Source organism: Salvelinus fontinalis, chromosome 2 (genome assembly GCF_029448725.1).
Source record: "Salvelinus fontinalis isolate EN_2023a chromosome 2, ASM2944872v1, whole genome shotgun sequence".
NCBI classification, from domain to species: Eukaryota; Metazoa; Chordata; class Actinopteri; order Salmoniformes; family Salmonidae; genus Salvelinus; species Salvelinus fontinalis.
In genome coordinates this window covers 39,809,993-39,954,171 of record NC_074666.1, presented here as the reverse complement: position 1 = coordinate 39,954,171, position 144,179 = coordinate 39,809,993, and the positions used below count along the sequence as shown (strand labels likewise).

At 42.9% G+C, this 144,179-nt stretch overlaps 5 protein-coding genes across 8 annotated transcripts in view; 1 reads left to right on the top strand and 4 right to left on the bottom strand.

The window, feature by feature from the left end:
• The window catches only part of LOC129818628 (uroplakin-3b-like protein 1), a 4,963-nt gene extending 2,735 nt beyond the window's left edge, over positions 1 to 2,228 (bottom strand). The window contains exon 1 of one of the 2 annotated variants that reach the window (XM_055874723.1): positions 1,789 to 2,228. In XM_055874723.1, the coding sequence (XP_055730698.1) occupies positions 1,789 to 1,804 (16 nt within the window). In that variant the 5' untranslated portion in view covers positions 1,805 to 2,228. The other variant, XM_055874715.1, reaches the window with a different exon arrangement.
• Positions 2,229 to 4,665: 2,437 nt separating this feature from the next.
• Positions 4,666 to 15,978, bottom strand: LOC129818638 (PRKR-interacting protein 1 homolog). Its single transcript, XM_055874738.1, has 6 exons — positions 15,820 to 15,978; positions 12,799 to 12,877; positions 12,398 to 12,498; positions 12,227 to 12,312; positions 12,045 to 12,109; positions 4,666 to 5,482 (listed from the first exon to the last, which is right to left on the bottom strand). Exons 1-6 carry the CDS (start codon positions 15,946 to 15,948, stop codon positions 5,385 to 5,387), a joined length of 558 nt encoding a protein of 185 aa, XP_055730713.1. The 5' UTR covers positions 15,949 to 15,978; the 3' UTR covers positions 4,666 to 5,384.
• Positions 15,979 to 27,981: 12,003 nt separating this feature from the next.
• LOC129818618 (vacuolar protein sorting-associated protein 37D-like) lies at positions 27,982 to 76,892 on the bottom strand. Its single transcript, XM_055874704.1, has 4 exons — positions 76,610 to 76,892; positions 55,932 to 56,103; positions 31,280 to 31,362; positions 27,982 to 28,975 (listed from the first exon to the last, which is right to left on the bottom strand). The coding sequence occupies exons 1-4, from the start codon at positions 76,730 to 76,732 to the stop codon at positions 28,442 to 28,444; spliced, it is 912 nt and encodes a 303-aa protein (XP_055730679.1). The 5' UTR covers positions 76,733 to 76,892; the 3' UTR covers positions 27,982 to 28,441.
• Positions 76,893 to 77,568: 676 nt separating this feature from the next.
• nup88 (nucleoporin 88) lies at positions 77,569 to 100,359 on the top strand. The gene is made up of 17 exons (XM_055874691.1): positions 77,569 to 77,838; positions 80,633 to 80,802; positions 81,185 to 81,310; positions 81,697 to 81,783; positions 81,884 to 82,060; positions 83,988 to 84,174; positions 85,982 to 86,132; positions 86,316 to 86,414; positions 86,530 to 86,617; positions 86,793 to 86,897; positions 87,493 to 87,645; positions 87,915 to 88,040; positions 95,831 to 95,896; positions 98,761 to 98,841; positions 99,028 to 99,154; positions 99,246 to 99,364; positions 100,050 to 100,359. Exons 1-17 carry the CDS (start codon positions 77,602 to 77,604, stop codon positions 100,111 to 100,113), a joined length of 2,163 nt encoding a protein of 720 aa, XP_055730666.1. The 5' UTR covers positions 77,569 to 77,601; the 3' UTR covers positions 100,114 to 100,359.
• A 9,406-nt stretch (positions 100,360 to 109,765) lies between these two features.
• LOC129818597 (rab GTPase-binding effector protein 1-like) lies at positions 109,766 to 138,320 on the bottom strand. 3 transcript variants are annotated; one of them, XM_055874659.1, is made up of 20 exons: positions 138,143 to 138,320; positions 136,211 to 136,339; positions 133,297 to 133,500; positions 132,754 to 132,917; positions 132,347 to 132,466; positions 131,924 to 132,059; positions 131,590 to 131,768; positions 129,053 to 129,160; positions 118,018 to 118,320; positions 117,758 to 117,910; positions 116,247 to 116,351; positions 115,839 to 115,955; positions 115,430 to 115,528; positions 114,963 to 115,103; positions 113,760 to 113,949; positions 113,143 to 113,154; positions 112,400 to 112,455; positions 111,582 to 111,680; positions 111,330 to 111,446; positions 109,766 to 110,675 (listed from the first exon to the last, which is right to left on the bottom strand). In XM_055874659.1, exons 1-20 carry the CDS (start codon positions 138,186 to 138,188, stop codon positions 110,574 to 110,576), a joined length of 2,580 nt encoding a protein of 859 aa, XP_055730634.1. In that variant the 5' UTR covers positions 138,189 to 138,320; the 3' UTR covers positions 109,766 to 110,573. The 3 variants fall into 3 exon arrangements, with proteins under 3 accessions (XP_055730634.1, XP_055730643.1, XP_055730652.1); XM_055874668.1 differs by lacking the exon at positions 113,143 to 113,154 and having other exon boundaries at positions 138,143 to 138,319; XM_055874677.1 differs by lacking the exon at positions 136,211 to 136,339 and having other exon boundaries at positions 138,143 to 138,319.
• Positions 138,321 to 144,179: the final 5,859 nt, after the last annotated feature.

Genomic DNA, 144,179 nt, shown 5'->3' with positions numbered 1-144,179 from the left:
ATCTGAAAACTACACCTAGTAATTAAGTCTCCTCCCAATATTATAAGTGTTCCATACAGCATACAGCATTGTGAGTGGGTTTTCCACGCTGTATTTAAGTGACTCATTTCTGAAATGTTGTTCAGCAGAAACTCAGCACATCTGACTAATTCTGGTGGAGTCAGCTTGATAGTTTCACACATTAAATCTGAAGAAAGGTTGGTCTCTTATAGTACACATTTTGTTTTATGGAACCCACCTGTTTTTCAGCAAAAACTCTGACACATATGCTTTCTCTGGAGCCAACTGAACACAACAGGAACTTCAAATGACATAGAGAACTCTGGAAATCCATTTGATCTCAACTGAGTTAGCTAAAAAATAAAAAAATAAAAAATTCTCACCTTACTTCTGGAATTATCTCCAAAACTCTCTAAAATTGGAAAGGGTTGCTTCCTTTAGGGCTGATTGAGGACCTTTTTATTGATTTGTTTGTTTTATATGTTTGTGTTTTGCTTTTCTTGTATTGATGTGTATAGTGTATATTAATGTATATGTTTAATACAGGGCTCATCTGTAAAAGAGACCTTGGTCTCAGCATGACTCCGTCAAAATAAAGGCTAAATAAATAACTTGCATAACTGAAACTGAGGTAAATACCTTTAAGATCATATGTGAAAGATCATCCTGGATATTAATAACTTTAACAATCCACAAAAAAACGATTCAGACACTCGACATATTGTGAATATTACAGCTAAAAAAAATCCACTTACTTTGACACAACCCAGTCCAGACAGACAGGCAAAACACTACATAAAATAGTAATGCCATTTCTTCGAACACTTTGGTGTGCTGTATGTTGCTCACTGCTCCTGGGAAAGTGACTGAACTTAGCTGATGTGAATGTTCCTAAATAGATTCCCTACCCATCCCCTTTTAAAAGAGAATGAATCAAGCACAGGTTGGTCTGTATGGGTGTGTGTGGTTATTCCTGATTGAAATCATTTGTGGTGTTTGCTACAGGTGTTTTGCACGCCTAGACATGCCTACGCTTTGTTCAATTTTGTTTTCTTTTCTTAATACACCAAAACCTCATGGCACAGCCCATGTTGACTATTATTTCATTCAGGTGAATATTCCTTTGACATATTCTTGGCAGGATTTAACCAGTTACTCAATTGTTAATTCATTTCTCCAGAGATGTGGTTTATTACATTGTAAACGGACAGGTGTAAGAAACAATCATTATGTCAAAGCTTGAGAATCTGTAAATATACCTGCAGAACTATTCATAGTTATTAGTCTTCAGTTTGTATTACAAACATATGTTCACACCTTCAAAGGTTATCCTATGTAAGTCAAATTATAACACTTGTAGGAATTGAAACATATTAAACGGTTTAGGGTGTTTTTCAAAATGAGACAAACCTGATTTGATCAGCTATGTAAAACTGTAGTGATCACTTTTTTTAATAAAAGAAAAGTTATGTCTTGATTATAAAGCAAAGTGTATTTTCCTTAATGGACATTGCTGTAGTAGTTACTAGGGTGGTGTGTGTTGTAATTTGTGATCCCAGGGCTATGTGCAGGAGAAGTCGACATCTCTATCTGGTCTTTGGAGGAGCCATAACTGAAGTCAAAAACACACACACCTCAAGATGAGACATTAGTTGGTAAAGGATATGTAATGGGCTGTATGACCTGGTATAACTTAGAAATTCCCAATAATAAGTCATTTTTGTTGGCATTCATTGAAATTAACCCCACTAACTATCCATTGTTAGGTTCTGTCCCTGTGTGCCTCACCAGTCCAGCAGATCATCCAAAAAGTTATACAGCTGCACCATTGAGAGCATCTTGACTGGCTGCATCCCCGCTTGGTACGGCAACTGCAAGGCACCCGAACACAAGACGCAACAGAGGGTGGCGAGTACAGCCCAGTACATCACTGTGGCCGAGCTCCCTGCCATCCAGGACCTCTATACCCAGCAATGACAGAGGAAGGCCCCCAAAAAACTGTCAAAGACTCCAGTCACCCAAGCACAGCAAGCAGAGTCTGGAACCAAGTGGACCATGGACAGCTTCTACCCCCAAGCAATAAGACTGCTAAACCATGCTGCTAAATAGCTACCAGGATTACCTGCATTTACTTAACTAGCTCTCTTGCACCGACTCACACTGGTCTCTACCCACACACACTACATACGCCCACACATGCATACTGACTCAGTATATTATCTATCCTGTTGCCTCTCTACCCACACACACTACATACGCCCACACATGCATACTGACTCAGTATATTATCTATCCTGTTGCCTACTCATTTTACCCCTACCTATATGTACATAGCTACCTCAATTACCTCGTAATCTTGAACATCAACTTGGTGCTGGTACTCCCTGTATATAGCCATGTTATTTTTACTAGTTGTTATTCACTGTGTATTTATTCCTCGTGTCACTATTTTTATTTTCTTTAACTCTGCATTGTTGGAAAAGGACCCATTAGTAAGCATTCCACCTGTTAGTCTAAAAATAATGTGACATAACATTTGACTTTCATTTGACTACAAACAAAATGCGTTGAGACTGTAAACAAGACATTGACAGCTTCATAAATATAGGCAGGTGTTTACATTGTCAACTGCACTGCTGCATCTCAGGTTCTGCAACTTTAGAGCAACAACCCACTTCGGGAGTTTGTGAAAAGTCTAGACTTGATAGAAGTGGAAATAAGATTAAGCTTACTTTAAAAAAATCTTAGAATAGGAACAATCTAAATAGAATGTTATGTTGTAAACTTAGAGTTCAGTAGAGAAGTTGAGGCCTATTCCTTATACAGTACCATTCAAAAGTTTGGACACCTACTCATTCCAGGGTTTTTCTTATTTTTTAAACAAGTTTCTACATTGTAGAATAATAGTGAAGACGTAAAAACTATGAAATAACATATATGGAATCATGTAGTAACCAAAAAAGTGTTACAAATCAAAATATTTGATATTTTTCAAAGTAGCCACCCTTTGCCTTGACATTTTTGCACACTTGGCATTTTGTCAACTAGCTTCATGAGGTAGTCACTCGGAATGCATTTCAATTAACAGGTGTGCATTGTTAATTTGTGGAATTTCTTTCCTTCTTAATGCATTTGAGCCAATCAGTTGTGTTGTGACAAGGTAGGGGTGGTATACAGAAGATAGCCCTACTTGGTAAAAGACCAAGTCCATATTATGGCAAGAACAGCTCAAATAAGCAAAGAGAAATGACAGTCCATCATTACTTTAAGACATGAAGGTCAGTCAATCTGGAACATTTTAAGGACTTTCAAGTGCAGTCGCAAAAACCATCAAGCACTATGATGAAACTGGCTCTCATGAGAACCACCACAGGAAAGGAAGACCCAGAGTTACCTCTGCTGCAGAGGACAAGTTCATTAGAGTTAACTGCACCTCCGATTGTAGCCCAAATAAATGCTTCACAGAGTTCAAGTAACAGACATCTCAATATCAACTTTTTTTTTTAACTTTACTTAGCTAGGCAAGAATTACAAATTCTTACTTACAATGACTGCATGAATCAGGCCTTCATGGTTGAATTGCTGCAAAGAAACCACTACTAAAGGACACCAATAAGAAGAAGACTTGCTTGGGCCAAGTAACATTAACAATGGACATTCGACCGGTGGAAATATGTCCTTTGCTCTGATGAGTCCAAATTTTAGATTTTTGGTTCCAGATGCCGTGTCTTTGTGAGATGCAGAGTAGGTGAACGGATGATCTCCGCATGTGTGGTTCCCACCATGAAGCATGGAGGTGTGATGTGCTTTGCTGGTGACACTGTTGGTGATTTTATTTAGAATTCAAGGCACACTTAACCAGCATTGCCACACCATCCCATCTGGTTTGCGCTTACTGGGACTATCATTTGTTTTTCAACAGAACAATGACCCAACACACCTCCAGGCTGCGTTAGGGCTATTTGACCAAGAAGGAGAGGGAAGGAGTGCTGCATCAGATGACCTGGCCTCCACAATCACCTGACCTCAACCCAATTGAGATGGTTTGGGATGAGTTGGACCGCAGAGTGAAGGAAAAGCAACCAACAAGTGCCCAGCATATGTGGGAACTCCTTCAAGACTGTTGGAAAAGCATTCCAGATAATACTTTGAAGAATCTCATTTTGATTTGTTGAACACTTTTTGGATACTAAATGATTCCATGCGTAATTTCATAGTTTGACAATGTATAAAATAGTTAAACCCTTGGAAAGCAAAACCTTTGAATTAGTAGGTGACCAAATTTTTTACTGGTACTGTATGTCATTGGATGAACAAGACACATGCAATAAAGATGACAACATACCCTGCAATGATTGCTTCCTGGTAAAGTAATTGCAGATCCATGTTTTACCCAGGTTATTACTGCAAGCACTTCTCTATAAAAATCCTAATACAAGCATCTGCTTTCCTCTTAGAACAAATACTCAAAGAAATCCATTATCCTTCCCCAAATTCATTTCAAGAGTGGTGACCCTTATAGGAGTTATGTCCTGATCAGCACTGTGAAAATAGCTTGACAATGCTTGTCCTTAAGTAAATGTATGGCTTATGAAATTGGGCTATCATTTAGTAATAAACTATTCCAGAAGATTCTACAGGAGGAAAATACAGCAAATATAGGCCTTATTCTTCCCAGATGTTTATTAAAAATATATACACAAGTACAGTATAAAAAAATTAACAAGTGAGCAATTATACTACCACACAAAAGGAAAATGTTTCAAATGAGAGACACCTGTATTATTGCATTCATTAGGGCACACTGTAGCAAAAGGTTTTGCAACAGAAAACCAAAATATGTATTTCTTATAGGAGCATTTCAAGTTCAGGTATTCCCTCCCTGTTTCAGTCAGTTTTCTTCCGTTTGGTGCCTAATAAATGCGAAACCCAGCTTTGTCAACCTCGATTCACTGAATTGGAACGAGGTCCTCTAAAACCAGTGTTCCCCAACCCTGTTCCTTGAGTACCCCCAACAGTACATTTTTCTTGTAACCCTTGACAAGCACACCTGTTTCAACTTGTCAACTAATCATCAAGCCCTCAATGAGTTGAATGAGGTGTGTTTGTCCAGGGCTACAACAAAAAATGTGTACTGTTGGCGGTACCCGAGGACCAGGGCCAGGTAACATGGCTCTAAACTATAAACATGAGTTTGGAAGAATGTCAGTTCCCTAACATAGGCTCATCTCCCTTTGTTCTCTCTCAGATGTCTATGGAGTTCATGACATTGATAAAAGCTGGGCTGTGTTGCTCAGCTGTGTTAATTTCTAAACAGGTATTCGATATTGACCCCCCTGTTCAATTTCTTCCTGAAGTGTGTCTCATGACCCGGTGGCAGGCATTCACCTCTTCCCCATGACGAAGCTGGGCGCCTCTGCATCATCCTCAGCCTCCCTCTCCTGGTCGTCCTCTTCACCGCTGGAGGAGGACTTCTCAGAATCTGAACAGAGGGGACAATGTAAAAATCAGTCTCTTCTGCCATAACTTATTACCTTTACCATTTTCCACTAAGAAACTGTACTGGGCCGGGTTTAGTGTTCAATCTAAGCTGTTTTCCAAAACCATCGCTACCAATGTTGCACTTAAATGCTCGTAATCTAACAAATGCATCAGACCACTCATAGAAGTGTCTTTGGATTATATGTTTCCCCTCCCGCGTCACTTTACACCATAAAAGGTAAAAAGAGGGCTCTAGAGGAGTTATATCCATTTTGGCATGGACATTACCATTGAGGGCTTCTGCCATTTGAATGTAAACTGGGTGGAGATTCCTATGGGTTGGGAGTAATGTTCCACAAAAAAATGCTGTTCATTGTAAGCCTACATTCCATAAGACTTGAAAAAAAACATGCAGGGCTTGACATTAACCTGTTTATCCACTTGTCCTTTAGACAAGGAGGCGACTGAAAATGTTTTGTTGATGCAAGAAACCACTTTACAAAATAATACAACACTGCCACTATAAGGTTTTTTTTTTTTTTTTTTTTTTAAAGCTCTTTACCTGACTCTTTTCAAAGATGCCTAGAAATGTACACGTTCTGTGCTCTTGTAGGAAGCAATCATTCCCCTATTGCTGACTACAAATGATAAAACTGGGCTACTAACTAACTAGCAAAGGACATGAAAATTGCTTCTACACCTGCTTTGCTTGCTGTTTGGGGTTTTAGGCTGGGTTTCTGTACAGCACTTTGAGATATCAGCTGACGTAAGAAGGGCTATATAAATAAATTTGATGAACAAAATGTGCAAACGTGGCTACATACTGCTCTCGCTTTAAACTCAAAACAAGCATATCTACTCACTACCACGTATGCTGTAAACACAGTCCAGTTAAAAGTAAATGGCACAGATCCATATGGAAATGGTCTATTTGCATAAAGGCCTACTGCAGCTCTGATTGGTTATGCCCCACCGGTCTGTGTAGAGTACGGGCTGAGTCGTGTGTACCAATGCAATAGAATCCATCTCCGATGCGTTCTGCCAACAACAAAATCTCTTGCATAGTTCCTTTTGTTGCATATAAAATGGCTAATAATGCATTGATTCAATCACAATTTCCACAGTAAAGGGAAATGTTGATAGTGTTAACAGGGAAAATTGTAGAACAGTGGTCACCAACCTTTTTCAAGATCACCGAGTTAAAATGCAAGCCGAGATCTAACGCTCAGATTTTTTTTTAAACATGACTTAAACTTAAGCCTATGCAACATTAACCAACATTGGTTGGGAGCGATCAGCCAATGATCAGAGCATTGTCACGGAGTTTCTAAACCTAGAGACGCAACATTGCAAGACTTCCAGGAACGCTTGCAAAGCAGACCAGGTCTGGATTTGGGGTTTGAGAAGTCAATGAGAGAAGTGAAAAAAAATCTTCCTTAGTTATTAATTTTCTCAATCTAAAAGGCACAACCTAGATTCAAGCCAATGTCTTAAGTATTTGAACATGTTATTACTCCAACATCATGAAAAAGTGACAAACTGACATGCTTTCCTCCCCGTCAAAAACAACTATTGAAAGCAGTCCCTTTTGATGACGGCCTGCATATGCGCATTTCGGCACAAGACGAAGGTTGCTGTCTTTTATTCGTATTTACAGATGGCATAAAAGTTTGTTGTAAAGGCACATGAATGTTCACATGTTCGAGAAGGCATTTGTTAAATTACGAGCCTAGTTGGTTTAGCCACAGAAAGTCAGCAACCTTCCCGTTAGCCATGATTGGCTGAGATAATGAGTGGGCTGGACATGCCGAGAGATGAGTTTGGATTGGTCTGCCATATAGCATGCTTCTGTCTATTTGAGCTGGTCAGTATGTCTAGGTAATCCTGTCTAATGCGGCTTTTAAAAAAATGGTGTACTAAAACTACATAAGTGTTGCTCTCCACTTTCTGGAGGACTGAGTTTTAAAAAATATGTGCAATTCGAGTATGATAGCTAAGGAAATTGAGAACACCTGTCTCCGGATTACATCTTCAAACTACGGGCAACCATGGCATCCGACAGGAGATGCATCCAACCATGAATGATGTATATGTGTAAGATAGTCTAGCTAGCTACATTTTCAGATATTACAAGTTTAAAATTGACAGAAAGAGCCATTTGCTTGGCAAGCCTAATGTTGCTTGGCTAGCTAACATTGAACCTGGTTGGTTAACTTCTTATGGCTGGGGGGCGCTATTTCCACGTTCGGATGAAAAGCGTGCCCAGAGTAAAATGCCTGCTACTCAGGCCCAGAAGCTAAGATATGCATATTATTAGTAGATTTGGATAGAAAACTCTGTAGTTTCTAAAACTGTTTGAATGATGTGTGTGAGTATAACAGAACTCATATGGCAGGCAATAACCTGAGAAAAAATCCAACCAGGAAGTGGGAAATCTGAGGTTTGTAGGTTTTCAAGTTTTTGCCTATCCAAGATAGTGTACATTTGGTCCGATTGCACTTCCTACGGCTTCCACTAGATGTCAACAGTCTTTAGAACCTTGTTTCAGGCTTCTACTGTGAAGGGGGAGCGAATAAGAGCTGTTTGACTAAGAGGTCTGGCGGAATGCCATGAGCTAAATCAGGCACTTGGCCGTGAGAGTGAGCTCTGTTCCTTTTCATTTCTAAAGACAAAGGAATTGTCCAGTTGAAACATTATTGAAGATTTATGATAAAAACATCCTAAAGATTGATTCTATACATCGTTTGACATGTTTCTACGAACTGTAATCGAACTGTTTTGACTTTGTCTGGACTTGCCCGCACCTTGTGAATTTTGATTGGTGAACAAAACGCGCTAACAAAAAATTAGGTATTAGGACATAAAGATGAACTTTATCGAACAAAACGAACATTTATTGTGGAACTGGGATTCCTGGGAGTGAATTCCGATGAAGATCATCAAAGGTAAGTGAATATTTATAATGCCATTTTTGACTTTTGTTGACTCCACAACATGGCCTGTCTCTGTATGGCTTGTTTTGGTGCCTGAGCGCTGTACTCAGATTATTGCATGGTGTGCTTTTGCCATAAAGCTTTTTGAAATCTGACACAGCGTTTGCATTAAGGAGAAGTATATCTTTAATTCCATGCATAACACTTGTATTTTCATTAACATTTATGATGAGTATTCCTGTAAATTGATGTGGCTCTCTGCAAAATCACCGGATGTTTTGGAGGCAAAGCACTACTGAACATAACGCGCCAATGTAAACTGAGATTTTGGGATATAAATATGAACTTTATCGAACAAAACATACATGTATTGTGTAACATGAAGTCCTATGAGTGCCATCTGATGAAGATCAAAGGTTAATGATTAATTTTCTCTATTTCTGCTTTTTGTGACTCCCCTCTTTGGCTGGAAATGGCTGTGTTTTTCTGTGACTAGGCGCTGACCTAACATAATCAGATAGTGTGCTTTCGTCGTAAAGCCTTTTTGAAATTGGTCACTGTGGTGGGATTAACAACAAGTTTATCTTTAAAATGGTGTATAATGCTTGTATGTTTGAGGAATTTTAATTGTGAGATTTCTGTTGTTTGAATTTGGCGCCCTGCACTTCCACTGGCTGTTGTCAAATCGATCCCGTTAACGGGATTTCAGCCGTAAGAAGTTTATCACCTGCAGATTCAGGCAGAATAATAAAGTCATGAATTGTGATTGTTCATTGTTTAACTAGCTAACTTTAGCCAAATGTGTATGACATTATTATTCGTATCTCAGCTATTTGCTTGGCTACCTATAGCCTAATGTTATCTAGCTTACATTAAACCTGGTTGGTTAGTTACATGCAGATTCATGTTGGCCATCCACTCCGATTTCAAAGCACTCTCGTCTCAGTGTGCCAGAGAGCGTAGATTAACTGATGATTTACGAACGCTCAACACCCGTTAAATGTGGCCAGTGTCAGTAAACGTTGGCAAAAAAGTGTAATTAAATTGTTGCCAGCAGCACAGTTAGTCAGCAACGCTCTGGATAACATCAAAATAGCCTAACCAGCTCTGCTAGCGTGAGTAAAATGGTCAGAATGGGGTGTTCTTATTATGTGTCTGGAAATAGCTAGCAAGCTAGCCAATGTTAGTCAGTTAGCTCATCCAGTGTACACTCAACGTGAAACGCTCTGAATTTGCGATCTGACAACACAGTTGCAGTCACCAACACTCTGGATAACATAACAGCCTTACCAGCTCTGCTAGGTCGAGTAATGTTCAGTGAGCTGTTCTCTCGCACTTAAAATGTCTGGAAACAGCTAGCAAGTTAGCTTGGGTGCTTGACTGCTGTTAGTACATTAGGATCAAACCTTAAAGAGAAGGGTGGGGCTAAAGCTTAAGAGGGTGTGAACGGTACAGAATGGAGGTACACAAAGGGCTCTCCAATAGTAGTACCAAAACATTCAAATTCCATTTTCTCAAAAGCAAAATTACTTTCCCATTGTTCCTCAACTGTAGTGTATGATATAACATTTTGTAGCTCTGAGTCTCTGCTTTTATCCAATGTAAAAAAAAAACTATTTCAAGTTTTGAGCCAGTCAGTCACTGAGCCAGTCAGTCACAAATGTCCTCAAGCAATCTATACACAATATCTCATAATGACAAAGCAAAAACAGGTTTTTAGAAATGTTTGCAAACAGAAAACAGAAATACCTTTTTTTTTTTTTTTTTTTAAACCTTGATTTAACTAGGCAAGTTAGTTCTTATTCTTACAACCTTTTGGTTACTGGCCCAACGCTCTAACCACTAGGCTACCTGCCGAATACATAAGTATTCAAACCCTTTGCTAGGAGACTCAAAATTGAGCTCAGGTGCATCCTGTTTCCATTGATCATCCTTGAAGATGTTTCTACAACTCGGAGTCCACCTGTGGTAAATTCAATTAATTTGGAAAGAAACACACCTGTCTATACAAGCTCCCACAGTTGACAGTGTGTGTCAGAGCAAAACCAAGCCATGAGGTCAAAGGAATTGTCCGTAGAGCTCCGAGACAGGATTGTGTCGAGGCACAGATCTGGGGAAGGGTACCAAAAAATGTCTGCAGCATTGAAGGGTCCCTAAGAACACAGTGGCCTCCATCATTCTTAAATGGAAGAAGCTTGGAACCACCAAGACTCTTCCTAGAGCTGGCCGCCCAGCCAAATTGAGCAATAGGGTGAGAAGAGCCTTAGTCAGGAAGGTGACCGAGAACCCGATGGTCACTGACAGAGTTCCTCTGTGGAAATGGTTGTCCTTTTGGAAGGTTCTCCCATCTCTGAAGCACACCACCAATCAGGCCTTTATGGTAGAGTGGCCAGACGGAAGCCACTCTTCAGTAAAAGGCACACGACAACCCGCTTGGAGCTTGCCAAATTGTCCCTAAAGGACTCTGACCATGAAAAACAAGGTTCTCTGGTCTGATGAAACCAAGATTGAATTCTTTGGCCTGAATGCCACATCTGGAGGAAACCTGGAACCATCCCTGCGGTGAAGCACGGTGGTGGCAGCATCATGCTGTGGGGATGCTTTTCAGCGACAGGGACTGGGAGACTAGTCAGGATTGAGGGAAAGATGAACGGAGCGAAGTACAAAGAGCTCCGATGAAAACCTGCTCCAGAGCGCTCAGTATCTCAGACTGAGGTGAAGGTTCACCTTCCAACAAGACAACGACCCAAAGCATACAGCCAAGACAATGCAGGAGTGACCTTGAGTGGCCCAGCCAGAGACCGGACTTGAACCCGATCGAACATCTCTGGAGAGACCTGAAAATAGCTGTGGAACGACACTCCCTATCCAACCTGACAGAGCTTGAGAAGATCTGCAGAGAAGAATGGGAGAAACTCCACAAATACAGGTGTGCTAAGAAGTCACAAGGCTATAGTCGCTGCCAAAGGTGCTTCAACAAAGTACTAAATAAAGGGTCTGAATACTTATGTAAATGTGATAAATCAGTTTTTGCTTTGTCCTTATGGGATAGATTGATGAGGGGAAAACAATTTAATCAATTTTAGAATTAAGCTGTAACATAGCAAAATAGAAAGAAAAAGTCAAGGGTTCTGAATACTTTCTGAATGCACTGTATAGTTACTTAAGACAATTTACCTATTTTTTTATAATCTTTGACAACAATCACCTAAATAAAATCTAGATAGGAGAATTTAAAATTCCAAAAACAATGAATTTAGCAATATTGATTTTATCATGTTTGAGCAAAATAAAGCATTAGCCATGGCAAAAGGAAATTAGCTTAAAAAACTGCAAAATCTTCTCTCAGCTTCATGGCAGAATATGTAGAATTGCAGGAAATTGGCTTAAATTACAAAAATGTCTCTACAACGCCACGCCCATTGCTGACCACGCCCATTGCCACACCCTCCACCTTAGCCCCTTTCTGATCCAGAAAAACCCTGCTGTAGCGTAATATGCGAGTACAATTTAGCTGCTGCACTGGCCATAGCAACACAAGTAGTGGACTTGCTCTTTCATCACACTTAAAGTCTGAAGGGGACATGTTTCAATGAAATCTATCACTTAAATATTATTTCTTTAATTTACCTTCAACGTTGTTGGCTTCCTGCTTGGCTTTCTTTGCCATAAGCTTCTTCTGCTTCAGCTTTTCCCTGAAATACACAAACGTGTAATGTAACAAACCAGCAAGTATAAAGTTTACAGCAGAGAATAAAAGCAATAGGCTCTATAGATTTTATTTTTAGTGGGTCCTTGATTAATGTACCAACCTTTTCTTCCTGCGTTTGGCTGTTCTTTCATCAGCTGCCTGTTGGTTATCTGACACCTTGTCAAGATAGTCCAAATCCATCTTTTGCTGCAAGAAAAAGGAAAGAGTTTGCTGAACCCTACCGTTTAAAAGAAATTGGTTCCCAAGAGAAACGATAAGGTCAGCTGCCCACCTTCTCAGTCATCTTGTCCAAGAAGTCCTGTCTCTGATACTCTCGCCTGCGAAGGTGTCTGTACACATGGAACTCTCCACTGCCAGCCCCTGCACTGGAGCCTGGAGGAGGGGGAAATTCATTTCACATCTCATCAGCGGGCTAGAAGTGATTTTATTAAAATCAACTCCGTAGTAGGGGGTAAGATTTCCAGTGCCGGAACTGTGCCAACATGCCATTGCCTACCTAATAATGTGATAGTGTGTATGTGCGTAGATAACGAGTCTTGCAAGATAAATAACCATCATTCTTGCAGAGCTCGCTCGACTCTTTGGCTGCAAAAAAATAACTTGCACATGCCCTTGCCTGACAATTGACAAATTAATCCGCCACAGGTATTTAGCTAAAGTTTGCAAGCTTACCCATCACATCCCGCACAAACTCCGGAGGAGCCCGAGGGTTCCATTCTTTTGGTCGGTCTGGGATAGGAGCAGGTTTATCCTACAAACATACATGAGTATTCATTTTTACGATAATTAGCTAGCTAGTATTGTCACTCACTGTTCTAGCTTGCCTAATACATCAGACTTACCATGGTTACCCCATGGACATTCAGTATGAATTAAGTTACCCTAAAATTCTCTACAAGCCAGAATGTTGAATAAATTATATTTAAACTTACTTTAATGGTTGCCCATTCTGTTGGTCCTTTTGATGGAAGGAAGTGGTGATAAAATGTCCTCAGGAAAGCATAATTAAACCAACTTTTCAAAGCGCTTCTTCTTTTATGGTATATTGGCGATCACACAATTTAATGTGCATCCTGCCACCTATGCGGGATGGAAACAGGATTCCCCCCAAAAAACTGAACTACCAGAAACAAAATCCATTTTTTTTAAAAAATCAAACAAATCAAACAACTTTTGTTAAAAAATAAATACATCCCTATACAGGCTCAAGGGTAACCTGGGAGGGTGGGTCTTCCAGCGCCAGTACCCCTTGCAAGTCTTCAGATGTAAAACCCTTGAGTTCCAAAAACATTTCTGCCACAGCCACAATAATGTCCAGTTTCCTCGACTTCTTTAAGACTTGTGCTGTACAGTTTAACTGTGGCAATGAACACAAAATCAATTTAACACACAGGGTCTCTTGTCTGGCAGCAAACATTTACTACAGGCTGTGGTGTATCCACTACTATATCTTCACTAGCATCACTTCTTTTCTCAATTCTTTTAAATCGCCTCTGCATAGGAGATTCAATTGACCGCTCTGACTTTTGCCACCTCAATTTCCTTCACTCTTACAGGGCACTACAGGAACTCAGGATCATGATCCCCACCACAATTGCAACAACGTCATCCTTTTACACACCGTTCATCAGTATACTCTGTTCATCTGCACACACATGAAACATGGCCAAATCCTTTACAATTCTTACACTGCTGTGGTTTAGAGATGAAAGCTATTACGTCATATCTTACATAACCAAGGTTCACATGCGTGGGTATTTGCTCTTTATCAAAAAAAAAACAGGACAGACAGACTTTCTTTTTCTCCATTCACCCAGCAGGTCAGACTCCGGGCACCAACCACATCAGGAATTCTCTTCAGGTATTCAACCTGAACATCCTTCGTCACCCCTGAGATGACTCCTTTGTTGTCCTGATTCTTTTGAGGCCCACTGCAATCTTCCTCTGATCTTCAGAAATTAAATTAATCAAAATATTACCACCCCTGAGCTGCGTTGGAAAACTCATACTAACCATACTATTTGTGACTTAATTTTAGTATGCTTATTGGTCATAGTATGGAAAGAGTTAGTATGCCAAAATGTCTCGGATGTGGTCCTACATTCGCCAAAATACGAAGTATAAAAGCAACGGACAACATGTCCGTGCTTTTAGGGCACATAATGCAATTCTTCAGAAATGGGCGTGGCTTCACGTTTTCAGATTTGTTGGCTCCTAGTACATCGAACTTGCCAGTATATTTACTTTATGCTAACTACCCAACGTTTATTGACTTGATTATTCACGTCATTCATAGCTTAGCTAAGAGGTATAGTCGTTCGGGTCTGTTCATAAATTCACTCTGAATATCTACTACGATTTCAGAGCACTCTCGTCTGACTGCCAGAGGCAGAATAACTGATGAATTTACAAACAATCGTTGAATGTGCCCGGTGTCAATAAACATTGGCAAAAAAGCATAATTAAATTGTTGTCAGCAGCACAGATAGTCACAAACGCTCTGGATAACATGAAAACTGCCTAACCAGCTCTGCTAGGGCAAGTAAAATGGTCAGAGGGAGATGTTCTCTCATTTGTGTAGCTAGCAAGCTAGTCGCTAGCAAGCTAGCCAACATTAGCCAGTTAGCTTGGGTGCTTGACTGCAGTTGAGGTCAGAACGCTCAGATCAACTCTACTCCTCCAGAGCACACTCCAGGAGCGAAACGCTCAGAATTTATGAACGGACAATCTGACAACGCCCTGATTTACAAACGCCCAAAGCACACTCTGGCAATCCAGATTGAATTTACATACACACTCGAAGTCTAGCTAGTAATTTGTTATGCTGATAAGAGAGCAAGAGGTTGCATAGCAACAGAATAAACTTCCTGTAGACAGGCGAAGCGCTAGTATGCTCAACTGAAAGGATACCGTTCGTTTACAGTATACTAAAATGAACTAATAATATATACTCATTAAGTATGTACTATACAGTAAATTAGTAAGGGTATTCGAACACAGCTCAGGTCACTCTGACACTCCACTTTTCCAAGTGCATACGTCACCATTTTCGAAACCAAACGGGTTTCCCACATATGCATCCGAACAAGAAGCAATTCATTATAATTTACTGCACTCCAATCTTAAATTCCTTTTCGTTCGTTTTCGATACTCCTGTTGTCACTACTGACTTCCTGCTTAATTCGAACTCAGCATCCACTTCCGCCATCTTCGTCACCTCGCTAGTTCCCTGTCGCCCCCTACTAACGAAACCTTTTCAAAGCGCTGGTAGTGCATTCAAGTGCCTTATCACCTGAAGCATTTGCGCATGTAAATACATGCACGTGTTTGCAATGTTTTCTGACAGGTGATATAAACCATTACCAGCGTTTGGAAGAGTTGGTTTATTGATACTGTACTTTCCTGTGGATATTTTTCTCAAATTCCTACCAACAAAAGGACAAACCGCACACACAAATGGCACAGTAACGTTACGTTAAAATAAAATGGTATTCAACATTCTGGCTTGTGAGATGAATTTTTCCAAACAAATTAATGCCATCAATCTCAGACTGTGAATCAGGCAATGTTCTAGCTAACTATCTATGTAAACAGATTCACTGCAGTTGGCGCTAACGTTAGCTAGCCTTGCTGGCTGTGGAGATAAACATGAGCTATTTGAATATATCATCAAAGAACCCCGCCGACACTTACAGGGTTTCTCATCAATCTCTCCAATTTAAGGCGCTGCTCCTCTGCCGGAGTTTTGGCTATGATCAAAGGTTGAGATTCCTTTCCTGAAGGTTTCCCTGGTCGACCATCTTTTTCTCTGGTCGCCGACATCTTTCGAATATGTTTGTCTTCTTCTACATTGATTTGTACGTAAAATGTTTAGCTCCGCCTAGCGTACTGGGGCTGCTAACTGAGTTATAAGGGGGTGCAATGCAGGAAATTAAAAATGAGTATGAACAAAATTGGTGAGGTTATTATTTTACCTATTGTATATTAGTCAAGCACTTGTAGAAAAACACAAATAACGATGTTCTTTCAAATGAAGGTAATGGATTTACCTTGCAGAATGTTATTCTAAAGAAGGCTCAGCACCTCATTGGGAAAGTTGTATTACAGAGTTCTTGATAGGCCAGTAGGGGGCAGTCCTCCCTCTAGTTTAAAGGATCGATCTGCATTTGCTACTACCATTTTTTAAACTTATAAATTCATGATATTTATAAACTGGGTGGTTCGAGCCCTGAATGCTGATTGGCTGACAGCCGTGGTATATCAGACCATATACCATGGGTATGACAAAACATGTATTTTTACTGCTCTAATTACTTTGATAACCAGTTTATTATAGCATTAAGGCACCTCTGAGGTTTGTGGTATATGGCCAATATACCACGGATAAGGGCTGTATCCATGCACTCTGTGTTGAGTCGTGCATAAGAACAGTCCTTAGCCGTGGCATATTGGCCATATACCACACCCCCTTGTGCCTTATTGCTTATGTACCCATAATTGATTCTTGAACAATATAACTTATAAATGCCTCATAAACTTAGTTCAACTGTCTTACCCTATCAGAACCTAAAATATAGGTTAAGCTTGTTTTACTACAATGTTTGTAAACAAAGAAATGTAAACAAACACTGTATAGCCTCAAAACATGCTTCAAACTATATGAATAGTCAGTATTTGCATCTATAGATCTATCTACGAATTTGAGTGTTACATTTCTCCAGCCCCATCCCTCAGTTTTTTACCGAAACAGTGGCAGGGAAAAAATTTTGTTATTGTTTCAACCGCAAATTTCCCCTTTAAAGGAAAAATCTTGGGAGGCTTGGCTCGATTCTGCCTTGAGCAACAGAATCCACAGCTCTTGCGCAGTAAAAGTGGTATCACATTGTGACTAAGTAATCAACTCTCTTACTTTAAATAAGACACATTATTTCTTTATTGCTCATTGGGGAAAGAATTCCTAGTCAGTTGTACAACAATGTATTCAACTGAAATGTGTCTTCCGCATTTAACCCTACCCCTCTGAATCAGAGAGCTGCAGGTGGCTGCCATAATCAACATCCACGGCACCCAGGGAACAGTGGGATAACTGCCTTGCTCAGGGGCAGAAGGACAGATTTTTACCTTATCAGCTCGGGGATTCAATCCAGCAACCTTTCAGTTATTGGCCCAACACTCTAACCACTAGGCTACCTGCCGCCATTGCTCATCAGGTAATGCTTGTTGGGCATGTTGGCATAAGAGGATGCATCACCAAGGAGAGGAGTGAGCTAAGGTTAGCCCTGACCCTCCAAAAAAAATAAGAATATGTATATAACTCCATTTCTTTTCATAATAGCACTTTTTTTTACATTTACTGTAGCTTTCCTAGTCAGACTCTAAAGATGCTATAAATTAGCCTCAACATCAACATCATGCACATTGCTCAGTAAAGAGCAAACTAACCTCACCTATCCATACCAAAACTGACACACAATCAATGGTCTGGTCTCGGTTATGAAAAACATACATCAACTAATGCAAAATGCTCTGAATGGTCAAAGCCACAGTGTTACAGATAAAATGCTATTTCAAATAGGCTTACTTTCAGTCCCATAGAGAAAGGCAATTGCGCAAGGAAAATAAGATACACATAAAAAACTGCATCAACTCATAGCATTTTAATGCATTAGACTGGTTACATCCCAAACAGAAAGCAGTAGGGATAATTCCTCCCTCTGCACATCCACCTTAGGGAGAATATGTTTATGGACAGTCATCCAGTCAGATATAAACATTATTGAACTCCACATAGGCACACGTACATCATACACACTTACTGAGTGAGTGAGTGAGTGTGTGTGTGTGTGTTTGTTCATGCCTGTGTTTGAGCATGTACGTGTGCTAAACAGGTTGAGGGAGGTCCAAAAGCAACAGGATGGATTCTCCCAGTAAATCCTGTCTGAACTGGTTTGTGAAAGCGCTCGCAGACTCTCTTCATTAATGCCAGCCCGTGTCTTAATAGGTTGTGGCAGCTCTCACAACAGCTCCCTGACTAAAGCAGACTATGCACTCACAAATCGCCCCCAACTCTGTAACCTACTCTCCCCCCAACCTTCTAATGAGTTTCTCTCTAGGGCACTGGATGTTTTAGTTCATGCCACTCGCCCTGCATGGCATTTTCTTGAGGCGTTGTGTGAGCTCTAGTCTTTAAAATATATATATATATATATATATTTCACCTTTATTTAACCAGGTAGGCCAGTTGAGAACAAGTTCTCATTTACAAATGCGACCTGGCCAAGATAAAGCAAAGCAGTGCGACATAAACAACAACACAGAGTTACACATGGAATAAACAAACGTACAGTCAATAATACAATAAGATCTGTAGACAGTGTGTGCAAATGAAGTAAGGAGGTAAGGCAATAAATAGGCCAATAGTGGCAAATTAATTACAATTTAGCAATTTAGACTGGAGTGAGATATGTGCAGATGAGGATGTGCAAGTAGAAATACTGGTGTGCAAAAGAGCAGAAAAACAAAAACAAATATGGGGATGGGGTAGGTAGTTGGTTGGATGGGCTATTTACAGATGGGCTGTGTACAGTTGCAGCGATCGGTAAGCTGCTCTGACAGCTGACCCTTAAAGCTAGTGAGGGAGATATGTCTCCAACTTCAGTGATTTTTGCAATTTGTTCCAGTCATTGGCAGCAGAGAACTGGAAGGAAAGCGGCCAAAGAAGGTGTTGGCTTTGGGGATGACCAGTGAAATATACCTGCTGGAGCGCGTGCTACGGGTGGGTGTTGCTTTGGTGACCAGTGAGCTGAGATAAGGCACAGCTTTACCTAGCAAAGACTTATAGACGACCTGAAGCCAGTGGGTTTGGCGACGAATATGTAGCAAGGACCAGCCAACGAGAGCATACAAGTCGTAGTGATGGGTAGTATATGGGGCTTTGATGACAAAACGGATGGCACTGTGATAGACTGCATCCAATTTGCTGAGTAGAGTGTTGGAGGCTATTTTGTAAATGACATTGCCGAAATCAAGGATTGTTAGAATAGTCCGTTTTACGAGGGTATGTGGCAGCATGAGTGAAGGAGGCTTTGTGGCAAAATAGAAAGCCGATTCTAGATTTAACTTTGGATTGGAGATGCTTAATGTGAGTCTGGAAGGAGATTTTACAGTCTAGCCAGACACCTAGGTATTTATAGTTGTCCACATATTCTAAGTCAGAACCGTCCAGAGTAGTGATGCTAGTCAGGCAGGCGGGTGCGGGCAGCGATCGGTTGAAGAGCATGCATTTCAGTTGGAGGCCAAGGAAGGAGTGTTGTATGGCGTTGAAGCTCGTTTGGAGGTTTGTTAACACAGTGTCCAAAGAAGGGCCAGACGTATACAGAATGGTGTCGTCTGCATAGCAGGTGGATCAAAGAATCATCCGCAGCAAGAGCGACATCATTGATATATACAGAGAAAAGAGTCGGCCCGAGAATTGAACCCCGTGGCACCCACATAGAGACTTTTTTTAAATTATTTTTTTTATTTCACCTTTATTTAACCAGGTAGGCTAGTTGAGAACAAGTTCTCATTTGCAACTGCGACCTGGCCAAGATAAAGCATATCAGTGTGAACAGACAACAACACAGAGTTACACATGGAGTAAACAATAAACAAGTCAATAACATAGTAGGGGAAAAAAAGAGAGAATCTATATACAATGTGTGCAAAAGGCATGAGGAGGTAGGCAATAAATAGGCCATAGGAGCGAATAATTACAATTTAGCAGATTAACACTGGGGTGATAAATCATCAGATGATCATGTGCAAATAGAGATACTGGTGTGCAAAAGAGCAGAAAAGTAAATAAATGAAAACAGTATGGGGATGAGGTAGGTAAATTGGGTGGGCTATATACCGATGGACTATGTACAGCTGCAGTGATCGGTTAGCTGCTCAGATAGCAGATGTTTAAAGTTGTTGAGGGAGATAAAAGTCTCCAACTTCAGAGATTTTTGCAATTCGTTCCAGTCGCAGGCAGCAGAGAACTGGAAGGAAAGGCGGCCAAATGAGGTTTTGGCTTTAGGGATGATCAGTGAGATACACCTGCTGGAGCGCGTACTACGGGTGGGTGTTGCCATCGTGACCAGTGAACTGAGGTAAGGCGGCGCTTTACCTAGCATAGCCTTGTAGATGACCTGGAGCCAGTGGGTCTGACGACGAACATGTAGCGAGGGCCAGCCGACTAGAGCATACAGGTCGCAGTGGTGGGTGGTATAAGTTGCTTTAGTAACAAAACGGATGGCACTGTGATAAACTGCATCCAGTTTGCTGAGTAGAGTATTGGAAGCTATTTTGTAGATGACACCGCCGAAGTCGAGTATCGGTAGGATAGTCAGTTTTACTAGGGTAAGTTTGGCGGCGTGAGTGAAGGAGGCTTTGTTGCGAAATAGAAAGCCGACTCTCGGTTTGATTTAGGATTGGAGATGTTTGATATGAGTCTGGAAGGAGAGTTTGCAGTCTAGCCAGATACCTAGGTACTTATAGATGTCCACATATTCTAGGTCGGAACCATCCAGGGTGGTGATGCTAGTCAGGCGTGCGGGTGCAGGCAGCGACCGGTTGAAAAGCATGCATTTGGTTTTACTAGCGTTTAAGAGCAGTTGGAGGCCACGGAAGGAGTGTTGTATGGCATTGAAGCTCGTTTGGAGGTTAGATAGCACAGTGTCCAAGGAAGGGCCAGAAGTATACAGAATGGTGTCGTCTGCGTAGAGGTGGATCAGGGAATCGCCCGCAGCAAGAGCAACATCATTGATATATACAGAGAAAAGAGTCGGCCCAAGAATTAGGAGACTTCCAGAGGTCCGGACAACAGGGCCTCCGAACTCTTTCTGAGAAGTAGTTAGGGAACCAGGCGAGGCAATCATTAGAGAAACCAAGGCTGTTGAGTCTGCCGATAAGAATACGGTGATTGACAGAGCCGAAAGCCTTGGCCAGGTTGATGAAGACGGCTGCACAGTACTGTCTGTTATCGATGGCGGTTATGATATCGTTTAGGACCTTGAGCGTGGCTGAGGTGCACCTGTGACCAGCTCGGAAACCAGATTGCATAGTGGAGAAGGTACGGTGGGATTCGAAATGGTCGGTGATCTGTTTGTTAACTTGGCTTTCGAAGACTTTAGAAAGGCAGTGCAGGATGGATATAGGTCTGTAACAGTTTGGGTCTAGAGTGTCTCCCCCTTTGAAGAGGGGGATGACCGCGGCCGCTTTCCAATCTTTAGGAATCTCAGACAATACGAAAGAGAGGTTGAACAGACTAGTAATAGGGGTTGCAACATGGCGGCGGATAATTTTAGGAAGAGAGGGTCCAGGTTGTCTAGTCTCTATGATTGAATTTTCCCCATTACACTCACAGCATTTTAATGTAAGCAAGGATGTGCTAATTACGTAATATGCAGCACACTCACGCTGTGATGTTTAAAACATACAGATGAGCGCAAAATGAATCTGAATGGATGGAAGGGTTCGGCATTAACAAGCCGGAAAACCTCAGCCAGAGAGAGGGAGACTGAGTGAGAAACAAAATAATAATTACAGGATAAGCTATTTCTCATATATCTCAGATAGGACCCTTGGATCTTTCTTACTTTTTAACTCCACATTGTTGGGAAAGGGCTTGTCAGTAAGCACTTCACGGTAAAGTCTACACCTGTTGTATTCGGTGCGTGTGACAAATAGCATTTGATTTTGAGGCATAAAAATGTGCTGTATGTGCTGTACTACAGCCCAACGTCTTGGGGGCGCAGGGACTTACATACATTTGATACGGCCCCCATGAATTGGACATTGATCGGTGCTGCCCCCTTCCTCTCTTCAAATTCAGTTCTAACCCAGACCAAGCACCAGATAGACGCTGCTAAAAGACCAAAGGCGGATAAATATCTAGGTGGAACATTACAGCTTCTCCCCATGTTGCTTTTCTTGTCTTCCTTTGGGCCTTTCCTTGAATAAACACCTCCCCCCACTACATTTTCTTAGGGCTAATGAGCAGCGCGCACACACACACACATTTTCACTTGATCCCAAACTGTGAATAGTTGGAAGGGAAAACAAATATTTAAACATTTCTGTCTCAATTAAACATTCACCTGACTTAAATATCCATGCATAGGAAAAAGGCAAATATGCTTTCATAGATCAAATGTATCTTTCAACTATTAATTATGCCTGATGATTTTCTTGGTGTGAATGAAAAGGATTATAACTGGATTTAAGCTTCAAGGAGATTGAAGGCCCACCCAATCACTGTGCCACTACCCATTGTCCAGCCGAGAGACGGCCAGGCCGGCCGCGTCGCCTACAGGGAATACAAATAAGGCCAACATCTTTAATTTGCAAACATTGTGTGTATTTCTACTTTGTTAAGATTTGATAATGTAGGCCAGGTTGAAATAATGAGATCAATGAATTCATAGTAAGTGGTGTATTGCAGTGAATCAGGCATGTAGCGTGTAAATTGCTCCTGTATGTCGCTGTGGATAAGAACGTCTGCTAAATGACTTAAAATGTCAAATGTAAATGTCAAATGTAAATGTGTTTCCACACAACGGGGACAATGTTTTTTCTCCTCCTCAAGCAATCAGGTCACTGGCAGTTCAGTGTCCAGACATCCATACCAATTGACATTTCCCTAATGAGACACCATGATCTTATTCGGAGAGGCCTGCCCTGGGGGCGCTTTCTCTTAGCACTCATATTTTAGATGCCACACGTGTTCATACTGAGAACAGGCAGAAAGGGGAAATTGACTTGACTTTATTATTAATAGCTCATTTTCAATGGAACACATGCTAATACTTTTTGACATTGTGCTTGCAACCACAATCCACTGACATGAAAAGCTATGGTCTTTTCATGTCAATAGTATCGTTTTCATCTGAGTGAGTCATCACCATATTCCCCTCCATTTACAGGAAAGCTGAAGGAGTATTCGGTTACCATGAGGGAAGGGAAATATACTGTCCTCGACAACATGTAAAAAGCTTTAGATGTGATCCTGAAACAGAAGGAAAATCCTGCATTGATATAACACACCATTCCCCTTCATAAAGATTTTCTGTGATAGATTCTGTTTATCATCATTAGGCCTAATATCTGGGTTAGAATTGAAATCCCTCTCCAGTGGCTATGGTTGTGTAACGCTTGTTCTCCACCTCTTCGTCCGAAGAGGAGGAGTAGGGATCAGACCAAAATGCAGCGGGTTTTGAGAACATAATGAATTTATTCAACCACGAAGACGAACACGAAACAACACTTGGAATAATTACAAAATAACAAAACGAACGAAGACAGACCTGAAAAAAAGAACTTACATATAACACGAAGAACTCACGAACAGGAAATAGACTACAAACAAAACGCTACAGTCCTGTGTGGTACGAACATACAATACAGACACGGAAGACAACCACCCACAAACAAACAGTGTGAACACCCTACCTTTATATGGTTCCCAATCAGAGGAAACGACAAACACCTGTCTCTGATTGAGAACCATATAAGGCTAATTACCAATGGCCTAAACATAGAAACACAAAACATAGAATGCCCACCCCAACTCACGCCCTGACCAACTAAACACATACAAAAATAACAGACAACAGGTCAGGAACGTGACAGAACCCCCCCCCCCTCAAGGTGCGAACTCCGGGCGCACCCCTAAAACTCAAGGGGAGGGTCTGGGTGGGCATCTGTCCGTGGTGGCGGCTCCGGCGCAGGACGAGGACACCACTCCACCATTGTCTTTGTCCCCCTCCTTAGCGTCCTCCGAGTGGCGATCCTCGCCCCCAACCCTGGTCTAGGAACCTTCACACCGGTCCCCCCTAGATAGCTCAGGACAGAGAGGCAGCTCAGGACAGAGGGGCAGCTCAGGACAGAGGGGTAGCTCAGGACAGAGGGGCAGCTCCGGCCTGGGTGGCAGCTCCGGCCTGGGTGGCAGCTCCGGCCTGGGTGGCAGCTCATGACTGGAGGGCAGCTCATGACTGGAGGGCAGCTCATGACTGGAGGGCAGCTCATGACTGTCTGACGGATCTGGCTGATCCTGTCTGGCGGAAGGCTCTGGCTGATCCTGTCTGGCTGGCGGCTCTGGCTGATCCTGTCTGGCTGGCGGCTCTGGCTGATCCTGTCTGGCTGGCGGCTCTGGCTGATCCTGTCTGGCTGGCGGCTCTGGCTGATCCTGTCTGGCTGGCGGCTCTGGCTGATCCTGTCTGGCTGGCGGCTCTGGCTGATCCTGTCTGGCTGGCGGCTCTGGCTGACCCTGTCTGGCTGGCGGCTCTGGCTGATCCTGTCTGGCTGGCGGCTCTGGCTGATCCTGACTGGCTGGCGGCTCTGGCAGCTCCTGACTGGCTGGCGGCTCTGGCAGCTCCTGACTGGCTGGCGGCTCTGGCAGCTCCTGACTGGCTGGCGGCTCTGGCAGCTCCTGACTGGCTGGCGGCTCTGGCAGCTCCTGTCTGGCTGGTGGTTCTGGAAGCTCCTGACTGGCTGGCGGTTCTGGAAGCTCCTGACTGGCGGACGGCTCTAGCGGCTCCTGACTGGCGGACGGCTCTAATGGCTCGGGACAGACGGGCGGCTCTAATGGCGCTGGGCAGACGGATGGCTCAGACGGCGCTGGGCAGACGGATGGCTCAGACGGCGCTGGGCAGACGGATGGCTCAGACGGCGCTGGGCAGACGGATGGCTCAGACGGCGCTGGGCAGACGGATGGCTCAGACGGCGCTGGGCAGACGGATGGCTCAGACGGCGCTGGGCAGACGGATGGCTCAGACGGCGCTGGGCAGGCAGGCAGCTCAGACGGTGCTAGACAGACGAGCAGTGCAGGCGGCGTTGAGCAGACGAGCAGTGCAGGCAGTTCATACGGCGCTGGGCAGACGGATGGCTCAGATGGTGCTGGGTAGGCAGGCAGCTCAGACGGCGCTGGGCAGGCAGGCAGTGCAGGCAGCTCAGACGGCGCTGGGCAGACGAGCAGTGCAGGCAGCGTAGGGCAGACGGCCGACTCTGACTTGCTGAGGCGCACAGTAGGCCTGGTGCGTGGTGCCGGAACTGGTGGTACCGGACTGGAGACACGCACCTCAAAGCTAGTGCGGGGGAGAGGAACAGGGCACACTGGACTCTCGATGCGCACTATAGTCCTGGTGCGTGGTACCGGAACTGGAGGTACCGGGCTAAGGACACGCACCTTCAGGCTAGTGCGGGGAACAACAACAGGGCACACTGGACTCTCAAGGCGTACTATAGGCCTGGTGCCTGATACCGGCACTGATGGTACCGGGCTGAGGGCACGCACATCATGGCGAGTACGGGGAGAAGGAACAGTGCGTACAGGGCTCTGGAGACGCACATGAGGCTTGGTGCGTGGTGCCAGCACTGGTGGTACTAGGCTGGAGACACGCACCCAAGGGAGAGTGCATGGAGGAGATCAAGGGCTCTGAAGACGCACAGGAGGCTTGGTGGTATTGGGCTGGGAACACGTATCTCAGGGCTAGTGCGGGGAGCAGTAACAGGACGCACAGGACTCTGGAGACGCACAGGAGGCTTGGTGCGTGGTGTAGGCACTGTCTTAACCAGACGGCTAGCACGCACCTCAGGACGAGTATGGAGAGCTGTTCCCAGTGACATTAACTCACCAATACGTTCATTCGGACGGATGCCGTGCCTCATGCACCAAACCAGTACATCCCTCATATCTTTCTCCTTCAATTTCTCCATTAGCTCCTTTACTGTCTCTGCGTTACTCACCTCCAAATCCGCCCTCACCGGCTCCTTATGTAAAGCAGGAGGAGTTGGCTCAAGTCCCCTGACTGACCCAACTATATACCCCGAGAGCCCCCCCCCCCCCCAAGAAATTTTTGGGTTTGACTTGCGGGCTTCCAGCCTTGTTTCCGTGCTGCCTCCTCATATCGCCGCCTCTCCGCTTTCGCTGCCTCCAGCTCCGCTTTGGGGCGGCGACACTCCTCTGGTTCTGCCCAGGGTCCTTCTCCGTCTAGGATTTCCTCCCATGTCCATTCCTCCTTGTACACCTGCTGCTGTCCGTTAACCCGCTGCTTGATCCTTCGGTGGTGGGTGGTTCTGTAACGCTTGTTCTCCTCCTCTTCGTCCGAAGAGGAGGAGTAGGGATCAGACCAAAATGCAGCGGGTTTTGAGAACATAATGAATTTATTCAACCACGAAGACGAACACGAAACAACACTTGGAATAATTACAAAATAACAAAACGAACGAAGACAGACCTAAAATAGAGAACTTACATATAACACGAAGAACTCACGGACAGGAAATAGACTACAAACAAAACGCTACAGTCCCGTGTGGTACGAACATACAATACAGACACGGAAGACAACCACCCACAAATAAACAGTGTGAACACCCTACCTTTATATGGTTCCCAATCAGAGGAAACGACAAACACCTGTCTCTGATTGAGAACCATATAAGGCTAATTACCAATGGCCTAAACATAGAAACACAAAACATAGAATGCCCACCCCAACTCACGCCCTGACCAACTAAACACATACAAAAATAACAGACAACAGGTCAGGAACGTGACAGGTTGATACTTATGGTAACCTTAACTGGAGGGTGACAGTAGACCTCGCTGTTGCAAAAGTGTTAACATGAGTTACGTCAATTCGCCTGGACCACAAACAATGTGGGTTAATTAAAGTAATCTTATTCTAATCCCTTAGGTTACACATGAACTCTGTACAATCTTACTGCCATGAAAAAAATGAGGACATAGGGAAAAACTTGCTTGTTTGTGACTACAGTCCCTCCCAGTCATGGTCGTTCTCTTTGGCATGCCTTGGCACGGGTCTCCTATGGAGAAGGCTCTAAATTCACGCTCACCTTTTAGCCAGCTGTGCTACAAGGTCATTCGTCAACCATGTCCTTAGATTGACCTTGAGAGTTAAACAATGTGTTTTGTTTGGTTGGAAGCCTGACTTGTCACATGGAGATTCCTGTGCCCACTGATGTAATGAACCTGCTGTGATAGTAGTTCTCTCACAATGAATATAATGCTAATCACATCATTGAGAGAAATGTATTTTATTGCTGAATATTTTGCACCCCATCGATTTGAAGCGCAAAACCAGGACGTTATAATGACCAATTATCCTATTTACCCCAAAGTGCACTTCTATGCTGGACCGGTAGTAAGAAAATTAAAGAGTTTAGCAATTGTTTCATATTAAATCATAACAGTACGTGCTTCCGGCAGGAAGCCCTGAAAGAAAAACAGCCTCTCATTTATCAGAGTAAACAAAAGCCTTTGAAGCTGGGCATTTAAAATAGGATTTCCATAAATAAGTAAACCATTCACCGATGTGAATGCTTCGACACACTGTTTGTGAAATAACAAACACAGAGTTGTGCGCTCCTCGAGGTTTATTTGTGACGGTAATCAACTTCAGCTGAGAAACCTGGTGACCCTTTAGAAAATGTAGCCCTATTTGGGAGCCGGTCCAAAGACAACAATGTTACTGCTCCCCCATTTCCACTCTCAGCGATATATTCATCATCATCATTATCCATGTGATAATAAAACATTTGAAAAGCCTGAGCAAACAGTCATGTTGCCAGTATATATCTACTGGCCGGATAAATAATAAATATTAGACCATCTGCTCTAAATATGCATTTGAAAGGGGAAGCTGCATAAACACTCTGCCACATATTCAGTGTTCTTTGTTCATCTTTGTGTTGTGATGTCTTGTGTTTGCGCGTCAGGAAAATGGCTTGGAAATGATTCCAAAATGGCATAAATATGACTGCATTGCTTGGAGAGAACTATGAAACAAGTAACAACAGGGATTTAGGTTAATAATAAACACCACGATTTGTACTTTATTGATCATCAGCAAAACGACACCAGGCCATTTCATAGAAGCCTTGCAGTTCTTAGTCGGAGGAATGGACAATGGGGTCCTTTATGACAAACCGGAGACACTACTCCACTACTCCATATCATTGCTGTGCTTCACAACCCTGTGACGCCCTGACAGTGTAACATTCAAAGAAAAAAACAAACAACAATGAAAACCACACCCTGTTGCTCCTTCATTCATTCATTCACTTGCTTGCTTTCAACTACAGTTACTCCATGCTTAATGGCTTCCGGTTATCTCCCTTTTTAGGTATGTTTACATTTTGTGTCATGGCTGGAGAACGTATGTGTCAGATCAATTCCACAAAGTCTTCAAAGGCCATCATTGCGTGCATGAGTCTGGTAGCCGCTGTTTGGTTCCATGTCTAGAGACCTCCAGGGCCCATGCCTCAGCTATCGGTATAGAGGCTCGGGCTGGTGAGTGGCAGGCCTATAGAGCTGCTGTAACCGCACCGGTCTGGTTGGCCAGCCACCGGGTAATTGTCCAATGACCCGTAGGTTCACAGGGTGCCCATGTCCCGAGAGCTGGGCACTTGGGCTCAGGATGTGGGTCTGGCCCGGCTGGGAGTCCAGCGGAGGTAGACTGGCGTGGGATGGGGCAGAGGGCGAGGTGGTTGGCAGGGGGAAGTGGGGCAGCAGGATGGCAGGGGTGAGGCCGTAGCGGAGCTGGAAGACCCGGGGCGGGCCCTGGGCCACGAAGCCGTTGGGCCGCTGAGTTACAGGGTGCTCGTCTCTCTTCACCTCCCGCGCCTTGTCCTCTCGGTCCTCTAGCTTTTTGGGTTTGCTGGAATTCTCTTTGACTCGGCTGAGCTCCTGGATTTTCTCTGCCTGAACACGGCGGATGTGGTAGCTCTTCCTGGAGCTTTGGAAGGAGTCCAGGAACCCCTCCAAGGGCACATTCCCCTCCATGAACTTCTCCAGGAGGTCCTGTGAAGCAGAGGCCCAGGTATCAGAAGACAGGAAGTCTAACAAAAGGATTCCCAACCCCTGGGAACAGTGTAAACACAGACCCACATGTAAAACGGGATTTCACATTGACTTGTAATGCTTGCCATGAACTTTGACACAGATGTGTTGATAATTTAATTGCAAGATATATTATTTTACATGGGCCAAAAAGGTATATCCAGTAACACTTCCACTGGAACAGCCCTAGAATGACTGTAATCAGTCTGACTGGCAACTGTACCACCAGTCATTGGGAGCAGGTGAAAAAACCTGTCTAGCCTAGTATTGGGGGAGTGAATAATTGATTACAGTCTGCACAGCCCACCTCCCCACTCTAACCTCTGCCTGAGCATAGTCAATGGTAAGGACTCAATTAGCAGGAAGCCACCGGCTACGCACACAAAAAAGGTTTGGGTCATTACTGTGTATCTTCCATTTCAGAGCAGCACAAATGGTCCACCGTGGTACCACCATAATTTCCCTGGACATTTCTTTATTTGTAGTTGCCAGCTGTAGATGGCTTGACACTAGGCTTGGGCGATATACTGTATATTGGGTGATATACCGTTTACCTGTATACTGGGGTATTTCGAAATACCAACGGTTTATTATATTTTTTCAATCCCCTCCTGGATCAAGATCCCTGTTGCCTAAATTGTTTTGTGCGTCAATATATTCATATATTTTTTCAATCCCCTTGTGTGCACATTCGGTAATACCCTATACCCCGATATGGTACAGAAATGGTATGCCGGTATGAAATCTGGATCCGACCAACCCTACTCAATCAACTCTCTATGATGTTACCTTCGGCCTCGGGGGCTGAAATTTGTCAGCTTCAACAGGGAGCCGCTAAAGATATTAATGAGTGGCACTGGCGATACATAAAACCAAATTGCTGGAACACACAAAAGAACCCACCCTTACTGCCATTCATTAGATACATTGATTGTGTGAAATCCATTTAATAAACAAATGGGCCATTTATTATGCCCACGAGCTGGATGGCCTTTCATGGATATATGTTGGAAGGATTGTGGGTGGGGGGATAGTCTATGGTAGTAAGCCTTTCTCATTATGGGAATGTGCTGTATAGGACTATAGTCTGTTCACGGTTATACAGTCACTTCCTTTCAGTATATGGTTTGTGAAATTAAGGTTTACAAGGACCACTTGCTAATGGATCAAGCTCAATAAATGTGTAGTGCCATACATTCCTCTCCAAATAAAATGTTTTATCACCTAGGAAAGTATGAGGTCGGATTAAATGTGTATAGTTTGCACCAATTGCCCTGTAAAAAAAAGAACCTTTCCTACAAGGGTAAAAACATACCAATGTGGGCATATTTGCTGGGTAGTGTCTTGGTTAAAGTATGAAGGAGCTGAATGTAGTTGTATGAAAATTGTAGCTGTAGGTTAATGAGGTATTTAAATTGTTCAGTAAACCGTGGCAGTCAACGTGCAGTGCACATTAAAAAAAGTAGCTGATGTGGGTGAAAATAACTACACATATAATATCGGGATATTATTTTGGGATCGTATCATTTTGACCATGTCGCAATATTATTTTTGCGCTAGTTTGCTGTAACTGCAACAAAACTCCAATATTTGTCCATCATAGCTTGTTTTCTATCTTCTTTTTAAATAGGGAGACCTTTTGTTTTTTTCTCATGTCTCTCTCATGTCCCTCTGAAGCAGATATACGGTGAGCAATATTTTTGGAACATTGCATCACAATAATATCACAGAGAATTGGCATACATATCGTGAGAATTGGCATACATATCGTATCGGCACTTAAACATCATGATAATATCATATTGTGAGGTCTGTGTGTATTTCTATTAACCGTCTAGTCATCTATAACATGATGTGTTTAATAAGCAAATGAACATTTGAAAGACCTGATTATTTTTTTCATCAGAAGGTCAAGGCAAATGTTCTCGTTCAAATTGTAGACATTTCTATTGAAATTGTGGCCAGATGTAGTGTAGTGCACAGAAAACTTTGGGCAAAATTCTTTGTTTGATCTCGCTTGAAAAGGGCAACCAGTTCAGTGTGGATCCTAACTCCTGCAGGCTTGAATACTCAAGTATGCATGAGTTTCATAGACTATTCCTAGAATTTGTCCGATTTTAATGGAGCACAGAATGAACAAGTGTGGCCTGGCTGTCGACTTACGTGGAGGCTTTTCAATGATTCTACACTAGTGCTGACAATGCAAAGAACACACTCAGTGGTTTATGCTAAGACCCAACAATAGAGCTCAGGCTTTGGATTTACCTCAGACTGTTCCTCAGCACGCGCCACATCTTCGTGGAGAAGATTTTGTGCTGTTTGGAGGCTGTGCTTCTGTGTGTGGGGCACTGTAAGGACAAGGAAACATAATTGATTCACAAGGAATGACAGTGACAGAGGGATCAGTTAATTACATAAAAGAGCTTACCAAAAAGAGTGACTTATGACTAGCTCAAGACTGAGGGTGGTTCAGTCAATGAGAAACCAGGAGAGATTAAATCATTTTAAGACACAAAGAACCTTTAGGGTTGTAAAGGGAGATGGTGGGTGGACATTTTTTTGGCTCGGTGAGAGGGGCTAGGGAGCTGTAAACGTTGCCTGTGAGCAAACGCGTCCACACATCAGTGTCATCGGTGAAATTCGGGGGTCTCTATTTTTTTCATGGAACCTACAATTTTTCTGGGCCTAATAGTAAAGACATCATATAATCAGACTTTTTTATTACCTTTTTTTATTTTGGCATGAACATAACGCCATCTTATTGAACAACAAATCACTTCAAAAAGTATGCTACCTGCGCATGTTGGTCCACTCCAAAATAATTCCAGCATCCAAACAGTGAACTGTGCACTCGAGACATTTGTTACAAAACACCAAAAATAAAATGTTTTTATATATACAAAAGTTTGGGGTCACTTAGAAATGCCATTGTTTTTGAAAGAAAAGCACATTTTTTGTCCATTAAAATAACATCAAATTGATCAGAAATACAGTGTAGACATTGTTAATGTTGTAAATGACTATTGTAGCTGGAAACGGCAGATTTTGTACGGAATATCAACATAGGCGTACAGAGGCCCATTATCAGCAACCATCACTCCTGTGTTCCAATGGCACTTTGTGTGAGCTAATCCAAGTTTATCATTATAAAAGGCTAATTGATCATTAGAAAACCCTTTTGCAATTATGTTAGCACAGCTGAAAACTGTTGTTCTGATTAAAGAAGCAATAAAACTGTCCTTCTTTAGACTAGAGTATCTGGAGACTGAGTATCTGGAGCATCAGCATTTGTGGGTTCGATTACAGGCTCAAAATGGCCAGAAACAAAGACCTTTCTTCTGAAACTCGCCAGACTATTCTTGTTCTGAGAAATGAAGGGTATTCCATGCGAGGAATTGCCAAGAAACTGAAGAGCAACGTCAACAGTGAACAGGCGACTCCGGGATGCTGGACTTCTAGGCAGAGTTCCTCTGTCCAGTGTCTGTGTTCTTTTGCCCATCTTAATATTTTATTTTTATTGGCCAGTCTGAGATATGTCTTTTTCTTTGCAACTCTGCCTAGATGGCCAGCATCCCGGAGTCGCCTCTTCATTGTTGCCCCATCTATCTGGATTACTGACCTCTGCCTGCCATTGACCTGCCTTTTGCCTGCCCCTGTTCGATTTAATAAACTATTGTTACTTCGACATTGTCTGCATCTGGGTCTTACCTGAAACGTGATAGTAAGATCAGTCCAACTATTATTTAATTCTGATTTATAAAGATTTTCATAGACGCTTTTAAATTAGTTATTAATAGCAGTGTTGTTTCTAATTAAATAATTTGTATCGTTATCTTTCAAAATTATAACTGGTTTAGTATGTATCCATTTGTCATTTTTTACCCCTTTTTCTCCCCAATTTCATGGTATCCAGTTGGTAGTTACAGCCTTGTCTTATCGCTGCAACTCTGGTATGGACTAGGGAGAGGCGAAGGTTGAGAGCCGTGCGTCCTCCGAAACACAACCCAACCAAGCCGCAATGCTTATTGACACAATGCCCACTTAATCCGGAAGGCAACTGCACCATTGTGTCAGAGGAAACCCTGTACACCTGGCAACCGTGTCAGTGTGCACTGCGCCCAGCAAGCCGTAGGAGTCGCTAGTGCGCGATGGGACAAGGACATCCCTGCCGCCAAACCCTCCCTTAACCCGGACAACGCTAGACCATGGGTCTCCCGGTCGCGGCCGGCTGCGACAGAGCCTGGACTCGAACCCAGAATCTCTAGTGGCACAGCTAGCACTGCGATGCAGTGCCTTAGACCACTGCACCACTCGAGAGTCGAGCATACTTAAATTCACACAGGACACCAGATAAGACAGGAGAATTACACCAGATATAACAGACTGACCCTAGCCCCCCAGCAAATAGACTACCGCAGCATAGATACTGTAGACTGAGACAGTGGTGGGTCGGGGGACACTGTGGCCCCGCCCGAAGATAAATTGAGCTCTGTAGGAGAAAGCCCTGCCTCCAGCTGTTTGCTTAGAAATTCGAAGGAAAATAAGGAGGCCTGCGTCTTGTGATCGTAGCATACGTGTAGGTATGTACAGCAGGACCAAATTGGAACAAGCCATGTAATGTTTTGTAGGTTAGCAGTAAAACCAGGTGTACAGTGTTTCCTCCGACACATTGGTGCGGCTGGCTTCCGGGTTAAGTGGGCTTTGTGTCAAGAAGCAGCTTGGTTGATTTTTGTTTCAGAGGACGAACGGCTCTCGACCTTTGCCTCTCTCGAGTCCGTACGGGAGTTGCAATGATGAGACAAGACTGTAACTACCAATTGGATACCAGGAAATTGTGGAGAAAAAGGGGTAAAATAATTTATAATCCTTTCTCCCTCCCCTCCCGGACTACATGGCCTGATGACTCCTGGCTGTCCCCAGTCCACCTTAGATCCTGGTTCCTCGCTAGGTTTCTTCCTAGTTTCCTGCCTTTCTAGGGAGTTATTCCTAGCCACCGCACCTCTACATCTGCATGGCTTGCTGTTTGGGGTTTTAGGCTGGGTTTCTGTATAGCATTTTGTGACGTCTGCTGATGAAAAAAAAAAAGGCTTTAGAAATACATTTGATTGATTGATTGACTGGTGTTTATACCAGTTTTAGTTGAACGTGTCTCCACAAGCTGTTCCCTTTAACAAGCCAACAAGTCACTTCAGTCAAACAATGGTAATGCGTTTTAGCATGATAATGGTTTATTCTGAGCACCACAGGCAGTGGGTTCACACATAAAACAACAAACCATAGTGGACGTTCCAACAACAAGCCCATCAAAACTCTGCACCTACTCGCCCCGTTCATGTCTCTCCGTTGTTTGAACATGAATAATCCAAACCAACAGTAAAGCCTCTACTGGCAAGAGCTGTGTGAACATGTACCTTCATATACGTGAGAACCACGCATGCATGAAGGGAAAATGGTGAGGCGAGGCGTGCCACGCATGACCCTGTGCTCCAGTTGTTGGGGGTGTAATGGAAGGTGACAGACAGCCAAACAAACACACCAGGAGCAGCTGCATTTAATTCAGCAGGCCTAGAGGATAACTGGCTAAAACAATAGCCTTACCAGGTCCTCCTCAGTCGGAATGGGGGAGGGGGGCAGAGCAACACCAACCTCAGACTAGCTAGCTTATGGGCGTCGGCAAATGGGGATCCTAATAAATCAAATCAAGCCTCTGGAAGCGGCATTTGGCACGCTGACACTCACAGCAGAGGATTGAGAATTTTGCTCCCCACTGTTTTCAGAAAAACAGATATGGTCAGTTAACTGCCCCTCTTATCTGAAGCAATAGTCTACTCACGAAAGCTACCCATCCCTGGGTGGGCTTGAACTACTAACCTTTCAGTTAAGAGCCAAACAAGATAGCCCTTTGCTCCAAGATACAGGAGCTATAGAAATGTGACACAGCCTGTAATACTGTATGAATGTAAGCCCTACTTGTTCCACATGTAGTTACATTACAGCCCTCTAAAATGGATAAAATCATTTTTTCCCTCATCAACCTACACATAATACCCCATAATGACGAAGTGAAAACAGCTTCTTTTTTTTTTGCAAATGTATTACAAATATAGAACAGAAATACCTTATTTATATAAGTATTCAGACCCTTTGCTATGAGACTCTGTAACAATGGCGCCAGAGAAGAAGGCTGACGTTTTACGTGTCCCCAACCAATTGTGGATTTTTGTTTGTTTATTTGCAGCTTATTTTTGTAACTTATTTTGAACATAATGTTGCCGCTACCGTCTCTTATGACCGAAAATAACTTCTGGACATCAGGACTGCGATTACTCACCACAGACTGGGAGAATCCTTTTTTTCCTTTAACGAGTCTGACGAGCCCATGCATCAGTGACCGTACGTACATTCCCCAACCAGAAGCCATGCGTTACAGGCAACATCCGCACTAAGCTAAAGGCAACAGCTGCCGCTTTCAAGGAGCGGGACTCTAACCCGGAAGCTTATAATAAATTCCGCTATGTCCTCCGATGAACCATCAAACAGGCAAAGCGTCAATACACGACTAAGATCGAATTGTACTACACTGGCTCTGACGCTTGTCGGATGTGGCAGGGCTTGCAAAACATTACAGACGACAAAGGGAAGCACAGCCGAGAGCTGCCCAGGGACACGAGCCTACCAGACGGGCTAAACTACGTCTATGCTCGCTTCGAGGCAAATAACATTGAAACATGCATGAGAGCACCAGCTGCTCCAGAAGACTGTGTGATCACGCTCTCCGCAGCCGATGTGAGTAGGACCTTTAAGCAGGTCAACATTCACAAGGCCAGATAGATTCACAGGACGTGTACTGCGAGCATGTGCTGACCATCTGGCAAGTGTCTTCACTGACATTTTCAACCTCTCCCTGTCTGAGTCCATAATACCAACATGTTTTAAGCAGACAACCATAGTGCCTGTGCCCAAGAACACTAAGGTAACCTGCCTAAATGACTGCCGACCCGTAGCACTCACGTCTGTAGCCATGGGCTTTGAAAGGCTGGTCATGGCTCACATCAACACCATTATCCCAGAAACCCTAGACCCACTCCAATTTGCATACAGCATCCTGCCATCCAGGACCTCTATACCAGGCGGTGTCAGAGGAAGGCCCTAAAAATTGTCGAAGGCTCCAACCACACTAGTCACTAACTGTTCTCTCTGCTACCGCACGGCAAGCGGTACCGGAGCGCCAAGTCTAGGTCCAAGAGACTTCAAAACAGCTTCTACCCCCAAGCCATAAGACTCCTGAAAATCTAATCAAATGGCTACACAGACAATTTGCATTGCCCATCACCCCCACCCCCACTAATACGCCGCTGCTACTCTTTGTTGTTATCATCTATGCATAGTCACTTTAAGAACTCTACCTACATGTACATATTACCTCAACTAACTGGTGCCCCAGCACATTGACTCTGTACCGGTACCCCACTGTATATAAACTCAGCAAAAAAAATAAACATCCCTTTTTCAGGACCCTGTCTTTCAAAGATAATTCGTAAAAATCCAAATAAGTTCACAGATCTTCATTGTAAAGGGTTTAAACACCGTTTCCCATGCTTGTTCAATGAACCATAAACAATTAATGAACATGCACCTGTAGATCGGTCGTTAAGATACTAACAGCTTACAGACGGAAGGCAATTATGATCACAGTTATGAAAACCTAGGACACTAAAGAGGCCTTTCTACTGACTGAAAAACACCAAAAGAAAGACACCCAGGGTCCCTGCTCATCTGCGTGAACGTGCCTTAGGCATGCTGCAAGGAGGCATGAGGACTGAAGATGTGGCCAGGGCAATAAATTACAATGTCCTTACTGTGAGATGCCTAAGACAGCGCTATAGAGAGACAGGACGGACAGCTGATCGTCCTCGCAGTGGCAGACCACGTGTAACAACACCTGCACAGGATCGGTACATCCGAACATTGCACCTGTTGGACAGGTACAGGATGGCAACAACAACTGCCCGAGTTACACCAGGAACGCATAATCCCTCCATCAGTGCTCAGACTGTCCGCAATAGGCTGAGAGAGGCTGGACTGAGGGCTTGTAAGGCTTGTTGTAAGACAGGTCCTCACCAGACATCACCGGCAACAACGTCACCTATGGGCACAAACCCAACGTCGCTGGACCAGACAGGACTGGCAAAAAGAGCTCTTCACTGATGAGTCACGGTTTTGTCTCACCAGGGGTGATGGTCGGATTTGCGTTTATCGTCAAAGAAATTAGCGTTACACCGAGGCCTGTACTCTGGAGCGGATCAATTTGGAGGTGGAGGGTCCGTCATGGTCTGGGGCGGTGTGTCACAACATCATCGGCCTGAGCTTGTTGTCATTGCAGACAATCTCAACCCTGTGCGTTACAGGGAAGACATCCTCCTCCCTCATGTGGTACCTTACCTGCAGGCTCATCCTGACATGACCCTCCAGCATGACAATGCCAACCAGCCATACTGCTCGTTCTGTGCGTTATTTCCTGCAAGACAGGAATGTCAGTGTTTTGCCATGGCCAGCGAAGAGCCCGGATCTCAATACCATTGAGCACGTCTGGAACCTGTTGGATCGGAGGGTGAGGGCTATTGCCATTCCCCCCAGAAATGTCTGGGAACTTGCAGGTGCCTTGGTGGAAGAGTGGGGTGACATCCCACAGCAAGAACTGGCAAATCTGGTGCAGTCCATGAGGAGGAGATACACTGCAGCTACTTAATGCAGATACTGACTGTTACTTTTGATTTTGCCCCCCCCCCCCCCCTCCCTCCCTTTGTTCAGGGACACATATTTCAATTTCTGTTAGTGACATGTCTGTGGAACTTGTTCAGTTTATGTCTCAGTTGTTGAATCTTGTTATGTTCATATAAATATTTACACATGTTAAGACATGTTAAGTCTTTTTTACTGAGTTTAGTCTCGCTATTGTTATTTTACTGCTGCTCTTTAATGACTTGTTGCTTTTATTTCTTATTCTTATCTGTATTTTTTTAACTGCTATGTTGGTTAGGGGCTTGTAAGTAAGCATTTCACTGTAGGGTCTACACCTGTTGTATTCGGCACATGTGACTAATAAAATGTGATTTGACTTGATTTGACTCGAAATTGAGCTCAGGTGCATCTATTTCCATTGACCATCCTTGAGATGTTTCTACAACTTGATTGGAGTCCACCTGTGGTAAATTCTATTGATCGGAAATGATTTGGGAAGGCATACACCTGTCTATATAAGAATGAATTGTCGAATTAATTGTCCGTAGAGCTCAGAGACAGGATTGTGTCGAGGCACAGATCTGGGGAAGGGTACCAAAACATTTCTGCAGCATTGAAGGTTCCCAAGAACACAGTGGACTCCATCATTCTTAAATGGAAGAAGTTTGGAACCGCCAAGACTCTTCCAAGAGCTGGCTGCCCAGCCAAACTGAGCAATCGGGGGAGAAGGGCCTCAGTCAGGGAGGTGACCAAGAACGCGATGGTTACTCTGAAAGACTTCCAGAGTTTCTGTGTGGAGATTGGAGAACCTTCCAGAAGGACAACCATCTCTGCAGCACTCCATCAATTAGGCCTTGATGGTAGTGGCCAGATGAAAGCCACTCCTCAGTAAAAGGCACATGACAGCCCATTTGAAGATTGCAAATAGGCACCTAAAGGATTCTCAGACCAGGAGAAACAAGATTCTCTGGTCTGATGAAACCAATATTGAACTCTTTGGCCTGAATGCCAAGTGTCACGTCTGGAGGAAACCTGGCACCATCCCTATGGTTAAGCATGGTGGTGGCAGCATCATGCTGTGGGGATGTTTTTCAGTGGCAGGGACTTGGAGACTAGTCAGGATCAAGGTAAAGATGAACCAAGCAAAGTACATGGAGATCCTTGATGAAAACCTGCTCCAGAGCGCTCAGGACCTCAGAATGGGGTGGATGTTCACCTTCCAACAGGGCAACGACCCTAAGCACACAACCAATACAACGCAGAAACGGCTTCGGTACAAGTCTCTGAATGTCTTTGAGTGGCCCAGCCAGAGCCCAGACTCGAACCCGATCGAACATCTCTGGAGAGACCTGAAAAAAGCTGTGCAGTGACGCTCCCCATCCAACCTGACAGAGCTTGAGAGGATCTGCAGAGAAGAATGGGAGAAACTGCCCAAATACAGATATGCCAAGACTTTAGCATCATACCTAATAAGACTCGAGGCTGTAATCACTGCCAAAGGTGCTTCAACAAAGTACTGAGTAAAGGGTCTGAATACTTGATAAATGTGATTTATTTATTTATTTTAACAGTTTTTGCTTTGTCATTATGGGCTATTGTATGTAGATTGATGTGGGGTATAAACTATTTAATCCGTTTTAGAATAAGGCTGTAATGTAACAAAATGTGGAACAAGTCAAGGGGTCTGAATACTTTCCCGAATGCACTGTAGCTGTATGTCAACATTAGGATGCTAATGATGTGATAATAGCCAGTTCACCAATGACAACAAGGCATGTTGAATGAATGGTAGCAAGCTCAAATAGTTGTAGTACAGTTGTTTCATACTCCAAATACAGTAGGCTAGACTACTACATTGCATCCAGTAATTTAATTATTCAGAAGTTTACATGTGGATGTAGCAACTACATATTGCCCCATTAAGTCTATCAAAAGTGTGTGAGTGAGAGAATGTGTCCATTAGGCCTATGGTTGTATTTTTTTATCAGCATGAAAGATTGAGCAATAAAAGCCCATAGGCTTGGATCCGCACACTGTCCACTGGTTTCAAAAACAATGATTGATAGGCAGGTTAAACTTCTTGAATTCGACCATTATAGCTTAATGAGAGAGCAGCAGTGTGATTCACATCAATGAGCTATGTAGATATCAATAATAAGTGATATCAGTATCGCCGTGCACTACAACACTGCTGTCAGCCTTACCTCCAAGCGTTTATTCAAGTTGGATAATCTTTGGATGCCGACAGCAGTCACACCATTGGAAGACATAGCTTGGACTGTAGCCTACAAAAGCCTATTCCAGCTCTTTTCCAGTGATCCATCAAACCCATTTGGTGTGTCATCATAGTGGTCTCTGACTTGTGGTCAGACTCATTCAGGTGGAACAAACTTAAACTTGCGGCTTTTTTCAGTGCTGATTTGAATGTCATTGAGAAAACAGAGAAGTGTCAAAGATATTTTTCCACAAACATCCTTTCTGAATTTAAAAGTAATCCTTGAAGTAACCATCTAGTTTTTCAAAAGTATATGTAATCTGACTACAATATTGTTGCTGGTAACGTAACAGATTACATAAACCATTTTTTGTAATCCGTTACTCCCCAACCCTGGCCGCCGCACTGAAGTGGTAGATCTGGTGACGGATTTTATTGACAAAACACCACAGTAGAAACAAGCCCATGTTAATCTGTATATGAACTGGTTATTAATAAGACATTTGAAAAAGAGAATGCAGTATACTGAACATTTTGTGAAATCCTTTGAAAATTACAGCGTCCTTACAAACACTTCCTTGAACAACTCTTTCAGTAAAGCATACAGTATAAAGGTCTCCAAGCAAGCCAACAGAAAGAAGACCAATTTCATGATTGAACTGCAGCTGACATTGTCTCATCAATGGCTATTAGATATAATTTCTGCTGACTGGTATGCCTGAAGCACCGCGGCTAGACACCAATATAAGGCCATGTGTCCAAAGGAATCTCATATTTTCCAATGGTAATGTACTGCACCGATCAGCTCATACTGATGCCAGGCAAATAAGTCATAGTATCACAGATGGGGCTTGGAATATTTGAATGTTCAGAATCAGCCAGTGGGTCAGCAGTAAATTATAACCCTGCAGGACCCTGGCCCAGTTTAAATGCCTACATAGCCCAACATGTCTTCTCTCTCAAATTAGGTCAGGATGAAAAAGACAAAGCACGCATGCTCCGAGGCCACTTCATACAGCAAAATGAAAGCCCCCTCACACACACACACACACACACACACACACATATGTACACACACACACATATGTACACACACACACACTCTTCTTGTCAATAACAGTGGGTGTTATTTGGTCTGTGGAGATAAATACTGCTGACTGGTGCTGCTCTGCTTGACTGGGGATGATAAAATGAGCTTGATGGGCTTCACACAAAGAGACGCATGTTTCCTGAATGTGTCACCCTGTCTCCTCAAAGCTTTTATAACACAATACACTGTGCTGACATCATCTATGCCTCCCTATGACAAGTTTGGAAGAGACTTCCCAAAAATATTTTAGGATGTAGATGAGGCAGAGAAAATGCACACCAGCATCTTGTGTAATGTCATTTGTACAGAATGGTTTCTCAGATCAAAAGAGACAGTGTGCGAGCAGAGGAGGTTAGAGCATAGTGCTTGCTCTCCAGACTGACGCTGAGGGTGTAGCAACTCTGTGGCTTCATCTTTACTTTACCACAGTCTGACAACAGCAATACAGTTAGCAGCCAGTGCCTTCAGCAGCTAACGGTATAGCTGTTTCTCCACAGCAGCTAAGAATAACATGAAAAGCATTCTTTAGACAAATCCAGCAAGATAGATTACACCTTCGGGCTAGTTGAAAGGTGGAGGATTTTGTTTCTAGATAACGTCCTACAGTGTGTGCTTTAACAGCTCACCACTATATCACATTTGTTGGGACTTTTATTTTCTCCTTACAGTTCCTCCAAAAATATAAGATATTGAGCAAATTATTTCATAAGCTCTATTTCGCAAACTCTTTATGACAATTAAGGCCTACATACTGTGTGAGGTAATGGAGGCGTGTGTGTGTGTGTGTGTGTGTGTGTGTGTGTGTGTTTATCACCCTTTACCTTAATGTATGCTGATAGTCTTTTCGCTTCTTGGGCTGTGCTTTCCAGGAGTTTATATAACATGCAGTGGTGCTGTTTAAGATGAGGGAGGATGATTACAGAATATTGGATGACTATCATTCATATTCCATTCACCCAGCTCAATGTAACATCGATAGGTTCAGTCTACTACATGATACTTGACTTTTCCAGGTATCCATCATGAGGTTGCTACAATCTAGCCTATGAATTAAAGTTTAAAACGTAGGTCCACAGGTTTAAAGAATTTTGAGTAATCAATGTGACAGACAGTGACACATTCAATACAGCCTCGCACACTCTTACCTGCATCTAGCTGATCTAGGGTGTAATCATTAGTCCAACAGTTGCAAATGAGAGTTTCTATTGGACAAATTCAGGTATGTTTATCGCCGTTTCGTTCCTTTTGCTTCCGTTTAATGTCAGGACCCGGTGCGAGAAACAGCCACTAATAAATCGGCAGAACCCAGAAGATGAGGCAGACACAGCAGTACTAAAGATGGTGGTTTAATAAAAGAACAAGATCTTCAGGCAAAGAATATAAATCCACAATGTCCAAAATAAAGCCAAAAGGCAAAAAATGGATATCTTCCAAAATACAAAGAAAATCCACAAAGTGGTAAGAACAGCAAGGGAAAAAACAAACCTCAAAAGACTAATCCAAAATACACAAGAACAAAACCAGAGAACCTCTGGAAAATCCAACAAGAGAAAATATATGTTCACAACAAGGCTTGGGCTTGGGCTGGGGCTGGGTGCTAACATACAAACACTGAGCAAAGAACTGAGGAACACACAGGGTTTAAATACTAACAAGGGAACGATATACAGGTGCAAACAATAATTAGAGCAAGGAAAAAACAAAAGGTTCAAAAAAGGTGCAATGGGGACATCTAGTGACCAAAACCAGAACAGTCCTGGCCAAAACCTGACAGTTTAAGATACGTTTTCAACAGAATCGGCGAAATGAATACACCCCTGATCACAAGCAAACAGTTCACTTTCATAGCAGCCACATAAAGACAGCATGATCACTTTGCTCGTTGTATATATCATTTATTATCGCAACTATTCATGCCTTCTCCTTCTCTCACCTTCTCTCTTTGCTTGTGGACTTTAGTGCACAACACATCAGCTGTCTGTGACCAGGCGAAAAAACCTTTCCAAGCCAAAACCTCATATCATGACCGCTAACTGCTACACACAGCCTACATCGTTGTCATGTCATAGTCAACTAGAACTACTAGTACTATAACATGTTAGTAAACCCGCTACAATCATGCAGTACTGTGTACAGTCAGAAAGCAGTTTAGCAGTTAAACCGGAGGGCCCTGGTCGCAATACATTTATAAAACCAAAAGCTTACCATGACTTGGAAAAGTTCCAGTGTTGGATAGCCATAGCCAGCTAGTTAACATAGCACCCCTCTCTGTTTGAGTCGGGTGTTTGACTAGGCTAAACTAGCTATCTGCATTTGCTAGCTAAGTGAAAGTTTAAAAAAAATAGAACCAAAAATAGCTTTCTCTCTCTCTCGCTTTTCCTTAATTTTGGAATAAATTAATTTGTTCAAAACTGTTCAACTATTGTCTTTCTCTCTCTTTGAGTCAACTACTCACCACATGTGATGCACTGCAGTGCTAATTGTAGCTTATGCATTCAGTACTAGATACATTTTCTGATCCTTTGATTGGGTGGACAACATGTCAGTTCATGCTGCAAGAGCTCTGATAGGTTGGAGGACATCCTCCGGAAGTTGACATAATTACTTTTTAAGTCTATGGAATAGGGTGAGAACCATGTGCCTCCTAGGTATTGTATTGAAGTCAATGTACCCAGAGGAGGACAGAAGCTAGCTGTCCTCCAGCTACAACACTGTGCTACCCTACAGAGTGCTGCTGAGGCTAGTGTGCAAAACAGTGCGTTTTAATCAATTATTTGGTGACATGTGAATATATTTAGTGTACTTTTATCTAAAAAGGATAATCTTTTTAATGTTGAACTATTATTTATTTTTATGAAATTCACTGAGGATAGTCCTCCCCTTCCTCCTCTGAGGAGCCTCCACGGATAACATGGCCTAAACTATTTATAGAAAGGAAAAACTAGTCCAATGTGACCTCAATATCACCCCTTATATTAAAAATGCAAACAAATGTATAGAATTTATAAAACATACATTTAGATCATAAAACCCCTGAATATGAGTCTCATTGTGATCTTTGCTAAATTGCACAAAACTATGGGTACACAATTCCCATTGGAATGTGCAATGCTAAGAAAAACTTTTTTCCATTTGTTACACATACAGTAAGTGAGGGCTGTCTTTGTCTAGCTGGCAGTTGTGGTTTGATTGTCAGGGAGATCGAGTACTAAAGCCTGCAAAGGGCCCCATTCTCCCCCCATGTGGTAAAGAGTAGTGTAAGGGGAGTTCAATAGCCTTAATCCAATTTAGATAACTACCCCTACCAACATCCATACCAAAATGAAACTGAGACATTTCTGACTCTTCCACCAGTCACTGTGCGATCTCACACCTTCACACTAAAGTAGCTGGCTTCCGATCAGTCTAAAGATGTGGGTGTGTGAGCGGCCATTTAAGGCCTTGCACGTCATGGTCACTCAAAGTGGACTTCGTTTGTCTAGGTCCTTCATTTCACATTTGCAATCACCTGATTCTTTTACCCACCTGGGGGGGGTCCCTTCATGTTTTTTCTTTGATCGATCTCTGTCGAGATGATCGATCTTTGTCGAGGGAGGAGCTGATTTTTACATATTGTGTATATTTATTTATTTTTAACACATTTCTGTTTGTTGGCAATGCCAATTCTCGGAAAACTTACATTCATGTTTGCTAGCTGGACAGGAAAACGCAGCTGAGTACTAAACCGTTTACCAGATAACGCGTGTACTCTCTGTTGATCTCGTCTGCCAATCACGTTATCTGTATCTAAGGTAGTAGACAGCTGGTGACATTTCGAGACAGATCTTCGTCCGACAAACTGCTATCAGGTAAAGTATTTTTTATTGATTTGTAATCTAACTATTTAGTTATAGAAACGTGATACCATCAATTCAAGCTGTAAAGTGACTCCCAACTTAGACCACAGCAACTTTAGTAATGTAATGTAGCTAGCTTGCTGTGTTCTACGTTAGATACAGATAACGTGATTGACAATATCGCAATATTATCTTTGCACTAGGTGGTGGTACCTGCACCAAAACTCCAGTATTGGGGAGCTAGCACTTTTATTTACATTACTGATCAAAACTTGTTATCTCATGGCTCTCTTGTCGAATCGCAATAAAATCACAGTATCGAATCCCAATACCTATAGAATCATGAGAATCGCAATACATATCGTGGCAATTCCCAGCCCTACCAGCTAGCATGTCATTCCGTGAACAAGGACTAGCTATCAGTTTATTCCAAGTAATAATTTAAAAATCTATAGGACAAGTAGTGTAAATCTAATACAGTCATCAAGGCAGGACCCACTCATTTCATTCTGACAAATAAGAAATGCCACATTATCCTTGTCAATAGTAGGATGATTACAGAGCACCCTGACTCAGAATGTCAGGATGTTCATTTTCAAGCTCACAAACTACATTCCTTTGCTGTGATCAGGCTTCAGCGATATACCATGTATACCATATATTGGGTATTTGGAAATAGCCACAAGATGTTTTTTCAATACCGCCAATACCGTTAACTATTCCTTTGAAGTTTTTAAATATGTTTTTATATTTGTAGCTAGATTTTAACCTGTTGAGGCTGGGGGCGCTGTTGTCACTATTTATGCTAATCGTGTAATTTTTGAAACGGCTTCCCACAAAATTCTTGATCGTACAATATGCATATTATTATTATTATTGGATAGAAAACGGTCTATAGTTTCTATTGGAGTTGAAATTTTGTCTCTAAGTGGAACAGAACCCATTCTACAGCAATTTCCCTGACATGGAGTCAGATTTCAGAAATGTTGGCCCCTGATCTGGAGTCAGTTAAAAGGCCACAGTTATTGCTATGAGTATACGGACACTGCTTACGTCTTCCCCTGGATGCCTTTACGTGATGACGATTTGAATGGGGTCGATTGCGCGTTCACAGAAACTATAAATTAAAAAACCCTGTAGCTCAGGGGTGTCAAACATACGGCCCGCGGGCCGGAACCGGCCCCCAAGGAGGTTCGATCAGGCCCGCAGGATAATTTGAAAGTGGAAAAAATGCATAAAAGACATGGAATTAATATTTTTAATTCGCTGCAATTCATGGATTATCCGCTAAGGGGCGCACTCTTTCCATCAGAGTAGAAGACAAGCCGCATCACTGAGACAGACTGAAAACAGCAGACGGTATCAATGCGCCATCTGCTGCTTGTTACGACGTTGTTAATACCTTGGTCTCTACCTCTCCGCTACACCCTCATTAGCCAAAATGTCGTTATCCAAACGGAGAAAAGTAGATAAGGAGTGTAGAATTTTCAAAGAAAAATGGACCACGTCCTATTTATTTACAGAGATGCACGGAAAACCTTCGTGCTTGGTGTGTTTGCAACAAGTTTCGGTATTGAAGGAATATAATATTCGACGCCACTACGAGACTCATCACAGCGAAAAATATGACGGCTTGCAAGGACAACTGAGAAGAGATAAGATTAACGAATTGCTGGCGGGTCTGAGGAAACAGCAGTCAACTTTCATCCAGAGCCGAGAAGTCAGTGAAGCAGCGGTAAAAGCCAGCTACCTAATTGCTAGCGAAATAGCATTAGCATCGAAGCCGTATTCCGACGGTGACTTTGTTAAACGATGCATGATGAAGGCGGCTGAACTTGTATGTCCCGAGAAGCGACAAGCTTTTGCCAATATTAGCCTGACGAGGAATACTATAGCAGAGAGGATTTCGGAACTATCGGCAGATTTAGACAGTCAATTGAAACAGAGAGTCAAGTCATTTATTGCATTTTCCGTGGCAATTGACGAGAGCACTGACATCACAGACGTGGCCCAACTGGCCATATTTATTCGAGGAGTTGATGAGACATTGACTGTTACTGAAGAGTTTCTTGAGTTGGTGCCAATGATGGACACCACAACAGCCGAGGACATTTTCGGCTCGTTGCTGCATTGGACAGAGTTGGAGTGGACTGGTCCCGCGCTGTCAGCCTGGCTACAGACGGCGCGCCATCCATGGTCGGAAAGAAAGCAGGTGTCGCGACAAAGTTCAAAGACAAAGTACAAGCCCTTAAATGGAGGAGATCGTTTCTGGACATTTCACTGTATTTTGCACCAGGAGGCATTGTGTTGCAAGTCGCTGAAAATGGACCACGTCATGGAGGTGGTTGTTCGCACTGTAAATTTCATCCGGTCCAGAGGTCTGAACCTTTGTGAACAAATTTTCTCAGTGATGAATATCAATAAAACAAAAATACGTTCAAGGCTCACAAACAAGCACTTAAATGACATTCTGAAAGTGACAGCTAGTCAGGACATGACACCTGGTGTTGATGCACTTGTACAGGCCAAAAGATGCCAAGTTTCAGGAACAAATACAAGTCCAGACTAGACTAACACCTTTAAAATGCTGCCTTAGATACTGTTTGCATTGAAAGAATACAGCTCTGTGAAGATGAATCCTTACTGTGGTGATTTAAAAAATGTGCACTTTAATGTTAGTCAGCAGCTTCAAAACAAAAGTTGTGTGATGGAATTCTACTGTTCATACAACTCCATAAATTTTCAGTATGTATTGTATGTGTATGTATGTTTCATGTATGAAGTTTACAGATTTACAGGACAGGCGAACACTTTCTTCATTACACATTTAAAATCACTCTCCTTAGTTTGTAAGGTGTACGCAGGGATTACATTTAGATTTTATATGCGTATGTGTAAGTGGTTTAAAAATTCCTTTCTTTAAAAGTCTCATTTAATCTTAAAGTGCATTACTATATTTTTCAGTACCAATTAAAGTTTTGTGCCTTTGTACAATCAGTGGGATCAGTTGCAATGCATATTTGTGAATGATAAAAGTAAATTGCACATTTGTCTAAGGAAATATGAGGTGTTTCATGAAATGTTTTGTAAAAGGATAGTTCATTAAATTTCAATATTTTCCTAATGTTCTTGTGCTTCTTTACACCAAAACAAAGGAAAGACATGATATTTTGGTTATTTATAGCAGAGTATGGTATAATTTTAATGGTCCGGCCCACTTGACATCTCCCTAGGCCGTATGTGGCCCACGATGCGAAATGAGTTTGACACCCCTGCTGTAGCTAGTAAGTCTTTTGGAGCTGCGTTATGCGCGTGGAGGACACCGACCCGCACCTGTTCCAAGCATTAGTGTTGGGAGTAATCTTTCTCCGGTCATGTTAAGACTCGTTATAGGAGTTAAAAACATCATAAGGTAGTTAATTTAAAGCGTTTTATAGCAATTTATATCCGTTTAGTGCGATTTTGGGACATTTATTTCTGAAACGCTGTGAATTGCTGGGCACGCTTCCAGTTCATCCCGAACGCAGTTGGCATTTCCACATGGCAAGAGGACAGCTTTCCACCAAAAGACGATTAGACCCAAGAAAGGATCCTTTGCCCAAGATACTGATGGAAGAACAGCTCAAAGTAGGACATTTTTATTATGATAAATCGTGTTTCTGTCGAAAAATGTTAGTGGCTTAGGACGCCATGTTTTTTGACGTAGCTTCGCTTGGCGCAAACTGTATTGAAAAGTAAGGATAATTTAAAAAATGTAATTCCGCGATTGTATTAAGAATTAAATTGTCTATCAATCCCTGTCCACCCTATATTTTTTAGTCACGTTTATGAGTATTTATGTATAAGAGTAGATCACTGTCTAATATGGCGCACGGACATTTTCTCACCAGCTGGGCTACATTTCACATTGTCTAACCATGATTTTGGTGGCTAAATATGCACATTTTCGATCAAACTCTATATGGATTGTGTAATATGATGTTACAGGAGTGTCATCTGAAGAATTCTGAGAAGGTTAGTGAAAAAATTAATATATTTTGGCGATGTTGACGTTATCGCTCACTTTGGCTAGAATCAATGCTGGGCTGCTATGTGCTATGTGCTATGCTAATATAACGATTTATTGTGTTTTCGCTGTAAGACACTTAGAAAATCTGAAATATTGTCTGTATTCACAGGATCTGTGTCTTTCGATTAGTGTATGCTGTGTATTTTTACGAAATGTTTGATGATTAGTAAGTAGGTAAACACGTTGCTCTATGTAGTTATTCTAGTCCATTTGTGACGGTGGGTGCAATTGTAACCTATGCCATCTACCTGAAATATGCACATTTTTCTAACAAAACCTATCCCATACCATAAATATGTTATCAGACTGTCATCTGATGAGTTTTTTTCTTGGTTAGGGGCTATAAATATCTTAATTTAGCCGAATTGGTGATAGCTACTGGTGTTGGTGGACAAATAAAAGATGGTGGATTATGCTAATGTGTTTTTAGGTAATAGATTTACATCTTTACATATTGTGTCTTCCCTGTAAAACATTTTAAAAATTTAAAAATTCACAAGATCTGTGTCTTTCATTAGCTGTATTGGACTTTAATGTGTGAAAGTTAAATATTTTTAACAAATATTTTTTTTGAATTTCGCGGCTCTGCCTTTTCAGTGGGGGTGGGGGGGGAGTGCCGCTAGCGGCACCCTCATCCTAGACAGGTTAAGTAGATAGGAGATAAAGCAGATCACGTTCTTCATTTAACCTGTCACATTATTTTACATTATGAAACTTACCATAGTTCCCCCGAACTGTTGAGCCAGACACGTGTTTGTTTGTAAATAGCACAACAGGAGAAAGCGGGAGCAGGTGAGTCCAGCTGTGTATTGACGGGTCACATTTTATATGGCACGTCAACACTGTTTTTTTGCTTCAACAGAGTGATCAGGGAGTGCAATTATATTTTTTCCTTTACAGTATATATATTAGTGCAACAAATTCGGCAGAAAATAGCTACATTTTCATCAGATGACAAAAGAAGTGCAAAGCTATTTAGCTGGAAGCCACACAAGTAAACAAGCTTACAAAAAAAGCAAGGTATTTTTTGCAAAAACAATGCATGGCCATAATATTTGCAAAGTTTATCATAAAAGAATGTAGCCAGCTACATTTCCTAATGTTTTGCTTAATAAAAAGCATTTTAGATCTGCATTTAAGCAAGATAATTATTGTGACTTGTATCTTTTTTCTCTGTGTGAAAAATGCTGAATTTGCCATTAACGTGACTCCTAAGTTTAACTTGCTAGTTATCTAAGTAAGTGGTTGAATTAATAAGCAGATGGGGCATGATATAGTGTTAGCTTTCTGCCATGTTTGAGAAATCTGTACAGCTGCCAATGCTATCTTGATTTTCTTGCATTTTTTTTCCTTTCCATTCTCGGCCCATCTGTCCCCCCCCCCCCCCCCCCCCCCCCCCTCTTTTCCGAGCAGAGCAGGCAGGCCTGTTGCCCTAGCGACTCCAGACCCCACACAGACACAGCGTGTACATATACTGAACCAGAGCCATTACTGTTCTTCCATCAGACAAGCATGCGGCAAAACATTGTTAATTTGCACAATGTCTCTTGTTCACATTCATTTGTAAATGTCCAAACTCACCAAAAATGACATTCGGTAGCTCCTTCCAATATACAGTACCAGTCAAAAGTTTGGACACACCTCCTCATTCAAGGGGTTTTATTTATTTTTACTATTTCCTACATTGTAGAATAATGGTGAAGACATCAAAACAATGAAATAACACATATGGAATCATGTAGTAACCAAAAAAAGTGTTAAACAAATCAAAATATATTTTATATTTGAGACTATTCAAAGTAGCCTGGAATGCATTTCAATTAACAGGTGTGCCTTGTTAAAATTTGATTTGTGGAATTTCTTTCCTTCTTAAGTCAATCAGGAACATAAATGCTTCACAGAGTTCAAGTAACAGACACATCTCAACATCAACTGTTCAGAGGAGACTGTGTGAATCAGGCCTTCATGGTCGAATTGCTTGGGCCAAGAAACATAAGCAATGGACATTTGACCAGTGGAAATCCGTCCTTTGGTCTGATGAGTCCAAATTTGAGAATTTTGGCTCCAACCGCTGTGTCTTTGTGAGACGCAGAGTAAGTGAACGGATTATGTGTAGTTCCCACCGTGAAGCATGGAGGAGGAAGTGTGATGGTGTGGGGGTGCTTTGCTGGTGACACTGTCTGATTTATTTAGAATTCAAGGCACACTTAACCAGCATGGCTACCACAGCATTCTGCAGCGATCTGCCATCACATCTGGTTTGCGCTTAGTCTGGATACCGCCCAACCCTAGCTGTGATTTATTTGTTTAATTCTTGTCTCTCACTTTTGTCTCACATGATCTACTCAGCTCTCCTGTGTGAGTTAAGCAGAAATGAAAGAGAAAACTTTACCGATTTAAATTCGATTGTTGACGATGCATTGATCTTTCTATCGATTTATGACATTCTGGTAAGCAAGGCTTTAAGTAGTATTCTAGATAAAATCAAGTAATGACAAAAGGGAAGCTGCATGTATGTAATTAGTGTCACACCCTGATCTGTTTCACATGTCTTGTGATTGTCTCCACCCCCTTCCAGGTGTCGCTTATTTCCCTGGTGTTTATATCCCTGTGTGTCCTGTCTCTCTGTGCAAGTTCGTCTTGTATGCCTTTCAAGTCAACCAGCGTTTTTCCCGTACTCCTGCTTCTATTCTCTTTTGCTAGTCCTCACAGTTTTTGACCCTTGCCTGTTTTCTGGACTCCGTACCCGCCTGCCTGACCATTCTTCCTGCCACTCTGTACCTCCTGGACTCCTGAACTGGTTTTGACCTTTTGCCTGTTCACGACCATTCTCTTGCCTACCCCTTTCGGATTGTTTAATAAATATCAAGACTCAAACCATCTGCATCTGGGTCTCGCCTTGTGCCCTTATATATAGACAAGTTGACTAACAAATAGCTTACCAAATGTCAAAAAATATAAGCATAAAAATAGCTACACAAATAGCTATACATGTGCACGCAACACTTTTCCGAAATTATTTTTGTTGAATTATTTTAAACAAGTTGTTTTTTTCATTTCACCTCACCAATTGTGACTATTTTGTGTATGTCCATTCCATGAAATAAAAATAAAAATCAATTTAAATTATAGGTTGTAATGCAACAAAATAGGAAAAATGAAAGGGGGATGAATACTTTTGCAAGGCACTGTATACTTTGTCATGATGATATTTACATTTACATTTTACATTTAAGTCACTTAGCAGACGCTCTTATCCAGAGCGACTTACAACTTGGAAAATTCATACATATTCATCCTGGTCCCCCCGTGGGAATTGAACCCACAACCCTAGCGTTGCAAGCGCCATGCTCTACCAACTGAGCCACACGGGACCATATAAATGGATGGATGTGTTCTAGATGGGTATGCACATACCATCTATTGGCTGATTTGGTGAACTAGAGTGCAGGCAATTGTTTTAAAAGCGTTATGAAATGTTATAGTGCGTTATCCCCTATCTACTATTACGAGAACCATGTAGCTATGATGTGCTCGTACACAATTTCCTGATTTCGCAGACGGACCATATAGAATTTAAATCATGAAGGAAACAGTTATTTTACCCACTGATAGAACATAGGCTTTCACCAAATTGACAGGAGTTTCATGATTTTTATTTCTGGGGTTGGATTATCCCTTCAATGTCTTCCATCTCTAAGCAAGCTGCATTACTCAATAGGTCTTCACCTTGAGCCAAAACACAGTCTAACAGTTAGACTCTAACCCTCTGCGATTGCTTGCCTCAGGAATTCTTCCTTTTTTTCACAATTTTCCCCCGTCTTTTCCCCGTCGTCAGGCCAAATGAGAATCAGATGTTTTGTGGAGGAAGGAAGGACTCCCACCCATCCTGCTTTGCTGGTGCAGCTGGGGTGTTGGTACAGTGTGTGTGTGTGTGTGTGTGTGTGTGTGTGTGTGTGTGTGTGTGTGTGTGTGTGTGTGTGTGTGTGTGTGTGTGTGTGTGTGTGTGTGTGTGTGTGTGTGTGTGTGTGTGTGGTGGCAGGAAGGTGAACATTCCACCCTCCTTCCATCATTGGACAGCTGCTAAGGCTGTAGAAAGGGATAAAAGGGGAGAAACGACGGGCTACAAAACATGCTGGTTGTACACAAGGATCAGTTTAAATCTGCTGGTTTTGAGATTTCCTATCTGTACATAATATGGATAAGTTTGTCTAAACATCAAAATAGTTAACTGATTTAAACACGTGGAGCTGAACAGCACCTGCTTCAGCCCGACTCATGAAGAGTAACATTTTTCTGAGTTTCACCCATGAGGCTCAGGATTCAGGAAGAGGGGTTTAAAGCTTCCTCTACTGAGCGGCTGCTGCTCTGCTAAAGCTAAGAGTTCTCACATACCCTACTGGTGCAGCTCTACTATTGTTCTGTCAACAGCATGACTCTGCTAAGCAAAGACAAGGCCCCTTTCCACCTCTCAAAATCCCCTGACAACTGTTCAGTTTCCTGCTGGCATTGATGCGCCCAATATTTACCATGACCATTAGCTGGTGAGCATGCACACAGTTACAGCAGAGAAAACCGAGCCTGAGTAGTGGGCCACCTGCCTTCAGAGGCTTTTGGAAACCGTTCTCTACAGTCATGTGAAACTTTCCCTTGTATTTGAACTACCTGATAGCAGCAGGCAAAAGGCCTGACAAATAGATTTGCTGCACCACTTGGCAACAGTGTAAAGTACTTAAGTAGGTTTTGGGGTATCTGTACTTTTTCTTTACTATTTATATTTTTGAAAACTTTTACTTTTACTCCACTACATTCCTAAAGAAAATAATGTACTTTTCACTCCTTACATTTTTCCTGACACCCAAAGAACTCGTTAAATTTTGAATACTTAGCAGGACAGGAATTGTCTAATTCACACACTTATCAAGAGAACATCCCTGGTCATCCCTACTGCCTCTGATCTGGCAGACTCACTAAACACAAATACTTTGTTTGTGAATTTTGTGTGTTGAACTGTGCCCCTGGCTATCTGTACATTTAAAAAAACTAGAAAATCGCGTTGTCTGGTTTGTAATGAGGGCCACTGCGGACTAAACCATACAATTACTCAGCCCGATGAGGTTAGAGTGATTGCTCTTCTTTGGGTGCTGAGGTTCCTGCCGTTCCCTTTGGCCTCGTGGGTAGCTAAACAAGATGCATGAACAGTAGCATATCTATGAAAAATGATTTTATACTGTATTCTGTTTATATTTTTGTCTGTTTGAATAACATATTCTTTGGTTCAGCGAGCCAAAGATGACTCTGAGATGTGTAAGTCTGTCTGACTGTGAGAAAACAGTCAGTTTCTTACACAGCCAAGAAGAAAACATTCTCATCGACAGGGCTGTAGTGGAGCAGTTTGAGAACTTCAAGTTCCTTGGTGTACACATCACCAACAAACTAACATGGTCCAAGCACACCAAGACAGTCGTGAAGAGGGCACGACAAAACCTATTCCCCCTCAGGAGACTGAAAAGATTTGTCATGGGTCCTCAGATCCTCAAAAGGTTCTACAGCTGCACCATCGAGAGCATCCTGGCTGGTTGCATCACTGCCTGGCATAGCTGCTCGGCCTCCGACCGCAAGGCACTACAGAGGGTAGTGCGTATGGCTCAGTACATCACTGGGGCCAAGCTTCCTGCCATCCAGGACCTCTACACCAAGCGGTGTCAGAGGAAGGCCCTAAAAATTGTCAAAAACTCCAGTCACACTAGTCGTAGACTGTTCTCTCTGCTACCTCACGGCAAGCGGTACCGGAGGGCCAAGTCTAGGTCCAAGAGGCTTCTAAACAGGTTCTACCCCCAAGTCATAAGACTCCTGAACATCTAATCAAATGGCTTCCCAGACTATTTGCATTGCACCCCCCCAACCCCTTTACACCGTTGCTACTCTCTGTTGTTATCATCTATGCATATTCACTTTAATAACTCTCCCTACATGTATATATTACCCCAACTAACCGGTGCCCCCACACATTGACTCTGTACCGGTACCCCCCTGTGTATAGTCTCACTATTGTTATTTTACTGCTGCTGTTTAATTACTTGTTACTTTTATTGCTTATTCTTACTCATGTTTTTTTTAAACTGTATTGTTGGTTAAGTAAGTAAGCATTTCACTGTAAGGTGCTGTTGTACTCGGCGCATGTGACTAATAAAATTAGATTTTAACAGGGAGGAACACAATAATATCAAATGGAATATAAAAAAACAGCTTCCTTAGTAGAGGAGCGACCCCGTTCACTGTTCGAGAAGTGAAACAGGCTCATGTGGAGCAGGACTTCTATTTCATACCTGCTCCAGTGGTTATTCTTGGCTAGTGTTGAAAGTGGGGGGAAACAGCCAGGTGGGAACCCCATGGCCTGAGCTCACCTATGGGGATACGATAGCTCTGTTACACCCCCACCTCTGGCTCCAACCCTCACACCCATGAGGGGGACGGGATGGGAGAAGGGTGGACCATGGTTTGGATCCCAACAATGCCAGCAGATTTCACCCAGCCAACCAGTCATATGGGATAACAATCCACACAAGAGGTTGTGACACTGTTCATCGCTGCCTCCTAAATTAAACACAGTGGACATTAGGGTGTGTTGTTATGGAACCTTGTTGCTCTGGGATGTGTTTCCACCGACACAAAGGCACACGCCATGGGGTTGTTTGATTGTTATTAATAAACCATTTGCAGCTTACATAAAAAATTGTCTGCTAGAACAGCTCATCAAAACCTCATTCCCTGGTCTATGATCACACCACACACAGACAATAAGACATATATTTACATACAGTCTTATCCAGACGTCTGTGTATATTCTTAATCCTGACTCATGGTGGACAGCATTATTCCCTGAACATCTGGTAACAGAAAAGAAACAAAGACAGTCTTCCCTTCCTTTCTCCTCTGTCTCTCTTGGGCACATGTAGACTCACCGAGCCGGCTCTGTTTTTCCCAACAGTTGGTTGCCAGATTGGCCAGCTCCTTGTATTTCTCGGCCAGCTGGAGTTTTCCGTTGTTGAGGCGGGGTCGCCTGGCGATGCTCTCCTCGGCCAAGCTCCGGTTGGAGGTCAGCAGGATCTCTCTGTCCACCTGCAGCGCCTGAAACTGGAGACAAACATGGCATCAGGACCCTGAGGATGTACAGCTCAGCACACTCAAAGAAAAGGTCAATTGATTAACTAAAACAATAGCAGACTGTGATGATGGCGTGCCATGTTTAAAATAGTATTCCAGTAATACTGGTATATCAACCCACATACAACATCTTGATAAACAGGAGTTTAACGTTGGCATTACAGTTGAAAAGTACTTATTTATTTAGCTATTTAGAGACTGATGTTTACAAATCTGCTCAACTGAGAATGTATAGTTGATCAAATATTTGTCAAGCAACAACAGATCTTCAAGGCTAACCTCACTCTGCATGAAATGCTCTACACATTGAGATTGAAATGTAGTGAGCTGGAAGACTTTGTCTCATAGGGTTTGAGCAGAGAAAGCAACAGCAAGGGGATTAGTCAAAGGGGAAGGTATGAAACTGTGAGAAACAACAGAGTCATTGGGGCTCTTTAGGGGGGTTAGAAACACAGGAAGGAACAAGGGTGTATATACAGTACATACATGCTAAACGGCCAGTTAAGTTAAGAACAAAACGTGTTCCGTGGTGTGAACTTCAGTCAGTAAGTCTATGCTACATATTGAATGTATGAAAAGATGTTCTCAGCCAGGCTAAAGAAAGCTGAGGGCACATAATACTAAGAGCAACTCAGCCAGTCTCAAATCTACTTTCATGTGATGGTTAAGTAAAGATGTGTTAAACAAGATAAATAAAAGTTGGTGTTAAAAAAAAATACTTTTAGGCCACATTCCCAAAACCAATGTGACTTTCCACGTCTGGCAAACAGCGGACTGAATTCCTGGTCAAGAGCCTTGCTCATGTTACACATGGACAGCATGGCTACGCTTGTGGCTTTGTCATACACACTGGGAGCATTCAGTTGATGACTTGGCATGAGTGAAGTCCAATTTTGCTTACTTCACATATCAGCATTTTAAAGTTGTTTAAAAACCAAACTCAGGACTAAATTCAGGCTATTGCTTACACTTTCATCAAACTTCATACCACAAGCAAGAACATTCATATATGCACAGTAATTAACAGTGACAGTTCCGCAGACTAAGGCTTCAATTAAGCAAAAATCCATTTAGCATTTAAGTAAGCATCCATATATGGCAATAACCCCCAAAGTGAAGGACAATTAGAAATGATGCATTGAGAACTATTCCATTTAAAGGGCTAGCCCCAACGGTCAGGAACTAATGGCGTGTCCAGTGGCTTTTTTACTATGCATCGCTCTGGACCAAATTAGAAAAATGATTATGGAGATTCTGTGGCCTGTCATCGGGGGCTCCCATCCAGTTTGTTCTCAAAACGACACAAAAGGCTCCTTCAAGATGAATCCAACAGCCACCGGCAACCTTTAGCTATGGAGCTCAAGAGGAATTCATAAATGTCGTCATGGAAGACATTTGCATAGCATAGACAGGACAGCAAACCTCAAACCCCACTGTTAACTCCAATTGTCTGAGGCCAAAAGAGCATGGAGGTTTTATAAGGATTCACTATTTTCCATCTGCCTCAAGTGAAATTATTAGTTTTTTTTAGCTGCCAATTTCACAGTGTAAAACTCAGGATATTGTTAACTCTGGCTGAGCTCACCAAAGCATAGAGGATTAATGATTTATTTCTTCAATGAATATGAGATTTTTGCCTCACATGATATTCTGCTTTAAGACCAAAACACAGTTTAGCTGTATCCATGTGGAACGCCTCCACTTGAAATTATTTGCTTACAGGAATGTGAGAATTTATGTTCATTGCGTCATTTCTACAATCAAACACACAACAAAGTTTGTCTGTTGAAAGTGATTGAGACTGAGAAATAGCCAAGGAGGAAAAGCTTCTCAGTGACATCAGAAAGTGGGGTAAGTTACTAAGTCATAGTCACTGATAGTGATCTTTGTCACTGATGTAGTGGGGGTGCATTGAGTTTTCTTGCAGCTTGAATTATGGATTTGAAATGCTCAGTCAAATCAAATCAAATGTCATTGGTCGCATACACATATTTAACAGGTGTTCTTCCGGGTGCAGCGAAATGCTTATGTTCCTAGCTCCAACAGTGCAGTTACATCTAACAATACAAAACACGCAAATATAAAGTAAAATAATGGAATTAAGAAATATACAAATATTAGGATGAGCAATATCAGAATCCAGAATATAAATATATATGTATATGATGGGATGTATAGACATTATGGACAGTACATGTCATATACAGTGCCTTCGGAAAGTATTAAGACCCCTTGACTTTTTCCACATTTTGTTACGTTACAGCCTTATTCTAAAAATGATTAAATAGTTTTTTCCACACACAATATTCCATAATGACAAAGCGAAAATAGTTTTCTTTACATTTTTGCAAATGCATTACAAATAAAAAAACAAACAGAAATATCACATTTACATTAGTGTTCAGATCCTTTACCCAGTACTTTGTTGAAGCACCTTTAGCAGCGATTACAGCATCAAGTCTTCTTGGGTATGACGCTACAAGCTTAGCACAACTGTATTTGGGGAGTTTCTCCCATTCTTCTCTGCAGATCCTCTCAAGCTCTGTCAGGTTGCATGGGGAGCGTTGCTGCACAGCTATTTTCAGGTCTCTCCAGAGATGTTTGATCGGGTTCAAGTCCGGGCTCTGGCTGGGCAACTCAAGGACATTAAGAGACTTGTCCCAAAAACACTCCTGCATTGTCTTGGCTGTGTGCTTAGGGTCGTTGTCCTGTTGGAAGGTGAACCATGGCACCAGTCTGAGGTCCTGAGTGCTCTGGAGCAGGTTTTCATCAAGGATCTCTCTGTACTTAGCTCTGTTCACTTTGCCTCGATCTTGACTAGTCTCCCAGTCTCTTAGGCTGAAAAACATGCCCACAGCATGATGCTGCCACCACCATGTTTCACCGTAGGGATGGTGCCAGGTTGCCTCCAGACGTGACGCTTGGCATTCAGGCCAAATACTTTAATCTTGGATACCTCAGACTAGAATATTTTATTTCTCATGGTCAGAGAGTCTTTAGGTGCCTTTTGGCAAACTCCAAGCGGGCTGTCATGTGCCTTTTACTGAGGAGTGGCTTCCGTCTGTCCACTCTACCATAAAGGCCTGATTGGTGGAGTGCTGCAGAGATGGTTGTCCTTCTGGAATGTTCTCCCATCTCCACAGAGGAACTCTAGAGCTCTGTCAGAGTGACCATTGGGTACTTGGTCACCTCCCTGACCAAGGCCCTTCTCCCCCGATTGCTCAGTTTGGTCTGGCGGCCAGGAAGAGTCTTGGTGGTTCCAAACTTCTTCCATTGGCGAATGATAGAGGCCACTGTGTTCTTGGGGACCTTCAATGGTGCAGACATTTTTTGGTACCCTTCCCCAGATCTGTGCCTCGACACAATCCTGTCTCGGAGCTCTACAGACAATTCCTTCGACCTCATGGCTTGGTTTTTGCTCTGACATCCACTGTCAACTGTGGGACCTTATATAGACAGATGTGTGCCTTTCCAAATCATGTCCAATCAATTGAATTTACCACACGTGGATGCCAATCAAGTTGTAGAAACATCTCAAGGATGATGCAACCCCTATTACGAGCCTGTTCAACCTCTCTTTCGTATCGTCTGAGATCCCTAAAGATTGGAAAGCTGCCGCGGTCATCCCCCTCTTCAAAGGGGGAGACACTCTAGACCCAAACTGTTATATACTTATATCCATCCTGCCCTGCCTTTCAAAAGTCTTCGAAACCCAAGTTAACAAACAGATCACTGACCATTTCGAATGGCCTCTAACTGCTCTTAAATCCTAATAAAACGAAATGCATGCTCTCCAACCGATTGCTGCCCGCACCTGCCCGCCTATTATCACTACTCTGGACGGTTCTGACTTAGAATATGTGGACAACTACAAATACCTAGGTGTCTGGCTAAACTGTAAACTCTCCTTCCAGACTCACATTAAGCATCTCCAATCCAAAATTAAATCTGGAATTGGCTTCCTATTTCGCAACGAATGTCACGTTCCTGACCTATTTTCTGTTAGTTTGTTATATGTGTTAGTTGGTCAGGACGTGAGTTTGGGTGGGCATTCTATGTTTTCTGTTTCTGTGTTGGTTTATTGGGTTGCCTGGTATGGCTCTTAATTAGAGGCAGGTGTTTGGCGTTCCTCTAATTAAGAGTCATATTTAGGTAGGCGTTGTCACAGTGTTCGTTGTGGGTGATTGTCTTCCGTGTCTGTGTCTGTACACCACGCGGGACTGTTTACGGTTTGTTCGGTTTGTGTAGTCTATGTTACCTATTCGTGCGTTCTTCTTGTTTTATGTAAGTTCGTCGTTTAGGTCTGTCTACACCGTTTGTTGTTTTTGTTAGTTTAGTCAAGTTCGTGTTTTCGTTAATAAAATTATGTCATTTCACTACGCTGCGCCTTGGTTCCCTCAATACTCCTCCTCTTCCGAAGATGAAGAGGAGGAGGAATGCCGTTACAACGAAGCCTCCTTCACTCATGCTGCCAATCATACCCTCGTAAAACTGACTATCTTACCGATTCTTGACTTCGGCGATGTCATTTACAAAATAGCCTCCAACACTCTACTCAGCAAATTGGATGTAGTCTATCACAGTGTCATCCATTTTGTCACAAAAGCCCCATATACTACCCACCACTGCGACTTGTATGCTCTCGTTGGCTGGTCCTCGCTACATATTCGTCGACAAACCCACTGGCTCCAGGTCATCTATAAGTCTTTGCTAGGTAAAGCCCCGCTCACTGGTCTCCATAGCAACACCCACCCGTATTGCGCGCTTCAGCAGGTATATTTCACTGGTCATCCCCAAAGCCAACACCTCCTTTCCTTCCAGTTCTCTGCTGCCAATGACTGGAATGAATTGCAAAAATCACTGAAGTTGGAGACTTATATCTCCCTCACTAACTTTAAGCATCAGCTGTCAGAGCAGCTTACTGATCGATTACTGTACCTGTACACAGCCCATCTGTAAATAGCACACCCAACTACCTCATCCCCATATTATTAATTGTTTTGCTCTTTTGCACCCCAGTATCCCTACTTGCACATCATCATCTGCACATCTATCACTCCAGTGTTAATGCTAAATTGTAATTATTTCACCACTATAGCCTATTTATTGCCTTACCTACATAACCTTACTACATCTGCACACACTCTACATAGATCTATTGTGTTTTTGACTGTACGTTTGTTTATCCCATGTGTAACTGTGTTGTTGTTTTTGTCGCACTGCTTTGTTTCATCTTGGCCAGGTCGCAGTTGTAAATGAGAACTTGTTCTCAACTGGACTACCTGGTTAAATAAAGGTGAAATAAAATAAAATAATAAATGATCAATGGAAACAGGATGCATCTGAGCTCAATTTTGAGTCTCATAGTAAAGGCTCTGAATATTTATGTAAATAAAGTATTTCTGTTTACTATTTAGAATACATTTCTAAAAAACTGTTTTCTCTTTGTCATTTTGGGGTATTGTGTGTAGATTGCTGAGGATCTTTTTTTTATTTAATATATTTTTGAATAAGACTATAACGTAACAAAATGTGGAAACCGTCAAGGGGTCTGACTACTTCCCAAAGACACTGTATATGTAGTATATGTAGGATAGAATAGTGCATGTCCAGCAATAGTTAAATAGGATAGGCCCAGACTAGAAAACATTATATATAAATATGAAGTGGGTAAAACAGTATGCAAACATTATTAAAGTGACCAGTGTTCCATGACTATGTACATAGAGCAGAAATCTCTCTGTGTACCGGGTGGTAGCTGGCTAGTGACAGTGACTAAAGTTCAGGGCATGGTCCTGGCTCAACTGTGGTTTCTTTCAACTTCAAAACGTACGAATATCCTTCACTTCTCGACTGAAACCACATGAGCTTGTTACAACAGGAAACTGAAGTGACTGCCACTCCCCAACCAGAGCAAATCAGAAACCACTGATCCAATCATAGTGGTCTCTGAGCAAAGGTGCGTTGTATGCCTCACACCTCCCAAAATGGAAGGGTAGATAAAGTCTTCTTCGGATTGAATGTTTCCATTTCCGCAAGCTGAAACCACAGAGCAAAATGTTAGATAAGACTTCTGTAATTGGAGGCAGTTAATGTACAGGGAATGAGAGAACATTTCACACTGCCCGCCTTATCTGAAAAGAAAGTCCAAGACTTCTGGATCAGGGTGAGAATCAATTACTAATTAAATGCTTCTCTCGGCAGTCAGCATGAAGACGTCTGTTTCTAACTTTGGCTAACTTCAAAACTATATCATTGCTCCCGGGAATCCAGTTCAGTGGAAAGTGTCTGGCTGGACATATGAGGCTTTTTAGAAACACTCCACTGTAATAATCATAGAAACTTTGTGGGTCCAAAATACATTTCTTTCCCCAATACTTAAAACCGTAATCGTCTCAGACTTTGAGGTTGATGAAGCACATAGAAAAAAGTATTTCAGTTAGCTATGATGGGCTGACATACCAACGAGTCTTTAAGCTGGGTTCTTTCATTATTAATCAAATGGAGGAAAATAAGAAGCCTTAGAAATAGGGACTTTATAACAAGGGCCCCCATCCTCAAATGAATAAAGGGGTGTTCTCAGAACTGCTCAGAACCCAGCCCTCTCCCTCAGCATCATCAAGAGACTTGGCCATGTAAGGATGCTGTTCATCGACTACTGCTTAGCCTTCAACAACATAGTGCCCTCCAACTTCATCACTAAGCTCGGGGCCCTGGGTCTGAACCCCGTCATGTGCAACTGGGACCTGGACTCCCTGACGGGCCAATCCCATCGTGGTGAAGATAGGCAACAACACCTCCGCTACGCTGATCCTCAACACGTGGGCCCCACAAGGGTGTGTGCTCAGCCCCCTCCTGTACTCCTGTTCACCCATGACTGCGTGGCCATGCACGTCTCCAACTCAATCATCAAGTTTATGGATGACACAACACTGGTAGGCCTGATTACCAACAACGACGAGACTGCCTACAGGGAGGAGGTGAGGGCCCTGGCGGAGTGTTGATAGGAAAATAACCTCTCCCACAACATCAACAAAATGAAGGAGCTGATCGTGGACTTCAGGAGACAGCTGAGGGGGAATGCCCACATCCACATCGAAGGGGAGAGCATGAAAAGCTTCAAGTGCCTCGGCGTGCACATCACAGACAACCTGAAATTGTCACGCCTGATGCACCTATAATGCGCCAGACTGCCTTTCATAATGCACACCTGTCACCATCATTACGAGCATCAGCGCTCATTGAACTCACCTGGACTTCTTCACGTTTTGATTGCCTTCCCTATATCTTTCTGTTTCATCCCTGTGTCAGCATTATTGTCGTTTCCCCTGTCCAGGCGCTGTCCGTATTCTGTTCCTGTCCGTGGTTATTGAATGTTCATTCCCTGTACTAGAGGTCGACCGATTAATTGGAATGGCCGATTAATTAGGGCCGATTTCAAGTTTTTATTACAATCAGATTTTTTTTTTTTTACACCTTTATTTAATCTTTATTTAACTATGCAAGTCAGTTAAGAACACATTCTTCTTTTCAATGACGGCCTAGGAACGGTGGGTTAACTGCCTCGTTCAGGGACAGAACGCAAGATTTTTACCTTGTCAGCTCGGGGGATTCAATCTTGCAACTTTACAGATAACTAGTCCAACGCTCTAACCATCTGATTACATTGCACTCCACGAGGAGCCTGCCTGTTACGCGAATAAAGTAAGCCAAGGTAAGTTGCTAGCTAGCATTAAACTTATCTTATAAAAAACAATCAATCAATCATAATCACTAGTTTACTACACATGGTTGATGATATTACTAATATATCTAGCGTGTCCTGCGTTGCATATAATCGATGCGGTGCGTTTCGTTGCTCCAATGTGTACCTAACCATAAACATCAATGCCTTTCTTAAAATCAATACACAGAAGTATATATTTTTAGACCTGCATAAAAGAAATCTAGCTAAAAGAAATCCAGGTTAGCAGGCAATATTAACCAGGTGAAATTGTGTCACTTCTCTTGCGTTCATTGCACGCAGAGTCAGTGTATATGCAACAGTTTGGGCCGCCTAAATCGCCAGAATTTTATGTAATTATGACATAACATTGAAGGTTGTGCAATGTAACAGGAATATTTAGACTTATGGATGCCACCAGTTAGATAAAATACGGAACGGTTCCGTATTTCACTGAAAGAATAAACGTCTTGTTTTCGAGATGATAGTTTCCGGATTCGACCATATTAATGACCTAAGGCTCGTATTTCTGTGTGTTATTATGTTATAACTAAGTCTATGATTTGATAGAGCAGTCTGACTGAGCGATGGTAGGCAGCAGCAGGCTCGTAAGCATTCATTCAAACAGCACTTTAGTGCGTTTTGCCAGCAGCTCTTCGTTGTGCTTCAAGCATTGCGCTGTTTATGACTTCATGCCTATCAACTCCCGAGATTAGGCTGGTGTAACCGATGTGAAATGGCTAGCTAGTTAGCGGGGTGCGCGCTAATAGCGTTTCAAACGTCACTCGCTCTGAGACTTGCAGTGGTTGTTCCACTTGCTCTGCATGGGTAATGCTGCTTCGAGGGTGGCTGTTGCCGATGTGTTCCTGGTTCGAGCCCAGGTAGGAGCGAGGAGAGGGACGGAAGCTATACTGTTACGCTGGCAATACTAAAGTGCCTATAAGAACATCCAATAGTCAAAGGTTAATGAAATACAAATGGTATAGAGAGAAAAATTCCTATAATAACTACAACCTAAAACTTCTTACCTGGGAATATTGAAGACTCATGTTAAAAGGAACCATCAGCTTTCATATGTTCTCATGTTCTGAGCAAGGAACTTAAACATTAGCTTTCTTACATGGCACATTTTGCACTTTTACTTTCTTCTCCAACACTTTGTTTTTGCATTATTTAAACCAAATTGAACATGTTTCATTATTTATTTGAGGCTAAATTGATTTTATTGATGTATTATATTAAGTTAAAATAAGTGTTCATTTAGTATTGTTGTAATTGTCATTATTATAAATACATTTCAAAAATTGTCCGATTAATCGGCATCGGCTTTTTTTGGTCCTCTAATAATCGGTATCGGCGTTGAAAAATCATAATCGGTCGACCTCTACCCTGTACCTGCTTCTCGTCTCCAGCATCAATCTTTACAGAAATGGTCCATCCACACAGACAGTGTGGTGAAGAAATTTGTCTTGGCCCCAAAGACCCTCACAACTTCTACAGATGCACCATTGAGAACATCCAGGATTGCATCTGTAGAAGTTGTGAGGGTCTTTGGGGCCAAGCCAAATTTCTTCACCACACTGTCTGGACCATTTCTGTATTACCGCCTGGAATGGCAATGGCACCGTCCTCAACTGCAGGGCTCTCAAGAGGGTAGTGCGATCAGCCCAACACATCACCAGGGGCACACTGCTTGCCCTCCATGACATCTACAGCACCCTGTGTCACAGGATGGCCAAGAAGATCATCAAGGACCTCAGCCACCCGACCCACGGCCTGCTCACCACGCTACCATCTAGAAGGCGGAGACAGTATAGGTGCATCAAAGCTAGGACTGAGAAACTGAAAAACTGCTTCTATTTCCAGGCCATTAGTCTGTTAAATAGTCACAACTGGCCAGCCTCCTCCCAGTACCTTGCCCTGAAGTTTAGTCACTGTTACTAGCTGGCTACGACCCAGTACTCAACCCTACACCTTAGAGACTGCTGCCCTATGTACATAGTAATTTAACACTGGTCACTTTAATAATGTAGACTCTGACATTGCTCGTTCTAATATTTCTATATTTCTTAATACCTTTCTGTTTTTTTGTTGGATTTGCATGCATTGTTTGTATTGTTAGGCATTACTGACTGCACTGTTGGAGCTAGGAGTATAAGCATTCCGCTACACCCGCAATAACATCTGACAAATATGTGTATGCGACCAATAAAATTTGATTTAATTGGACAACTCACACTAAATTCCTCCGCTGCTCTGTCGTTTGAAACATACTTGTTAAAATATTTTATCAAGGTTTAAGATAAATGATTAAATAATTCTACCCGGAAACTTAACCATTAGGATTAGAGGTTATGTAGCATGGACAAGGAGTAATTAAAGCTGATAACCATTGGGGAAGAGAGGAATGTCTGTGTGTGCCGAAAGAAAACAAGAGACTCCTTAACCTATGTTTGTACCGATCCAGCTATAACTCTGGAGAGATATGATAAGACAGGGAGAGCCCCTCCAGGTTTCCCGTATCTGGGGGGGACTGGAACTGTCAGCTGAGTGGTAATAAACTGTGGTGAGACTTCAGGAGAAAATCTAAATATTAGTGTGTATGTATGTGCGTAGGTTAAGAGAATAGTATAAAGGGAACGTTTTTGTATATGCACAGTAAGAGCTCTCGCAAATAAAATTGGATCTGACTAATTGTGAGATGGGAATTCTGTCTGTTTCATTTAAACCAGAACTTTACAACCTCTGGGTTTCAGACCTAAAAAGATAATTGCAATTTAATTACTAAATTACATAACAATACTTTAGTCTTTGAAGTCATTTGTGGTGATGAGGGTCACAAGGGGCATTGTACAAAACAAAGTAATCCGCAATTGGATCGTCTTTAACCAATCAGAGTATCAAAGCCAATGACGAATTTACCCATATGCGTTCTAGCTCTGGCCCAACCCATCAGGGAGGTACTCAGATCCAGACTCATTGCGGAGAAGAAACTAACGTCTGTGGGCGTGACATAGCGTTTGGCCAGAGCAAGGACTCTGGGTAGCCAGGCAAGTAAGGACATGTAGATGTTTCAGACCACTGACTGACTGGATACACAAATGAGAAGTAGATCTCTGATTCATTGTTACAATGACCAAAAAAAACCTGTGGAGGATATACAACATTATAAATGCATAATCTAATGAAGAAGTGATGGCTTGAAATATGATTTCCGCTGATCTCAGTCACAAGTCACATGGGAAAAAAGACTGGCTTCAATTGGATCATGACTGGATATCACAGCTACGAATTTGATCTCATTTCAGACAGCTCTCTGAAATTACCCTTTTCCCTGAGAAACATCTCATCTGCCATTTGACTGCCAGCCAGTTGACACTTTTCAAAGTAAGGAATGATGGTAGACACTGAAGTTGACATGAAAGTCATCAGGATAAAAAAAAATTTTTTTAAACATTCCAAAGATGTTACCCAAGATACTGTGGGAACACTTTTCTCTTAAACTGTTCTTTGTCAGGTCAAGATCTCGTTTAAATGATCTGGTGGGATGATACATTCTTTCCATACCAAGTCATTGATGACTTAATCTAAACAAGAATATGCCCAACAGGCTAAATTATACATTTTTCTGGATTACTTGTTGATTGCTTTTAAGAATATTGTAACTTTAAAACGTGTTCAAATTAAAGTTTATAAGCATTAAAAAGCTTGTAAACACACATGTTTTTGGCTTGCGTGTGTTTGCTTTGAGGTTGCATTTCCTTGCAGTGTTACAAATGCTCCAAATGTGGGGTATTTTCTTCTAGTATTCCACTTCTGTATTAATTTTAAATGACAATATTAAGACACTCATTCCATGTAGTAATATAATGTGAATGTTAACATTTAGTCTAGTTATCAATTGTAAATTGGGAGTATATTTGCCAATACTCAAATGCATTCAAACTTTCTAAACTGAGCCCCACTCGTTTTTGTATCTCGGCCAATATCCTGTCTCTTAGGCAGGAAACACACCGAGAATCTCTTTGTCGATAGATATCACAGTGGAAGGCCGTTATTTCTCTTGCTAGAACAAAAGCGGTACCTGCTGCTTGCTGACCCGGTAGGAACAAATTCTTCCACTGATTCTACAGATGAGTCAGTCACACTTCATATGCAGTGTAGGCTAGCTAAGTGCAGACAACACTAAGTATTTCCTCCAAGTAAGCTAACCACTATTGACATTATAATTAAATCACAATGGATTAGATAGTTTTCAGGAAACAGCTGCCAGTATTTATTATTATTTATTGTTTTTCACCCCTTTTTTACCCAAATTTGTTGTATCCAATTGGTACAGTTACAGTCTTGTCTCATCGTTGCAGCTTCCATATGGACTTGGGAGAGGCGAAGGTCGAGAGCCATGCGTCCCCCGAAACATGACCCCAATCAAGCAGTACTGCTTCTTGACACAATGCCCGCTTAACCCAGAAGCCAGTCACACCAATGTGTCGGAGGAAACACCGTACACCTGGCGACCATGTCAGCGTGCATGCGCCCAGCCCGCCACAGGAGTCGCTAGAGCGCGATGGGACAAGGACATCCCTGCCGGACAAACCCTCCCCTAACCTGGACGATGCTGGGCCAATTGTTTGTGTAAAAGTTTAACTTTAGTCCGTCCCCTCGCCCCGACCTGGGCGCGAACCAGGGACCCTCTAACACATCAACAACGGTCACCCACGAAGCATCGTTACCCATCGCTCCACAAATGCCACGGCCTTTGCAGAGCAAGGGGAACCACTACTTCAAGGTTTCAGAGCAAGTGACGTCACCGATTGAAAGGCTATTAGCACGCACCACCGCTAACTAGCTAGCCATTTCACATCCGTTACACTCACCCCCCTTTTGACCGCCTCCTTTTTCCGCAGCAACCAGTGATCCGGGTCAACAGCATCAATGTAACAGTTTTTATCTTTAGTCCGTCCCCTCGCCCCGACCCGGGCGCGAACCAGGGACCCTCTGCACACATCAACAACAGTCACCCACGAAGCATCGTTACCCATCGCTCCACAAAGGCCGCGGCCCTTGCAAAGCAAGGGGAACCACTACTTCAAGGTCTCAGATCAAGTGACGTCACCGATTGAAAGGCTATTAGCACGCACCACCGCTAACTAGCTAGCCATGTCACATCCATTACATTTGCAGCCCCATGGGTCTTCCGGGTCACGGCCGGCTGCGGTAGAGCCTGGACTCGAATCAGGATCTCTAGTAGCACAGCTAGCAAATGCGATGCAGTGCCTTAGACCACTGCGCCACTCGGGGGGCCCCAGCTGCCAGTGTTAGCTGCCGGGTTAGTGCAGTGTCCTTAGCTAGCTAGCTAGCTATGTTGTGCTAGCTAGCGAATATGCTAACATTCGCTAGCTACCTAAACATTTGACTATGGGATAACACTGGCAGTATAGGTTTATGGAGAGTGAATTAAACTGTTTCTTTGTAATCTTGCTAGGTGTGGTCACCTGGCTGGTATCAACAAGGGCTTTCTACAAAATAGGAACATTAGTGCAGATAGCTTGGAATCTAGACCATAAGCAATATGCACGGATATGCATTGCCAAACAACGCTACTGCCACTTTCTGGTATGGAGTATTTTAACAACACTGAGTGGCTGATGACTTCAAAGGTGTTTGCTGTGTAAACACAAAAGAGATTGACTGCCGACACTGTTCAGAGGTGCTAAGTACTGTTGGCAGGCAAATGTTTGACAATCCTACCGGTGTGGCTGAGCTTTTAGGCTTGTCACACCTCTTTGTGCATACTTAACTCTTGTCATGGATGCAGCTTGAAATATCTGCTTTGTCACATCACAGCAGGCAAGATGGCAAAGTCTGTAGGGTATTATAATTCCATGATGCCACAGTGTGTGGCTCACATGCAATTTAGAGAGACCACAAATCTTAGCAGCCCATCTGAAAGTGCTCTAAAGATTCTATCAGTGTCTAACAGTTCCTGTGATTTTTCTAAAGTGTGATTCAGCTTCAAATGTTTTTCAAATGTCTCCCTCAAAACTGGGCTACTTCAGTCCATCCACAAGTGTCGCAGTGTGCATTTCTCTCACACTTGTGGTTTGTATAATGAACATTTGCAAGGCAATCAGAGCCCCAGGTTCTGTGGAATCCAGAGCATTTGGCCCATTCAAAAGAAGCACTCTGTACACAAATCCACTGCAAATCCACTGTTTTCCCTTGAATTTCCTGTGACTACAAGGACACTGTACAGCTCATTTCATTCCAAATCCCCGTCATCTGTGGCTATTCATATTCACCAGAAGTTTTCCCCTAAACAGGACTTGCAACAGACCTTCCATTTCCTGCTGTGGCTGCTCCTACCCCAGTTTACCATTGAAGCGAGAGTTCCAGGAGCCCCCGGGACAGTGTGCTTGGTATGATGCACTGGTTGGAAAGCAAACCTGACAGTGTTTCCCATGACTGACAAACAACACTTGAAGAGCACTTTGGATATGGAAAGATGTTGTTTCCCTCATCGATCAACACACAATACCCCCTAATGAGAAAGCAAAATCAGTTTTTTAGAAAACTGAAATATCACATTTACATAAGTATTCAGACCCTTTAATAAGTACTTTGTTGAAGCACCTTTGGCAGTGATTACAGCCTTGAGTCTTCTTGGGTATGACGCTATAAGATTGGCACATCTGTATTTGGGGAGTTCTCCCATTCTTCTCTGCAGATCCTCTCAAGGTCTGTCAGATTGCATGGGGAGCGTCGCTTCAAAATTATTTTCAGGTCTCTCAAGAAATGTTTGATCGATTTCAAGTCCGGGCTCTGGCTGGAGGACATTAAGGACATTAAGAGACTTCTCCAACTCCTGCGTTGTCTTGGCTGTGTGCTTAGGTTCATTGTCCTGTTAGAAGGTGAACCTTCACCCTAGTCTGAGGCCTAGCAACAGTGGGTTAACTGCCTTGTTCAGGGGTAGAACGACAGATTTGTACCTTGTCAGCTCGGGGATTCAATCTTGCAACCTTTCGGTTACTAGTCCAACGCTCTAACCACTAGGCTACGCTGCCGCCCCTGACTAGTCTCCTAGTCTCTGCTGCTGAAAAACATCCCCACAGCATGATGCTGCCACCAACATGCTTCACCGTAGGGATGGTGCCAGGTTTTCCCCCAGACGTGATGCTTGGCATTGAGGCCAAAGAGTTCAATCTTGGTTTCATCAGATCAGAGAATCTTGTTTCTCATGGTCAGAGAGTCCTTTAGATGCCTTTTACTGATCGTGCTGTCATGTGCTTTTTACTGAGGAGTAGCTTCCATCTGACCCCTCTACCATAAAGGCCTGATTGGTGGAGTGTTGCATAGATGGTTGTCCTTCTGGAAGGTTCTCTCATCTCCACAGAGGAACTCTGGAGTTCTGTCAGGGTGACCATTGGGTTCTTGGCCACATCCCTGACCAAGGCCCTTCTCCCCCGATTGCTCAGTTTGGCCGGGCTGCCAGCTCTAGGAAGAGTCTTGGTGGTTCCAAACTTCTTCCATTTAAGAATGATGGACGCCACTGTGTTCTTGGGGACCTTCAATGCTGCAGACATTTTTTAGTACCCTCAACACAATCCTGTCTCGGAGCTCTACGGACAATTCCTTTGACCTCATGGCTTGTTTTTTGCTCTGACATACACTGTCAACTGTGGGACCTTATGTATACAGGTGTGTGCCTTTTCGAATCAATTGAATTTACCACAGGTGGACTCCAATCAAGTTGTAGAAACATCTCAAGGATGATCAATGGAAACAAGATGCACCTGAGCTCAATTTTGAGTCTCATAGCAAAGGGTCTGAATACTTATGTAAATAAATTATTTTCTGTTTTTATATTTTATAAATTTGCAAACATTTCAAAAAACCAATTTTCGCTTTCTTATTACGGGGTATTGTGTGTAGATTAATTTAATTAATTTTAGAATAAGGCTGTAACATAGCAAAATGTGGAAAAAGTAAAGTGGTCTGAATACTTTCCAAATGAACTGAATATTATACAAACTTGAAAAAATTTGATTTATTATGCCAGCATAAGAATCCTGGCTTATTTTCCATCAAGTCAACCTGCAAGAATCGATCAGATAGATTTGTCTTGGGGGGAAAAGGGCTTGAGTGTTACTCTTCTCCTTCACTGCCATTTGTGGTAAGATGAGGTGCTCAAGGAGTCACTGAGTGTTTTTAAAATGTAGCAGTGACAGTGTCCAGATTTCTGTAATTTCATTTTCACAGTTCGGCTAATACCCCATGTCAAATCCTATGGCGCCAGTAGAGGATAGCAATTCTGCCAGTCAGAAGGCTTAGAACATTCTCCAGAAGGAGCTAGCTAGTGATATGTGGGCTATTTATACAAGCATCCATCTTATTATGTCATCAAATCAAATCAAATTGTATTAGTCACATGCGCCGAATACAACAGGTACAACCTTACAGTGAAATGCTTACTTACGAGCCCCTAACCAACAATGCAGTTTTTTTTTTAAAGGGTAAAAAAAAAAAATTAAACAAGTAATTAAAGAGCAGCAGCAAAATAACAATAGCGAGACTATTCACAGGGGGGTACTAGTACAGAGTCAATGTGCAGGGGCACCAATTATTTGAGGTAATATGTATATGTAGGTAGAGTTATTAAAGTAACTATGCATAGATGATAACAACAGAGAGTAGCAGCGGTGTAAAAGAGATGGGCGGGGGTGTCACGGCCGTCAAAAGGAGTAGACCAAGGCGCAGCGTGGTATGCGTGAATTCTTCTTTATTCTGAGAATGAACACTGAACAAAACTAACAAAATAACAAAACGAACCGTGAAGCTATACAAATGAGTGCTGAACAGGCAACTACACATAGACAAGAACCCACAAATACCCAAGGAAAAATGGCTACCTAAATATGGTCCCCAATCAGAGACAACGATAAACAGCTGCCTCTGATTGGGAACCATATCAGGCCACCATAGACATATATATACCTAGACCTACAAAACCCCTAGATATACAAAAACCCTAGACATACAAAAACCCTAGACAAGACAAAACTAGCATACCCACCATAGTCACACCCTGACCTAACCAAAATAATAAAGAAAACATAGATAACTAAGGTCAGGGCGTGACGGGGGGGATGCAAATAGTCTGGGTAGCCATTTGATTAGATGTTCAGGAGTCTTATGGCTTGGGGGTAGAAGCTGTTTAGAAGCCTCTTGGACCTAGACTTGGCGCTCCGGTACCGCTTGTCGTGCGGTAGCAGAGAGAACAGTCTATGACTACTGTGGCTGGAGTTTTTGACAATTTTTACTGACACTGCCTGTTGTAGAGGTCCTGGGTGGCCGGAAGCTTGGCCCCAGTGATGTACTGGGCCGTACGCACTACCCTCTGTAGTGTTTTGTGGTTGGAGACCGAGCAGTTGCCATACCAGGCAGTGATGCAACCAGTCAGGATGCTCTCAATGGTGCAGCTGTAGAACCTTTTGAGGATCTGAGGACCCATGCCAAATCTTTAAAGTCTCCTGAGAGGGAATAGGTTTTGTCATGCCCTCTTCCCAACTGTCTTGGCGTGCTTGGACTATGTTAGTGATGTGGACACCAAGGAACTTGAAGCTCTCAACCTGCTCCACTACAGCCCCGTCGATGAGAATGGAGGTGTGCTCGGTCCTCTTTTTCCTATAGTCCACAATCATCTCCATTGTCTTGATCACGTTGAGGGAGAGATTGTTGTCCTGGCACCACACAGCCAGGTCTCTGACCTCCTTCCTATAGGCTGTCTTCGTTGTCGGTGATCAGGCCTACCACTTTCGTGTCACCGGCAAACTTGATGATGGTGTTGGAGTTGTGCCTGGCCGTGCAGTCATGAGTGAACAAGGAGTACAGGAGGGGACTGGGCACATACCCCTGAGGGGCCCTTGTGTTGAGGATCAGCGTGGCGGATGTGTTGCTATCTACCCTTACTACCTGGGGGCAGCCCGTCAGGAAGTCCAGGATCCAGTTGCAGAGGGAGGTGTTTAGTCCCAGGGTCCTTAGCTTATTGATGAGCTTTGAGGGCACTATGGTGTTGAACGCTGAGCTGTAATCAATGAATAGCATTCTCACAAAGGTGTTCCTTTTGTCCAGGTGGAAAACGGCAGTGTGAAGTGCAATAGAGATTGCATCTTCTGTGGATCTGTTAGAGCGGTATGCAAATTGGAGTGGGTCTAGGGTTTCTGGGATAATGGCGTTGATGTGAGCCATGACCAGCCTCTCAAAGCACTTCATGGCTACAGACGTGAGTGCCACGAGTCGGCAGTCATTTAGGCAGGTTACGTTAGTGTTCTTGGGCACAGAGACTATGGTGGTCTGCTTAAAACATGTTGGTATTACAGACTTGGACAGGGAGAGGTTGAAAATGTCAGTAAATACACTTGCCAGTTGGTCAGCGCATGCTCGCAGTACACGTCCTGGTAATCTGTCTGACCTGTTTAAAGGTCTTACTCACATCGGCTGCGGAGAGCGTGATCACAGTCTTCCCGGAACAGCTGGTGCTCTTACGCATGTTTCAGTGTTATTTGCCTCGAAGCAAACATAGAAGTAGTTTAGCTCGTCTGGTAGGATCGTGTCACTGGGCAGCTCTCGGCTGTGCTTCCCTTTGTAGTCTGTAATGGTTTCACAAGCCCTGCCACATCCGACGAAGGTCAGAGCCGGTGTAGTACGATTCGATCTTAGTCCTGTATTGACACTTTGCCTGTTTGATGGTTCGTCGGAGGGCATAGCGGGATTTATTTTAAGCTTTTGGGTTAGAGTCCCGCTGCTTAAAAGCGGCAGCTCTAGCCTTTAGCTCAGTGCGGATGTTGCCTGTAATCCATGGCTTCTGGTTGGGGTATGTACGTACGGTCACTGTGGGGACGACGTCATCGATGCACTTATTGATGAAGCTAATGACTTATGTGGTGTACTCCTTAATGCCATCAGAGGAATCCCGGAACATATTCCAGTCTGTGCTAGCAAAACAGTCCTGTAGCTTAGCATCTGCTTCATCTGACTACTTTTTTATTGATCGAGTCACTGATGCTTCCTGCTTTCATTTTTTTGTAAGCAGGAATCAGGAGGATAGAATTATGGTCAGATTTGCCAAATGGAGGGCGATGAAGAGCTTTGTATGCGTCTCTGTGTGTGGAGTAAAGGTGTTCCAGAGTTTTTTTCCCTCTGGTTGCACATTTAACATGTTGATAGAAATTTGGTAAGATAGATTTAAGTTTCCCTGCTTTAAAGTCCCCGGCTACTAGGAGTGCCGCCTCTGGGTGAGCGTTTTCCTGTTTGCTTATGACGGAATACAGCTCATTCAGTCCGGTCTTAGTGCCATCATCAGTCTATGGTAGTCTGTAGACAGCTACATACCACCACAGACTGGGTGATTGCCCCCGGAGACCCCAACGCGTTACTGAATTGGAGCGCTTCTCACCAGTGGATCATAGGGGCTGTGGAGCCATCCACTACAATGAGTTCAACTACCATCACGTCAGCCAACTATGCATATGTGTGCTTTATTAAACTGTAATGGCATCTGCAGGAATGACAATGGGAGGGGAGCACACCCAGACACCCTAGTGATGTTTACTTACAGACAGTGTAAATGAGAAAGTGTGTGTGAATGTCTCAACTAACTACTGGCATGTAACACTTTGTACATTTATTTTCGATTAAACGTCTTGGTCAAGTCGAATATAACTGCAACTACAACCATTACTGAAATCCCGACCATGGCTCTAGCTAAGTAATTCTTATCCAGTCCCTTGGGAGAATTCCATGGCCTCTCTCGGTAAGATGCGACCACTTTGGAAACATCGCTCTAATTCATTTGCTGCAGCAGTGAGGAAGGTTTCAAATGTCATGTCTTGCTCTGAATTGGACACACCCACGTCCATTCCCAAATGAGTAACGATTTTATCTCTGTTTAAGAATGAATGCCACACCTGATGATTTCAGACGGAGGGCTATGTACCATGAATGACAATGTTTTGGAACTGTGCAAGACTGCGGGTTCAAATAGGAAAATAACAAACTGCCCTAGTAATTTAACATTACATTCAGGAATAGTTGTTCTAGTGGGGAATAAGACAGAAATATAGAAAGAGGTGCATTTGAATGTACAAGTGTGTGAGAGATGTGTTTACTGTGTGTGTGTGTGTGTGTGTGTGTGTGTGTGCGTGCGCGTGTGTGTGCGTGCAACAGAGAGACCGAGATTTGTTTTCAAATAAAAATTTGAGTGCCTTCATAGTATTTCGAATAGGTTGATCCTGCTGCTCACTGAACATGTCCTGTATGGCAAGCAGGAATTCCCTGTTCAGGTTCATTGGTATAGAAAAACATCCTATAAAAAACGAATGGAATGTGAACAAAGCCAATTGTAAATAACTATCCTACGTTTAGTTTACATTCACATGAACTCCATAGGATCGAAGGAGAACGTGGGGGAAAAAATGAAAGGCTTTCGAAAGCCATTGGAAGCCACGCAGACAATAATGCAGAGAGTCATGGGAGGCTACTAAAGCGGCTCATGCATTGGCCATATCCTATATCATGTGCCATAGGATGAGGCATCAAAGCAATCATAGAAATTTGAAGAGAACATAATGTATACCTATTTAAGTTTGAATGCAATATCTGGAAGAGGAAATATCAACTACATGTAACACACAGATATATTTAGCAAAACTGTGTGGCTGTATTCGATAGTTGCCACATTGTTGAACCAAATACCTTCTCATTGAGTCGGACGATCTGGTCCATTTTTTCTTTATCTTGTAAAAGCTCCTGCAATTCACTCATGTTTAGAGCCCTATACCCGTCTGGGGTAGAGTTTGTGTCCTTAAAATTGGACATTGTATTTCCTTCACAAGCAATTCAGACGAGTTCGTTTGCAAGCCCATCTGGTTCCATGTCGTTTGCAGTGAATAGCACAGCCACAAGCGCCTAGTGAAATGGGTTAAAGCTTATGTTGGCGGAGTCAATACAAGATGCAGTGACACATACTTACCACGATTGCATTGTAGCTAATGTAATGCTACCGACAACCACGAGAAGGTCGTCACTAGTTACCACAGCCACGAAGTCATAAACGCCGCCTATTTCTACAATTCCACTTCTTAAAATGTGATTTTAAACCTAACCCTAACCTTTACCACAAATGTAACCACACTGCTAACGTTTTGCCTAACCGTAACCCTACATTAAGACTAAAAGTAACATTTTTGTTTTGATACACTTTTACGATATAGCCATATATGGACTTTGTGGCTGTGGTAACTAGTGGAAACCCCACGGGAAGGCATGGTCGTGGTATAAAACGTTTAGAAGCAGGTTATAAAAGTAATACAGCTCTGCCAGGATTTTTTTTGGCAATGTTTGATTCTTGCCTACGTACAACCTGTATTTCCTACATTTGCACAATTATTTGTAATGTAGGCGAGTGTGCATGTACACTGGGAACTGGAATGCTGAAACCATTTTCACTTCGCTGACTGTTATAACATCAAATGTTGTTCTATCTGTGGTTACTTTGTATCATTTTATAGCAACTACCGGTATGTTATGTATCAACTTTTGAGGCAACTTTCGTTTCAGTGGATTTAAAAGCTATTTGTACGCCTTTAGTTTGTCCCTGGGTCTGAGTGGCTGATCGAGTTGTATGTATTCTGAAGTTCGTGTTCATTGGTACGTTTCTGACAACGTCATTATCAGACGACGGGAAAATGGCGGCGTTTGCTGGCGAGCGATGGAGAAGCGAGCTACCAAGTCATTATATATTTTTTAAATTACGAGAGAAACTTGATTTGGAACCTAAAGCGAATTGCAGGAAAACTGCAAAGAATCTGACATTTTGCCTCAATGGTGACATATTCGTGTGGAACGACGCAGACAGTGTTTTTTACACGACCAACCTGAGGCAGCTGAATTCGGAGGACAGCATTGAGAGTGTGAAATATCAGGTGAGCACGTTATTCTCGATGGATAACGATTTTAAAAGGTGGCTGTTCATCTTTTTTACGTATTATATGAGCTAAAATAGTATCTGCGATGTAATTTCAGCCAGCTGCCACTCCGATTCATTCTTGGCGCAACATGCAATTGTATTTCACGTTGACCTCATCCAGAACAACCCATAATAACCCCTGTACTGGCCCCCTAGTCGCTTGTAGGGAGGATGACGATATGGAAGGATTGGACAGGTGTAAACAATATGGAATATATTCCACTATTGTTAGCTACAGATTGTAAATTACGCCAGGCGCGATAGCTATGTTTCCAGTACTGGGCGTTACAGGTTAGTTTATGCACCCATTGGGTTCCTGAGGACCGAGTTTGGGAAACGTTGGCCTATGCATAGGCTATAGACATTCATTCTTGTTATTTTTATTTTTTAAAGCTACAACTTTTGAACAACACCCTCGCAGGCTAGAATATTTGGGAAATAGGCTACTGTTCATAACTTTAACTTGTCTTTAAGCTTTGATGATAGGCCTAGTAGGAGGATAGATTATTGGCCATTTGGTTTTCAACCTAGCATGGATGGATTTTCCAGGCATACATGGATCATTTCTTTCTTAATAGGATAATTATATTTTTCTACAGGCTATTGATATTGTTGGTTCTCTCATTATTAGTCCTCTGGCTACCTTACGTTTTTAGGCTATTCTAATAACTTTTTGAGAACTCCATTACATTGTTTGATTGTAATGGAGAAAGAGATGCATAAAATGATGATGCGTGGCCTTCAGTCATATGGAAACATGATCGAATACAAACAGTATAGCTATTCCCTCCGCAAGGCAATGAAACAAGCTAAGCGTCAGTATAGAGACAAAGTAGAGTCGCAATTCAACGGCTCAGACACGAGCGGTATTTGGCAGGGTCTACAGTCAATCATGGACTACAAAAAGAAAACCAGCCCTGTCGCGGACCCCGATGTCTTGCTCCCAGACAAACTAAACAACTTTGCTCGCTTTGAGGACAGTACTCTGCCACCGACACGGCCCGCTACCAAAACCTGTGGGCTCCTTCACCGCAGCCAACGTGAGTAAAACATTTAAACGTGTTAACACTCGCAAGGCTGCCAGCCCAGGCGGCATCCCTAGCCGCGTCCTCAGAGCATGCGCAGACCAGCTGGCTGGTGTGTTTACGGACGTATTCAATCAATCCCTATCCCAGTCTGCTGTTCCCACACGCTTCAAGAGGGCCACCATTGTGGTGGAAAGCTAAGGTAACTGAGCTAAACGACTATTGCCCATAGCACTCACTTACGTCATCATGAAGTGCTTTGAGAGATTAGTTAAGGGTTATATCATCTCCACCCTATCTGACACCCTAGCCCCACTTCAATTTGCTTACCGCCCCAATAGGTCCACAGACGACGCAATCACACTGCACACTGCCCTAACCCATCTGGACAAGAGGAATACCTATGTAAGAATGCTGTTCATCAACTACAGCTCAGCATTTAACACCATAGTACCCTCCAAACTCGTCATTAAGCTCTCGACCCCGCCCTGTGCAACTGGGTCCTGGACTTTCTGACGGGACGCCCCCAGGTGGTGAGGGTAGGAAATAATATCTCCACCCCGCTGATCCTCAACAGATCCTCAAAAGCCATATCTCAGACTGGCCAATAAAAAGAAAAGATTAAGATGGGAATAAGAACAGACACTGGACAGAGGAAGATTGGATAAAAAGTGTTATGGACAGACAAATCTAAGTTTGAGGTGTTCGGATCAAGAACATTTGTGAGACAGAAAAAATGAAAATATGCTGGAAGAGTGCTTGACGCCATCTGTCAAGCATGGTGGAGGCAATGTGATGGTCTGGGGGGGCTTTGGTGGTGGTAAAGTGGGAGATTTGTACAGGGTAAAAGGGATCTTGAAGGAAGGCTATCACTCCATTTTGCAACGCCATGCCATACCCTGTGGACGGTGCTTAATTGGAGTTAATTTCTTCCTACAAGAGGACAATGACCCAAAGCATAGCTCCAAACTATGCAGTAACTATTTAGGGGAGAAGCAGTCAGCAGGTATTCTGTCTATAATGGAGTGGCCAGCACAGTCACTGGATCTCAACCCTATTGAGCTGTTGTGGGAGCAGCTTAACCGTATGGTACGTAGGAGGTGCCCATCAAGCCAGTCCAACTTGTGGGAGGTGCTTCAGGAAGCATGGGGTGAAATCTTTTCAGATTACCTCAACAATTGATAACTAGAATGCCAAAGGTCTGCAAGGCTATAATTGCTGCAAATGGAGGATTATTTGACGAAAGCAAAGTTTGAAGGACACTATTTCAGTTAAAAATAATTATTTATAACCTTGTCAACGTCTTGACTATTTCCTATTCATTTTGCAACTCATTTCATGTATGTTTTTAATGGAAAACAAATATATAAGGTTTCGGGTATAGCCTAATGACTGCATCTGACAGAGAGAAACAATATTTTTGCCTGGATGTCTTGTTCTGCTTTGGTGGAGTTCTCCGCTCTGTCTGGCCTGCATTCCTCTCTTGCGTTCTGTAGACCATATAACATATTTATTGAAACAGGAATAGGCAAATTACTTGGAATGGCACTTGTGTGCTGCCCTGCTGTGCGCTGCTATTTTAGTTCAAATAGGCTGAACCATTATCTGACACATCAAGTCGTCGTCACCATCGTCGATGGCTGTCAGTAAACAATGCTATTGTAATATCACCCAACCCTGTGAAGTTGAAGACTAACGTCAGTTGACTTTCTTTTCTTTCCTCAGACTCTGTTGTGCATCAATCCACCACGGTTTGAAGTATGTCAGGTGTTGCTGAGCCCGACACAGTACCATGTCGCACTCATTGGACAACGGGGTGTCACCGTTCTAGAATTACCACAGCGGTGGGGCAAGAGGTCTGAGTTTGAAGGAGGACGGAGTGAAGTTAACTGCAAGTGAGTATGAAATGTTAGCCCAATACCTCTTCTATCATAAATAACTATCTGACCCATCAAAGTGTTTTTTTCATGTTATGCTGGTCCCTTTAGGGATATATAGAGCACTGTCAGCACTCAGCAGGGTCCCTACTAGTTAGGAAGCACCTGTATCATAGTTTATTTTTCTGTATAACAGAAGCGTGCCGTGGGCTGGAACTAACTCACCCATATAGCCTACTGTAAGAAAGGATCCCCATCCCACACTCGTTGTCTTGATTTATAGGAACAACTCATTTCAGTCCATATGAAATAAACATTCTTTACACCACTCCAAATCCTGTGTTGACTCTAATCCATGGAGTAGATTAACTAAAGATTCGGTTGTTTTCCCCTCTACCAGGACTATTCCTGTGGCTGAGCGTTTCTTCACCAGCTCAGCCTCAGTGACCCTGCGGCAGGCCGCCTGGTTCCCCAGTGAGACGGAGGAGCCCCACCTAGTGCTACTGACCTCTGACAACACCATCAGGTAAACATGCTCTCTGGACCATTTACAAAGCACAATGTCAATTTATTGTGATGGTGTTCTCTTTTAGAATGTATTTTTTATGTCTCATCAATCAATGGGTTTGTTAGCTATAGGTCCCCTAGTTATCTGCATCACCGTCTCCTGCAGATGATGTATGTGTGTTAATAGTTTTATACTATTAATTAACTCTTATATTGTATTTTTGTACTCCCTGACGAAGGCCATGCAGCTGAAACGCGTCTGTTGGTTCCATTGAACATGGCATACAAATAAAGGCATTTTAATTAATTATATGTAGAGTGCCTTGGTCCTCCTTTCTTTTTTATAGTTTTACACTGTATTGACCATACTATTGCACTGCATTGACATGGTTTTGGTGTGTATAGGTTCTATGGGTTGAATGAGCCTCAGACTCCAGCTAGAGCGCTATCAGTTTCCCAGTCAGAGGAGGACAGCAGTGTACACACTCGTGGGTGAGTTATTTCACCCTTTGTATTGATCCAATCAAAATGGAATTGACCAACACCCTGCTATGTAGTTTACTAATAAGATCTGTCTCTCACCCCTCCTTAGGCGCTCCTATGCAGCCTCTCTGGGCGAGATCGCTGTGGCTTTTGACTTTGGGCCAGTGGCCGGCGCACCTCAACAGCTCACAGGCCAGCGGTCCAAGGAGAATGTGCTGGTGTACCCCCTCTACATCCTCTACGAGAACGGAGAGACCTATCTGAGTTACACCAGCCTCGCACACAGGTAAGTGGCTTAGCACCCTCAGCGGTAGGAAAGGGGAAAGCAGAGAAAAGAGACGAAGCCTGAAAACTGGATGTTTCCTGAGTTCCGAACTTGAAAGTGTGATCTTGGGTTTGCTTATATGCATATTTGATGTACAGTACCACTCATTCATGTTTTTGTTTTTTTTCTACATTGTAGAATAATAGGGAGACAACCACAAAATAAAACATGGAATCATGTAGTAACCAAAAAAGTGTTAAACAAATAAATAAAATATAAGTGTTAGATTCTTCAAATTAGCCTTGACAGCTTTGCACACTTGGCATTCTCTCAACCAGCTTCATGAGGAATGCTTTTCCAACAGTCTTGGAGTTCCCACGTATGCTGAGCAGTTGTTGGCTGCTTTTCCTTCACTCTACAGTCCAACTCATCCCAAACCATCTCAATTGGGTTGAGGTCGGGTGATTGTGGAGGCCAGGTCATCTGATACAGCACGCCATCACTCTCCCTTAAACAGCCTGGAAGTGTGTTTTGGGGTCATTGTCCTGTTGAAAAACAAATGGTAGTCCCACTAAGTGCAAACCAGATGGGATGGCGTATCGCTGCAGAATGCTGTGTGGCTTGAATTCAAAATATATCACCGACCGTGTCACCAGCAAAGCACCATCACACCTCCATGTTTCACGGTGGGAACCACACATGCAGAGATCATCCGTTCACCTACTCTGCGTCACAAAGACTTGGCGGTTGGAACCAGAAATCTTAAATTTGGACTCATCAGACCAAAGGACAGATTTCCACCGGTCTAAAGTCCATTGCTCGTGTTCTTTGGCCCAATCAAGTCTCTTCTTACTGGTGTCTTCTAGTAGTGCTTTCTTTTCAGCAATTTGACCATGAAGACCTGATTCACGCAATCTCCTCAGTTTTTTTTTTTTTTTTTACCTTTATTTAACTAGGCAAGTCAGTTAAGAACAAATTCTTATTTTCAATGACGGCCTAGGAACAGTGGGTTAACTGCCTGTTCAGGGGCAGAACGACAGATTTGTACCTTGTCATCTCGGGGATTTGAACTTGCAACCTTCCGGATGTTGATGTTGAGATGTCTGTTACTTGAACTCTGTGAAGCATTTACTTGGGCTGAAATCTTAGGTGCAGTTAACTCTCATGAACTTGTCCTCTGCAGCAGAGGTAACTCTGGGTCTCCTTTCCTGTGGTGGTCCTCAGTAGAGCCAGTTTCATCATAGCGCTTGATGTTTTTTGCGACTGCACTTGATGAAACCTTCAAAGTTATTGAAATGTTCCACATTGACTGACCTTTATGTCTTAAAGTAATAATGGATTGTCGTTTCTCTTTGCTTATTTGAGCTGTTCTTGCCATAATATTTACCAAAATAGGGCTATCTGTATACCACCCCTACCTTGTCACAACACAAATTATTGGCTCAAACGCAGTAAAGAAAGAAATTCCACAAGTGAACTTTTTTAACAAGGCACAACAGTTAATTGAAATGCATTCCAGGTGACTACCTCATGAAGCTGGTTGAGAGAATGCCAAGAGCGTGCAAAGCTACCTTAAAGGCAAAGGGTGGCTACTTTGAAGGATTTCCAATAAATAAAATATATTTTGATTTGTTCAACGCTTTTGGTTACATCATGATTCCATGTGTTATTTCATAGTTTTTGTCTTCACTATTTTTCTACAATGTAGAAAATTGTTAAAATAAAGAAAAACCATTGAATGAGTAGATGTCAAATTTTGACTGGTACTGTTGGTCAGCTTAGCATTTTGTTTTCTCTGGTTTGGTCTGACTGAATTTCAGTTAAGCTTATTCAGTGGACCTTTATAAATATATTATGCTACTGTTTGAGGAGATTTTTATAAAATATCATCCATTAGTAAGAATCTTATTTGAATCTCATCCCGAGACCGTATTCTTCTGTTTTTCAGTTTGGGAAGCCTCAGTAAGCCCATTGGGCCCTTACCTATGTACCCCGCGGCAGAGGATAACTATGGTTATGACGCCTGTGCCGTGCTCTGCCTGCCCTGCGTTCCCAATATCCTGGTCATCGCCACGGAAACAGGCACACTGTACCATTGTGTGGTGCTGGAAGCAGAAGAGGAGGAGGAGACTGGAGTAAGTACTGTACTAGAGTGCAACGTAACAGAATATTCAGATATACATGTTCTGTGTAGAATGGTTATGATTGTCTATCTGTTAGAACAGGGAACCTGTTGGCTGTATTCGTTACATACAGTGGGGCAAAAAGGTATTTAGTCAAACACCAATTGTGCAAGTTCTCCCACTTAACAAGATGAGAGAGGCCTGTAATTTTCATCATAGGTACACTTCAACTATGACAGACAAAATGAGAGAGAAAATTCCAGAAAATCACATTGTTGGATTTTTAATGAATTTATTTGCAAATTATGGTGGAAAATAAGTATTTGGTCACCCACAAACAAGCAAGATTTCTGACTCTCACAGACCTGTAACAACTTCTTTAAGAGGCTCCTCTGTCCTCCACTCGTTACCTGTATTAATGGCACCTGTTTGAACTTGTTATCAGTATAAAAGACACCTGTCCACAACCTCAAACAGTCACACTCCAAACTCCACTATGGCCAAGACCAAAGAGCTGTCAAAGGACACCAGAAACAAAATTGTAGACCTGCACCAGGCTGGGAAGACTGAATCTGCAATAGGTAAGCAGCTTGGTTTGAAGAAATCAACTGTGGGAGCAATTATTAGGAAATGGAAGACATACAAGACCACTGATAATCTCCCTCGATCTGGGACTCCACGCAAGATCTCACCCCGTGTGGTCAAAACGATCACAAGGACGGTGAGCAAAAATCCCAGAACCACACGGGGGGACCTAGTGAATGACCTGCAGAGAGCTGGGATCAAAGTAACAAAGCCTACCATCAGTAACACACTACGTCGCCAGGGACTCAAATCCTGCAGTGCCAGACGTGTCCCCCTGCTTAAGCCAGTACATGTCCAGGCCCGTCTGAAGTTTGCTAAAGAGAATTTGGATGATCCAGAAGAAGATTGGGAGAATGTCAGATGAAACCAAAATATAACTTTTTGGTAAAAACTCAACTCGTCGTGTTTGGAGGACAAAGAATGCTGAGTTGCATCCAAAGAACACCATACCTACTGTGAAGCATGGGGGTGGAAACATCATGCTTTGGGACTGTTTTTCTGCAAAGGGACCAGGACGACTGATCCGTGTAAAGGAAAGAATGAATGGGGCCATGTATCGTGAGATTTTGAGTGAAAACCTCCTTCCATCAGCAAGGGCATTGAAGATGAAATGTGGCTGGGTCTTTCAGCATGACAATGATCCCAAACACATCGCCAGGGCAACGAAGGAGTGGCTTCGTAAGAAGCATTTCAAGGTCCTGGAGTGGCCTAGCCAGTCTCCAGATCTCAACCCCATAGAAAATCTTTGGAGGGAGTTAAAAGTCCGTGTTGCCCAGCAACAGCCCCAAAACATCACTGCTCTAGAGGAGATCTGCATGGAGGAATGGGCCAAAATACCAGCAACAGTGTGTGAAAACCTTGTGAAGACTTACAGAAAACGTTTGACCTCTGTCATTGCCAACAAAGGGTATATAACAAAGTATTGAGAAACTTTTGTTATTGACCAAATACTTATTTTCCACCATAATTTGCAAATAAATTCATTAAAAATCCTACAATGTGATTTTCAGGATTTTTTTTCTTCTCATTTTGTCTGTCATAGTTGAAGTGTACCTATGATGAAAATTACAGGCCTCTCATCTTTTTAAGTGGGAGACCTTGCACAATTGGTGGCTGACTAAATACTTTTTTGCCCCACTATATATATCTGCAACATTCTGACAATTTCAACTCACTGAATACACCTCAGGAGTGTACACTGAGGACTTTTCTTCTCTGTGTGTGTGATTGACAGGCAGTGGAGCGGTGGTTGCGGGGCTCGGAGGCAGTGCCCTCCCTCTACGTGTTTGAGTGTGTGGAGCTGGAGCTCACCCTCAAACTTCCTGCCGGGGAGGAGGAAGAGCCTGTGGAGTCCGACTTCACTTGCCCAATCAGACTGCACAGAGGTGAGTGGGTCATGCTGATTTGCTGATATAGTTCAATGCTAAAATTGGATCCATTGATACTTCCCACCAAGTCAAAAAAGGTCCACACCCCATCATTATGTTTGTCTAATGTACTTTCAATGTGGTTGTCTTTCTGTGGTGTGTCTTTTGTTTCATTGAAACTTGCTTTATGCCCAATTTCAGACCCCTTGTGCCAGCACAGATACCACTGTACACATGAGGCAGGAGTGCACAGTGTAGGCCTCACTTGGTTCAACAAACTACACAAGTTCCTCCAGTCAGGTGAGTTCTTCATGTCCAGATGGGGGTGTCAATTCAATTGTGTTGTTTACCATATAAATCAGAGGTGGTTAGTGCATTCATTTGCCTGCTTTGCCATAATGCTCTTTCTCCACAGATGAGGACAAGGATAGTCTCCAGGAGCTGGCTGCTGAGCACCGCTGCATCGTAGAGCACATTCTCTGTACCAGGCCTCTAAGTAGCAGGTAGCACAATTATCAAGGCATCAGATATTAATGACATCAATAAAAAAGTATTGAGATTCTACTTGGCACCCCTAAGTCAGAAGAACCAGCTGATGACTGTTGTCATTGATTGTCAGCTTGGCAGTATAGGTTGTTGACTTGTATTGAACAGTTATCTCCTCTTTTCACTCTCCAGCTTGTCAGCTCCAGTACGGGGCTTCTTGATTGTGTCAGACCTGTCTTTGGGTGCCACCATGATCTGCATTACCAGCACCTATGAATGTCTACTACTGCCTCTCCTGTACGGTTCAGTATGGACTCAAGTGTTTGGGTCAATTACACTTATTTTTTTATTTTATTTCACCTTTATTTAACCAGGTAGGCTAGTTGAGAACAAGTTCTCATTTATAACTGCAACCTGGCCAAGATAAAGCACAGCAGTTCGACACATACAACAACACAGAGTTACACATGGAATAAACAAACATACGGTCAATAATACAGTAGAAAAAATACGTCTATATACAGTGAGTGCAAATGAGGTAAGATAAGGGAGGTAAGGCAATAAATAGGCCATGGTGGCGAAGTAATTACAATATAGCAATTAAACACTGGAATGGTAGATGTGCAGAAGATGAATGTGCAAGTAGAGATACTGGGGTGCAAAGGAGCAAGATAAATAAATACAGTATGGGATGAGGTAGTTGGATGGGCTGTTTACAGATGGGCTATGTACAGGTGCAGTGATCTGTGAGCTGCTCTGACAGCTGGTGCTTTAGATTCTGGAATGATAATAGCCTATTTTTAAATTCATTATTATATCAGTTCAATTATTGAAACTGCTATAGATGGGAAACTGTGTCATAGGCTGATGGTGGATGTCTGTGTGTGCCTAGGAGTTCCATTCGGCCTCCCTCTCCTCCCCTGCTGTGTTCCCACCCGGGGGTAGGCTCAGCTAGCTCTCCTCTGCGTGGATTGCATGACGACACCTTTGAGCAGCACATCCGCAACATCCTGGCCCGGAGCTCCACCAACCCTCTCATGCTCAGGTAACGCACTCACCACGGTGCATTGAAAACACCCCTTGAGGAGATCTTGGATTTGCACAAATTCCAATTTGACTCCATGGGAACATGCTTTGGCATCATGCTGTGCTATTTTTACATGTAGTATCCTCCCTTGTTGCCGTTTTTGTGAAGGTTTCTCCATGACCTGGCTTGATAAAGGTTAGAGCAAACTCCCCCTATAACATGCACAAAGGAACACTGTTAGCCTTGGTTTAGTGTGTGTACTCGGTCCTGTTGTCCTGTGTGTTTAGGGCAGGGGACAAGGACACTTCATCTCCTCCTCCAGAGTGTCTCCAGCTGCTGAGCAGAGCCACCCAGGTTTTCAGAGAGGAGTACATCCTTAAACAGGACATTGCCCGTGAGGAGATGCAAAGAAGGTAAATGTCACTCTTATTAACAGATACACTAATGCATACACACATCCAATACCAGTCAAAAGTTTGGACACACCTACTCATTCAGGGGGTTTTCTTTATTTTCACTATTTTCTACATTTTAGAATAATAGTGAAGACAAACTATGAGAGAACACATGTAATCATGAAGTAATAACTAAAAAAGTGTAAAACAAATCAAAATATATTTTATATTGGAGATTCTTGAAAGTAGCCACCCTTTGCCTTGATGACAGCTTTGTACGCTCTTGGCATTCTCTCATCCAGTTTCATGAAGTAGTCACCTGGAATGCATTTCAATTAACAGGTGTGCCTTGTTAAAAGTGAATTTTTGGAATTTCTTTCCTCAATGAGTTTGAGCCATTCAGTTGTGTTGTGACAAGGTAGGAGTGACATACAGAAGATATCTTTATTTGGTAAAAGACCAAGTCCATTTTATGGCAAGAACAGCTCAAATAAGCATAAAGAAACAACAGTTCATCATTACTTTCATCATTACATGGCAAGAACAGCTCAAATAAGCATAGAGAAACAACAGTTCATCATTACTAACTGCCTTGTTCAGGGGCAGAACAACAGGTTTTTACCTTGTCAGCTCAGGGATTCGATCTAGCAACCGAAACGCTCTAACCACTAGGCTACCTACCACCCCGTGAAGCTGGTTGAGAGAAGGCCAAGAGTGTGCAAAGCTGTCAAGGCAAAGGGTGGCTACTTAGAAACAAATCAAAATATATTTGAGATTTTTCAAACAATGTTTTGGTTACTACATGATTCCATATATGTTATTTCATAGATTTGCTGTCTTAACTATAATTCTACAATGTAGAAAATTGTAAAAAATAAAAACCCTTGAATGAAAGTGGGTGTGTCAACTTTTGACTGGTACTGTATAATTAATCAATAACACACATGATCACTTGAAGTTTTAGTTCGGATATTAGTGCTGAGCATTTAACCAACATTTCGAAGGTCCGTTCTGTTTTTAAATCAACTAATTGACCGACGTCACTTTAATTACGTGAACTCAACGTACGATCATTCAAGAGGGAGTGAAATTAAGTCAAGAACTATGTGGGACACTGGGCTGGTTGGAAGTTTAGGTAAATATTCAACCTAGTTCAGCACAAAATTGGTAATGAACTACAATTAACATAATCCATTGCACCTGTTCTTTCCGGTCACAGACAGAGGTTGTTACAGACACACCATATGAGACTGCATGAGAGAGTAATGACAACACAATGACGAGAGGGATAGAGACAGTTTGTAAGGTAGCTCTACCTGATTGTTAGTTAAAGTAGTTGGTAATAAGCAGTCTTGAAAGTATGCCTTATCTACTTTGAAGAACTAGTAAAAAATAATTTGTCACCTAGCTACTGCTAGCCTAGCCAAATAGCATGACTTGTTCAATGGGGAGCACAGAGATGATGGCTGGCTGGCTGCTACTTACTGCCTGAGCAGAGATGAGATAATGACTTAGTTTTAATTTGATGATTTTAAAGAATGAAAAATAAGTAATATATACAACTGAAATGTGAATGAATTATGGTTAATAAGTGATGAGCAGTAATGGGCATTCACTACCATCATGGGGCTCTTATGAATTGTTTTATTCTGTGTTAGTATTCCACCCACTGTCGGTGTCACGGAAAAGGCAGACGATGGCTGAGGGAAGCGTTAAAATCATTTTAATGTCCATTATTTCATAATGCATTTTTTTATTTTTTGCAATCAAACAGTGATTTAAAAAAAATAATAATCAAACTGTCCTCAATGCACTAATTGCTCAGCACTTTCTGATACCCACACATCATGATGGCTCCGACGGACATGGTCGCCCTGTTTCTAGCGCCTAGCAAACTGCAGTATTTCTTTAGAATGTTTTTTTGCATTATTACCTACAGCCAAAAATAACTTTTGAATATTAGTTTAGCTGTCACTCAACAGCTTTTTGACCAGAAATGTGAGTTTCCTAAATTGGATCCTTTATTTGAACTCCGAGGCAATTCCATTAATCCGGGGGGCTGCTCCAAGTTGCCATCGCCGAAGTAGAGGAACATGGAGTGGGCTCTTAGACTCAGGAGGCGTGCATACCATCCACCACTCCCGAATATTACTCGCTAATGTTCAGTCCCTGGACAAGAAAGTAGATGAGCTCAGGGTGAGGATCTCCTTCCAGAGAGATATCAGGGACTGTAAAATAGTGTTTTACAGAATCATGGTTCCTTCCGGATATACTGTCCCCGTCCATTCAGCCAGCGGGGTTCTCCGTCGTTCACTAAGACAGGAAGAAAGAGGGTGTATGTTTCATGATTAACTACTCATGGTGTGATTGTGGTAACAAACAGGAACTCAAGTCTTTTTGTTCTCCCAATCTGTAATACCTCACCATCAAATGCTGACTGCATTAGGTCCTGAGAGAATTTTCTTTGGTTATCGTCACAGCCTTGTATACCCCCTCCCCGACACTGCAATGGCTCACAAGTAACTACACTGGACATTGTGCAATCTGAAAACCACATATCCTGAGGCCACATTTATTGTAGCTGGGAACTTCAATAAACTGAATCTGAGAAATACACTGCCAATGTTTTATCAACACCTCCTGTGCTACTCGCTCATCGAGCACTCTTGACCATTGCTACTCCCCCCTTCCGGGACGGCTACAAGGCCCTCCTTCCTTTGACAAATCAGATCACACCTCCAGTACCTGTGGTAAGGACTGTTCAACGTTGGTCTAAAATATTTTCTGGGCTGCCTCTGAAAATACTATTGACGTATACACTGATTCGGTGACTGAATTCATCAGGAAGTGAATAGAGGATGTTCCCATTGACGGTTAGAACTTATCCAAATCAAAAAACGTGGATACTCTTAAGTCAGTATTCATGTCATAAGGAATTCCCCCTCGACCACACCCACAAGTTGGGGGGGAAACAAACATTCTTTACCGTTGGAAAATAGAGAACTTCGTCGTCAATTCATTTTTAAAGGAAAGCTGCTGTTCAATGTACATATAACCAGGTAAAAAATACCGAACTATGGTTCTCCCACATAGGGAAATAGAGCCTGCGAGAAGAGCACTGTGCTGTGCCTTCAGGCTATTCTGTGTAGAGTGGGAAATTGTGGAGACCTGATGTCCTAGTAGGCTGTGTGTGGAAAACATTTTCAAATTACAGGTAAAACATTTAACTTTTTTAGTATAGTCTGTAATTCCACTCGCTACTTGTAGTTTTATAGTCTGTTTTGTGTTTTTTTTTTTTTTTTTTTTTTTTTTCACCTTTATTTAACCAGGTAGGCTAGTTGAGAACAAGTTCTCATTTGCAACTGCGACCTGGCCAAGATAAAGCATAGCAGTGTGAACAGACAACAACACAGAGTTACACATGGAGTAAACAATAAACAAGTCAATAACATGGTAGAAAAAAAAAGAGAATCTATATACAATGTGTGCAAAAGGCATGAGGTAGGCAATAAATCGAGTAATTACAATTTAGCAGATTAACACTGGAGTGATAAATCATCAGATGATCATGTGCAAGAAGAGATACTGGTGTGCAAAAGAGCAGAAAAGTAAATAAATAAAAGCAGTATGGGGGGTGAGGTAGGTAAATTGGGTGGGTAGTTTACAGATGGACTATGTACAGCTGCAGCGATCGGTTAGCTGCTCGGATAGCAGATTTTTAAAGTTGTTGAGGGAGATAAAAGTCTCCAACTTCAGAGATTTTTGCAATTCGTTCCAGTCGCAGGCAGCAGAGAACTGGAAGGAAAGGCGTCCAAATGAGGTTTTGGCTTTAGGGATGATCAGTGAGATACACCTGCTGGAGCGCGTGCTACGGGTGTTGTTGGTCTTGGCTAGCTTTATGTTTTGGTTGCTAGCTAGCACTCACTCTCGTTAATTTATAAATGCTTACAAATTTGAGTCTGTTTTTTTGCTTTGTCATTATGGGGTTGATTGTGTGTAGATTGATGAGAAAATAAACAATTTAATCAAATTTAGAATAAGGCTGTAACGTAACAAAATGTGGAAAGTCTAGGGGTCGGAATACTTTCCGAAAGGGGGATACCTAGTCAGTTGTACAACTGAAATGTCTTCAATGCTCAATACAGTTGAAGTCGTAATGCTAACAAACTATAGTTTTGGCAAGTCGGTTAGGACATCTACTTTGTGCATGACACAAGTAATTTTTCCAACAATTGTTTACAGACAGATTATTTCACTTATAATTCACTGTATCACAATTCCAGTGGGTCAGAGGTTTACATACACTAAGTTGACTGTGCCTTTAAAGAGCTTGGAAAATTCCAGAAAAGGATGTCATGGCTTTAGAAGCTTATGATAGGCTAATTGACATAATTTGAGTCGATTGGAGGTGTACCTGTGGAGGTATTTCAAGGCCTACCTTCAAACCCGGTGCCTCTTTGCTTGGCATCATGGGAAAATCAAAAGAAATCCGCCAAGACCTCAGAATAAAAATTGTAGACCTCCACTAGTCTGGTTCATCCTTGGGAGCAATTTCCAAATGCCTGAAGGTACCACGTTCATCTGTACAAACAATAGTACGCAAGTATAAACACCATGGGACCACGCAGCCATCAGCTCAGGAAGGAGACGCGTTCTGTCTCCTGGAGATGAACGTACTTTGGTGCGAAAACTGCATATCAATCCCAGAACAATAGCAAAGGACCTTGTGAAGATGCTGGAGGAAACAGGTACAAAAGCCACTGCTCCAAAACTGCTATAAAAAAGCCAGACTACAGTTTGCAAATGCATATGGGGACAAATATTGTACTTTTTGGAGAAATGCCCTCTGGTCTGATGAAACAAAAATAGAACTGTTTGGCCATCGTTATGTTTGGAGGAAAAAGGGGGAGGCTTGCAAGCCAAAAAACACCATCCCAAATGTGAAGCACGGGGGTGGCCGCATCATGTTGTGGGGGTGCTTTGCTGTAGGAGGGACTGGTGCTTTTCACAAAATAGATGCCATCATGAGGAAATTAATTTGTTTCCCAGTGTCTGTTGGAAAGCACACTGAACCAGGTTTTCCTCTAGGATTTTGCCTGTGCTTAGCTCAATACGTTTTCTTTTTTATCCTAAAAAAACTCCCTAGTCCTTGGCGATGACAAGCATACACAACATGATGTAGCCACCACCGTGCGTGAAAATATTAAGAGTGGTACTCAATGATGTGTTGTGTTGGATTTGCCACAAACATACACTGCTCAAAAAAATAAAGGGAACACTTAAACAACACAATGTAACTCCAAGTCAATCACACTTCTGTGAAATCAAACTGTCCACTTAGGAAGCAACACTGATTGACAATACATTTCACATGCTGTTGTGCAAATGGAATAGACAAAAGGTGGAAATTATAGGAAATTAGCAAGACACCCCCAAAAAAGGAGTGATTCTGCAGGTGGTGACCACAGACCACTTCTCAGTTCCTATGCTTCCTGGCTGATGTTTTGGTCACTTTTGAATGCTGGCGGTGCTCTCACTCTAGTGGTAGCATGAGACGGAGTCTACAACCCACACAAGTGGCTCAGGTAGTGCAGTTCATCCAGGATGGCACATCAATGCGAGCTGTGGCAAAAAGGTTTGCTGTGTCTGTCAGCGTAGTGTCCAGAGCATGGAGGCGCTACCAGGAGACAGGCCAGTACATCAGAGGACGTGGCCTGCTGGAGGTCATTTTGCAGGGCTCTGGCAGTGCACCTCCTTGCACAAAGGCGGAGGTAGCGGTCCTGCTGCTGGGTTGTTGCCCTCCTACGGCCTCCTCCACGTCTCCTGATGTACTGGCCTGTCTCCTGGTAGCGCCTGCATGCTCTGGACACTACGCTGACAGACACAGCAAACCTTTTTGCCACAGTTCGCATTGATGTGCCATCCTGGATGAACTGCACTACCTGAGCCACTTGTGTGGGTTGTAGACTCCGTCTCATGCTACCACTAGAGTGAGAGCACCGCCAGCATTCAAAAGTGACCAAAACATCAGCCATGAAGCATAGGAACTGAGAAGTGGTCTGTGGTCACCACCTGCAGAATCACTCCTGTTTTGGGGGGTGTCTTGCTAATTGCCTATAATTTCCACCTTTTGTCTATTCCATTTGCACAACAGCATGTGAAATTTATTGTCAATCAGTGTTGCTTCCTAAGTGGACAGTTTGATTTCACAGAAGTGTGATTGACTTGGAGTTACATTGTGTTGTTTAAGTGTTCCCTTTATTTTTTTGAGCAGTGTATATATATGTATATATGTGTATGTGTGTGTGTGTGTGTGTGTGTGTGTGCCTTTCCAATCAGTTGAATTTACCATAGGTGGACTCCCATCAAGTTGTAGAAACATCTCAAGGATGATCAGTGGGAACAGGATGCACCTAAGCTCAATTTCGAGTCTCATAGCAAAGATTCTGAATACTTATTTAAATTTGTCATTAATGGATATTGTTTGTAGATTGAGAAATGTTTTATTTAATCCATTTTAGAATAAGGCTGTAACGTAACAAAATGTCAAGGGGTCTGAATACTTTCTGAATGCACTGTGTGTGTACAGTACCAGTCAAATGTTTGGACACCTACTCATTCTAGGATTTTTCTTTATTTTTACTGTTTTCTACAGTGAAGACATCAAAACTATAACACATGGAATCATGTAGTAACCAAAAAAGTGTAAAACAATTCTAAATGTATTTAATGAGATTCTTCAAAGTAGCCACCCTTTGCCCTGATGACAGCTTTGCACATGGCACTCTCTCAACCAGCTTCACCTAGAATGCTTTTCCAACAGTCTTGGAGTTCCCACATATGCTGAGCACTTGTTGGTTGCTTTTCCTTCACTCTGGAGTCCAACACATCCCAACCATCTCAATTGGGTTGAGGTTAGGTGTTTGTGGAGGCCAGGTCATCTGATGCAGCACTCCATCACTCTCCTTCTTGATCAAATAGCCCTTACACAGCCTGGAGGTGTGTTGGGGTCATTGCCCTGTTGAGAAACAAATGATGCGCTATCGCTACAGAATCCTGTGGTATCCATGCTGGTTAAGTGTGCCTTGAATTCTAAATAAATCACTGACAGTGTCACAAGCAAAGAACCATCACACCACCACCTCCATGTTTCACGGTGGGAACCACACATGCGGAGATCATCCGTTCACCTACTCTGCGTCTCACGAAGTTACAGCGGTTGTAACCAAAAATCTCACATTTGGACAGGTTTCTACCGGTCTAATGTCCATTGCTAGTGTTTCTTCTTATTGGTGGCCTTTAGTAGTGGTTAATATGCAGCAATTCGACCACATTCGCGCAGTCTCCTCTGAACAGTTGATGTGTCTGTTACTTGAACACTGAAGCATTTATTTGGGCTGCAATCTGAGGCTGGTAACGCAAATGAACTTATCCTCTACCTCAGAGGTGACTCTTGGTCTTTCCTGTGGTTTTTGTGACTGCACTTAAACTTTTAAAAGTTCTTAATTTTCCGCATTGACTGACCTTAATGTCTTAAATTAATGATGGACTGTCGTTTCTCTTTGCTTATTTGAGCTGTTCTTGCCATCTGACATTGCCTATTCTGATATCATTATTTTGGGTGATGTGTGTATTGTTAGGTATTACTGTACTGTTGAATATAGAAACATGAGTGTTTTGCCACCCATGTGATAAAATCTGCAAAATATGTGTACACTACCAATTAAAATGTGATTTTACACACACACACACACACACAAACACGTGTCCATGTGAGGAAGCATGTTGTTGACTGGTTTCTTTTTCAGGGTGAAACTGCTGTCAGGACAGAAGAACAAGCAGCTGGAGGACCTAGCCCTGTGCAGAGAGGAAAGGTGAAATAGGGACAAGTTACCCAATAAACATAGTACTTGATGCCCATGGCCAATGTTCCCTCTAAACTGTTCATGTGCGCAGATGCGCACTTCCTCCAGACTGCCGCGCAGAAGAAATGCCATGCTGCGCAGAGACGCAAGAGATTGAACTTAACTGAATTCGCCCAATTTAGTTTGCACTCTATAGATTTTTTTTCTCTGATTGAATCAACATTTTAACGCAAATCAAATCAAGCGTTTACAAGATTGAGTCTGATTTTGTTGCCAGAGCGCAGCGTGGGTAGCCCCTACTAGCGGTCTTTCAATCACCGTGAGTGAAAGCGCTATTTGGATCAGTTTAGCCCAGTAAGGGGTGCAACTTTCACTAGGGACTGGGACATGTCCGCCCCACATGTCGTTGTTCCCCCCCAGTTTTATCATTTGAATGTGATAGAGTCAATGGTGTGCTTTAGGACCATGCAGACGTGCCGAGCGGTTGGGTAGGCTGTTTCTAAAACCAAAGTTTCACCCCTGAGCCCAGTTATAAGTACAGTCAGCAATGGGCAGTTACTGCTACCTACAACAGCACAAAACATGTCTTAAAAGGGGTTGTGTTTTGTGACAGGCTTTAATATGCAAATAAGCCAATAGGCAGAGGGGTAGCCTATATTGTCTAATTTATTTTATTAAGTGGTTTCTTGCATCATACAACACAATTCAATGCAATGTAGTCTCCTATTTGGCCTATGGTGTTACAGACCAAGTAAAAAATCATTAACGTCAAGCCCTTCATAATGTAATTATATTTTTAAAGTCTCATGCAATGTAGGCCTGCACTGAACACCCTATATAGGCTATATCATAGAAATCAAAGGCTATTTCCATGTGAAAATATTATGGGATTTGCTCCATTGGTTTTGTTGGTAGCCCTACAAATAGCCACAATAGCCTATTGGCTACAACTAAGGGTACAGCCTCAGTGTTCACTGTAGATGTGCGCCAGAAGTTGCAAAAAAATCTTGCGATGTTCAAGTTTCCGCTCACAAGACCAAAGATTTGCTCAGTTCTTAAAATTTGAGGTAACATTGCCCATGGTTATGCACACCCAGCAACTCAGAATCGTGTTAACAATAACAGCACTTGAAATAATAATGGATTGGATGTAGTGCCTTTTTATGTTTTAACATTGTAATACCAATGCATTTCACTTAAGCTTTTTGATTTTACAGAGTGAGGTAATATAAAAGACAGACATGTATTACATGAAGAACCAGAGTCGGCAGCAGCAGATTGAAAAGGGCTTCAGACAAAACAACAATTTCTTACTGTACATCAGAGTTTTTAGCACTGGCAGAAATTAACTCCGTATAATGTATGTTTGCTCCCAGTGTACATATATCCTAATGATTATTCAATGTCATATACTACTGTTCAAAGTTTGGGGTCACTTAGAAATGACCTTGTTTTTGAAAGATAACTAATTTTTGGTCCATTTTAAAATAGTATCAACTTGATCAGAAATACAGTGTAGACATTGTTAATGTTGTAAATAACTATTGTAGCTGGAAACAGTTCTTTTTTTTTTTTTTTTTTATGGAATATATATATAGGCGTACAGAGGCCCGTTATCAGCAACCATCACTCCTGTGTTTCAATGGCACTTTGAAAATGATCAACTTGGATTAGCTCACACAAAGGCTAATTGATCATTAGAAAAACATTTTGCAATTGTTAGCTCAGCTGAAAACCGTTGTTCTGATTTAAAGAAGCAATAAAACTGGCCTTGTTTAGACTAGTTGAGTATCTGGAGCATCAGCATTTGTGGGTTCGATTACAGGCTCAAAAGGGCCAGAAACAAAGACCTTCTGAAACTCGTCAGTCTATTCTTGTTCTGAGAAATGAAGGCAGAGGTTGCAAAGAAAAAGACATCTCAGACTGGCCAATAAAAAGAAAAGATTAAGATGGGCAAAAGAACAGACAGTGGACAGAGGAACTCTGCCTAGAAGGCCAGCATTCCGGAGTCGCCTCTTCACTGTTGACGTTGAGACTGGTGTTTTGCGGGTACTATTTAATGAAGCTGCCAGTTGAGGACTTGTGAGGAGTCTGTTTCTCAAACTAGACACTCTAATGTACTTGTCCTCTTGCTCAGTTGTGCACCGCGGCCTCCCACTCCTCTTTCTATTCTGGTTAGGGCCAATTTGCGCTGTTCTGTGAAGGGAGTAGTACACAGCGTTGTACGAGATCTTCAGTTTCTAGACAATTTCTAGCATTAAATAGCCTTCATTTCTCAGAACAAGAATAGACTGAAGAGTTTCAGAAGAAAGTTCTTTGTTTCTGGCCATTTTGAGCCTGTAATCGAACCCACAAATGCTGATGCTCCAGATACTCAACTGGCCTAAGGCCAGTTTTATTGCTTCTTTAATCAGAACAACATTTTTTAGCTATGCTAACAATTGCGAAAGGGTTTTCTAATGGTCAATTAGCCTTTTTTTAAATTATCAACTTGGACTAGCTAACACAACGTGCCATTGGAACACAGGAGCGATGGTTGCTGATAATGGGCCTCTGTACGCCAATGTAGATATTCCATAAAAAAATTGTCGGTTTCCAGATACAATAATCATTTTCAATGTCTACACTTTCTGATCAATTTGTTATTTTAAATGGACAAACAATGTGCTTTTCTTTCAAAAACAAGGACATTCCTACGTGACCCCAAACTTTTGAACAGTGATGTAAGTAATTTGGTACGCCGGCAGTCTGGGATTGATGATGCAATTAGAGGCCAAACGGAAGCATTTGAAGTACAGAGGCTTCATATGAGCTTCACCTGCATTTCATATACTTGAGAGCTATTCTTCATCGTGTATTTATTTTATCAACAGGAAAAGTCTGCGAGAGTCTGCAGAGCTTCTGGCTGATAAGTACGAGGATGCCAAGTATCGCCAGGAAGCCACCATGAACAGGTAGCTCGATACGCTCGTCTTTCAAATCTAAACTTTCTTCCGGGCTTCAGTTTCAGAAGTCATTGAAATGGTCAGATGCCCAAGCAACATAACTGCCTTCATCTCAAAACTAATGCGATCTGCTTCTATTACAACAGATATGACCCTATTTCCTCCTCCTCTGACTTGTGTTCTGTACTATTCCAGGGTGAAGCAGGTTCTGGGCAGTCTGCGCAGTCAGCTGCCCGTTCTGTCTGACAGCGAGAAAGACATGAAGAAAGAGCTGCAGACCATCAACGACCAGCTGCGTCACCTGGGCAATGGCATCAAACAAGTGAGCTGCCTTCTGGAGGTCTATTGTCGTCATCATCACAGAGCCTCGTACTGGTTCACAGTAATAACTGGACTGGTGTCTTATCTTCCAGGTAAATATGAAGGAGGAGTACCAGAAGAAACAGATGGACAAAGGGCTGTCTCCAGCCAGAGCTACTGTCGCACTCAACCCCCACCAGAGGAAGTGTGTCCAGGGAGTGATAAAGGAACAGTGAGTATGGGCAGCTCTTCCCTGGGTGGCATACTAGTTTTTGCCATCTTGTTGACCTTGAGACACCCATTGACCTCCTTTGTTTGTAGAATTGTCTCTGTTTAATGTTGGTCCTGAGTCTTGTCTAATATGATCTGGTGTAACGGAGTTAAGAATGTACCGTAAGCTCACTCCACAGCTAGCTTGAAATGTTGCAGATGGAGACATTGGTACCTTTTGGGTGGCTCAAACCATTGGAATGTTGTTAAGGAGGGCGGTCACATGTGTTAGCAAAGCAGAGGTCTCAAGTTCGAGCCAGGTATGAACTGAATTGGGAAGGGGTACTCGCTAAGCAAGCAATGTGACATGTGTAACAATGGTGCCGAGTGACTCCGATGCGTAATTGGGCTTAGCTCGATGGCTGGGGTCACTGTGGCGAGTTTAAAGTGGGTGAGTATAACAGAGTGAAGAATGTACCGTAAGCGCACTCCACAGCTAGATTGATTGAGCCATCCAATTTGTAGCTTTGGGTGGCTCAAACCTTTGGAATGTTTGAGGACGGTCACGTGTTAGCCAAGCAGAGTTCCCAAGTTCGAGTTCGCTAGGAGCCGAATTTGGGGGGGGGGGGGCGACGACATCCGTAACACTCGCAGTGTTCTTTCCCTCAAATAGCCTCTTGACAGCCTTGTTTCCTTCTCTCTTCCAGGGGAGAACACATAGGAGAAATGATGAAACAGATCAAGGACATCAAGAACCATTTCAGTGTCTGAGACCATTAAGGGAGCCATCTTTCATCCACAGCTGTACCACTGCTTTCCAAACAACCAAAATAATGAAGCGCTATTGAGTCAACGCTTGCTAAAATAGTCTGTCTCATGACAACTCAGTGACTCAAAAGGCTAGTCATTGTGTCTGCCAGTCACATTTTTGGAACCAGTAGTTGAAATGAGAAAATCACCAAGGTTTTATACACTATGTATGTTTGTCTATTTGGAGAATAAAATTTGTGTACAGTACTGCCATGATTGACTACCTATTTTAACTGCATGAACAGTTAACTCTGCATATGGGCCTTGGTGGAGATGTTCTTCAGTGTCACCATTAGACAATGGATCCTTATCTCAGTTAATCTCCTATTGTGTGATTTACTCCGTCAGTGTGACTTAAACTGCTGTCACATGAACCATGCATCTCTATACCTTTTGATGCATAAATTAGACCAGCTAAATTTATTCATGGTCTTAAAACAAAAGGAGATGAATTTAAGGCAAGTAGGGCAGATTCAATCCGGACCACGGAAGATCCGCTCTATAGCACGATTTAAATTGAAAAGCAATGTTCCTGCGTTTGTGGAGACTACATTCACAGTAAATGCTGCATATGTCGGGTCAATGGGAAATTACCTTTTAAACTTAAATTGCGCTATGATTTTCATGGTGAAGATTAAATCTAGCCCTAATTATCGTTACCCATCTTCGACCCTTGAGTGGATGAGCTTTCTGCCCAAGATGCATTTCCCATTTGTTTTATAGCTTCTAAGAGCCTTTTAGAGGATTGCCCTCCAACGAAGCATTGTTTTTGAGAGACAGTCACGCATACCATAAAGTACAATTTGATTTATTACATAATACAGAAATGTACTCAGTACTGTATAGACATTTGTGAAGGGGGGGGCCTAGCAGAAGCATGCAGAGAACTCATGATTTACTTTAGATTCCTCACAATATTACTGTTCTGCAGGCAACATTACACCACAGTGAAATCCTAAATTAAATGCTGCCTAAAATGAAAGCCACGGCCTTTATCGACTGCCCAAATAAAGGGGTTGTTTGAGACAATTACACACAGTAGCACTATCCATGGGAAGGGTAGACGAGTTATTCTCTAAAAATTATAGAACCCCAACGTCTTTTGTTAAGTCCGACTGTTAAAAATTCAATGCTTTACAAATAAATGTGGTGCTGTGAGTTTGTGGTAGGAGTTAAGACTACATGGCTTAGACACTTAAGCTTTAAAGTCTACACCTGTTGTATTCGGCGCATGTGACCAATACAATGTCTTTATGAATCAACCCTTTTCTGGGTAACTTGGTTCAATTTCTGCTGTCATTACCAAATGGGGAACATTTATTATGAATACACCAACCCAATGTAAGAGGTCTCTTGATGGATATCAAACACACAGTATAGAAGTCCTACTGTGCCAGATCAAACTTTCAGAGAGCGAAGTGAATTTAAAATTACACGGAATCCCTTTTTTTTTTACAAGCCATAAACATGAATTTATCTTTCAGTACAAGTTCATCTGGCTTCCTTACTCATATCCTCAAACTATTAGATGGACAAAACATAGCAGGATTCTTTGATAAATATCAACTCGAGACATTTACAGATGTATCAAATTGATATAGATGTAGTACATGCAAGTCAAATAATCAATGATCTCCAATGTATTCTTAATCACATTGTTGTATTATAATGTTCAACCAAGATTAAGCAGCAGGAAATATTTTTCTAGGTATTGTTTTACAACAGTTAAAAGCAATACTTCAATGTCTAAAGAGTTTCCATAGAACCACCCTAAGAACCCCAGTCACATCAGCCAATGAGTGATAAAGCATTTTACCCACAGAACTAAACTACCAGCATTTAAAACTGACTAGAGAAGTTATCATTCCTTTAGAGAAATGAGCTGAAACCTTCAAATGCAAATAGTTCACGGTGCATTACATGGTTTGGAAAAGTCTGTATTAAGTAGATAAAAATGTAGAAGCTTTTTCTTCTCCAAAGCCAACCATTCTTTGAAGTTAACTGCCTGTTGAGATTCCTTGAACAACCCATATTGAAAATGTGCTATGTTGCTGAACTAACTTTTGATGCCAGGGACTGACCTTTTGTACTGTTCTTGCTATTGGTAATGATCATAACCCTCATTGCCAAAACCATATTCATTCTGATCCAATAATTACATCTACGAGTGCACAGTGATCATTTGTCAATGATTTGACAGTTCTGTCCAAGGGACATGAAACCAACAGGAAGAGTACTCAACCAGTTCCTTGGAAACAAAGTAAAACTCAAAGTTGGATACAACCATGATGAGCCAACTGATTTTTCACACTATTCATAATTTCCACTGAGACATGACACCTACACTTAAGCGACCAGGATGCCTTCTCTATTCCCTAGTAGAGGTGAGAGGTTATGTTTTATCCACTTATGTTAGAGAAACCTCAGAAGGTGCTCAAGAAGTTGTGCCAGAAACTCCATGAAACTAGTGACAGTGTTGGTGAATCAGAGTGTTCAATGTTGACAGACTGTACAGAAAGACTAATTATGACGTCAATGCCCCTCAAATGACTTGAGGTTGCAAGAGTATTGGTGACTAGTGATGCAGCCGGAACAAAACTATACATGTGGAATTAAATACAAAATATCAAGTAGCGAGAATAATTATTTTGCAAGAGAAACAAAAGCAGTTTACCATTCATATCCAGGCCTGTCGTACAGAAATACGCACTGAAAATGTCAAAAGGAATATTGTCAACAGTGATCCCGACCATTTAAAAATCCACCCTTCAGAAGAAGTCAATTAGTTAGTTCTACGGATTATCCATTCCCAGGGTTGGGTAGGTTACTTTATAAATGTAATCCGTTACTAGTTACCTATCAGTAACGTAACTTCAGTAACAATCTGATTAGATTTCATTACTTTCCCTTTAAGAGGCATTAGAAGATGTGTTACCAATTGAACCACATCTATTGCAGGATAAATCAATGATAATGCCTCTTTAGCTGGCCATGGATGTTACATTTTACTTGATGGGTTGGTTATGTAGGCTTCTTCTAACCCATTGCTTTCTACCACATATAATATGATTCAATTATATATTTACATTAAAAAACCAAACTATCAGAATTCCAGTCATTTCAATAAATGTTATACCCCTTGATCTTCAAGAATAGGATTTGGGAATATGGACGTATAGATTAGCCAAATTGTTTTACCTGAGCATGACCCCAAAACTAAGGACTTATTAGCCAACCCTACTCTGTTGTTTATGACTTTGTTGTCATGGAGGACTGATTGGGCTCATTGAGTCGAGTTGAAAAATACATGCTGCGCTCATGGAATGGCATGCTTTGAGCTCTACTGAAAAATGATATTTACATGTGAAAAATTAATGCCATTTGCTATAGAACTATTGTTTACATTTTTGTTGGTGACACTGATAGCTTGATAATATGCAGCTGTTTAAAGTGCAAATCCACAGATGAAAAAATAACAGACACCCTGCCTGTGTTTTGGTAAAAACAACAGAGATGGACCTGGAGAAATGTAACCACACTCAGATTAATAGACAGAGCGATCGATGCAAGGACTGACCATCCATGATATAAAAATTGTTTTAACCATGTTGAGGCTATACATTTACAAACATCGGACTTAAACAAGCTCATATTTTTGATTCTCATGGAGTGTGACAGTTGAACTAAGCTCATGAGCCATTTCTAAGAATCAATGGAATCAAAGTCTCAAAATGGATGTAGCAACTACAGATTTCCCCTTCAAGTCTATCAAAAGTGTGCAGGTTTGAGCATGTGTCCATTAGGACAATTTTTTCTTTATTTTTAAATCAGCAGCATGAATTAAATTGAGCAATAAAATATCCACTTTTATTCCATAGGCTTGGATCCGCACTATGCAGCTTTTGCAAGAGCGCATTTTTTCACTGGCTGTCCACTGGTTTCAAAAACGATGGTTGATAGGCAGCTTAAACTAACTGAAATCAACTCTTATTGGGTTCAAATACACATTTAGATTTGTGAACAGACATCCGCAACCACAATCCGTAAGACGCAAATAGCTTAATGAGAGAGCAGAAGTGATTCACATCAATGATCTATGTAGATATCAATATGAAGTGATATCCGTATCGCCGGACTACACCACTGTTGTCCTCCTTACCTCCAAGCGTTTATTCAAGTTGGATAATTTTTGAATGCCGACAGCAGTCGCAAAGCTTTCCACAAGGCAAAGAGTGGCTACGTTGAAGAATTTAAAATGTAAAATATATTTTGATTTGTTTGACCCTTTTTTGGTTACTACATGATTACATGTGTGTTATTTCATAGTTGATGTCTTCACTATTATTCTACAATGTAGAAAATAGTAAAAATAAAAACCCTTGAATAAGTAGGTGTGTCCAAACTTTTGACTAGTACTGTATATGTGTAAACATATACACGTATATACATAGTTTTTTTATTTAAACTAGGCAAGTCCATTAAGAACAAATTCTTATTTTACAATGACGGCCTACTGGCCTCAACTATAACGGCATTCCAAGAAATGAATGAGGGCTGGGTAACAACTTCAGTATAACTTCATCAATGCAAGTGTAATAACTTTTGACCGGTTGAGTGAATATATATACATAAACTCAGCAAAATAAGAAACGTCCCTTTTCAGGACCCTGTCTTTCAAAGATAATTCGTAAAAATCCAAATAACTTTACAGATCTTCATTGTAAAGGGTTTAAACACTGTTTCCCATGCTTGTTTAATGAACCATCAACAATTCATGAACATGCACCTGTGGAACGGTCGTTAAGACACTAACAGCTTACAGACGGTAGGCAATTAAGGTCACAGTTATGAAAACTTAGGACACTAAAGAGGCCTTTCTACTGACTATGAAAAACACCAAAAGAAAGATGCCCAGGGTCTCTGCTCATCTGCATGAACGTGCCTTAGGCATGCTGCAAGGAGGCATGAGGACTGCAGATGTGGCCAGGTCAATAAATTGCAATGTCCTTACTGTGAGACAGCGCTACAGGGAGACAGGACAGACAGTTGATCATCCTCGCAGTGGCAGACCACGTGTAACAACACCTGCACAGGATCGATACATCTGAACATCACACCTGCGGGAACGGTACAGGATGGCAACAACTGCCCGAGTTACACCAGGAACGCACAATCCCTCGATCAGTGCTCAGACTGTCCGCAATAGGCTGAGAGAGGCTGGACTGAGGGCTTGTAGGCTTGTTGTAAGGCAGGTCCTCACCAGACATCACCGGCAACGTCACCTATGGGCACAAACCCACCGTCGCTGGACCAGACAGGACTGGCAAAAAGTGCTCTTCACTGACAAGTCGTGGTTTTGTCTCACTAGGGGTGGTCGGATGTGCGTTTATCGGAATGAGCGTTACACCAAGGCCTGTACTCTGGAGCGGGATCGATTTGGAGGTGGAGGGTTCATCATGGGGCGGTGTGTCACAGCATCAGACTGAGCTTGTCATTGCAGGCAATCTCAACGCTGTACGTTACAGGGAAGACCTCCTCCTCCCTCATGTGGTACCCTTCCTGCAGGCTTATCCTAACATGACCCTCCAGCATGACAATGCCACCAGCCATACTGCTCGTTCTGTGCATGATATCCTGCAAGACAGGAATGTCAGTGTTCTGCCATGGCCAGCGAAGAGGCCGGATCTCAATCCCATTGAGCATATCTGGGACCTGTTGGATCGGAGGGTGAGGGCTAGGGCCATTCCCCCCAGAAATGTCCGGGAACTTGCAGGTGCCTTGGTAGAAGAGTGGGGTAACATCTCACAGCAAGAACTGGCAAATCTGGTGCAGTCCATAAGGAGATGCACTGCAGAACTTAATGCAGCTGGTGGCCACACCAGATATTGACTGTTACTTTTGATTTTGACCCAACCTTTGTTCAGGGACGCATTATTCAATTTCTGTGGAACTTGTTCAGTTTATGTCTCAGTTGTTGAATCTTATGTTCATACAAATATTTACACGTTAAGTTTGCTGAAAATAAATGCAGTTGATAGTGAGAGGACGTTTATTTTTTTTGCTGAGTTTACATACACACAGTGACCAGTTTATTAGGTACACCCATCTAGTACCGGGTCAGACCCCCCCCCCCCCCCCCCCCCCCCCCCCCCCTTTGCCTCCAGAACAGCCGGAATTATTTGGGGCATGTAAACATTGCTCAATTGATAAAGGTACCTAACATGTGCCAGGAAAATAGTCCCTACACCAGTGGTTCCCAAACATTTTATAGTCCCGTACCCCTTCAAACATTCAACCTCCAGCTACATACCCCCTCTAGCACCAGGGTCAGTGCACTCTCAAATAATACTTTCTGCCATCATTGTAAGCCTGTCACACACACACACTATATGATACATTTATTAAATATAAGAATGAGAGGGGGCCTCCCGGGTGGCGCAGTGGTCTAGGGCACTGCATCGCAGCGCTAGCTGTGCCCCCAGAGTCTCTGGGTTCGCGCCCAGGCTCTGTCGCAGCCGGCCGCGACCGGGAGGTCCGTGGGGCGACGCACAATTGGCCTAGCGCCGTCCGGGTTAGGGAGGGTTTGGCCGGTAGGAATATCCTTGTCTCATCGCGCTCCAGCGACTCCTGTGGCGGGCCGGGCGCAGTGCGCGCTAACCAAGTGGGGCGGGTGCACGGTGTTTCCTCTGACACATTGGTGCGGCTGGCTTCCGGGTTGGAGGCGCGCTGTGTTAAGAAGCAGTGCGGCTTGGACGCATGACTTTCGACCTTCGTCTCTCCCGAGCCCGTACGGGAGTTGTAGCGATGAGACAAGATAGTAATTACTAGCGATTGGATACCACGAAAATTGGAGAGAAAAGGGGATAAAATTTAAATAAAAAAATATATATAAGAATGAGTGTGAGTTGTCACAACACGGCTCGTGGGAAGTGACAGACAGCTCTTATAGGACCAGGAAATAATAATTTTGCTCTTTATTTAACCATCTTACATATAAAATCTTTTTTGTTCATCGAAAATTGTGAATAACTCGCCACAGGTTAATGAGAAGGGTGTGCTTGAAAGGATGCACATAACTCTGCAATGTTGGGTTGTATTGGAGAGTCTGTCTTAAATCATTTCCCCACACACAGTCTGTGCCTGTACTTAGTTTTCATGCTAGTGAGGGCCGAGAATCCATTCTAACATAGGTACGTGGTTGCAAAGGGCATCAGTGTCTTAACAGCGCGATTTGCCAAGGCTTTGCGCAGCCCAATCCAGAAATCTGGCAGTAGCTTCTGATTAAATTACATTTTCACAGAACCGCTTGTTGCAATTTTGATGAGGCTCTCTTGTTCAGATATCGGTAAGTGGACTGGAGACAGGTCATGAAAGGAATAACGAATCCAGTTGTTTGTGTCATCCGTTCGGGAAAGTACCTGCGTATTTGCACACCCAACTCACTCAGGTACTTCACTATATCACATTTGTCATTGTCCGTAAGCTTGAGTTAATTTGCACACAAAACATACAATGATGATAAGACCTGTGTGTTGTCCTTGTTAATGCAGACAGAGAAGGGCACCAACTTCTTAATCAGCCTCAATTTTGTCCCGCACATTGAATATAGTTGGAGTCCCTGTAATCCTAGATTCAGATCATTCAGGCGAGAAAAAACATCACCCAGATAGGCCAGTCGTGTGAGAAACTCATCATGCAAGTGGTCAGACAAGTGAAAATTATGGTCAGTAAAGGAAACTTTAAGCTCATCACTCAATTCAAAAAAACATGTCAATACTTTGCCCCTTGATAACCAGCGCACTTCTGTCTGTAGTAAAAAGCACTACATGGTCGCTGCCCAAATCATTGCATAATGCAGAAAATACATAAGAGTTCAGGGGCCTTGCTCTTTCAAGCTGTCAGGCATTCCCTTGGCAGCAAGAGCCTCTCGGTGGCTGCTGCAGTGTACCCAAGTGGCGTTGGGAACAACTGCTGGCACGCACGTTACCACTCCCCTATGTCTCCCTGTCATGGCTTTTGTGTCATCAGTACAGATACCAACACATCTTGACCACTAAAGTCCATTTGATGTCACAAAGCTGCCCAGTACTTTAAAGATCCCCTCCTGTTGTCCTGGTTTCCAGTAGAGGATGTCTTCCTTAATTGACCCCCCATAAACGTAACGGACATACGGACATATAAAACTCCTGTGGCTTATTTTGAAATTGGAATGTTTTGTTTCTAAATGTCTGCGCAAGAGTGGATGTTTCATCTAGTTGTGAGATAGCCACAGTGTGTTATGTGCGCAAAAGTACTGACGAAAGGCACTACTCCCAACATAAGTGAACCCCAAATCAATGTAGTTATCTTATTTGCGCATCTTCGATGGTTCAATGATACTGTCTGTTCGGTGCTTTCCCGGGTAAGGGAGCAGTAGCTCTTCGGCTGCATCAGATTCACAACGGTCAGTGTCCATGCTAGCTGGGCTAACAACAAATGTAGAATTACTGATGCTAGCATTGGATGTGCTCGTGGAAGCAGAATGTGTGTAGTCGCCAGGTGCACTACTGCTGGTAGTAGTAGTACTACCAGTAGAGCTGGTATGTGTGTCTATGGACACCGGCCTTACTTATTTTAACCATTAATCAATTTTCGCGCAAACGGAATGAGCAGCAGCTACATAGTGGAATTCCCGTGAGAGTGTAACGGTTAATGTGATTGGATGTTAATTATTTGACAATGTGTTGTTATTTCGCTGAACACTAGATGGTTTAATTTTATATTTGGCAGTGAAACGAGGCTACTCAGGCGAGAGAAAAAAAACTCACACAAATGTATAGCCCAGTTCGAACATTTAAATGGACTGTTTGAAAATGTGAAGGGGGGAAAAAATCTATTTTTATTTTTAACATTTGAATCACTTATTTGCTGTACCCCCGATGGCATTGCGCATACCCCAGTTTGGGAATACCTGCCCTACACCAGCAGCCTGTACCGTTGACACCAGGCAGAATGGGGCCATGGATTCATGCTGCTTATGTCAAATCTGGCATGACGCATCAGGATTCATTGGACAAGGCAATGTTTTTCCATTCCTCAATTGTCCAGTGATCGCGTGCCTACTGGAGCTGTTGCGTCTTGTTTTTAGCTTATAGGAGTGGAACCCGGTGTGGTGGTCTGCTGCAATGGCCCATCGGTGACAAGGACCGACGAGTTGTGCGTTCCGAGATGCCGTCTGCACACCACTGTTGAACTGCGCCGTTATTTGCCGGTTTGTGGGGGAAAAGCCCAGGCTGACCGTTTGAGATACTGCCTGGCGATCATCACGCTCAAAGTCGCATTGGTCAGTCATTTACCTCATTCTAACGTTCAATCGGACAGTAACTGAATGAATGCGTCGATACCCGCTGCCTGCTTTATATAGCTAGCCAAGGCCACATGACTCAGTCTGTAGGAGTGAACCATTTTTGTGAAAGGGGTGGTTTGCCTAATACTGTGTATATTCTGTTTACATTATTATGTACACATATTTCTATGAATCTCTTCATTAAGTCTTTGCCATAGGCCCAACAGGGTGAAAATGAACTACAAAAGGCATTGAGCGAGAAAGAGAGAAAGTAAACCCAAAGGGGTGTAAGTGAGAAACGGTGGGAGAATTTTATTAACCACTTGCAGACATGGCAGACATTTTGTGGATTCATTTGTTCCCATTACCTGAAAGAAGTTGTAGTTCAGGCGGCCCACAGGCCAAATTTAGCCCGCGGTGATTTTATTTGTTGGACATAAAAACGCCAACAAATAAGCGCCAAGTGATTTTAATTTTCGAAATATGTTCCAAAGTATTCCCACACAGAGAGATCTATGTGATGGTATAAAAACGTAAGCAAGGTTTGAAATTATTGTTCTAGTCAAATATCTGTTTAGGCTTCTTGTGGTCAATATGCCATCTACAATTATTTGTAATTATGTTTCCGACCTCCTGACCATCCGCTCAAGAAAAAAATTGTCCCGTGGCTGAATCAAGTTGATGATCCCTGTTGTAGAAGAAAGTGCCTTAGAAGGCTACAAACGCCTCCTTTGGTTGGGCTAGTATGGTCAGTCCAATATCTACAGTAAAAACACAGGACAGATAAACAGACAGGAATTGCCACTCCGCAGGAAACAGTCATTTAGTTATTTGCAACCTCTTAGTAGTAGTGTTCACTCCTGCCTCGGTATGCTCCAAATCCTCCTGTACAGAAAAGGTATTTTTTCCTATCTTTTTTAATTATTTTTTTGTCCTCCACCTTGGATTTAGTCTTTATTTAAAAACACCCACACTGCTCTTATCCATCCTGAGCCCTTCCATTGGGGGGGGAGTGGCCTGGAGGGGTGGGAGAATTTCATTAGGCCAGTGAGATAGAGTGGAAGGAGGGGGAATGCAGTTTCTTCAGCCATGGGTATCATGTCTCTGGGAGCTGGCTGATGTCAGTTAAATTGGTGTTGTTGAGGATGGCTCGGATACGGTCGAGAGAGTCAGTCTGTCTGATCCGCTCCAACTGGACCTGAGGGGAAGAGTGTGATTGCATGATTGAATTGACCAGATAACCTAGAACCCTCAAACTCAACTATGGACCTCTAAGCCAGTTCCACTGTGTTTTTTTATTAATTGGAATTAATTATCAGGTAGAACAGAAAAACAGCAGGCTCCAGGCCTCATATACCCTGGATCTAGAAATACACATACAGCCATGTAGGTTACATCTCACATATCAGGGGCGGCACATCAGAGATAGGGTAAAATAAGTCACTATCAAATAGTGTTAAAAGCACCAATGAGGTGCTGTATATGGTTGCCATGGTAAGAGGTGTACTTTAGCAGTTGGCGTACCATTGCCATAGTAACACCACGATCATGCGGACCTATCAAATGTAAGGTACAAAGGTATGTCTAAGATCTACATCAAAAATGCTGATTGAATACCATTACGCATTTTACAAGTAAGTAAGTGCTCATCTATTTCTAGGGGAAGGCATGCATTGCTTACCAATGGAAGCGGAATGGTCGTACATAACCTATAATACATAATTGGAGGTGTATTTGCTGTCCTATATCTATGAATGTTAAACACTCCAGTCTGAAGACAAAAAAACCTTGAGTAACCAGTTTGCATCTCAAACTGGTTGCCATGGTAACCCGGCGACATTGCGGTCCGTACCTGGAGGGTCTGGGAGAGCTTGACAAAGTCTCTCTGCACCTGCTCACTGACGTCCAGCTCCGTCTGCAAGCGCTGTGCTTTGTCCTTCTCATCCAACGCCTGAGCCTCCAGGGCAGTCTGCCCCCCCACACACACAGACACACACAATATCACTACTCCCACAGGATGTTGAGACTTATCACAGATTGGTGAGAAAGAAACAGCAGTGGCCAGTTTTAAAATACAGGCTGTCTGGTGTGAATGACCTCTGACCTTGGTTGTGGTGAGCTCTCTGAGCTGCTCCTCCAGACTGCTCTTCAGACCCTGGACTCTCTCTAATGTCTTGCTCTTCTCTGCCAAGCTGCTCTCCAGCTGGGAAATTAGCACATCAATCAGGCTTATTAATAACTATTGGCACAAATAGTCTAGTACCAAACTTGAAGTCCTCCTGACTTCAGAGTCTAGGGAGGCTGCTAGATGTTGTCAGCACGACGCGTCGATAATGAAAGGGGCTGTGCCTTAGTGGTTCTCCTCTGTCTTTCTCACTCAAACACCCACATGGACAGCCACACAGTCCCCGAGATCCACCTCCCTCCATTACAAGTGTTGGATTTTCAAATCCAACCCCCCAGAAACTCTCGAAAAGAGTGGAATATGGAATTATAACAGCCACCTGTCCAGACCAGTGGGGCACCGATCCTCTCGCTGTGTCACATGGTCTGCACGCCAACAAGGCTACAAACAGTCGGCATTGCAAAACAATGTTAAGCCAGTGGCCTCCCACCTTGGTCCTGGTAGAGTTAGGTGCACAGGCTTTTGTTCCAGCTCAGAATTCAAACGTCAAATTCAACTAAACATCAAGACCTTCGTTAATTCAGTTGTGTACATATAAGGCTTGGGGGTATTCACATTGGTGATGGTAAATAAAAATCCCTCACACCTACATTTGTACACATTATTCCACACATTTCAAAACAGCAACTACTACTCTAACAAGTCAGTGGTTTTAGGCCTAAACTGGGATTATGTTATTGAAGGCAGCCACTCAAGGAAATCTGACTTCACATGCAGACTCCCTACAGTTCATTTACCTGTTCTTTCTCATCTTTCACTCGCTCCAGCTCGGTTTTCAGACTTGAGAATGACGCTGGCGGAAGGAGAGAAAAGAGATAGAAGGCTTATTACAGTGCCATTATGATGATAAATCAGAACATCAACCTCAGGCATGCGTTCTAGCATTCTAATGTGGTTCCTGGCAAATGACTCATCAATTCATGAATAATGAATTAGCACGGTTTGCCAAGGGGAGTGGTGTGTGGGCTCCTAAGCAAGCAAACATAGTGCTCCTCCAAACTATACGGCTGACACAAAGAGCAATCAAGGAAGTGATGATAACTTGGGCCAGAATTCAGCCATTGCAGAACATGGGTTTTCTGCACTGCACTTTAAGCAGTGCATTTGATTTGAACATTTCTGAAAACAAAATAGACAAAAACAAAGCTGTGATGACACATGAATGGTATTACTAGCAGCCAGGCATGTTATTTTATCATACACATGCTGACTAAGAAGAGTGATGTGAATGGCTAAGTCATTGAGCAAGGTACCCTAAACGCACCTGTAAGTCGCTTTGGATAAGAGCATCTGCTAAATGACTCAAATGTATGTGCTGTCACATCCATAATTCTAAATTCCTATACTAATTTGGCATGCCACATGTTCAAAAACATTACTGCAGCGAGTGAGTTTGTGTCCTACAGTCATTAGTCCAACATTTACAACATTAACACACACAAACAGCCTCAGTAGGTTCGTCAGACAGTGTTTTTCGTACCTTCCAAGATGTCTGAACAACAATCACCAACCGAGAAAAAAGGACAGGAGAAAAAGAAAGGTTTGAGAGGGTACAAAAGGAAAGGAGGGGGAAAAAACATCTTAAGAAAATGTGAAAGCCAGGGTCTTTTATGAAGTTCAAAGGAAAAGCAGAGTTCAGTTGCGCTGAAGAGTTCATTATGGGACCGTGGAGCTGAACACTTGCTCAGTACGTTTTATCCCTTAACTCTACTCAAATGTGTACTCATGAAACAACTAAGTCATACAAGTTTGAGCTAACGGTCATATTTAACATCTTCGGCTCTTAGAAAATGCCACTTTGAAGATTTTCTTTATTGCTCGTATTTACTCTCTGCACCTACAGTTTCCTCATTGGGTGTCGAGACATCTCAACTCAGAGCCATAGATAAACATTACACCTGCCCAGTAAATACAGATCAAAATTAAAGTTTTGGTAAATCTGGCACATTAATCAAAAGATATCTTGATTAATGAGCATGAGGATTATAGCGCAACTAAGTAACTTTTCATGAATACCAAATATACATCCATGGTTCTTCTCACCCTTCTCTGACCTATCCTTGTGTCAAGCCTAAGGAATGGGAAGGGGAGCCTCACCTTTCTCCTCCTTGCAGCCCTCTATCTCCATCTGTAGTGTGTCCTCCAGGTTCTCTTTGAAGCACTGCTCTGCCTGGAGCTGCTCCTTCAGGAACAGGATCTCCGCCTTCAGCTTCTCTTCTAAGTGGTCTGCAGCCGTGCGCACCGCAACTATGTCCTCCCGCAATTGCAGGACCAGTGGTTGTAGTTCCTAGAGGACAGCAGAAATAGTTGCACGTACCAATTTAAGTGAGTAACACTAGGTATAAATGGTGAAAGAAGTACCTGATGGGCATGTAAATAGCTCGATGGTGTGAACCAGAGATGGTAGTCTGCTTCTGAGGACTGTGCACGTGGAGAAGTGTATGGTAATGATTTACTCATACATTTCAGTTGCTTCCACCCCTTTTATATTCGTTACTCTGTTCTTCCAAGATTTTTGTTTTCTTCATTTACTCCAACGTATTCTTATTTCTATTCCTCATTTTAAAAGCTCTTTTAAGTAATTGAATACTGCAATATCTGAGTTTATATGGGATGAAAAAAACAAGAATCAGTTAGGTGGTTACGAGGGTTTAGCTACCACACTTTCATCAAGGTTTGAATTCACTCTAAAGACTTGTTCATGTCAAAGCGGTCAAGAAGTACACTATAGAATCTTTAACACCTCTGAAGGGCCCTAGTAAGTTGTCCCCTGCCAGTTCATCAACCAAAGTCAGTGATATATTACCTGGTCAGACAAGCGGATTGCTTCAGTTCTGAAAGACAGATTCTGTGCAGGTTTGCTAACATTACTAGACCTTTACAATTCCAGGAGGAGAATTTAACATCTCAGGAACCACATCAACATGACGCTCCTATAATGTGTGCAGAATCTGTGCATCTGGAACGCAACCAAAGTCTTAGAATATGACAAAGCTAAATCTAGGCTTAAAATATACACTACATTATCCGTCTTGGATTTAACTTTTGAATATTACTGTGGTTTTCTTCTTTGTCAATGCTATGAAAGCATGGTATGTAAGCATTGGGGAAAAAATGAAGAGCCTGGATGGTCCTTGCAATAAACTCATGTTTTTTATTCAGATGTCAAGAGACATTCTGTAAATCTATGAATGTGTGTGACAAAATAAATACAAAACAAATCGAGGGCTATGGTTTACAGTATTGAGATGCGCCTGAGAGCAATTCTCAAAACAGTGGCTGTGAATGATTGTCTCGTACTTGCACCGTGGTGGGTAGTTTGAAGTCCTCCTGCTGCTGGAGAGATAAGTGGAGTCGGTGTTTGCCTGTTAGGCTGTCGTTGTCCCTCTGCAGTCTGCTCAGTTCGTCTGCCACCTGCTCCCTAGACTGCATCAGCACTGCCTGTTTATGGCAAAAACAGCACTCCATCAAATCATATCATCATCCTGTTTCCTCCTGATGATTCAATGTACTGAAAAATGGAACTGCCGACCACAGTCTTCAGGTGTGATTCACTAGCAAATAGAGGCCAAACGTCTGCCATCTGGCAGAACACTCCACCAGCTCTATCTCTTTGGCAGGAGAAACATCCTCCTTAATTCCAGAAAAAAAGCCAGTTGCATTTTTTTTTTTTTCACAGTCTTTCTGGCATAGACAGACATTATTAAGACACTGGAGGGCCAAACAAAGGCTATATTGAGAGGGTGTAGTAGAGAAGTGCTGCTCACCATCTGTTCCTGTGTGTTCATCTTGGCCTGACTGAAGGCCTCCTGTAGTGTGTTGAGCAGCAACTCCGACTCGTGGACTCTCTGCATGAGAGCAGCGACCTGAGACACAAAGAAAGAAATCAGCAGGCTCCAAGGGATAACTGAGCAAACAGACAATCTACAGAAAATGAATGATGTATGCTGATTTATCCACATTCCAACAGGGAGCATTGTACATTCTTTGAAGATTATAAATAACTACTCAAACAACATAAGAGCTATGCATAAAGATTACTTTACACTTACTATACTTTACGCTTTTTGCATAAGAACTCTGAAGTGTGTGTGTGTGTGTGTGTGTGTGTGTGTGTGTGTGTGTGTGTGTGTGTGTGTGTGTGTGTGTGTGTGTGTGTGTGTAATCAGGACAGACCTTGGCAGTGGTTTCCTCGTTTCCCTGTTTCACAGAGTCCTCCAGCTCCTGTTTTTCACTCAGGGTTCTCTCCAGCTGGTCGTTGGCCTGCCGCAGCATCACCTGGAGCTTCTTTACCTGAGAAGTACCAGAGAAATGAATGGGAGAGATTGACACCAGTTAACACACTAAATCAGATGGTGCAAATATTTTCTATTTATTTACGATTCTTGTCAACATATTTATTCTAATTCATATAGCCACACAACATATGCCATTGAATATGGAAAGACCAAAGATCACATTTATCTATAATCTATAATAAAGGACTTTGATTTTGAGATTAACCTTCCCTTTAAGTATCCTTGGCATTTAGAAAAACATTTCAGAAAGTCCAACTGTAATGGAGTGTCTCAGGGAGGGAGTTACCTGATCGCGTGTCTCTGCCTCCTGGCACTGGATGACTTGCAGCTGTTTCTCGTAGTTGGAGCACATGTCACACCGCCGACCCAACTTCCTCCCTGCGTTCTTCACCTAGTGACAGACAGCCAAGAATCCACTTAGGAGGAATACCACATGGTAAATACGTCTAGGAGAAAGATGTATATAGAAACTGTGGGCTTGTCCATAGTGCAGACTAAACTGTACACATTTCATAGCAGTGTGAAGATTGTTTACTTTATTCTACAGTACCATTTCAACACTTAGCCTGCATTGTATTTTTGCTACAGTACTTGGTACCAGGGTCTCCGTTAGCCGGTAATAGCTGGCTTTTGGCCGATAAAAAAATTGAAGAGCTGATTACTCAAATCGGCGCCAGCCAAATTGTCCGGGAGACGAAATAATGATTTTTTGCCTATTCATTGATGGAAATACATTTGACTGGTCATGCTTATCGGACTATAGATTAATTGCATAATTTAAGGGAATGAAATTGGCACGTGTGCAGCATACAGATGGAGCCTTTGTACAGAAAATCAGTCAGACAGCGCGAGAGCTGCTGCTGCATCTCAAACAGCAAATGTTTTTCTACATATGAGTCAAGTCTTACCTTGCTTCAAAGCAGCCTAGCCAAAATCAGAACATATCCATGAAAGCAATTATTTTATATAAACTTTCTTTCATTGTCCAGTAGCCCAAAGCACAATCCTAGTCATATTAGCAACTCATGCTGGTTGTTGCATATTAGATCTCCCCTCTAAATGTGCGGTTGGCTTTTGAGAGTGTTTTCCAGCTAATTTCATTATGAAACGAACATTCGCGCCGTAGCCTACTGTCTTGTGCGCTTATGTGAATTTTTGGGGAGGGGGATTGAGGGTGAACAGGGAGTACAGGAGGGGACTAAGTACACACCCCTGAGGGGCCCCAGTGTTGAGGGTCAGCTTCGAGGACGTATTGTTGCCTACCCTCACCACCTGGGGGCAGCCTGTTAGAAAGTCCAGGATCCAGTTGCAGAGGGAGGTGTTTAATCCCAGGGTCCTCAGATTAGTGATGAGTTTAGAGGGAACAATGGTGTTGAACGCTGAGCCATAGTCAATGAACAGCATTCTCACATAGGTGTTCCTTTTGTCTAGGTGGGCGAGGCTATGTTCTGTTAATATGAATTACCATCATCTAATGGTATTTCTGTCATTCTGAGCACTGTGAGTGGACGCCCTAATCAGGTTAAGCATCCAATGCATATGGTCCGGTAAATTTCTCAAATACCCAGTAAATTAAAACGCTGCCTGTCAAATACCCGGCGCCACATTTTCCTAACGGAAACCCTGCTTGGTAATAAGCAGTGATTTTGAACCAATGTGATTATGGAATTACAAGCCAACAACTGTTACTATGCAAACAAGTTTGGTTTAGGGTGCAATATCGAACTGGAAAACAAAGCCCAACGAAAACATCATACAATTTAAATTAACCAAAACACTGTACGAAAACTGTCTGACCTCTTGCTGTAGCAGGTTCCACTCCTGGTCGCTGACCAACCGGTAGCCTGATGGGGAAAGGAAGGCGGTGTCGGGGGCGTGAGAAATGCTGGACATCAGCGAGGCAGTCTCCTCCTGCTCCGGTGTCATGGCCTTGATGGCCTTCTCCTGGTCCTGGATCATATCAAACTTTATTTAAAACTGCATGTAAAAAAAAAAAAAAAACTCTATACATTTCACAGACGCAATAAATGAAAGTATAATAAAGGTTGATTTAAGACCTTGGTGAGGAGGAAGTGGCCGGCCGTCAGCTGGATGGAGCTAACCGATAGTGTGTCCCCAAAGCCCGCCAGGCCCTCAGAGGCACCGCAGTCCGCCCCCACCAGGGGCCCAAAGTCGGACTCGTCCAGGTGGCTGGCCGACTTAGCCTTATGGTTGTGGCCCCCCAGGCCCTGGAGACCGGGAGAGGAACCCAGGCTGTCTGTGGACTGGACCCTCCGCAGGCAGTCTTTGTAGGGGTCCAAGGGGCCCCCTGCCACCAGGTCTGTGTCTAAGGAGTACATGGAGCCGTGGGCACTGTGGTGCTGGAGGAGAAAAGAGGGAGTAAGAGAGTGGTTTTAATGACGAGAAGTAGATGAGTAGCACCTCAGGCTGCATTTACACTGGAAGCCAATTCAGATCTGTTGCCAATTATTTGCATGTCTGATTACTATCTGAACTTTTCCCTAATGTGTAAACAGCAAAAAAAAGCACATGGAATCTGATCTGGACTTCCACCTACATACACTACATGACCAAAAGTATGTGGACATCTGCACATCGAACATCTCTTTCCAAAATCTTGGGCGTTAATATGGAGTTGGTCCCCCCTTTGCTACTATAACAGCCTCCACTCTTATAGGAAGGCTTTTCACTAGATTTTGGAATATTGCTGCGGGGACTTGCTTCCAGTCAGCCACATGAGCATTAGTGAGGTCGTGGCACTGATGTTGGGAGATTAGGCCTGGCTAGCAGTTGGCGTTCTGTGCAGGCTAGTCAAGTTCTTCCACAACGATCTCGACAAATCATTTCTGTATTGTCATGATGAAACAGGAAAGGGCCTTCCCCAAACTGTTGCCACAAAATTGGAAGCACAGAATCTTCTAGAATATCATTGTATGCTGTAGCGTTAATATTTCCCGTCACTCGAACTAAGGGGCCTAGCCCGAACCATGAAAAACAGCCCCAGACCATTATTCCTCCATCATTCCAGAGAATGCGTTTCCACTGCTCCAGAGTCCAATGGCAGCGGGCTTTATACCACTCCAGCCGAAACTTGGCATTGTGATCTTAGGCTTGTGTGGCTGCTCGGCTATGGAAAGCCATTTCATGAAGCTCCCGACGAACCGTTCTTGTGCTGACGTTGCTTCCAAAGGCAGTTTGGAAGTCTGTAGTGTGATGCAACCAATGATTTTTTACGTGCTTCAGCAGTCACATTCTGTGAGCTTGTGTGGCGTACCACTTCACAGCTGAGCCGTTGTTGCTAATCCATTGAGGAGGCCTGGGGATGCCACAGTCCATCACACTTATGACAAGTGCTACTGAAATTGTATATGGTTTTATTACATAAGTGCAATACTAATAAAAATACTATATAAATACAAATGCGCTTTCCCCTGCTTTTGATAGTGGTTGTGGTCCGCGGTTCTGAAACACATCAGTGCGCTTTTGAATTGGCGCCTTTTCCTTGACCATGTTGCGATGTGCCTAATAGCAAAGTTAACCAGCATATTGGTGTTGAGAAAAATGGGGCGGAGGCAGCAGTTGAGAGAAGAAAACACAACTTAAGTCTGCAATCAATAGCCTAACTTAAATGTGCCTGGCTTTATGAATCATCAATACATCTACAGAAATAAGACAGATCCTGCTTCTGTTGGCTGTTTGAGTGTTTGTTTAATAGCCTACGAATTCAGTGAGCACCAAGCCTCATGCAACGACCTATCAAGTAAATCATTTCACAAAATTGGCTGTTTTTAATCTTTGCTTTTCTGCAATAAAGGCTTTACTTTTTCTCTCGTTAGAACAGCCTCTAGTATTATTTATCTAGTGCTGTTTACACTGTTCCAAATTGTCCAAAAAGTGATAATGCTCTTTTCTTGATCTCCTTATTATTACTATTAATAATATTTTATAGGGCCTCCCGGGTGGCGCAGTGGTCTAGGGCACTGCATCGCAGTGCTAACTGCGCCACCAGAGTCTCTGGGTTCGCGCCCAGGCTCTGTCGCAGCCAGCCGCGACCGGGAGGTCCGTGGGGCGACGCACAATTGGCATAGCGTCGTCCGGGGTAGGGAGGGTTTGGCCGGTAGGGATATCCTTGTCTCATCGCGCTCCAGCGACTCCTGTGGCGGGCCGGGCGCAGTGCGCGCCAGCCAAGGGGGCCAGGTACACGGTGTTTCCTCCGACACATTGGTGCGGCTGGCTTCCGGGTTGGAGGCGCGCTGTGTTAAGAAGCAGTACGGCTGGTTGGGTTGTGCTTCGGAGGACGCATGGCTTTCGACCTTCGTATCTCCCGAGCCCGTACGGGAGTTGTAGCGATGAGACAAGGTAGTAATTACTAGCGATTGGATACCATGAAAATTGGGGAGAAAATGGGATAAAAAAAATAAAATAAAAATTATTTAAAAAAATAATATTTTATAATAATAAGTAATGTCATTATCATTAGTAGGCTAAAGATACCAGCCTTTTATAACCACCATTGAGCCGTAGGCCGAAGAGCACATCCTGTTTAGTCTTAAAACCATAACTTACCTAGGGCCTATTTTTCAATACCCCCAGAGATATTAGATCGGGTTCAAGTCCGGGCTCTGGCTGGGCCACTCAAAGACATTCAGAGACTTGTCCCGAAACCACTTCTGCGTTGTCTTGGCTGTGTACTTAGGGTCGCTGTCCTGTTAGAAGGTGAACCTTCATCCCAGTCTGAGGTCCTGAGCTCTCTGGAGCAGGTTTTCATCAAGGATCTCTCTGTACTTTGCTCCATTCATCTTTTCCTCAAACCTGACTAGTCTCCAAGTCTCTGCACTGAAAAACATCCCACAGCATGATGCTGCCACCATGGTTCACCGTAGGAATGGTGCCAGGTTTCCTCCAGACGTGACGCTTGGCATTCAGACCAAAGAGTTCAGTCTTAGTTTCATCAGAGTTCTTTAGGTGCCTTTTGGCAAACTCCAAGCGGTCTGTCATGTGACTTTTACTGAGGAGTGGCTTCATCTGGCCACTCTACCATAAAGGACTGATTGGTGGAGTGCTGCAAAGATGGTTGTCCTTCTGGAAGGTTCTCCCATCTCCACAGAGTAACTCTAGAGCTCTGTCAGAGTGACTATCGAGTTCTTGGTCACCTCCCTGACCAAGGCCCTTCTCCCTCGATTGCTCAGTTTGGCTGGGCTGCCAGCTCTAGGAAGAATCATGGTGGTTCCAAACTTCTTCCATTTAAGGATGGTGGAGACCACTGTGTTCTTGGGGACCTCCAATGCTGCAGAAATGTTTTTGTACCATTCCTAGATCTGTGCCTCGCCAAAATTCTGTCGTCTCGGACAATTCCTTCGTCCTCATGACTTGGTTTTTGCTCTGAAATGCACTGTCAACTGTAGGACCTTAGATAGGTGTGTGCCTTTCCAAATCATGTTTAATCAAAGGAATTTACCACAGGTGAACTCCAATCAAGTTGTGGAAACATCAAGGATGATCAATGGAAACAGGATGCAACTAAGCTCAATTTCGAGTATCAATACTTAAGTAAATAAAGTGTGTATTTAACACATTTTCAAACATTTCTAAAAACACCCGTTTTCATTTTGTCACTATGGGGTATTGTGTGTAGCAGTGGAGCAGCAACCTAAGGCGCTGCATCTCAGTGCAAGATGCGTCACTATAGTACCTGGTTTGAATTCAGGCTGTATCACATCCGGCCATGATTGGGAGTCCCATAGGGAGGCGCACATTGGCCCAGCGTCGTCCGGGTTTGGCCGTCATTGTAAATAAGAATTTGATCTTAACTGACTTGCCTAGTTAAATAAAAGTTCAATTTAAAAAATATAAAATAGATTGATGAGGACAAATTTTTTTACGGCTGTAACGTAACATGTGGAAAAAGTCAAGCGGTCTGAATACTTTCCGAATGCATTGTATATAGGCTACTGTATCAATTAATCATTCATGAAATGCAATCAAGCATTTTAGTTTTCAAATAAATACAGCCTTGAACAATTAGCTTAAATAATAAACAGTTATATTTCTGAAATTGCATTAACGAATGAATGCGACTGTTTAGTCTTTGCTGTAATAAAGGCTTAGCAAAAAAAACACTACAACAGACTCTCTGGTAACCTTATAATTTATTTATTGTTGTTTACATTGTTCCAAACAGTAAGAAAAATTATATTGTAATCTATACAGCACCTGCTGCTGGACAGTCAGAAAAATATATAGGATATAGAAAAAATACAATTTGGGTTCCTAGGGTGGCTGTGTAAACACAGAAAGAGAGAAGAGGGAGAGAAAAAGTGCTGTGGGGATGTGCTGTGGTTGAGCGATGGCAAAACTGCAGTGTCAAGATTGGAAATGAAAGGTGCATTGTCAGCAGAGAACAGTGCTTTTAACATGCTTTAGACCAATTTCTTGAATACTTATGTCAGTGTCATAACAGGAATTCTCCAAGCCACTTAAGGAGATGGCATTTCAGACCACAATTGACCATGCTTGTCAGAGGATTAGGTGGAAAAAAAGTGAACATTCTACCTTCACAGAGAAGTCATTGTAAAGACGTGGAGTTAATATCCAGTCCTCTCTCTTTGTACGTCATCACGCAACAGACGTCAGAGTGTGCAACAGAACAAACGTACTATCTACACTCGGTTTGTTGTTTTTATGAAATAGTTTTTAAAATCATAGCTCAAGTTTTTATTGCTACCAATTCCGCAACACGGTTAGCTTTCATGGCTGGGACCGCAAGTTTGTGTGCCGGATTACTGTTAACACTAGAACCGCCATAATCAAACGTCAATGGCCGCTGGCCTTTGTAAATAAATACAAATATCCCCCCCCAAAAAGCAATGTCCTTCACCTTCCCTGACTTTTCCTAAATGTTTGTATTTTACATTGTGATTTCAAAATTCGGACAAATGAGCAAACAGAAAAGTATTGAGCATTTTTCACACCTATTCCCAACTTAAAACGCCCAGACAATGCACAGTAGGATGTTAGTACCCCGCCAGGCACTAATGAGTCTCTCCCCCCTCACTGAATGAATGACAAATGGATGATAATTGCGCACCTTAACAATTGAATTTAAATAAGGCCTAACTGAATGATAAGGATGGTGAAGTGGTTGATTTCATTTAGAAAGACAGTGTAATGATGAGTGTGTGTTATGCCTATTTACCAGCAGCAAATCATTTGACCACATGACCTTGCAGGTTGATATTCTCTATTACCTTTTACTTTATGAAAATAAGCTGTTATGGGACTTTCAGTTATGTTAACTATTACTAATCACATTTATTGTAACGGAAACTAAAACATACTACATGTTGTAGTAGGCATTTAGAATAATGCAAAACATATCCTTGACTATCCGAGTTGATGAAGTTGATGAGCGAAGGGACGCAAACGATGCCAGCCCACTGAATGAATGACCAATGGAATGGGATGGGACCAATGGAATGGGCGATACTCGTGCAAGTTACTTCACAATCAAATGTAAATTAGGCTTAACTGAATGATGAGGGCGAAGAGGTCAATTTAATTTAGAACAACAATAGTGTGATGAGTTTGTGTTATGCCCATTTATCATTATTGGCGCTTATGTTAATTTGACCGTGTGCCTTGCAGGTTGATACCAAATGTATTGTAAAGGAAACTAAAACATGCTACGTGTTGCAGTAGGCCTTTAGAATATTGCTAAACATATCCTTGACTCTATCCAAGTTGGTGAGCGGGAAACAAACAATGTGTAATCTGATGAGTGACAATATTATCATTTGTCAAATTGTACATGAAGAGATGGGTGCATTTTGTAATTGACAGACGCAGGGGAAAAAATCATCACTTCATCAAATCGTCCTTCAGAATCAGATGCAGGTAAAAGATTTGGATTTCTATATAGTATCAGAAAGAGCACATTCTGCCGTTTCTGACACTTACCTTTGTCAAATAATTCTCACAATTCAAGAGGTGCAAACATTTCCAAAATCCACTTAACGGAAATATACGTGCTGTCCATGCCTTCAGCACATGAAAACTTGCGAGGCCTCGTTGCTCTGGCTACTAAGCAAAAATCGAGTAACAAACTTAAAATAGCTTATTTTTGTCGTCGATGAATGGGCGATAGAAACCAGATATCAGTTTCTAACGGTGATTGTAACTTCAATGAACTGAATGATGAGAATGAAGAGGGTGATTGAATTTATAACAGCGTAATGATGAAAAATTGTGGGCAGTCAATTTTATTATGAAAGGCTAGAAATTGCATATAATCTCCCCTCAGAGTCAAATCAGACAATGAGTACAACATACAACGTTCACAATAGCAAGCTGAACCAAATGGATGCACTGACAGCATTGCAAATGTTGCAAACACACCAAGACAGTCGTGAAGAGGGCACAACAAATTCCCCCTCAGGAAACTAAAAAGATTTGGCATGGGTCCTCAGATCCTCAAAAGGTTCTACAGCTGCACCATCGAGAGCATCCTGACTGGTTGCATCACTGCCTGGTACGTCAATTGCTCAGCCTCCGACAGCAAGGCACTACAGAGGGTGGTGCATATGGCCCAGTACATCACTGGGGCTAAGCTGCCTGCCATCCAGGACCTCTAGCCAGGCGGTGTCAGAGGAAGGCTCTAAAAATTGTCAAAGACCCCAGCCATCCCAGTCATAGACTGTCTACTACCGCATGGCAAGTGGTACCGGAGCGCCAAGTCTAGGACAAAAAGGCTTCTCAACAGTTTTTCCCCCCAAGCCATAAGACTCCTGAACAGGTAATCAAATGGCTACCCGAACTATTTTCATTGTCATATATCTTTATGAAATTCATCCTTTACAATTGTTCATGCACTGGTACTTTTGTTCAGGAATACAGCAAATAATTTAACCTGCGCACCTGGCTGGTTATATTATCATATTTTTAGTTTCTACTTCATCAAAATAAGCTGTAACAGGACTTTAATGAATTACTATATCTCTATTACTAATCGAATCTACAAATAAAGTTGATCAAAGGGCCTCCCGAGTGGCACAGAGGTCTAAGGCACACTGCATCGCAGTGCTAGCTGTGCCACTAGAGATTCTGGGTTTGAGTCCAGGCTCCACAACCGGGAGACCCACGGGGCAGCGCACAATTGGCCCAGCGCCGTCCAGGTTAGGGGAGGGTTTGGCCGGCAGTGATGTACTTGTCCCATCGCGCACTAGGGACTCCTGTGGCGGGCCGGCCGCAGTGCACCCTGACACGGTCGCCAGGTGCACGGTGTTTCCTTCGACACATTCCGGGTTAAGTGGGCATTATGTCAAGAAGCAGTGCGGCTTGGTTGGGTTGTGTTTCGGAGGACGCACGGTTCTCGACTTTCGTCTCTTTCGAGTCTGTGCGGGAGTTGCAGCGATGAGACAATTGGATACCACGAAACTGGGGAGAAAAATTTGTTTAAAAAAACTCAATAAAAAGAAATAAAGTTGATCAAATGGATTGCACAAGTGTTTTTCGTGTAAGGGAAACAAACATATGTTATAGGCCTAGGTTTTTTCTAGGACTTAGAACTATACAAAACATATCCATATATTTCCACAAATGTTCCTTTATGAAATTAATCCTTTACAATACGCACTATTTATCAAGCTTGTTTGCGCACCTTGCAGGTTGATATGCATATGATGCATATGCTAAAGAAGACGCCCAGCAAGGTTCTCTAGCGGGTACTTAAATGCTTAAAGGCCAGGCGGTTCTAGTGTTAAGTAGCAGTTAGCTGCTAGCATTCATAAAAACTGAGCAAGCTAACGCTAGCAATGCTAGCCCACCGATGTTTTTATCCACAGCTGGGCACAAATGTTTTAGGTGTGAGATGATTTCCACACAATCACAAGATGAAGATAAGGTCAAACTGAAAAATGAACAGGGATTTGTCTGCCCTAAATGCACCACCAAGCAGCTTAGTGGAAGAGATCCTCCGGCTGCGAGAAAAGGATAATCTGCTTTCTAAGTACCTCGACCTCGCTGTAGCCCAGGCAAACCCAATCGCAGTTATAAATGCCTCCTATTGCAAATCTGTCTATGAGTCGGGCGGCAGTGATCTGTCCCAAACCAACAGACAGATGTTAAGTTCAACTTTGCAGACCATGGGAGACTGGACACTCACAAGACGTAGGAGATCGGGGAGGCAGTCTGGCCACCCTTCATCTACCCGATCCAGCTACCAAACAGCTTTGGCCCACTTGAGACAGACCTACCAGCCCCGGGAGTCAGCATGGATCCTGGGAGTATACCACCAGCCGTCGGCACCCACCCAGTGGCACCCTCCCTCACGGCCACCACAGTTCAGCAGGTCACAGACTCAAGACGGAAGGGTTTCGGGCCATCTTCCACCTTGCTGGGGTTTCCGACACCATCTGCTGTTGCGGGTGCGAAAAGTCTGGCTAGCTTGGCTCGAAGCCTTTATCCGCCCTGCCTGAGGCAGTCCCATCCTGCTCCCCCTCCCCCATTGGATTCCATCACAACCACCATCAGTGTGGGCATCTTGATGGTGAGAGATTTTGGCCTGCCTACAGTCTGTGGACAGACCAAGAGCCACTGACACCCAGGAGCCCGTGTCCATGACATCAACTCCCTCCTGCCCAAGGTTCTGGCCAACTTCTCCAATATTGACACCATCGTCAATCACATACAATACCAGTCAAAAGCTTGGACACACCTACTAATTCAAGGGTTTTTCTTTATTTTTACTATTTTCTACATTCTAGAATAATAGTGAAGACATTAAAACTATGAAATAGCACATTGTCCTGTTGAAAAAAAAATGATAGTCCCACTAAACACAAACCAGATGGGATGGCGTATCGCTGCAGAATGCTGTAGTAGCATGCTGGTTAAGTGTGCCTTGAATTCGAAATAAATCACAGACAGCATCACCAGCAATGCACCCCCACACCACCTCATCCATGCTTCACGGTGGGAACCACACATGCGGAGATCATCCATTCACCTACTCTGCGTCTCACAAAGACACAGCGGTTGGAACCAAAAACCTCAAATTTGGATTCATAGGACAGATGTCCACAATCTCTAATGTCCATTGCTTGTGTTTCTTGGCACAAGCAAGTCTCTTCTTATTGGTGTACTTTAGTAGTAGTTTCAATGCAGCAATTCGACCATGAAGGCCTGATTCACTCAGTCTCCTCTGAACCTTTGATGTTGAGATGTGTCTGTTATTTGAACTCTGAAGCATTTTTTGGGGGCTGCAATTTCTGAGGCTGGTAACTAATTAACTTATCCTCTGCAGCAGAGGAAACTCTGGGTCTTCCTTTCCTGTGACGGTCCTCATGAGAGCTAGTTTCATCATAGCGCTTGATGTTTTTTTGCGACTGCACTTGAAGAAACTTTCAAAGTTCTTGAAATTTTCCGTATTGACTGACATTCATGTCTTAAAGTAATAATGGACTGTTGTTTCTCTTTGCTTATTTGAGCTGTTCTTGCCATAATATTTACCAAATAGGGCTATCTGTATACCACCCCTACCTTGTCACAACACAACAGATTGGCTCAAACGTATTAAGGAAAGAAATTCTACAAATTAACTTTTACAAAGGCACACCCCACTTTGATAAAATTAAACTTATTCCAGGTGACTACTTCATGTAGGTGTACCAAAACATTCACGGGCTAATTTATCAAAAGTGGGGTTAGATGTTTAATCAACTTTAAAAGCAGAATCACTTTCTCATTGTTTCTCAACTGCAGTGTATGATATATACTGAACAAAAATATAAACTCAACATGTAAAGTGTTGGTCCCATGTTTCATGAGCTGAAATAAAAGCTCCCAGAAATGTTCCATACGCATGTTCCAAAAGCTTTTCTCAAATTTTGCGACAAATTTGTTTCCATCCCTGTTAGTGAGCATTTATCCTTTGCCAAGATAATCCATCCACCTGACAGATGTGGCATATCAAGAAGCTGATTAAACAGCAAGAACATTAAAACAGGTGGACCTTGTGCTAGGGACAATAAAAGGTCACTAAAATGTGCAGTTGTGACAACTCCAATGCCACAGATGTCAAGTTGAGGGAGCGTGCAATTGGCATGCTGACTGCAGGAATGTCCACCAGAGTTGTTGCCAGAGAATTGAATGTTCATTTCTCTACCATAAACCACCTCCAACGTCGTTTTAGAGAATTTGGCAGTACGTCCAACCGGCCTCACAACCACAGACCGCGTGTATGGTGTTGTGTAGGCGAGCGGTTTGCGGATGTCAACATGTGAACAGAGTGCCCCATGGTGGCGGTGGGGTTATAGTATAGGCAGGCATAAACTACAGACAACTAACACAATTGCATTTTATCGATGGCAATTTGAATGCACAGAGATAACGTGACGAGATCCTGAGGCCCATTGTCGTGCCATTCATCCGCTGCCATCACCTCATGTTTTACCATGATTATGCACAGCCCCATGTCGCAAGGATCGGTATACAATTCCTGAAAGCTGAAAATGTCCCAGTTCTTCCATGGCCTGCATACTCACCAAACATGTCACACATTGAGCATGTATGTGTAGGATGCTCTGGATCGACGTGTATGACAGCGTGTTCCAGTTCCCGCAACTTCGCACAGCCATTGAAGAGGAGTGGGACAACATTCCACAGGCCACAATCAACAGCCTAATCAACTCTATGCAAAGGAGATGTGTCGCGCTGCATAAGGCAAATCGTGGTCACACCAGATACATATTTTTTTTTAAAGCTATCCACCTGTGACCAAGAGATGCATATCTATAATCCCAGTCATGTGAAATCCATAGATGAAATAGATTTCCTTATATGAACTGTAACTCAGTAAAATCTTTGAAATTGTTGCGTTTACATTTCTGTTCAGTATACCATTTTCTAGCCCGTCTACTTTTATCCAATGTAAAAAACACAATTTAAAATTTTGCTGCATAGGACGGAATCCAGGTGGTGGGTCACATATACAATATGAACTCAAGAGAATGTTTTATGGAGCGGTTGACCTCAGAGGATTGTGTGTGTCTGGGGTAATGTGCTCTCGGTAAGGTGTTGGTGACGTCATATCCCTACCTCTTCAATACTGAGCCCAAGAAATGAGTCTTCTAAAGGTTCGGTTTCTGTCCCGTCCTCCTCGTTTTGCTCCTTAGCCTGGATGATCCTTTCATTATCATCCTCCTCCTGGGTGGAAGCAAACACAATGTCAATAAATGGTCTGAGCATGTAAATACAATTTCTAAACAATGTTACACTTTGACAGAGTATTTCTACCTTATCAACTGACTTGCATTCCCATAAGCGCACATGCACGCACACTATCCTGTTGATAAATGTCAGTACACTGTCAAGCTAACACGGTATTTACTCTATTTCTCATGTACCGTCTGATTCACCCTTGCACGGTCAAACACCCCCACACACACACCCCTCTGACTCTGGGTGTGAGTTAAACCTGGGATGATAAACCGAAAATGACATAAAACATTGCCTTCCTCTTACTGAAGCATTTATCGTACATCTGAAAAGTCACAGCATTCTGGGAGTATATCATTTATTTCTTACCTCTTAATATGGAGTTCATGGCACTGTGACTGAGAAGTCCGTCACAGGCCGCGGGCAGCATTTGATACACACACACACATTCATCATGCCTCCCTGCTCCGTTATCAACTACGTTAATAATGTGGGTCGACAAGTTAACGTCCCTATCTTAGTAGATACATTTCACACTTACCTCCCGTCAGTAACCAGTTATGGTATAAAGAATATACAGATAAGCATTCAAGTTTAATGCAAGCAATGTTCATTATACTTATTATATAGCTGCCCTGCCCTATAAAACACTCACAAAATTTGAATTTGCTATTCACAAGAAGCATTGCCTGATGTGAACCATGCCTCAAACAAGAGATCTCAGAAGACCTAAGATTAAGAATTGTTTATTTGTATAAAGCTGGAAAGGGTTACAAAAATATATCTAAAAGCCTTGATGTTCATCAGTAAGACATATTGTCTATAAATGGAGAAAGTTCAGCACTGTTGCTACTCTCTCTAGGAGTGGCTGTCCTGCAAAGATGACTGCAAGAGCACAGCGGAGAATGCTCAATGAGGTTAAGAAGAATCCTAGCGTGTCAGCTAGACTTACAGAAATCTATGAAACATGCTAACATCTCTGACAAGTCTACGATACGTAAAACACTAAACAAGAATGGTGTTTATGGGAGGACACCACGGAAGACGCCACTGCTGTCAAAAAAAAACTTTGTTGCATGTCTGAAGTTAGCAAAAGAGCACTTGGATGTTCCAAGTCCAAGTGCAAAATATTCTGTGGACAGATTAAACTAAAGTTGAATTGTTTGGAAGGAACGCATAATACTATGTGTGGAGAAAAAAAAAGGCACAATACACCAACATCAAAACCAACTGTAAAGTATGGTGGAGGGAGCATCATGGTTGGGGTTGCTTTAGGGCATGAACAGCTTGCTATCATTGACGGAAAATGAATTTCCAAGTTTATCAAGACATTTTGCAGGAGAATGTAAGGATATCTGTCCGCCAATTGAAGCACAACAGAAGTTGGGTGACGCAAGAGGACAACGACCCAAAACACAGAAGTAAATCAACAACAGAATGGCTTCAACTGAAGAAAATACGCTTTCTGGAGTGGCTCAACCCAATTTAAAATGCTGTATCATGACCTTGAGCAGTTCACACCAGACATCCTAAGAATACTGCTCAACTGGAACAGTTTGTAAAGAGGAATGGTCCAAAATTCCTCCTGACCGTTTGGTTGAGTTTATTGCTGCCTAAGGTGGGTAACCAGTTATTAAATCCAAGGGTTCACATACTTTTTCCACCCTACACTGTGAATGTTTACACAGTATGTTCAATAAAGACATATTGTTTGTGCGTTATTAGTTTAAGCACACTGTGTAAATATTGTTGTGACTTAGAGGAAGATCAGATCAAATTTTATAATCAATTTATGTAGGAATCCAGGTAATTCCAACAGGTTCACATACTTTTTCTTGCCACTGTAGCTTATTTTATTTAACCTAGTTAAGTCCATTAAGAACAAATTATTATTTACAATGATGGCCTACCCCGGACGACGCTAGGCCATCATTGTATGGCCTAGCGTCGTGTGTGCCGCCTTATGGGACTCCCAATCACGGCAGGATGTGATACAGCCTGGATTCAAACCAGGGACTGTAGTGATGCCTCTGGCACCGAGATGCAGTGCCTTAGACCGCTGCGCCACTCGGAAGCAAGATGTCAGCAAATTCTCGGAAGATCCAAAAATAAATCTGATATTTCTGGATTTTAATTTTGCCCATCAAAATGTAAAATCATGCATTCCCTGGATATGTTAGATGAAATAGCTTACTTTTTCAACATAGGCTACCATCTTAGTTCTTACTTGGCACTGAAAGCATTTTGTCTAGAGCCCTGCCACCAATTTAAAGTAACTGTCCATTAAGACATTTTGTTTTATCGTTGTATTTGTAATCAAGCAAAATAGTTATTCATCACACTATGACTAAGTCCATATCACCCAGCTCTAGCACTTCTGTAAAACAATTATTGTACTTTATCGTTAGTGTGCGTACCTGGTCCCTCTTCTTGATCTCCTCCACCTGGCGGAGCTGCTCGGAGGAGAGCACGTTCTCGATCCTCTGCATGTCCCTCATCAGCAGCCTCTGGGACTCCAGGAACTGGTCGTTGGCCCGCTGCCATGTGTGCTTCAGCTGGTTGTGCTGCTGCCGCTCCAGCTCCAGCAGGTGACAAACTAAGAAAATATGGCATTTAGAGAGAGAGGGTGAAGGATCGAGAGGGAGAGAAGTGGAGGTAAAGAGAAAGAATACTCTTGTATTGAAGTCTCTCACATCTCTTTTCCTAAAGTTTGACAGCATGAGTTTGAATAAAGCTTTACAAGCAAGTCACCTTCATGGAGCTCTTTACGTAGTTTCTCTGCATCCTCCTGAAGGACAGACTTCTGAGTGTTGAGCACCGCCACGTACATCTCCAGGTCTGTGCGGCAGGATTTCTCTGCTTCCAGGACATGATTGAGCTCCTTTACCTACAGAATTTAAATTTGTCATCTAACTCAGATGACATATTTCAACTGTAAGCCATTTTAAGACATTTTTCCCCCCCTCTGTATCACTTCAGACAGTTTTCCTTGTAAATGTCATAAATAATCAACACAAAAACATGTTCCTTTGCAAAGGATATAACCCATACCTCAATTGACATTTTGGATGGATAACATTGTTTTGTTAATAAAATTAGCATCATGGAGTTTTTGTATTGTAAAAGTCTAACTTCCATAGCATCCATTTTCCTTTCCAGTCCCCATTGACTAACCTTTGAGGCTTCCAGCTCCTTTACCCTGTCCTCTGCCATTGTTAGCTTGGCTTTCAGAGCTGCTATCTCCTGCTCCATGGGCATCACCACCGACCGCAGCTTCTCTGCATCTTCCTGAGCCTTGGGGAAGAAAAAAGCAATTCAAATCAAGTCCAACTCTATTGACCTTGAATCAAAACAGACAAATAAGTCGAATCTAAAACAAAAGTGCTCCATTCCATTTAAATTCAGTCAATTCAGGAAGTAATCTAAAATTCTAATTCTCGTCAACGCTTCTCTATAAGAAAATTGATTTGGAATTGGTATTTCTGTTTCCTTCCTGAATTGAAATGGAATTAACCCCAACCCTGACAAAAGGATACATGTACTCTGATGACCCCCCCACCCCAGGTGTGAAACCAGCCTACCTTTTTCATGTCGTTCTCCAAGTTCTCTTCCTCCTGGCCACCCTCTGAGAGGCGGTGTCTCAGCTCGCCCATCTCCCTCTCCACTGCCTCCCTGTACTGGTTCCATTGAGCACGCTCCTGCTCCAGGCGCTGGTGGAACTGCACCTCGTACTCACGCACTGTGTCTGAGGGGAGGGGGGAGGTGAGCATTGACTGGTACTGTGTTGTAACTGATCCTCAGTGTAAAGCGTAGCAGTTAATTTGCAATCAGGCTCATCAATGCTTAACTATTCAACTCAATACACTTTATTTAGCCACAGGGACAGAATTGTAATCCTATTCTATTTTAATGTCTGCGTGTCAAGCTAAGATGATACGTCATCAAGGCTGTAACAGAAGCATGGCAATGACATGGAATTAATGACTGCCTTTTATGAAGGCCTAGACTAGACTAAATGTTACATGGGTTACAGCTTTTCTGAAAGCCTTCCAACAGTGTCACCAACTAGATACTGAATGGCAAAATGAGAGCCAGAGGAGGCAAAGTAGAGTTAGACTAGCTACCTTTCATGATGGCCTGTAGGGAGGCCACCTCCTCCTGCCACTGTCCCTTGACCTGGTCAACAGCCTCCTGCTTGGTGCTCTCTGACACAGTGGCCACTGCCTTGATGTTCTCCATGTCTGCCTGGGCCTGTTCCAGCTGGGCCTGGACACGACTCAGCTCCGACTGGGCCCCCTCCAGAGACGCTGCCTGGCTCTTCAGCTCCTCTGGGGAAGAAAATAGAGGAACTGAGGAAAATACAAGAGTCACATTACCATGATAAGGCCGGATATGTTCCAGGAGACCAGGGTCCGGGCGCCGAAGACGTGGATGTCGATTAAGGCAACCCGCCGCACCTCTCTGATTCAGAGGGGTTGAGTTAAATACGGAAGACATTTCAGTTGTACAACTGACTAGGTATCCTCCTTTTCCTCTCCCATATTCATGACGGTTACAATTAGTTGGGAGTTTACAATTAGCAAAATGGCATGATAGTCAACATCCCTAGTTCAATGTTCAAACGTTTAAAAAAATGATTGTTATCATTTTTTTTTTTTTTTTTAAGTGACGTGAATTCACAATTCAGATATGATCCTGCATATGACCGCTAGGGGGAAATACAGTTCAATTTACCACAGTTCTGACTACCTACCAAATAGCGCTCACCTCCATTGCAAAGGCCGTGGGGATGGCAGTCCAAGAAGGAGAGTGTGGCTAAGATGCACGTCTCTCTCCAACCAAGTGGTGCACATTCATTGTTTCATAACATGTGAATTGTTTGCGTTTGATTATTAGTGTCTATCAATTTTCCATTACATACTGTATATCACCAGTAGTACATTTACCATTAATTCCTATAATTTCTAATAGACAATGTGTTTCGTTACAGTAATTTCTGTTAATGCATTCAATATATTATTATTCGTCAATTACCATTCTCATTGTCAGAGTTGACACGTAGTTTGCAGAATGCACAACCTATGCTACACTTGTGAGAAACACGTTTTGGGTTATTTCATTCCATTTACGAGCTGTCAATTTAGTTACTGTCTTTTGTTTGGAGCGCTCGCTCCTGTCAATGTTGAATAAGGACATGCACCTGATTACGCATAGAAGTAGGCCTATAGGCTACCTGGCCTGCTAGCAAATGTAGGCATATAAATGTTCTCATTAGGGGATCTGAAAGTATTTCTGATTGGCTTAGCGCACCATGACTAATGAGCTGTGGACCTTCTCAAAGTAATGCTTTCTTCTCCTCAAACAGCAAGAAAGCAAAGTCTATTTTTACATCCATTGAGAATGACAATATTTATTCAATGAATTTGAAAAATCTTTCAATAACAACTCCGCGAGAAAGGAAAAAATATCATGCTCTGATCCAGTGGAAACTTATCCCTTGAGCAAATAGCCTATAGCTGTGTCGGTCCCAAGCTCACTGAAGCTGGAAATTCTGAGGGCCCAGAATATGTTATACAATGTTCCAAGTTTGTTAGCACAAGCTTCAGGCCAGACCCAAGTTGATATAATGTTTCAAGTTTGTTGCAGACAGGCCATGCGTAGCCAACGTGATTTATAGGATTATTTTATTAAACTCTGAATATTTTCTACCTGCAGGCTGCAATGTTTTTATTTGTTGGCTTTATGTAGGCTATTTTTAAATAGTTGGCAATGGAAGTTACTTTTTAGGTTTGTATCATTTTAATTTGGATAGAATTTTGATTAACCACATGACAATGATTGAGATACAGTACCTAAACTTTATTAAAATGAAATTAAACTGTTCCACAAAAATGTGCATATGAAAACCATAATGGCACGCAGATCAGTAGAAATTGTAAGATAAATTGGCATTCCACATGAGAAAGGTTGCCGACTCCTCGTGTAGCCTACTACCTCCTCGTGTAGCCTACTACCTCCTCGTGTAGCCTACTACCTCCTCGTGTAGCCTACTACCTCCTCGTGTAGCCTACTACCTCCTCGTGTAGCCTACTACCTCCTCGTGTAGCCTACTACCTCCTCGTGTAGCCTACTACCTCCTCGTGTAGCCTACTACCTCCTCGTGTAGCCTACTACCTCCTCGTGTAGCCTACTACCTCCTCGTGTAGCCTACTACCTCCTCGTGTAGCCTACTACCTCCTCGTGTAGCCTACTACCTCCTCGTGTAGCCTACTACCTCCTCGTGTAGCCTACTACCTCCTCGTGTAGCCTACTACCTCCTCGTGTAGCCTACTACCTCCTCGTGTAGCCTACTACCTCCTCGTGTAGCCTACTACCTCCTCGTGTAGCCTACTACCTCCTCGTGTAGCCTACTACCTCCTCGTGTAGCCTACTACCTCCTCGTGTAGCCTACTACCTCCTCGTGTAGCCTACTACCTCCTCGTGTAGCCTACTACCTCCTCGTGTAGCCTACTACCTCCTCGTGTAGCCTACTACCTCCTCGTGTAGCCTACTACCTCCTCGTGTAGCCTACTACCTCCTCGTGTAGCCTACTACCTCCTCGTGTAGCCTACTACCTCCTCGTGTAGCCTACTACCTCCTCGTGTAGCCTACTACCTCCTCGTGTAGCCTACTACCTCCTCGTGTAGCCTACTACCTCCTCGTGTAGCCTACTACCAGCAACTTCAGGAGAGCAGAATCTGCTGATAGCCAGCAGGAGCGAGAGGTGGAAGGTTGGGTCAGGTTAAGTATTTTTTTCTTCTTCCTTCTACCGCAGATGCGGAAGGGAGATATCAGTGGATGCAGTGGTTTGAGAAGCAACCCATGCAAAAAAAATATCTCTAGCTTAAAAAGACAGATTTTGATGGGGATGTTTTTATTATGTTAATTAGACTTCTGCAGGGAAACGGAAATTGTAGGCCAAGGTGTGTTTCGATTAAGGATTTTTTCTAAACGTTAATGATCCCTAATTCGGGTCACACCCCTACATTGAACAGTCACCTTCTTTGGACATGTAGAGCTCTTTGAACTTGGCCCGTTTCTGGTTGAACTCAGACTCCAGTTGTTGTTTGAGCTTGGAGAACTCTGCTCTCTCCTGCTCCAGGGCTGCCATTCGCTGCTGGAGCACCACTAAGGAAGAGGACAAAACAAGAACACCAAAGAAACTTCCAGAAATAAAAAAGGTTTTTCTCTTTACAACCAGCAGCCTGAAAGAGGGGATGTTATTTATTAAGGGGGAATCTGGTCTAAAAAAAGTATTGTCCAGGCAGGACTGAGTGGGAGGGTAATTTGGTCTTCACTTCAACAATCACTGTTGGTGTTGTTAATAGCATACAATAAATGGAGGTCTAACTGGTGGACAAAGAGCAAATCAATCTCACTAATTGTAGCCAATCAAAATGGACGACACCTGTGCAGTACAAAATACAAAGCAGCATTCTAGGGGCAAGATCTATTAATGACTGTGTTAGCATACTGACAGTGTCAGTAAAAGGTTTGACCAGAAAGACACGCAAACTAAACAAAGATCTATGACATGGAGCCTACCAAAGAACAAACTCTGGAGGTTTTCCAAGTTGTTCAGAGATTCAAGTTTATACATATAAAACAGAATGAGGTGCCTGAAACGTAACTAATCCAAATATCATTCCTGGTGTCCAACATAATGGTTATATAGCCTACGTCTTAGAGTCCATTTCCAGCGCGGAAAGTACACTAGCTGCAAGTTCCAAACGTTGATGATTTGGGGCTTTAGGCCTACTTGAGGTAAAGGCCCATCTGTCCACTAGCTTTAGGCTACATACTGTACAGTTTTTCCCCATTCTTAATAATGCATAGCCTAACTCACTACTCAAAAAGACAACAGACCAATCTCAGTCGTTATGGAGAGCATACACGTAGGTTTCCTAATAAATCAGTATGACTTGGAAAGTTTGCTTGCAATCAAATGCATACATAAAGCAGTAGATGCCTGAATGTTGAATAAAATTGCATTTGAACTTAAATCTACCGAATGTCTGTGGGGTTGGTCCTTCAGTGGGTTGGAATTTTAGACTAAATATCTACAGTAACGTATTATTTATCAGACTTTTTAGAGCGTCGGTACTGCCGTTTAAATCACAGGGTACATGCGCAAATCCATGTAAACACCGGTATTGTCATGACACATTTCATTATCGCCATTACCAGATTTGGTGTAACTAGTTGGAGAAAAATTATCCTTTCAATTCAAACATAGGCTCAATGTATAAAGACATGTTGGCTTAAAATTTCAGTGGAGTGTGGCTAACGTTACTAGCTTGCTAGTAAACTAAACTAGTATGGAACAAAACGTCAGACATTGGCCCGTCCCCAAGCTAACGTTACCTGTAACGTTATAACTTTAGGGCTAGACGCTACATTTTGCAAACAAACCAGAGCGGAGGATGGAGAACTAAATGACTGAATATTCATGCGTCAATAAAAACTGTTCTCGAAAACGTTTGCTACATGTACAAATATAACCACCACTATCAAATTTCCACTCCGTCGAATAACTCGCATACACTGTCAAGCGCTGCAAAACAACAATGACAGCTAGCTAGCTAACGTAGTTAGCATCAACACAGTTCGACTATCTAGTTAAGCGTCGTCTGTAGCTAAAATAGATCCAGCCAGATGGGTCAGCAATCATACGCCATTCTTATCGCGCAAAAATGTAACGATGCATGTATTTTCTAACAAAGTATGCACATCTAGTTTGGTGCCCGTGAAGCTCGCTATGTATAATATACATCCATTGAGAAACGTGAAATAATGGCCAAGTATAGGTAAGGTTGGTGACATGTCGGGTGATGGTGCTAGCTAAACCGAAGATTCACAGGCCGCTTATAGTATCTGGATTAGCTCGAAACGTCAACACATCATATACTTCCAAAAAATAACTAGCTTTACCGTCGTGCTGGGGCTGCCGGGCGGATTCCGTGGCCTGTTCGGCCATGGTTTCCAGGGAGGTGGAAATGCTATAACCAGCTTGGTGTGGGAGAAAACTAGATAGAAGTATCCAAGAAAACAGGCTGCCTCCTACATGGAAGGCAACATAATTGGAGAAACAGCTCTTTTTCTTCTTCGGCGTTTGGCATACAACGTTATGGTGCATTACTGCCACCTACTGCACTGCAGTGTGTGCCAGCGACAGGGTGAAACTAAATCCTACCTGCCAGCCCTGTTTCTCTTTAAAAAAACATTTGCGACTGTATCTAATGACGTTCTACTCAATACTCTTTTCAACATACTCAATATATCATTTACTGTATCTCCTTCTCCCTTATACTATATATCAGCCTGTCTCTTCCCCTCTCATACTGCCCACACGGTATCAATACATGCCCCACTGTCTCTGTTTCCTTGCAATAATCACATTCCTGTTGGATGCTTTCCTATCCCATTTAAAGTCTTATTCATTTTACATTTACAATATAGTATTTAGCAGACACTCTTATCCAGAGCGACTTGCAGTTAGTGCATTCATCTTAAGATAACTAGGTGGGACAACCACATATCACAGGCATAGAATGTTTTAAAAAATCCTCAGTAACATAGCTATCAGTAGAGTCAGAGCTAGAATGGGGGGGTGGTCAAGTGCAAGTCCGGGTTAATTTTTATTTATTTATTTTCGAGGTGATGAGGATTATTTAAGATATTGTTTGAAGAGGTAGGGTTAATTTTTATTCTTTATTTTCAAGGTGATGAGGACGATTATTTAAGATACTGTTTGAAGAGGTATGTTTTCGGAAGATGGGCAGGGATTCTGCTGTCCTAGGTGGGAGGGCCAAGGTGGGAGGGCCAAGAGACCTGAGGTGGCAGAACAGAGTGCTCAGGTTTGGGTGTAGGGTTTGAGCATAGCCTGAATGTAGGGAGGGGCAGTTCCTCTTGCTGTTCCATAGGTAAGCACCATGGTCTTGTAGTGGATGCGAGCTTCGACTGGAAGCTTTGCAACCACCACGACAACCAGGTGTTCACGGGCTATGAGAGAAAACATAGTTAAACGCCCCAATAGGTCCACAGAAGACGCAATCGCAATCACACTGCACACTGCCCTAACCCATCCGGACAAGAGGAATACCTATGTGAGAATGCTGTTCATGGACTACAGCTCAGCATTTAACACCATAGTACCCTCCAAACTCGTCATCAAGCTCGAGACCCCGGGTCTCGACCCCGCCCTGTGCAACTGGGTACTGGACTTCCTGACAGGCCGCCCCCAGGTGGTGAGTGTAGGTAACAACACCTCCACCCCGCTGATCCTCAACACTGGGGCCCCACAAGGGTGCGTTCTCAGCCCTCTCCTGTACTCCCTGTTCACCCACGACTGCGTGGCCATGCACGCCTCCAACTCAATCATCAAGTTTGCAGACGACACTACAGTGGTAGGCTTGATTACCAACAACGACGAGACGGCCGACAGGGAGGAGGTGAGGGCCTTCGGAGGAGGTACATATTACCTCAATTACCTCAAATAACCAGTGCCCCCGCACATTGCCTTGCTTGTTATTTTATTGCTGCATTTGTTACCTCTATTTTCTATTTTTTACTTATAAAGCATTGTTGGTTAAGGGCTTGTAAGTAAGCATTTCACTGTAAGGTCTGCACCTGTTGTATTCGGCGCATGTGACAAATAACATTTGATTTGACATCCTAACTTGACTTTGTTGGGTAAAGACATCAAAACAGCAGGACAGACAGTCTTCTCTGTTTCATCACGCGCTCCATCGGGTCTAAATCGCATCAAACATTTTGTCCTCCTCAACACTTAACGCCACTCCAGTGATCACTCCCTGCTCTGGAAAACAAAGCAAGTCCCGAAGTATGTGGTGCAGAGCGCCGGTTCCAACTGTATGGAAGATACACAAAAAAATCATCACAAGTCCACTTCAAGTTACTCTCACGATTCAACAGTGCCCAACCTCTTTTCCATCCAACCTGACTCCACATATGGATCAGCCATACGGCAAGGATCCATTCTGTCCAAAAAATCTACGCCCACTGGGTCAGAACCATCTTTGTCATAATCTGGACAAGGTCCTAACTCGTGGTCTTCAGTGCACCTGCCACTGCAGGTAATTCATCCTCACTCTCGTTAGGTTCAATTTCTGACCTACAGGAGTAGGTTTTTTGCCAATTTTCCTCACCACACCACTTCTTTCCTTCCTTTCCTTTTCCCTCACTGTCCATTTCCACATCTCCACGCTCTTTCCGCTCCTTCATCCTCTGTAATAGCAAACTGTTCAAATGGTTCTTGTATCTTGAATTTGCCGCCATGTCATGTCGACTGACAAAGCTCTACCAGCCTCCAGACAACATTTCACAATGTGGGGAAACAGCTCATTACGCATGTGTGAACACTAATGGAACATAACGGAGGAGTTGCATGATGATGGTAACGATGATGATAGTAGCTTAACTGGGATCTACACTGGGTGTACGTATGTCAGTATAGAGATCATATCCTAGATGTCATGATTTCATTTAGTATGTGGTAACTTCACCCAAAATAATAACACATTGAGAGTCAACCTACACTACATTACCAAAAGTATGTGGACACCTGCTCGTCGAACATCTCATTTCCAAATCATGGGCATTAATCTGGAGTTGGTCCCCTCTTTGCTGCCATAGCAGCCTCCACTATTATGGGAAGCCTTTCCACTGGATGTTGGAACATTGCTGCGGGGACTTACTTCCATTCAGCCACAAGAGCATTAGTGAGGGCATTGACGACAAACCATTTCTGCATGGACCTCGCTTTCTGCACGGGGGGCATTGTCATGCTGAAATAGGAAAGGGCCTTCCCCAAACTGTTGCCATAAAGTTGGAAGCACAGAATTGTCTAGAATGTCATTCTATGATGTAGCATTAAGATTTCCCTTCACTGGAACTAATGGGCCTAGCCCGAATCATGAAAAACAGCCCCAGACTACCAAATGGTGACGCGTGATTCATCACTCCAGAGAACGCATTTCCACTGCTCCAGAGTCCAATGGCGGCGAGATTTATACCACTCCAGCCGATGCTTGGCATTGTGCATGGTGATCTTAGGCTTGTGTGCGGCTGCTTGGCCATGGAATCCCATTTCATGAAGTTCCCGACTAACAGTTTTTGTGCTGACATTGCTTCCAGAGGGAGTTTGGAGCTCGGTAGTGAGTGTTGCAACAGAGGACAGACAATTTTTACGAGCTACCCGCTTCAGCACTCGGCGGTCCCATTCTGTGAGTTTTTGTGGCCTACCACTTCAGCCGTTGTTGCTCCTAGACGTTTCCACTTCACAATAACAGCACTAACAGTTGACCGGGGCAGCTCTAGCAGGGCAGAAATTTGATGAACTGACTTGTTGGAAAGGTGGTATCCTATGACAGTGCCACGTTGAAAGTAACTGAGCTCTTCAGTGGTAGTGGTAGTGTGCTCGATTTTATACACCTGTCAGCAATGGGTGCTGAATAACTTTTTGAGGATCTGGGGACCCATACCAAATCTTTTCAGTCTCCGGAGAGGGAAAAGGTGTTGTTGTGCCTTCTTCACGACTGTCTTGGTGCGTTTGGACAATGATAACTTGTTGGTGATGTGGATAACAAGGAACTTCAAACTCTCGACCTGCTCCACTACAGCCCCAACGATGTTAATGGGGGCCTGTTCGGCTCTCATTTTCCTGTAGTCCACGATCATCTCCTTTGTCTTGCTCACATTGAGGGAGAGGTTGTTGTCCTGGCACCACACTGCCATGTCTCTGACCACCTCCCTATAGGCTGTCTCATCGTTGTTGGTGATCAGGCCTACCACTGTTGTGTTGTCAGAAAGCTTAATAATGGTGTTGGAGTCGTGCCTGGCCATGCAGTTGTGGGTGAACCGGGAGTACAGGAGGGGACTAAGCATGCACCCCTGAGGGGCCCCAGTGTTAAGGACCAGAGTGGCAGATGTGTTGTTGCCTACCCTACCCACCTGGGGGCGGCCCACCAGGATGTCCAGGATCCAGTTGCAGAGGGAGGTGTTTAGTTCCAGGGTCCTTAGCTTAGTGATGAGCTTTGTAGGCACTATGGTGTTGAACGCTGAGCTCTAGTCAATGAACAGCGTTCTCACATGGGTGTTCCTTTTGTCCAGGTGGGAAAGGACAATGTGAAGTGCGATTGAGATTGCTTCATCTATGGATCGTTGGGGTGGTATGCGAATTGAAGTGGGTCTAGGGTTTCGGAATAATGGTGTTGATGTGAGCCATGATCAGCCTTTCAAAGCACTTCATGGCTACCGATGTGAGTGCTAGGTAGGTTACCTTCACATTCTTGGGCACAGGGACTATGGTGGTCTGCTTGAAACATGTAGGTATTACAGACTCGGTCAGGGAGAGGTTGAAAATGTCAGTGAAGACATTTGCCAGTTGGTCAGCACATGCTCTGAGTACACACTGGTAATCCATCTGGCCCCGTGACATTGTGAATGTTGACCTGTTTAATTGTTTTACTCACATCGGCTACACAGAGCGTGATCACACAGTCGTCCGGAACAGCTGGTGCTCTCATGCATGATTCAGTGTTGCTTGCCTCGAATAGAGCATAAAAGGCTTGTCTGGTAGGCTCACGTCACTGGGTAGCTCGTGGCTGTGCTTCCCTTTGTAGCTCATAATAGTTTGCGAGACCCGCCACATCCGACGGGCATCAGAGCCGGTGTAGTAGGATTCAATCTTAGTCCTGTATTGATGCTTTGCCTGTTTGATGGTTCGTCTGAGGGCATAGCAAGATTTCTTAGAAGCGTCCGGATTAGTGTCCCACTCCTTGAAAGCGGCAGCTGTAGCCTTTAGCTCGGTGCGGATGTTGCCTGTAATCCATGGCTTCTGGTTGGGATATTTACGTACGGTCACTGTGGGGACGACATCGTCAATACACTTATTGATGAAGCCGGTGACTGAGGTGGTATACTCCTCATTGCCATTGGATGAATCACAGAACACATTCCAGTCTGTGCTATCAAAACAGTCCTGTAGCGTAGCATCCAAATCATCTGACCACTTCCATATTGAGTGAGTCACTGGTACGTACTGGTTTCGTTTTTTCTTGTAAGCAGGAATCAAGAGGATAGAATTATGGTCCGATTTGCCACATGGAGGGTGAGGGAGAGCTTTGTATGCGTCCCTGTGTGTGGAGTAAAGGTGGTCTAGAGGTTTTTTTCCCCATGGTTGCACATGTGACATGCTTGTAGAAATGAGGTCAAACGGACATAAGTTTGCCTGCATTAATGTCCTCGGCCTCTAGGAGCGCCGCTTCTGGATGAGCATTTTCTTGTTTGCTTATGACCTTATACAGCTCGTTGAGTGCAGTCTTAGTTCCAGCATCGGTTTGTGGTGGTAAATAGACAGCTACAAATAATATAGATGAGAACTCTCTTGGGAGATAGTGTGGTCTACAGCTTATCATCAGGTACTCTACCTCAATCGAGCAATACCTCGAGACTTCTTTAATATTCGACATCGCACACCAGCAGTTATTGACAAATAAACACACACCCCCGCCCCTCATCTTACCAGACGTAGCTGCTCTGTCCTGTCGATGCACGGAAAACCCAGCCAGCTCTATATTATCCGTGTCATCGTTCAGCCACGACTCTGTGATACATTACAGTTTTTAATGTCCCGTTGGTAGGGTAGTCTCGGCCGTAGATCATCGAGTTCGTTTTCCAGTGGTTGCACGTTGGCAAATAGAACCGATGGTAATGCCGATTTACTCACTCACCTCCGAATCCTCACAAGGCACCCTGATCTTCTCCCTCTGTATCTCCGCCTTTTCCTCATCTTTCCTTCATCTCACAGCTCAATGCGTTCCTGTCTAGTCCTGATTGAGTAGTGGAGATCTCTATGGTTGACCTGTTTCTCCTTTGCACTGTACTATACTGTGCTGTTCATTGACTATAGCTCAGCATTCAGCGCCTCTTCAACCTCAGGAGACTG

Coding starts and splice junctions, on each gene's coding strand:
- LOC129818597 (XM_055874659.1), bottom strand. CDS start 138,188: ATGGCCGAACAGGCCACGGAATCCGCCCGGCAGCCCCAGCACGACG. Junction 118,321..129,052: donor TTGGGCTCAGTATTGAAGAG/GTAGGGATATGA, acceptor TTTCTCCTCCAG/CACCACAGTGCCCACGGCTC. Junction 116,352..117,757: donor GGAACCTGCTACAGCAAGAG/GTCAGACAGTTT, acceptor GTCTGTCACTAG/GTGAAGAACGCAGGGAGGAA.
- LOC129818638 (XM_055874738.1), bottom strand. CDS start 15,948: ATGTCGGCGACCAGAGAAAAAGATGGTCGACCAGGGAAACCTTCAGGA. Junction 12,313..12,397: donor TGGACAAGATGACTGAGAAG/GTGGGCAGCTGA, acceptor TTTTTCTTGCAG/CAAAAGATGGATTTGGACTA. Junction 5,483..12,044: donor GGAAGCCAACAACGTTGAAG/GTAAATTAAAGA, acceptor CCCTCTGTTCAG/ATTCTGAGAAGTCCTCCTCC.
- LOC129818618 (XM_055874704.1), bottom strand. CDS start 76,732: ATGTCCAATTTTAAGGACACAAACTCTACCCCAGACGGGTATAGGGCT. Junction 56,104..76,609: donor TCGTCCGACTCAATGAGAAG/GTATTTGGTTCA, acceptor GTTTGTCTCCAG/TTTCAGGCGCTGCAGGTGGA. Junction 28,976..31,279: donor GTGCTGAGGAACAGTCTGAG/GTAAATCCAAAG, acceptor TCTGCTTCACAG/GACCTCCTGGAGAAGTTCAT.
- nup88 (XM_055874691.1), top strand. CDS start 77,602: ATGGCGGCGTTTGCTGGCGAGCGATGGAGAAGCGAGCTACCAAGTCAT. Junction 95,897..98,760: donor GCCCTGTGCAGAGAGGAAAG/GTGAAATAGGGA, acceptor TTTTATCAACAG/GAAAAGTCTGCGAGAGTCTG. Junction 99,365..100,049: donor CAGGGAGTGATAAAGGAACA/GTGAGTATGGGC, acceptor TCTCTCTTCCAG/GGGAGAACACATAGGAGAAA.